Genomic DNA, 141,289 nt, shown 5'->3' on the forward strand with positions numbered 1-141,289 from the left:
GAGAGAGAGCAGTGCTGCGTCGCTGTCTTGTGTCCACGGGTTTTCCGTAAGCACCAGAGACATGCGTCTGTCGTTCGATTCCACTTTCCCTGTGTGGTGATTTACTGCTACCACGAAGAAGTAGTTAGTTCTTTGTTGCCTCTTGCTTTTTATTCTTTGTTTATTAAACACAAAAATGAAAATGAAACCCAACCACACACCGAGCTAACACCTCAGTGGCCGAAGGGTTTCAGAGGGGTGCAGTCTTATTTTAGGGTCGACCTTACATAGATGCTGAGCGTGTGGTTACTTGCAGGGTGTGATTTGAAGACCACGGCAAATGCTCAGACCCCAAATATTTCCTCCACTGGAGTGTGACTTTACCCCAAACCTTGCCTTTATGACTGAAGTTTGAGCTGTGTGCAAAGTCCCGAGCTAGGATGAGAGGTCGGCGTGGATGCCTGAGTTTGGGGTCACCGTCCATGGTCTCGGCCTCGAGCTACTTTCAGTGCAGGCATTATTGCTCTTTTTGAGGCTGACAAGGAGGGCCAGGAGTTCTTGTCAACATTCTCTTTGCAAACAAAAATGCAGGGGAAACTTTTCACAGTGTTTTACTGCTTCCTAGAAAAGGCCTGTGGCCTCTGAGCCCCCAGGACAGGGTCAGGGTCCGTGTGGTTCCCGTGGGCCTTGTTCACTGCCCAGCAGGGGCAGGAGCCTGTGTTAGCGTCCGGGGGCTGCCACAACAAAGGACTGCACACTGGGTGGCTTGAAACAACAGACATTTATTGTCTTGTCTCACAATTTTGGAGGCTAGAAGTGTGAAATCAAGGTGTGCCATGGCCGTGCGCCCTCTGAAGGCTCTAGGGACAGATCTTTCCCTGCCTTCTGGTGGCTGCCAGTGTTCTTTGGTGTTCCCTACAGCCGTGTTGGTCCAATCTCTGCCTCTGTTGTCACCTGATGTTCTCTCTGTGTGTCTTTGCATTCACACGACTGTCTTCTTATGACACCAGTCATTGGATTTGAGGCCGACTCTAACTGAGTGTGACTTCATCTTAACTGACTACGTCTGCAAAGACCCCATTTCCAAATAAGGTCACATTTGCAGGGATGTTTTGAGGGGACACAATTTGACCCAGACCAGAGCACAAGACAGTTCCCAAGTGAACAGTGAGAGGCTTCCAGAGCAGAGAGGGCATTGGAAAGTGAGGCAGGGCCAGGAAGGAGGACTTTGCATTTAAAGTGAGCTTGTTTATCCCCACATCGTGGTGCACCATGCTGGGTCAGAAAGGCCCGGTCTGCTCAGGGGTCTTTCTCTTCCTGGGGCTGTTGTGCACTTTTGCCTGCTACCGATTCATTCCTTCACTCAGCAGCTGTATTGGGGCCGGCTCCCAGGCCGAGCTGGGACGAGTGGGAGTAAAGAACACAGTTCCTGCCCCAGGGAGCTCCCGGCCGAGCAGGGGAAAAGGTGGTGAAAATGATACTTTTGATACTATAGCCTGGTTGGTGCAGATCTAGAACTCTCTGGGACTGGGGAGGAGGATTGAGGGAAATGGGGCAGAATGAGATTAAAAAAAACTGTCAAAAATACAAAACTGTATTTTTTACTTTTATTTTATCCAAGTGAGGACCCCGAGCTGAAGAATATTTGACCTCATGACTCTTGGGGGGGAATCTGGGCTCGCTGACATGTCAGGATGTTCTCTGCAAACATCAGGGCGTGGGTGCCCACAAGAGCGCTTCCCTGCCGTGGCCGGGGCTGACTGTGAAGGCTCCAGGGGAGAACGTCCTCTGCAGGAAGAATAAGAGCCATCCTGTAGCCCTCGCTGTTCCAGAAGGCTCCGTGGTGAATACATAATTAGGCCCTCTGTAATTACCAGTTTGAATCTGCCTAGGACACTAGGGCTCCCACCCCCTAATTTACCTTATAAATTTATTCTGCTAAAAAAGTCGAAAATGTCATTCTTCTGTGAAAGCTGCATAAATGAATTATCTCTCCGGATGACAGAAGGTGGGAAGGAGGGGGAAGCTTCTAGAGGACATTCTTCACTGGGAGTGTCTGAAAGTGCCCCACACTTAGCACGCTCCCAGCAGAGAGCCCACCAAGGCTGCTTTCTGTGCACAGAAAGCCCCAGCGAGCTCCACCAGGTTTGGTTAGAGTCCCCAGCACGGTGCGCAGAGGTGGCATTTAAAACCAGCCTGTTTGGATGCCGTTAGAGAGCCTTCCAGAGTCTTGCCTCTGCGTTCGTTCGGTCTTAGGTGACGGAGGCCCCGAAACACCAGGAAAGGAAGGAAAAAACAGGGCAGCTTTTTTAAAAGGGCCACATCCGACCACGCCCCACAGTTCTCCCTGCATCCATGATGATCTCGTACCAGGACAGTGACCTCCTCCGACCCAAGCTCAAGGCCTGGCTGTCCAGTGGAACCTCCGCTTCATAGCACAGCAATCGCTCCCTTGATCCTTCACAAAGATGAGTTCTGCAAAACTGTTCGTAAAAATATACCGCAAGTCTTCGGTGACATGTTAGGAGGTTTGGGAAATGAAGTTTTTTTAAAAGCCCCTAAATTTCATAACTCTAACACAATAGCGGCTGTCATTTCCCAATCTCCTTCCAGACTTTTTTTTTTCATACGTAGTCTGTTGATTATTTTTCCCCTGAATAATTAGCCAAAAGGTTCAGCTGCTGCAACCTTTAATTTTTAATTTTGGGGGGCTGATTATAAAAACCATAAATTCGGACTATAGGAAATTTGGAGACTAAGAGAAGAAAATGAATGACAACCCCCTCCCCGGCCCCATCCCTGTCTCTGAGATGCCTTCTTTTCAGTTCTTGTTCTGGGGCGCGGTTTCTAGTTTGCAGATGTATTAGGTCTTGTATCGAGGTCTAGCTGGCTCAGTCACTGATATCCTACTAAGTGTCTGTCATGGCAGCATCTGGGCTGTCTGCTTTGAGAAGCTCAGAGCCCAGTGACATCCCACTAGCAGGTAACGACGATGACATTTCCTCTGGGTATTGCCAAGCTTAGCCTGGCCCCCGCCACAGTGGTGTGCTGTGGTTTAAATATGTCCCCTCCAAAATTCATGCTGAAACTTTATCCGCATTGTGGTGGTATTAAGAGGTGGGGCCTTTTGGGGTGTAATTGAGGGCTCTGCTCTCACGAATGGATTTGTGCCTTACAAAGGGGCTGGAGGAGCTAGCTGAGGCCCACTTGTTCTCTGCACGTGCAGACACAGTGGTTGTCCCCTCTGGAGGACACAGCAGCAGGGCAGCATCCTAGAAGCAGAGACCGGGGTCCTCATCAGACACCAAACCTGTTAGTGCCTTGATGTTAGACTTCCCAGCTTCCCGAAATGTGAGGAAATAAATTTCTATTCTTTATAAATTACTCAGTGTCAAGTATTTTGTTACAGCAGCACAAATGGAGTAAGACAAGGTACTTCATCAATACTTGTGGAATATGTTTACAAATGAAATCTGGGGGAAATTTCTCATATCACTCCCAAAATGAAATGTTGAAGTGTGTACCATAGATGGAATTGAATGTGAACTTCTCCAAAGACAAGCATAAGGGGTCTGTTATAATCATATCTATAATTTATGAAATGCCTACTATGGGCCAGGCCTATGCTGGTGGCTTTCTGATAGATCATCTGATGTGGTCCTCCCAAAGGCCTTGGACAGGGTATACGAGGACCTAGGATGCTGAGGAGGGAACCTGCGTGAGGCCTTCCAGCTAACAGGCTGTGCGGCGGGGACTCGAACCCTGTGCCTTTTGGACGTACACATCAAGCTGTTTGTGCCCTGTCCTGCATTTCTTACAAGGTTGCTGGAAGGACAAACTCAAGTCAGGGAAGCAAAAGGGCTTTGTACACTGTAAAACTCTGTTCCAATATGAGTTGTTTGTTTCAAAATTTCACCAGCAGAGCCTTCTGTCTAACCTGACTCTTTCCACCCCATTTCTCGCTGCCTCAGTTATTTGGTTTCATAGCCACGGTCATAGCTTCTTGGATTTTGTTGTCCCAAATGAAAAAAAACAATCTCTTCTACTGACCTGATATACTCTGTTTCCTCATTTCAGACCTTGTTTGTCTTTGTAATTTTCTCTTCTGTTCCCCGTGTCCTGAACCAGCATTGACTTTGTCCTTGCTGTTCTAGTTCTGCATCTACAGATGTCTCCAGCGGCCCACCACGGCCTGCAGGATGGATGGAAATCGAGTCTGGGTGGAGAACAGTGTAGTGGTTACACACAGAGACAGACCTGGGGTTGACCTTGGCTTTACCCCTTGGCCACTGGCCTCGGGCTTCCTGTGTAATGGGGAGGAAGGTCTTTCCCTTCTCATAAAATGCCAAACAATGTAATTAGACGCCTGTCTGTGACCTAGCCGGCCTGAGGTTCCCAGAGGGACTCTGCACACTGTGATCAGGACACCTGCAGAGGTCCACTCGCCCCACTCCTTTGCTCCCTGGCACTTGGGACACAGCCAAGACTACATTTGGTGGGCTGTATTGTCCCTACTATAACAGTACAACTATGTCCTCAGCTTTTGCCTTACCTCACTTTGTTCCTTGTCGCTGGGGTGGTGGGTCAAAGTCACGTTTGTCTGACCTTGGAACCTGGGTACCAACCATGGCACAATATTGCCACGTTTGGGCTCAGTAGCCCGTGGTGTGCTTGCACAGCAGGTGGGCCATCTGTGCGTGTGTGTGTGTGTGTGTGTGTGTGTGTGTGTGTGTGTGTGTGTGTGTGGTTGAAGGAAAGAATCACAGTGATGTTCACGAAGTGACTGCTGTGTGGCAGAGACCGGGTCAGGTGCTTTGCATAGGTCCACTCAACACTGGTACTAAGTCAGCTCTGAAGCCCATCTGACAAGGGAGCCTGGGAAATGAACACCCTTTCCGCAGACTACCCTGCCAGTGGGCACCTTTTTACAAAGCCTGAGCCTCCAGATCTGCACCCCTGGCTGCATGCAGTGAGCCAGGTTTTGCAGAGCAGGGGAGCCGCTCTAGTTCCAGGCAGCTGGAAGCCCTTGCGGCTGGTGGGAGGGGGCTGGCAGTCACTGGCCATTCCTGCTGGCAGGCAAGTTTTAGGGGGTGGACACCTCACTCAGACCCAGCCTCCATTTTTCATTGAGAGGAAGCCTTTGATGGGTGCTGCAGCAGTGGCGGGGGCGGGGGGCTAATTGCAGGGAGCTGGAGCTAATGCAGCCGCTGTAATTCCTGTCACCTTCTCACAACTCAGTAGGAGCTTCCGACGAATAACTCTGGCGTTCAGGGGCTGTGTACATCAGTCGCAGGTGTCACCGTCGGAGGTCAGGCAGGGCACTGGTGCTGCGGGGAACACAGCTCCACCTCGCCTTGTCTTTAATTAAGGGAGGAAATATGTCAGAACCCACATGACCACTGCCCAGCTGAACAGGTCGTTTCCATTCGCAGCAAAAGCTGCCGCTAAAGCCTTCAGTGGGAATCGGCAGCTCAGCACGGGCTCGCACATCTCAAGGGGCCGACGAGTCTCCTAACGCTTCAGGGAGAAATCACCACCTGGCAAGGGGACTCCAGCCATCAGGGGTCTCCCTGTCACCCCCTCCGGGCAGTCTGGGGGCTCACCTGCATGTACCCCTTACTTGGGAACTGTAACCCTTAGAGATCAGAAGGAGCATGGGAGTGAAACAATTCAATAAAGTCACAATAAAACATCCAAAGCCTTTCATACTTTTTCACTTTCTTTAACTCAATTTATTTTTCATTTTGTGGACAGAGATTTAGTCCGGGTATTAGTTTATGATTTTTACTGAAGGAATTACTCAACACACACACATACAAAAAGGAAATAATATTTTTATCATTTATTTTGTGCCATGTATACCATAGGAGAAAAAAACAGAGCGAAATCACTTCAGTACCGCTGTGTTTTTCATTACAAAGTTATTACATATAGAAATTACTCCAAATTATCTGAAATGAATGGAAATTATGAGGTTTAAATTCCCCAGGTTACTGCAGGCACAGCTCTGGAAATTTATTTTGTCATCTTGCTGAACATAATTGCTACAACAAAATTTCTTCCATTTTACAACTGCAGCATAACTTATTTATACCGGTGTAGCTGTAATTTTACATCAATAAGTTGCATGGGAAGGAATACACAGGTGGTAATTGAAAACAATAATTTGTACCGAGGTCCAGGTGGAACGGTTGGCTCAGAAAAAGGCTCCAGTTATTGTCGGCAACAGCTTTGTGTCACTGCGGCCTCTTCTCATCCCCTTAGCCAACCCCGGTCAGACCATCCAAACACCCTCATTCACGTCCTCAGGGCTGCCACCACGAGAGCCGCCACTTGTCTGACTTCGCAGCACGGCCCATGCATCCTGGTCTGGAAACTGAGGCCGCAGGGCCCTGGGGGTGCCAAGGGAGGCCTGTGCCACCTCTGCTCGAGCTCTTGTCCTTGTCTTCTCCTGCTTTCCAACTTGCCTCTGGGTTGGGTACATTTAGGTACCCGGAGCTAATTAAGGTGTTTGATAGATTTCAACTGGAGTATGAGTTCTTGCCAGAAACATCAACAATTCGATTCCCCAAGCACAACGCAGAGCGTTAAATCCACTAATGCTTTATACATTACTGTGTTCCTTCCCAGCCGGAATGTGTGGTCTGGGTACAATACTGAACCAGTCCCCAAACAGGCGTCCTCACTCTTCAGTTCTCTAATTGTTCCTGTTAAGCAGATACAAATAATGAAACTGCAGATGCCTGTGCTGAATCCCAACAGCTGATGAATCTACCCGTTTGAATCTGGAGGTCCAAATATGGATTTTTAGAAACTGACCATAAATCTGTCCTATTTAGAATCCAGATTATCAGGGTGGTCTGGAGATAGGTCAGAGATGGGCTTCTTTGCTCCTGTCTGGTGTGCAATGTCATGATACATGTGGGAGGGAGAAGGAGGTGGGGGGGTTGTGGAAAGAGAGAGAGAGAGAGAGAGTAGAGCAGGCAGAGGGGCTTTGTCCCAAGTTCAAATGGAAAATGTTATTGTCACATCCATATTTTAGAAGCCATTGTTGTTGCAATGATTCCAAAGGCTTAAAATCACAGTGAAGTCATTTTTTTTAAAGGACCCGGATTAAACTAACATGGGAACACGCAGCAATCCAGTGTCTCGGTTTCCCCTCGCGGCATTAATTACCTTTTGTTGTAGCAAATTGTCTGCCTTGTAAATTGAGCTGAAAGTGCATCTTCAAGCAGATGCAATGTTTTAATGTGTACATAATGGAACAACTTTCATAACTTCCACATACTATAGAAATATTATTTTATCTTCAATAACGTGCTGCTGTTAAAACTTTGCATTGTCGAGCCTTGTTGTTTGTCATCGTGCCACCTTAACCCTTCTCTGTTAGATAGAGGGGAAGCCACGTACGTGTGTTCTAGGGTACAGACTACCTTTGTTGAATTCACTCGAAAGCATACACGGCTGTTTCTAAAACTACAAAACAACAGATGAGATCTCCCAGAGCTCTCTTTCTTTTCCAGCTCTGGAAGGCATGTCTGAAACAAGGTGTTGGCTGGTTTTTATTTTTATTTTTTGGTGAGCGCCCCCTTGCAGCGCTCTCATTAGCCGATTGGGAGGGCTGCTAGCTTGACTCATGCCTCTCTCCCCTTCTTTGCTCTTCCCCCTCACTTCCTTTGTGGTGCATCACAGCACAGATAGGAGTTTTTGGAGTCTGGGATTGGGGGTAGGGGAGAGCTCTCAACTGAGTCAGACTTGTCTACAACTCCAGCTTAGCATTTACTGAAACTTCCTCTTTCTCCAACTGCTTAAGGATACAAACTAATTAATCCTCACAGCCTCATAAAACCCTTGTTAGGAAGGTGATCATTACTGCTTCCATCCCCAGCCCCTCCCCATTTCCTACCACCAGACACCTCATTGTCGGGGTGTTCTCCACCACAGCAGCTGACAGCTAGAGTCGGAACTGAAAATTCCCTTCAGAATCCCAGTGCTTTCTCCAAATGAACCATTTTAACTCCCTTTTTCTTCCTTGTCTGTGCTCTACATAGGGCAGATTGATGGTCACTGGACCACTGAATTCAAACTCACGGATGTGTGTGCGTGTGTGTGTGTGTGTGTGTGTGCGCGCGCGTGCGCGCGCGTGTGTGTCTTCAAAATACAGCTTTCATCATCCTTAGGAAAACTATCTCCTTTGCAATTGCAGTTGTACAATTTGGAGACTCAGTGATGAGAGGGAAAGCAGCAGAGAGACCCTTTTGCATAGCCCACCCCCACATGTGCACACAGGCCACAGCCATTCTGGTCTCTGCATATGCGAGGACTGGGGGTGGGATTTGGTGGAGTCTGATTATCTTCATGAACAATATTTCTCCCAAGTCGACCAACTGGGTGATGCCAGTCTCTACCAAATTTGAATTGATGACTCAACTAAAGAATTAAAATTAGCAAGGCAAGAAAATTCCAAATGAGGTGAGAAAGCTGTAGAAATAGTTCCAGATCCCCTAGTACTGAGCCATTCAATATCATTTCTGATGACAGGGACAGAGCTAGGAACATTCAATGTGGGTGTGAGTCTTTTTCATATACGGGGAGCTGGGTAAGTATTTTTTGAGGAAAATAATACATGAATCAGGAACAGTGAATTTGGCTTAACCCCTTGCAGGCTGCAGATATCAAGGCAGCAGGCAAAGATGCCTTAGTTTTCCTAGAGCCTACCCCATGAGCTTCAGGTAGTTAAGCAATAGTTGGAAATCAACTATGGTATCAAGCCCAAGCATTACTTGCAGAAAAAAATAAGGTGCAAATGATGTCATCTTTTAAGAAAAGCAATGTTGTTAAATTCAGTACATGGAAAGAGTCACACACGATTGTTGAAAGGCTGGCGTTTTGTGGTCCTGCCTCTGCTATCAGGTGACAATGCAAAAACCCCTCCAAATCTAGTAAAGCCTTAATTGAGTGCTTATGGCACCCAGAAATTTGCTGTAATTTTCAGAAATGACACAAAAGAATTCTAGAAGATATGTCAGGAAGCGCAAAAGGCCTCTTTTGTCTTTTTATGCTTCTAGATTTGATAGCTAAAGATTCTAGAACCGTAAGGAAAGAGATGAGGACCATCTTGGGAGCCTTGTTACTATGTACGTAAATACGATTTATGTTTAGTACCTCCTCTGTGGTTTCCTCAAAAGTTAGAGTAAGTCAATCAATCCACTGATCAGACTGGCACATCGTATTTATCCTTATCTTCATAGTCGATAGCGTTTATAGATCCAGAGGAATAGAAATTAGCAGACACAGATTGCTTCTGAGTTTGCCCCATACCTGTGAATACGAAAAGATTCGCCTTCTCTTTGTATGGGTTTCTTTTTTCTTTCTTTTTTTTTAAAGCATCAGAAAGGAAGCCCAAAGTAATTTGGTAAGATGTGCTGTTGTATTGCTACAAAGTTGACTACATTTTAGAGGGTGGATCCTTGTTAAAAAGAAAACAACAGAAACAAATGAAATGTCAGTTTTCTTTCTGCAGAAGCATTAGGAGCTCCCATTTCCACTGACACTTCTTATCTTGATTCTTTCCAAATTTTTGTAAAGACATAAGATAAAATATAACAGCTCAGAAGGCAAAGATAACATTGTAGAATCTCGAATAGAGTCCAACCTCAGCTGAGTTAAGTATTGAGAATCGCTCAAAGAATTTTAAACAAAAAGCTCGGCTTGGGGGTCACGTGTCTGTTTAATCTGCCCCCACTGCCTGGTGTGTTACATGCAGCACACAGGGAATTAAAGCCCCACACAAGGTTAATAAAAATGCACTCTGATTTGATGAAATGATTTCTGATTTCTGAACTCTTCCTCTATAAAGAAATTTAAAGTGACTGAGAATATGGGGGATTATCTGCTGGAATGCACTGTGAAGCTAGAAAAAGAATAGCAGGGAAATATTTGTGAGTTCAAAAAGCTTTTTGACATCTGCTGCTGCTGTTTTGTGTGTGTGTGTGTGTTTAAAGATAGTGCAAAAAATGTGGCATTTATTTCCATCTGATTCCAGTATACACAAAGCCCTAGCTATGGGCAGAGCACACAGTAGGTCTGCAGCACGTGCTGGGGAAATGAATCTGAAGTTTTATGATATTAGTTCAGGGCCATATTTGTACCTGCACTTTTTCCCTTACATTCTCATATGTTAACCATCTGCAATCCCTTTTTTTTGGGGGGGGGGGTTGAGAGTGGCTTTTATTCTAAACAAAGGCTTGGTAGCTGAAGGGGTGGGGTGGCATGGTGCTGCGACCTTCTCAGAGGGGTCCTGGATTCCCCCCTTGCCGCCTGGGGTGCTGGGGAACGGATGGGGACGGGCTGTGGCCCCAGCTCGGCCACCTCCTCCCGCCCCGCCCGCTGTCTGGGCATCCAGAGAGTGGGGAAACATTAGTGTGGGCCAGCTGCCGGAGCCAGGCGGGGTCGAGGGAGAGGTCAAGGTCGGCCGAGAGGCGGCTATTGATCCGGCTTGGAACGCGAGACAGGGAGCGCAGCAAGACTAAAGGGGGAGCTGTGAGACCAGACATTAACAGCTTTCTGCGCTAATGATGCCCGTGCCAGACGGGCAGAGGGAAAAAGAGGAGACAGGAGTGGCAGCTGGGATCGCTCCCTGCCTGCGCCCGGCCGCCTCGCGGGTAGAGGAGGAGGAGGAGGAGGAGGAGGAGAAGGAGGAGGAGGTGGAAGAGGACGAGGAGGAGGGAGAGGAGGAGGAGGAGGAGGAGGAGGAGGAGGAGGAGGAGGAGGAGGAGGAGGAAGAAGACGGGGAGGAGGAGGGCGAAGGGGCCAGCGCAGGGCTGGGCAGGGGCAGGGCAGCCTCTCCCCGGCTGCCGCGAGGTGGAGCGAGCCGGCGGGCGGCGGCGTGTCCGGCCCTGCTCGCGCCCGCCCGCGCGTCCCTCTTCCCGCCGTCGGGGCAGCGCGGGGCCAATGAGGAAGTGCTCCTCGGGTCAGTCGGGGCCCGCGCCGCCCCCTGCCCGCCACTTCCTGCTGGGGGTGGGGCGGGGGTGCTCCCCCCCCCTAGGCCCGGCTGCCTGGCCGCTCGCGTGTTGGCAGCGGCCGCGGGATCCCCTGGCGCCCTTCGCCGCCCGCGGCGGGGGGGCCCTTTCCTGAGGGCATCTTGCCGCTCCCCCCAGCCATTGGTCTCCCCTCCTTGTAATCAGCTCCGGGAAGGTGAGGGTCGCGTGCCCGGATTTGGGGCCCCGGATTGCCAGTGGCGCGAGGCTGCAGGCACGCCGCAGCGTTTTGCGTCCAGATCTGTCCCTGATGTGCTGTGTGACCTTGGGCAAAGTGCTAACCCTCTCTGGGCTTCACATCTCCAGTTCCCAAAAGGAGAGGGCTCACTGAGCTCTCAAATTTACAGTTTGGGCGAATCGGGATGGCCAGTTTATGGATATCTTAAGTTTATTAAAGGTGCGTGTGGGCATTTTTTTTTCTTACTTAGGCCACTTTCCTGGAAAGATTTGCGCGGTGGGGTTGGATGTAAGGAGAGGGAGGACCTGCTAGACTTTGGACCACGTGGAGGTGGGGTGTGTGTGGGGAGGGTGGGCAACTGAGTGCAGTCTGCCTGGCCGAGGTGGGGGGTGGGAGGAGGTGCAAGCTCACCCCCCCCCCACCGCCTCCATCCACTCGGCCTCGTGTCCACCGACCCTTTAGCCCACAGTCCGCAAACCTGCAAGCTGGGATACATTTCATTTCCATTATTTTTTTAAGGGGTGGGGATCCTGTCTGTCCTCCCTCACGGGTTCTGAGCGCTGTTGTTGGTGCCACCGCCCCTACCCAAGACCTCGGGGAGAACAAAACCCCCACGTACCTCCGAGGAAAAGCCCCGAGGGAGGCGGCGCGCCTGCAGGCGTCTCGGCCTCGCTCCTCGCTCGGGTGAAGCCGCGGGGGCCAGGCCTGGGGGCGGAGTGGGGTGGCTGCAGCTGGACTCGCCGCCAGCCCAGCCCCAGCCTGGCCCCGACCCCCCCCGGCCGCCTCCCGGCCGAGGCTGGACAAACCCTGAGAAGGGACCGGGGTCCCGCCGCGTGGAAGCCGGGTCATCAAATGGACCAAGTTGGCCCCGACCTCGGGAACGGGGGTGTCCACGGGGGCCGCGGCCAGGCCTTGTCTCCGGGCCACCGACAGGCCCCCACAACTCCTCCTGCCCTTGCCCGCTGGAGATCAAACGGCTGACAAGGCAGCTGTGTCCTTCTCAGTGTGACAGGCAATTTCAGGTCCTACCCTGGGCCGAGGAGTGCGGGGGCGGGAGTGGGGGTGGGGAGGCGGGGTGTGACTTCCAGGTTGCTGTGATTGTCAGGGGGTGGGAGGGAACTGGGGGCCTCGAGGACGCACCCACCCGAGTACCCGGGACGTAGCCACACCTACTCCTGGGGCAGCAAGTCCAAGTCCCTCTCCCACGTGGAGCGCCCTGTTCCTTCACTCTAGCTTCCTGCAGATCTTGGCGTTAGGGGGCAGGGCCGTGTTAGACCCCCAGGAGTTAATGGGGTGAAAGGTGAGGGCGAGCAGAGATTAGGGTGAAAATCCCTTCCAGAATGGGACTGAAACAAGGTCTCAGATCCCCCCACGTGGTTTTGGATTCTCTTCTCTTAGTATGTTTTATTTTGCCGTCGCCCTCTCAGAGTCTGATACCAGTATTTCTATGGAGACACTTTTTGGAAGTTGAGCTCCGACCCCCAATAAAACAAAGTAAAAACTACCACGCTACTTTTTGAGGGAGATGAAGCAATTGATCATGCCCCCCATTCCCCAGTCGATCCCTTTTCCACAGTCCAACCCTCCCCCCAGGTCCGAAAGCATTTTTGGGTGGGTGGGGACTTGCATTGATTCAATTTACTTCACTCACAGGGCGCCCCGCCCCCCCCTTCTCAGGGGTCCTGCTCCCAGGAGGGGAGGAGGGATGGGGAGGATTTTCTTTTATTTAAAAATATCCTGTCCGCCCTCCCCAACCCCCCGCCCGCTTTTGCGCAGCGGGTGCTCGGGGGGATGAGGAGCGCACAAAAACGCGGTTTGCACGTGTGGCCGGCCCGGGCTGCGGGTGTGCGCACGGGCGAGTGTGTGTGTGTGTGTGTGTGAGTGTGCGCGCGCGCGCGTGTCTCTGTGTGTGCTTTCTTGTTCTCTTACAGGGTACAATGTTAAAAAGCCACCGCTAGTCGCCCCCAGTGCTCCGACTCTCTGGGTCTTTTTGTCTCTAGTGCAGATTAAACGTCACGTCCGCACTTGAACTTGAATTTTATCCCATTGTACAGAGGCAGCCCCAGCCATAGAGAGACCGAGAGCTCCCAGAGAACCCGGACTCCGCCATCTTCACGTTGCAATCTATAGCTCCCAGTCCGCGCCCGCACCGACCCAGGCGCACTGGGCGAGCCGCCCGCGGCCCGCTCCCCCTGGGCCCAAGGCGCCGGGGGAGCGCTGGGGAGCGCTCGCGGGGACTCGGCAGCCCTGCGGCCGGCGCCAGCCTGCCAGGTGAACTGGGAAGGAGCCGCTCCTGGAGTCCCCCAGAGCCTCGGAAGGGTCAGTCTCCGAGAAAAAAACAGGCAGCCCGCAGAAAACCCAGACACAGCCGAACCAGGGCAGTTTTACAATTGCTTCGGGTTTTTTGAGGGGGCGGGGTGAGGGGGGTACGAGACAAGTCCCCAAGTTTTCGTAGCTTTTTTTTTTCTTTGGTTTTTCTTCTTTCCATTTTTTTTATTTGTTTGCATTTTTTCCCCTTTTTTCCCCCTCCTGGTAGAAGTGCGCTTTCCACCTACCAGACCCCAAAAGAAAGTGTCAGGAGCCGGTGCAAAATCCGGTTTAAGTTCAAGAAGACATTTGGAAGTCCAAGAGGCCAAGCAGTTTGAAGAAGTGTAAGGGATTTTTTTTCCTTCAAAAGAATATATTTTTAAGGAAATCAGCCAGTCCGCGGCAAGCAACAGCAGTTTTTTTTTTGCCTCTTTCTCCTATTTTAGATCGAGAGGTTTTTCTTGTTTTTTTTCTTCTCTCAAACAAAACAAAAAGCAGCATAGAAGAAAGAGCAAAATAAAGAAGAAGAGGAGGAGGAAGAGAGGGCAAGAGAGGAAGGGGAAAAAAACACCAACCCGGGCAGAGGAGGAGGCGCGGCGGCGGCGGCAGCGGCGCGGCGGCGGCTCGGACCCTCCCCCGGCTCTCCCCATCAGTGCAGCTCTCCGGGCGATGCCAGAATAGATGCCGGGGCAATGTCCCGCCGCAAACAGGGCAACCCGCAGCACTTGTCCCAGAGGGAGCTCATCACCCGTAAGTGTCTGCGGCGTGTGCGCGAGGGGCCGGAGCACGGGGCTCCGGGCGCCCGGGGCTGGGGACACCGAGCGGGGAGCAGCCAGCCGGGCCGGGCGCCGGGGCCGCCCGCGGGCAGGCAGAGCGGCGACATCGGCCTGGAGCACGGTGGGGGGTGGGGGGCCACAGGAAAGTTTCTCTGCTGCCCGGGGAGTCGCGGCGCTGAGCAGCCGGACGCGCCTCGGGCTCGGGGGCCTGCGGAGCCACCTCCGGGCCGGGGAGGGGGCGCGCAGGCTGGAGGAGGTGTGTGTGTGCGCGCCGAGCCCGGCTGGACGCTAGCCCCTCCGAGCGGCGTGTGTGGCGGCGGCGGCGCTGGTGGCGGGGTTTGGAGAGGAGGGGGAGGGGGCCGGGGGAGCGGAGGGGGAGGGGGGAGCCGGGAAGTGGGGAAAAGTTGGCGAGCGCGTGGGTCCGCACTGACGGCGCGGGCGGAGAAGAGCGGGGTGCGCTCCGGAGTGGGGGAGCCGCAGGGCGAAGGGCGGCCGCCGGCCCCGGTCCTCGGTCGCTGCGCCCAGCCCGGCAGGGCGCAGGCCACGCCGGTCCTGGATTCCGCTGCGGTCTTTCTCTCCCCTCCTCTTGCTATTTGCAAAAGAATCCAGCTGCGCGGCTGTTTGCCGGGCTCAAGGCCCCCCCCGCCCCCCGTTTCCCCACCTCCGTCTGTCTCCGGGGATGATCTTCTTCCCCCCACTCCAAAAAAAGGTGGGGGGGGGATTGGGGTTGGTGAAAAATCCCCGCCACAGGGGAAAAAAAAAAAAGGTTGTCAGGAGTGGGAAGAGAGTGATGCGCTTGTAAAATAGTAAAAAAAAAAAAAGAAAGAAAAGAAAAAAAGAGGAAAAAGAGACCTATCAGTTTCTTATCCATCTTTCTATCTCAGTATCTTTCATCTTCTCCATCTAAATAAACAACGCAGGTCGCAGTGGAAATCCACCGGCCGCGATCGTGTGGATTTCCAGCGAGTGGCGGGGCGGGCAGAGTCAGGCGGCGGGGCAGCGACGCCCCAGCTCCCAACGCCCCTGTCGGGTTTGTTTGGCCAAGGGCGAGAGCGCGCGCGAGCGGGCTAGGTGCCGGGTTGCAGGGGAGTGCGCCCGGGTCCCCGCACACTCGCGCGGGGAAGGTCGCTTCACAGCGCTCTCCGCCCGCAGCAGCCCGCGGGGCCGCTTCTTCGCTGCGCGCGAACATTTCCCCGCCGTTCTTTCTCTCGCAGTGCCCGGGTCGGGGGTCGCCGTTGACTTTTTTTTTTTTTTTAATTGCAATAGAAATAAGACATCCTCTGGGTGCCATCGAGACCGCGAGCAGGTTGTGTTCCTGCGATCCTCCGCGCACCTCGCCGGGCTGGGGCCGGGCTGCCGGTGCGGAGCTGGAGCGGGCTGCGCGCCCAGCCGCCGCCGAGGACTGGCTGCGGGGCGGCCGAGAGCCGAATATTTATGTTATATTTTAAAAAATTTAAATAAATAAATAAATATATAAAGGGGTTTTCCCCTCCCCTGAAAACCCAGCATAGGAGCCATCTGCTCGGAGCAATTGCGGTTGCCATCTCTCCTTTGTTACAGCAGAGACATTAGTAAGAATTTGTGGGTTTATTATTATTATTTTTGGGGAGGGGAATAGATATTAAAGTGGGATTTGCCTTGGGAGAGGGATGCTTTTTTGGAGGGAGGGAAGAGGACTTCTTTTTTTTTTTTTTTTCCCACTGTAACATCAAAGAAGATTCGCTGGTTGCATTTAAAACAAAATGTTTTGCAGCCAGATTTGAGCCTGGTTTGATCAAGGGCTTTTTTGCCAGTTGACATTTCGATCCTTTACCAAGCCACAGCAATCGCTTATTCTACACCCCCACCCCCTTTAGGTGGGGTGGTTGTTAAAACGTCTATACTTGCAGGCGCCTAATTTCTCCAGGAGGCAATTTGCCCCACGTAGCCTCTGTTTAATTGCAAGGGTTGTTTTTGAGGAGGGAGAAGTGGGGGGTTCGGGGAAGGGGGAGTTGTTGGGGGTGCATTGCCAAGCTGGCAGCAACAAGAGCCAGGAGCATTTGCAGTTGTGTGTAAGGGGAAGAAGCAGGTAGGTTTGCTTTGCTTTGGCTCTCCCTGTCCTGGCATTCCTGGGACGTCAGGAGAGAGCCCTGGCCAGAGGACTGGCGGCAGCTGGGCACAGGGGGCAAGGGGTGCCTGGTGCAATGTCCTTCCATCCTTTATTTGTTCCCTGTCTCTCTCAGCCTTGCTCAGAGAGGTGCTGGGGGAGCCAGCTGACACTGGAGCTGGGGCAGGGAGGGAAGAGGGGCAGAGGAGGAGAGCTGGGGAGAAGCAGGGAAGGAGACTGGCCAGCACAGGGAAGCTGCCTTCCAGGGACACACGGGGCCCAGGCCTGGTGTGCGGGTTTAAGCTGGGAGAGTGGTCCAACCAGTTTTCAGACAAGGCTATTTATTATCCAAAAGCTGCTGGCTTTTCTTCTGCCCTGTGTCACCCGGGAGGGACTTGGGAGCAGGCAGGGGAAAGGCAGGAATCGATGCAGTTTAGACTGCGTGGCCGCTGGAAGTGCCTCTCCACAAATGACACAGGAGTCGTGGGTTTAGGGTGCTCTAGAGCTCCAGCTAGCAGAGCGGGTGCTGTCACAGCCCCTGCCTGGGGTTCACATTTTAGGTTTTAAATGTGACAAAAGCCACCTGAAACGTGGTGCATCTTTATCAGTTGGGCGGCAGCCCGCTGTCCTGTGGAGTGGCAGCCTCAGGTTCTTTAGGGATGATGCAACTGAGAATAACTGATGGCCTGGGAAGCAAGAAGTGCACGCAAATAGCATCGATGATCTTTGTGTTGGGGGGAGCTGAGAGAGGCTCCATAATGAGATAGTTAAATTTACAGACAGGGCCAGTGACAAGAGGAGTGAGGTTAACAAAAAGAGTGTGGAAGACAGCTGGCGGTGGGAACCTGGGCTTCTGGTTTGCCTCAAAATGTTTGACCCAGATGGATATGGCTTTTAAAACTGGAGGACAGACACAGCTATTAATAAAAACAAACACAAAATAACACAGTGACAATAGTGAAGAGGGAGGTTAAGGGGAAGCGGCTGACCAGGCAGAGGGTAGGGCCAGAGCCGGCTGGGCAGACAGGGCCAGGGTGGAGGGAAAGGGACTCAGGTCCACGAAGGGGCCTGAGGCTTTCCAAAGAAACCAGAGGAAATAAGATGTCCATGGTAAATTACATAACCCTAATTAAGGTGATTTTCAACAACCCACCAACAGGTTTCCTTGGAAGATTAGTAATTTTGTGTATGAATTCACGATTTTGCAAAACAACCAGAGACCCAGGATTTGACGCAGAAGTTAGGCTAACTTAATTCCATGGTTGCCTTTTAAATTAGGTTTTGCTGTAGCTGTATGTTTTGAAGGTGGCTGCGCTCACAATTATCTTAACTCCCCAGGGTATAGTATATCTCCAGTGGTCCACGTATCTTTCAAAATTGGGCCTCCGATAAATTTCACAAGACATGAACCCTCTTTTTTTTTTTTAGTAGTTGGTGGGGGAGTGAAGTTCTTCTCCCTTCTGCACAGAAGGGAACCCCATATCATTAGAAGTGTGATATAAGTCAGCTGCTCTGATGCCACGGGAGAATAAAAATGTGTTCATCAAAGGTGTTATGCCAGGCTGATTTTATTCATTTGTAATTCACACCTGAGAGAAAACAGCCGTGAGCATATTTTAACAACCCCTAATATTTTTAAAGGATATTTTTTTCCCTACCTGAATATTATGTACATATGCATATTTCTTTTTTTGAGGGAAGGAGGTTGCTGTCTGTTCGTGCCTTGGCCTTGGCAAATTTTGTCTGGCCTTTAAAATATTTCGTAACAGAAAAGTAGTCGTTTCTCAAGTGCTGGGGTAAACGCAGTTGCTTTTGTGAAGCCGGCCTTAGAAACGTTGAGGGAGGCTGGGCTTAGATGGTTGAGTGTGATGCTTCCCTGACCGCTGTGCAGGACTAAATGGGTCTCACATGACCCAGGGGAAGGCCAGCTTTGGGTGCATTTGACAGTCATTAGAATTATGTCTCAGGTGAGATGGGAGCACATCAAACAGTCGGATGACAATAACCAGTTTCTGCCTGTGGAGTGCACCGGTTTCTAGAGCGTTATCAGAATTGGACTCTTGGCACTCTCTTACAGCTTAGAACACGGCTTGCAGCAGCCTTCACTTATCCCCTCCGCATCTCCTATCTCGATTGCTTTGCATTCTCTGTTGCTTGTTGTGATAAAATACTTTCCAAAATAAACTCAGTCGAATTGGCTTTTGGGGATGGCAAGGCTGGGATGCCGAGCCGCGCCTAGCGCCGCCTGGCGCTAGGGGGCGCTCGGTGCCCGTGTCATGCGTGGCGCCTCCGCCGCGGCGGCCAGGACGGCTCCACCGGCGGCCGCGGCAGTTTACGTTGCTGCAAAATGTCTTAAGTGTGAAGTTGTAATATTGATTTTCCTGCAGAGATTTGTGCAGGACAAAATGAGAATATAAGTTTGAGAAATCCATTTTCAAGCTATTGCCATTGATTTACAAGCCCTCACTTGGCAGATGGGGGCATTTTCCTTTTCTTTGAGTTTCTTTTTCTTTCCTTTTTTTTTTTTTTTAACAATTAAAATTGTTAGTTTTGAATGGGTGTGTTTCCCCCATCCGTCTGTGCTCTTGACGCTCTGAAAATTACGTTGGGTTGTTAAGGCATTTGTGACCAGGTGGGGGGGGCAGAGAGGGGTATCAGGGAAGAGCCTACAATCGTTTGGGTTAAGGCATACTGTGGATTTCTGTCCCACATGTCACAGACCCAGGGACAGCCGAGAGTCATGTACCTAACACAGCTCGGTGAATTAAAATCCTTTTAGCTCAGATTTTATAAAACTTGAATTCTCCATCCGTTTATTAGGTAATGTTCCCACCGTACTAAGGGAAATAGCACTGTTCCCCAAAGGTAGAAAATGCCAACTCAAATAACGCATAAAACTTTGTTTGGAGGGAGTGTGTGCCTGCCAGAGCCAGCGCTGGTAATACCTTTCACCCCAAACGGTGCCCGTCATGGATGGCTTTTAATGAGACTATTTCTTCCCTAAACATGTAATTTAGTGCTGGAGAATATGTGTGCTTTTGATCACAGCATTTCTAGATTTACAATGTCTTCTTTTCCAAGTTCGAGAAATATGCAGACAGCACAGTAACCTTGCGTCTTACGCTTGAGTTCAATATGTGAGCAGAAGAGGTTATTCTGCGACAGGAAAGAGTGCTTTATTCTAACCTGAAAGAGAAATAAATTAGGTCAGACAAAAGCCTAGTGCTGTCATCAGCTGGAGAAAGAGCCCTCACTCTCCAGTACAGAGGGCCAGCAATTTATCTGATGATTTCTCTACTTCATTTTAATGTTCAAATCAAGCCAGTTGCAAGCATATAGTGGCAGTGAGCTCACTAGAAAACTCAGAGAAAGAGAGGCACGGTCACTTCACAGCCTTGGGCCAGGCGGGCAGTGGCCTCTGGCATGCAGAAAACTGTTGAAAAAAATTCATTTGAGAAATCCTCGATCCTTTGCCTTGGAACTTGGGGGAGTTTGACAAGCTGTAACTAAACACAGACCACAGATACAATAATGCATGAGAAAATAATATGTATATGTGTGTAAATATATATATATAGGGGGGAGGGAAAAGATGGGAGTTTGGTTCTTCTCTGTTGGAGGCTCTTTCTTCACCTCCTATGGCTTAAGGAAGAAGCCTCTGGTTGCCTGGTTAGGCCTCACCTTTAGCTGAAACTCTCCAAGGACTTTGGCCTCCAGGTTAATGCTAGCATCACATCTGGGGAGGACAAGAGAAAAATAAATGCTCTTTGGGGACTGCACCCTGCACCCCACACAGTCAAGTTATAGATGCCGGCTGCACATCCCTCTCTGAAGACAGTGTTAGCTGTAGACACACTTGCATATTTTTTTAATGCGGATGGGGCACAGAAGAATACCAGGAATGAATGTCCTTGTCATCCGGCTGCTCTGAGCATGGCTTTGTCACTTTGTGGCACTCTTTATTTACTCACACGATCTGGCCTGGGGTCCTGTGTGCTCTGTCCTGTCCCTGCTCCCTGATCCCACAAATCTTCCATCCTGTCTGGGAACCAAACGGCAGGGAGATCTGCTCATGTTTTGCTCCCAGTTTCTCCACCTCTCCCCAAGAAAAGCTGTCCTTTGATTGCCTTCTTGGAGCGGTAGGTTTTCCCCGGACCTGTGTAAAAAGTGCCGAGAGCAGGCTATTTGGAGACACATAAAAGCAGAGGGACACACTTCTTACGTCTTCTGCACGAGCAAGGGAGGGGGGTGAGCAGAACTGTCTCGTTTTTTACTGGCAAAAGTGACACTAGATCGAGGTTTGATTAATGGTGCCACATTCACGGGGACTTTCGTCCGGCATTTTGACATATGCAAGTCTTTTGTGTAGTTGCTGAAATTCAAGAAATTTATTTATTTTTTCTTTTTCTGAGACAGCTGATAATTTGCTTGGGTGTTGAATTAGCCAGCCCAAGCTATTTTACTGTCATGAAATCCCAGACCACACAAAATTAAGTAACTTCAAAGTGAAAAAGAACAACAACAAAAAATCCTCTGTTTTACATAACTTTTTTATGACCCCCTTCCACTGAATTGCTGAAATACAAACACAATTGTGAAATGTTCTGAGTTTTCTACTGAACCTACATGCAAAAATGACTCAAGAAAGTTGAATGCCAATGTTATTGTGATTAACATGTGCCTCAGAAATGGATGCACCACTGAGAATTAAAAAAAAAATGGGGTCATGTTTAAACGCCTACCTTGGAAAAGAGATGGTGAGAGCAGTTCCTGCCTCGCTGTTTTGCTGTCGGCCTCAGAGAATCTGAGCTCCTCCAGCTAAAGCCTCGAGGCCCGGTGTCTTGTGTGGAAGTCCTTCTTTTCTTCCACACCTTTGAAAAAGCATAACGTTAAATAAAACAGATCTCTTCATTTGGCTACAAAGCATGCTTTTATATCACATCATCACGAGCCCTGTTGTGGCTCTGAAGATTTAAGGCATTTGCAGTTTTATAGAACCTGCTGAATGTGTGTTTAGAAGGATTTCTATAGTGGTAAATCTTTTTCTTTTCTTTAAAGCAACTATTTTATTTATCAAAACATAGGTCACTATATTCCTTGGTGTTGTGAATATAGCTTTTTATCTGTAACCTTTTAATAATGGCTAGGATCTGTGAATACACCTGAATGCTGTTTTGCTTATTCATTTTTTTTTCGTGCTGTTGAATTGGTACGACCCAGACTCCTGAGCTCAGTTTTGGGGGTTCTGGAGAGGTGTATGTGGTGGGGGAGGGGAGGAGGTTGGACTAAGTCTATAGAGCAAGTTAGGATATTTTTCAAGGAGCTGTTTTTAATCTGCCTAAGTATCCTAAAACCAGGCTGGAGTTTTGTAGGACAATTTGTACGTATGCGGGTCCTCCCTACAACATCCTACTTGGCCACCTGTCTACTGACCGACCGGGGCTATGTGAGTGAGCTTCATCCTGTATCCAAAACCTCTTCACCGATCAGGAATCCCCACCTTCCTGGAAGGCAGGCCAGGCCCCATACTTTCCCCACTGGCTGAGTCAGCCAGGAACCTGGTCATTTTCTCGGAACGGAAACCCACGTTGGTGACCATGTTTTGTACCGGCTGCCTTCTCTCATCTTCCTCCCAGATGTCAGAAATGGCGACAGAGGCATGTGCTGTGGTTGGCGTGGAGCAGACGGGCCTCAGGGGGTGATGGCTGTGGTGTGCACCTGTTTCTCCAGGGAGGTAGCCTTTGCAGGGTCTCAGGGACGTGCAGGGCTGTGGCACCTGGAACAGGCTGGACTCCTCAGACTGTCTCCTGAGAGGGCAGGGTGTCTGGGCAGAGACAGTTGATGATGCCAGCTTTGGACCCTGCCTGGCATGCCCTCCCAGGGTCCCCACCCTCACCCTCACCTTGTGTCCTAATAACCCTTCTTGACCCTGTGTGGATATTCCTCCTGCCACATCCTCACTCTCATTTCCTTCTCTGCCTGGCACTTCATTATTCCCTGTGCTGGGGGAACTTCATAAAACCTCTTGTCGTGCCTTTAAGCGTCATCTAGTCATAGATTATTTTCTCCACCAAGAATTGATTCCTGTTCTCTCCCATCCACCGTTCTCCATCCCTCCTCCCCACGGTTGTTATTTTCTCTTGGATACAATAAATTAAAAATTGATGGCAGCTCAGAAAGTGTTGTGCTCCGTTGAGTGTGCGTGTTGGTGGCGTTACGGTGTCGCCCAGAGCCTCAGCCCCTCCCTGCACGTTCACAGGGAGGAGAATGAAAAGATCCCTTCGTAGATTATTGGTAAGCATGGGCTTGCTGGCAAAGGCTCTGTCTTCGTAGGAAGCAGGTGTAAAGTCTCCAGTCAGATGCAGAGCTCGGGCATCCTGAATGCTGGATGCTGAACATTTCTTGTAAACACGCGTACACATCATGATGGCGGCTGTGACGTTAGTGGCACACGATTTTAAGAGCCTGGTTCCCCTCCCCCAACACCCTTTCCTTACCCACCCCCCCCATCACTGAAACGGTAATTCTGCATATGTTTCTCCTGGACTGGGGCTTAGCCATCACAGATAGAGATTTGGATTTGAATCAATGCAGGGTAAGGTGGAGCGTGAGCTCACGTGCGACATATGCAGCAATGCACAGGCCCTGTGCCCTGTGGACAGTAGGCGGAATTCCCCAGCGGGCAGGTGCAGGGGCAGTTGTAGAGATGGACCAGGGCAGTCAGGGGCCTTGGAGCCCTTCGTGTAGGGGGATCACTGGCCAGGTAAGGCCTTGCTGAGGGCTTGTTGGCTGTGTGGCTGAGCCAGGGTCAACAATGTCTTTCCATTTCTGTCTTCTGCCCCAAATTCCTTCCCAGCCACGCTCAGGCATGGGGAAGTTTGTCTTAGGATCAAGTACTTCCCCCTCTACTTAACAACGATGCCCATTATTATTTGTGAAGCCTGATTTCATTGCTTCTAAATGCATTTACCAGCTGGGAGGAGGCCCAGCCTTGTAAATAAAATGTGGTTTTGTTGTAAAAGAAAATCTAACTCGTGTGTGTGTGTGTGTGTGTGTGTGTGTGTGTGTGTGTAAATATATATTTGCCCATGTACTTTAGGATTTAGCATTTCAGAATTCACCCAGCCCTCTGATATCTGACATTTGGAACAAGTTGCCTGCTGCATCCATTCATTTTTCCTCTTAATGAGTCAAACATTTTAGCAATTGCTCTACTTTATTCGGCTCATAATATATATTGAGAGCAGCAATATTTTGCAGGACTGTCTGACACTTGGGGAGCTTTTCATGAAAACAGAAATCATCTCAGAGGAAAACCTCATCTTTGCCTTATTTTTTTAAGCCCTGAGTTTTCTGGACCAGGCTGCATGTGGGGCTCATTTGTAAGGTCTGGAGATTTGAAAGGCTGTTTTTATTTGTCTTTTCTCTTTTCTGGTGCTTTTTCATCTCTGGTGGCAGGTCGGACGACTCTGCCTGTCAGAACAGAATCCTGGTCCTCTGAGGCCGGGAGACTCAGGTATCCCCAGGGCAGAGAAAGGGGGTTCTCGGGGGACCAGACCCATTCTCACGTTGCCCATTTCAGGGCTTGGCCAAGTAGCTCTATCTCCTTTTATTTATTTCATTATCAATTCAGTTCTAAGAAGGTACACACACACACACACACCACACGCAGGCAGGCACCCTGCACACCCAGCCCGGTATCCGCCTGCCAGCGGAAATGAAACCACAGTCTTTGGGTGTCTCCAAAGGCCTAGAGCGTGAGCTTTCAGGCCCAGCGAGCTGCCTGGTCCAGTTGCTCTGGCCCAGAAGTTTGGGGTTTGGGGTGACTGTGCTGCCTGAACGCTGGGGGTCACCTTGCCACCTTCCTGGGAAGTAGGAAATGAAGCAAGCAGGCCAAGGCTCAGAGCTCCACAGCCTGGGGGGCGGGGAGAGGAAACCCCATTCTTTGGAGTTGGGGGAACACCCTGTCATCTTAGGGAGTTTTACTTTCAACGCTGAAAGTGGGAGGGGAAGGCGTTTTTTTTTTTTTCTTCTGGTGTCTTTTCCTCCCAGACTCCCTTAGAGACAGTTAGCTGGATGGCTGGTCTGGGAGGTGGAGATCCGAGTTAGGAGTGGAGCCCCGGAGTCCCGGATCATCCCGGGACTGTGTGCAGGGCGCCGGGAGGGCCTGGCTCCCCGGCCGGCCGGTTGGCTGGGCAGGGCCCGACGCAGAAATCAGAGCTGCGGCTCAGTGCATGGCTTTGGACACCTTCAGACTCAATTACTGGGGCTCGCAGGGCTTGCTACACGAGGAAAGTGAAAAGGCAGAGACTGCCAAAAAAAGGAAAGAATACCAGATGTTACCAAAAAAAAAAAAAAAAAAAAAGAGAGAGAGAAAAAGGAAAAAAGTCCTGGTACAGAGTCTTGGCAAGAGAGGGCGTGGGGAGAGAGGGATGCTGTGAACAGGCATATGTGACCTTTGCTAATTTTTAGATGAGTCTGTGTTTCTTTTGAATTAGAAAATGAATTTGAAATTATGTAGCTTAAAACCTACCAGCAGAGAGGAAATACTCCTGTTTGCTGGACTGCTACCCAGGAAGGCGCACATGGCTGAAAAAGTTAATAAAAAACAGCAAAAAAGTACATGGAGATTAAATTAAAAAAAACAATAAACACCTCCTCTCCCCGAGAAAGGATGGTCAGGTCTGGCATGTGGATTTGTTGATGTTGTTTGTTTTCATCCAATGCTCTGCTGACGCCGCGTTTGCCAGGCCCGCGTGGGGGTGACGCTTCACACGGTACCAGGTACGGCACCTCACCCCTGTTTCCTTTGAATTCTCAATTTCTTTATGTCCTTTTTTGCTTTTCAGCTCATTTCCTTTGTGCCTCTTTTTTTTTTTTTTAACAAAACAATATTTTGACATCCTCCTCCCATTTATTAGAGCTCCTTCTCTAAAAATGGCGCACAATACATCCTTATATTTCTAAAGAGCTGTTTTTACAGCCCTCTCCTTTGGCTCTGAAATTATGTATATGTAATTGGTAATTAAAGGTGCGAGCTTTTCAATATAAACAGTATTGCTCAATGTTAGATCATTAAAGGGAAAAGAGGCACCAAATAATTACCTTTTACGTTCTGACAAACCGTTCACAGGAATCCAGTCTTTCCTAGAACCACTGTTCGGCGGGAAGGTTGTGATTACATTTTAAACCATAGCAAAGCATCTTTTCATAAAATAAATTGGTAAATTAATTATGTGGCATTGTCTTCAAACTCCTTTTTAAGTAAACTCTGATTTCTTTTTAAAGTATAATTAATGGTTTCTGGCTTTGTGAGGACTGTTTCTTTACCTTGTAGGTTCTTTTTGTTAGAGATACACAGACAACAGATTTAGGAGTTCCTCAGCTGCGGGGTGTTTTTGTACTGCCACATTTCTGATGCATTTCTACGCGTAATTCATTGAGGACTGTGTCTACTCTCCTGTAACCACAGGCAGGATTTCAAATTGTAATTTGAAAATTACGATTTCCCTTCGTAGCAATACCTACGCCTCTACCCATCCACGTATAGCTCACGCGTGTGCGTTGTGCGTCATATGTCGTATATTCTGTATCCAGCTTTATACAAGGACTCTCCTCAGCCCCGAAGAAGCTTGTGTTCAGGAAATATAGAACAGTGATTTATATGTAGGATGGAAGATGCCACAGAATTTTTTCCTTAAATTATCTGTTCTTTGGCTCTGGCCCGTCAGTAACTTCACTGCCACGGAATGTATTTTCCCCTCTTCCCTTCCTTCTCGCCGCTCTGCTGTGGTTTTCGTTGCCCCTTCCTAAATACCGTACAGCTTAAAATTTACCTGCCTCCTCGAGTTGCAGACCTTTGGCTGCCCCTCGCTCCTCTGAAGTCCCCGCCACTTGCGCCTCCTGTACGACGACTGGCATCTGCTCTTGAAATACGCCAGCCCGAATCTGCTCAGACCCCGAGGGGATATGAAACCTCCACACTGTCCTCCTCTCTTTATTTATGACACTTTCGGCTGCCGATTCTTCCAATTTTCCCTTGAGGGGGTTGCTGCTTTTTGAGACAATCATTAGCTTCAAAATATTCGGGTTCTATGCCCCCTACCAAAAAAAAAAAAAAGAAAAAATGAAGGGAAATCTATCTGCTGCTAAAGAAATATAAAAACATACAGCCCATTGAAAGTGTGGTTTGCTATCTGCCAAGAAATGCTTTTGGAGTCTGAAGAATATTTTTTCTTTTCTTTTTCTGGGAGTGAAAATAAAACCAACAAACAGAGAAGGACAGTGGGGAGTTGATGAGTGTTGGGAAATCTGTGGAGAAGTGAAGTCTGACCAGGACCGGGGTGCTTGGCGGGAGAGCCTGCTCCGCCCTGCAGGCGGCTGTCCACGTCCCTTTGCAGCATTGCTTTTTCCTCTGATATTGTTTTGGAACCCGACACTCACTTGTTGCTTTCCGAGCATGTGGGCTTCTTTCTCTCGTCAGCCCTGGCCCTCTGATGCCCGTCTGGGTTTCTGTTTTCTAGTTTGGTGTGTGGCCAGCTCTCAGGTGGAGGAATGTGTGTAGGACTCGCATGCACGGGAGGGTGTGAATGAGGGTGTAAGGGAAGGGAGGGGCCGCGCAGGGGGCAGGGAGGGGCCCTGGCTGCCCATCTGACCACCTGGGGAGTCTAAGAAAATACTGATGTTTGATTCCCAGTGTACTTGGTTAGGGTTCCCGCCTGGGCATGGGGATTTTTCAAAGCTCTGCAGGTGATTCTCAGAGACTGCAAAGTTTGAGACATGTCTCTACCTGATTCTGTTAGCAGCCAGGGGTGTGTGTGTGTGTGTGTGTGTGTTGCGTGCTCACGCACGTGCATGCATGTGTCCATGTGTGTGTTCTTACGCTGTGTTGGGGAGAAATTGTCAGAAATACTAGAGCCCAGTGTCTCAGCACTACGTATGTGACAACCTCTGGGCGCTGTGATGTTGCTCTCAGAGCCTCAGTGGGCCCGTCTGTCCCAACCCTGGGGAGGCCCTGGTGAGCGCCGCAGCCAGCAGTGGAGGGCACTGCCTCTTGGTGGGGAAGGGTTGGAACGAATGCGTGTGCCTGTGATCGCCTAAGCCCATCTCTGTCTTCTCTGCCCCTCCCTTTCTCCTTTCTGTCTCCAGCAGAGGCTGACCATGTGGAGGCCGCCATCCTCGAGGAAGACGAGGGCCTGGAGATAGAGGAGCCGAGCGGCCTGGGGCTGATGGTGGGTGGCCCCGACCCTGACCTGCTCACCTGTGGCCAGTGTCAGATGAACTTCCCCCTGGGGGACATCCTGGTTTTTATAGAGCACAAGAGGAAGCAGTGTGGCGGCAGCTTGAGTGCCTGCTATGACAAAGGCCTGGACAAGGGCAGCCCGCCGCCCTCCTCACGCTCCGAGCTCAGGAAAGTGTCCGAGCCGGTGGAGATCGGGATCCAGGTCACCCCCGACGAAGATGACCACCTGCTCTCGCCCACAAAAGGCATCTGCCCCAAGCAGGAGAACATTGCAGGTATGGGACATCGCGCTCGCCTGGTCGCTGCTGAAGCCACCTCAGGGGTCCCACGCCCTGCGTCTGAGAGTGCTGGTACTAGGGGAAGGCCTGGGGGCCGCCAGGTGGGCTCACCCTTTCTGGGGGCCCACCGTCCAGGTGACCCTCAGGAGGAGACAGGCCAGGGGCTCGTGGCTGATGGTTGCTTTGCTTTTGTCGAGGGGACTGTTTTGGGGCCTCATCCAGAGGTGGCCAGGAGCACAGAATGGAAATCTGGAAGTCTGGTTGGCCCTCTCTTGCTACTGATGTTGGCTTTGTCTCGGGTTTTGAAGCCAGACAGTTTTGGGCTGGAATCTGTTCTTCACAACTTGGACACATCAGTTTCCCCATCCGTGCAATGGAACTAATGAAAACCTACCTTGTTAAGGTTGTGAGGATTAATGAGACCTTGCATGTGGCAGTAGCTGGCAGGCATTATGAATGGGAGTGCTCATTTTCTCCCCTCTCCTTTCTCTGGACTCAGTTTCCCATCTGCAAAAAGAGGGGTTAGGCACTCCGATCCCAGAGGCCTCTTCTGACTTGCCTGACCTTACGGGTAGGTTTGAGGAAGGGCTGTGAGAACTTGCTGGAGGCCTTGGGAGGTTGGACTGTCCTTTGGTTGCTCACTCAGCAGCCATGGGACAGCTGGTTTTCCCACCTTGAGAGCAGGCGTGGGCCCCTCTTCCCCCAGGCACGGGCCTGCACCCTCCAACGGGGGCTGCTCCCTACAGTGAGTTTGCATTGAGTCTGCCCCTCCCAGCCATGGCCACGCGTGCTGGAGCCTCCTCCAGGGAGCCTCTGCTTTCCATGCAAACCGAGGTGTTTGCTTCTGGTTTATACTTCTGGGTCCAGCAGGCCTGGGGGAGAAAGAAAGGCCTGGCCGGCCTGGGTTCCTCAAGAGCAGCAGCCTGTCCCAGAGCAGAACGGGCATCAGAGTTCATGCAGAGGAGGGTTTGAATCTTGCTGGTTGACTTTGGGCTAGCCACTTCTTGGGTCCGAGCCTCAGTTTCCCCATCTGTCAACAGGGAGTGATAATGCTAGGAGGCCTGGTGTGAGGATTAATGAGCAGGGGCCCCATGAGTGCTTTGCCAGGGGGACTCCTCTCTCTGGCTCTGCAGCGTGCAAATAGGTGGCTGGAAAACGTGTGGACTGAGCCCTGCCCTGTGTGTCCGTCCTGGAAGCCAGTGAGGGCCCTGGAGGGCCTGAGGCTTTGGATGCTTCTAGGAGGCTGAGACAGGGACCCCCATCCACCAGCAGGCAGTCAGGCTGATGCTGCAAGCCTGTCCCCAGCACGTGGCAGCTCTGTGACTTTGGGCCTCGCTTTGCTCACCTGTATGGGGGGATTAGCGAGACTTCTCTCTTGTGGGAGAGCAGTGGTGCAGATTCCTGCAGGCACCTGCTGGGCACTGGGAGACCCCAGGGAGCCACCTTGCCCTCTGGTGGGTGTCCTAGCATGAAGTCCCTCATACTCCCTCCAAGATACAAAGGACACTGAGAACAATATCTGCCACGTCCAGGCCACAGGCATGTAAACTCTGGCTTCTCAGGGCGCTGCACAGATGAAGGGGCACCTCCTTCACTGGGCCAACCTCTAGGCGAGGGCGGTGCTGGGTCCCTCTTGTCTGTGTCGTCCGACACTCGAGGGGCAACCTCACCCGTGGGATGAACACCTGGCATTAATGCCCACGGGGGTGGCCTCTGCTGGGGAGACTCAGGCCCCCATCTGTGTTTCCAGGGACAGACTTGCTGCTTTTGCCAAAGACATCCCAATCCTCATCTCACGTTGAAGGTATTTCCCAACGAGAGGCTACAGATCATCGTGGTGGGTTTGTTTAAGAAAGTGACTAGGTACGATTTGATAAAAGGCAAAGTTAATCTCAGAGGCAGCTTTGTCCTCATCCTGCCGCCTCCCCCCACCCTGTTTTTTTTTTCGGGTTGTAATACTGCAGCAGCCTACAGTATTTTTATTTTATGTGTGACGGAAGATATTCTTGGCCTTTCTGTTCAGCAACAGGACAAATGGATTGCTTCATTCTAGAAGAAATATGTAAAATAATCCCTTAGAAGTCTAAAGAGATATGTTTGTTCAAAGCATTTAAAATGTTATTTTAATCAAAGGCACAAAACAGTCTACATGCTGTGTCAGCTGAAGGCGACCATTCCATTTTAACAACACGTCATGCGCTTGCCTCTTAGCTCCCATTTTTCCTATTTCCCTGCCTACTTGGGTACCAACTTTTCTCTTTTTTTTTATTTAATAAAAAAGGAAAGATTAAAGAGTAAAACTTCAGTGGCTCAAATGTATAAAGTAATTTAATATGGTGGGAGCATTAATTATTTTAGCTTAATTGAATTCTGAGGACTGCAGTAGTTGCATTTTTGTAGACAAGCCCTGTTTATTATTTCTCTGTGTAGATTAACAGTAAAGGAAACACAGATAACTTTCAGTTATTTATTGTAAAATAAATGTGTCAATTCATGTGTAAAGCAAGCTGCTCAAAGATAATTGAGTCTTTATATTTTAAGAGGGGAACTAGGAATCACGGTGCTTCTCCGCCCGGGCTTCCGGAAACCCATACAGCTGCTGCCCATGCCCCTGGCCCCACTGGCCTCTGGGGCTCCTGTCTCTCCGCGGTGGCTCCGAGGGATCCCCGGCCCGTCCACGCCCAGGCTCCCGCACCTCTTTCTTGGGACTCTGCCTCTGGCTTTGGCTGCCCAGGCTTGGTGGAGTCCAAGGTGTGGGGCCGTGAGGGTCCCGCCTTTTCTGAAGCCAGCAGTCTTCCCGTGCCCAGTCAGGTCCCAGCCCTTCCTTGCTACCAAGTGCTTCAAGAGGTAGAGGCTCCAGGATGGACCCACAGGGATTCCTTTGACCCTTAAGGGAGTCCCTAGGGTGAGAACTGTGTTGGAATTCTGTCAGTCATTGCACCAGGGCGTAGACCCCGTATCAGCCCTTTCCTTGGGACAGTCCTACTAGAGATGGGTATCAAAGGAGTTACTATTACTTTTTTTTTTATTAAATGATAGAGAAATAGGAAGGTGGAGGGAGGTGGTTGCTGAAGCTTTGTCTCCTGGAGGGCATTCATTGATCCATTCATTCATTTGGCACCTGCGCACCTGTGGCCAACCCCCACCTCCGCCTGGGCATCGCTGCCTGGCTCCCAGGTGGAGAGGCCCCGGGGAGGGAGAGGATGTCCGGAGTGGGCACATGGCCAGGGTGTGAGCTGGTGGTGGCCCTGCCTTTGACCCGTGCGGTCTGGGTCTGGGTCTGGGTCCCTGCATGTCTGCTGTGGGCAGAGAGAGGAGGTCCTTGGCGGCTTGTTTGAAGGCCTATCTGGGGATAGGGTGGCGTTGGTCCAAGGTAGGGTCTTTGGCCTGGCGGCCCCTGGCATACATCCGTCTAGACATTTCTTCACATTTCTTAGGATCCCTGCCTAAGGCAGCCTCCTTGCCTCTGCGGGGGGCTCTGATGGAACGTGGGACCCATCCATCTGGGGGACCTGAGAGGAGTCCAGGGTTTGCAAAGGCACCTATTGCTGCTGGGGCGTCCTCCGGGAGGGGTGTTTTGAGGTGGGGTGAGGAGGGGGGAGCTTGGGAGTGTTTGGGGTTTGAGGGCCACAGGCTGCTCTGTGGGAAAGAACACTGCCCATGGCTGAGCCCCACCCTGCCCCCTGCCAGCCTCGGGCAGTTTCCTCATCTGCTCTCGTCTCTAACGGTAACTGTGACATTTGTGACATGTGCCTGGTGCACGGTAGGGGCAGGTGTGCTGTGAATATGAGCTTTTCCTGGCCCTTTGCCTTCCCTACCTCTGTCCTGTGTTCAGGGGTTAAAAGAGCCAGCACTGGCCTCCTTGGAACTGGGCTGCCGGTTACACTGGGGAAGAGCCTCCATCGGGTTCCACCATCAGAAACAGTGTCAGAACCGGACAGACTCTTGTTGGTGTCCATTCTGCCTTTTGTTACGTTGCTGTCACATGGGGACGGCTCCCTGCTGGCGGTTCACCCTGGGGAGCTGGCTGGGGATTTTAGGGGTTGAGGGAGCAAGGGTTGAATCCCAGTGCCCTGACTATGACCACCCAGCAAGTCACTTCACTTTTCTGGGCCTCAGTTTCCTCGTGTGTACCTACTTTTCAGCGTTATGCTGGGGGTTAAATGAGATGAGGGGTGGAAGCCTAGCACAGGTTGGGCCCGTGTTGGAGGACCGAGAAGTGGACGCTTCTAGAAAGCCACTTGGCAGCATGCAGGGTGCTTGCTTTTCTCTGTCAAAACCGTGAACACTCACCTGGGATGTCTCTCTTGGTGATTTCCTCCACATTCCTCTGCAGAATTCCCATTTGATAGCCACGGAAGGGGAGGCGCTGATCACAGGGAATTCGGTTTTGCGTGTTACCACCCCTTCCATAACCAAATGAAGCTATAACGGGAGGAATTAGCCATCGGCTGTCACTCACAGGCTTGTCTTCCCCCACCCCCAATCCCGAATGTCAGTTTTGTGGAGAAGTGCAGGAGACAGGCAGTGGGTGACAGGAGGTGGCAGGTCCCTCTGGGCTTGGAGGTGGCAGGCAGCCCCTGCTGTAATATCCCTGCCACTTTATACATCTTCATCTGGAGCACGGGACGGGCCGGGGATGCACCTGGGGGATTCCTGTAGCAGGCGGGGCACAGACGGGGTCGGTCTGGGGTCCCAGTGCCCCATTGCTAAGCAAAATGTGTTGGAGAAAAGGGCTCCTGATCGAGCCCCAGGATTTACACGCTACTCTGAGAATGTTCGCTTCAGACTTTTAAAATAAATAAAATAAACGTGAAAAAAAATATTAGCTTGGCCAGTGGGAGAAACTAAATAACTTGCTTGTGCTGGAAACTGGAGATAAACCCCACTTGCAGGTTGTCTTAAAAAAGTTGCATTTGATCTATTTAGAGTTGTTATTTTCCCTTCAAATTAAGATTAGTTAAATCCATGTGTGTTGTGGCATGGATTATCTTTTTTATTATTAAATCGTGACAGCTAATTATTAGCTCTGCCTGCACCGAGGAAGAGTGCAGTGTTCTGTCTGAGGGACGCGGCCCTGGGCTCAGGCTCGGGGCTGGGTTTTGGTAGGGCTGACCAGGGCAGAGCTTGGGCTGGGCTGGCCGGTGGTGGGAAAGAGGGTCTCTATCGGGTACCCCTCACTGTGCTAGGTGCTTTTCCTGGCTTATCTCCCTTCATTCTTCAAACTTGAAATGGATATCTCTAACCCCACTTTGAGTTGGGACTCAGAGAGGTTAAGGGACTTGCCCAAGGTCACACAGCACAGCAGAGTTAGACTTGGGTCTGCCTGACTTCCTTGGGTAGCGAGGTATATGGGAGCCCTTAGGGAGAGGTATTCTGGCTCTGTCAGCCTGGCTGGTGGAGCCCTTGTTGGCAGGCATTACCTCTGACCCCCTCCAAGGTGGTCTTTGAAGTCCATCCCAGAGATGACCCTGTGGATACCGGTAGGACTCCTCAGGTCCCCAGAGACCTTGCCCCACAGTCAGTGGCATCTGCATGTACTTTACTTCCTGGTGAAGGTTTTGGAGGTGGGTGACAGAAAAGAAAGCAATAGAATGTGAATTCAGATGTGCCTGGGCTAGAATTTTGTGTTTCCCCCGTATACGCAAATTATTTATTTTATTTGGTATTCACTGTTACACAGATTTTTCCCCATTAATACAAATTATTTGTTTTATCTTGAGGAATTTTGGTTTTGCCAGTGACGTGTTGTATGACCGTCAGCCAGTTGTTCACCGTCCAAGTGTCGGTTTGCTGTGACGTGGAGCTAATCTTCCCTGTCTTTCAGCTTGTTTGATTTAGACAGTGTACACGTGTAATAGGCCCCTGTGGGTTGTGAGCTGGTATTAATAGAGATCCACTGGTGGGATGCAAAGGAAGGTTCTGGCCTTCTAGTCTAAGCTGGAAGGATCTCGTTGCCAGCACTGTCATTCTCACCTGGTTGGAGACTTGTCTGAGCTTACTTAGCAAGTTACTGGCAGAGCGGAGTCCAGATCCCAGGCATTTTGGGTCAGGACAGGCCACACCAGGCTGCCCAGGCCTGTGGCTCGAGGCAGGCCATTTCGCCTTGTGTAGCACCGGTTTGCTCACGAGCATGCGGGTGAGCAAGGCCTGTCCTGCTGGCCTGCTGGGGGGTGTTAGACCCAAGCTGCCGTGTAAATTGTACAAACCAGAGCAGCGTGTCAGTGGCTACGACATGGGATGTTATTGGATTAAAAAAAAAGACAGAAATACTGGTCAACTAAAAGGGTAATTTTTTCTCCTTTTTAGGTTTGAGACCTTACTGATTTGTAGGAGCGGACGCATGCTTCTAGCAGCAGTGCAGGAGAGGGGAGGACAGTGAGGGAAGACAAGGAGAGAAAGGCGACTGGGCTCCCAAGAGGAGGACACAAGCAGCATTCAGCCTCAGTTATTATTATTATTAGGCTTTTTATTTGACAGTAAATAGGTAGCAATTGACTTAAGTTTTTTATTAGGCATTTTTTTGTTGTTGCTGTTAATTTTCATGCTGGACCAACACATAACCACCAGCTCTAGAATCTGCTAGGACTGGGCTCGCTGTTGCTCATCTGTATACGTAAGGCAGACTGGCTGTCACACCTGTGCCCCTGAGGTCGTCTTTTCACTGAGGAAACAAAGAGATTGACTTTTTCATAATTTGATTTTTAATTTAACACATACTTATTAGACCTTACTATGTTCCAGTCACTGTTCTAAGGACTTTGCAAATATTATCTGATTTAATCCTCCCTACAACCTTATGAGGTAGGTGCTAATATCAGTCTCACTCTACAGAACAGGAAGCTGAAGCCCAGAGACGTTAAGTTATTTGCCCAAGGTCACACAGCGGTGAGTAGGGTCCCAGGGTGTCAGCTCCGGCAGTCGTGTTCTTCACTGTGGTCATATTTCCTCTTACGTTCCCATGCACTGTCTCCATCCTACGAAGACGGTAAATCAGATGTTACTTTCGTTTCATAGATGAGGCGGCCGAGTTATAGAGAAGTCAAGTACCTTTCACAGCCACCCCATGAGTCGGTGGCTGGCTTGTGCCTAGATACCAGGCTCCGGGGAGCCCGTGGGCCCTCACTGGGTCATTTCATGGGAGGCTGGGCCCGGAGGGATCCGGCAGTTCTGTGACTGTGGCTGGTTCAGGCCCCCTCTTGCTCCTGGCCAGGCAATGAGTAATGTCCACTGAGATGACATCAAATCTCCGTGATGGGACGTGGGGTCTAGAGTGAGGTGACAGGATCAGGACAGTGGGACGCGTGTCCTGCACATGCCTGTGGGTGGCGTGGCGACTGTGCATCTTGCGAGGAGCTGAGCCCCACGCAGTCAGGAGTAGAGTAACAGCCAGGGGGCCTACTGGGTCCAGGGTTGGGGGGGCGGCCTCAGTGGACTCTGGGCATCCTCACCTGCGGCTGACATGCTGGGTGACCTTGAGCGGGCCCTCCCCCTCTCTGGGCCTGAGCTTCCCGAGCTGAAATGTGAGAAGGAGCCACCAGGGTTTCCAACAGCTGCAGGAGCCAGGCAGGGGGGCTGGGGAGACTTCAGCTTCCCACCTAAATTCTCTTCCCACCCAGAAGCCCCGGCTTTGCTCATTTTTTACATCTTGGGCTTAGGAAGTAAGTTTTCTCTGAAGAAATTGATGGTGAAAATGAAAACTACTAGACTAAAAGATCAGCAGGGTCTTTCTGCTCCCAGCTGTGAAGATTCTGGGAGAATGTGGTGCACAGGCCCTGTCCTTAATGTCGCTGTGGGGTTTGGTATTTGTTTTTCTGTGATGAGGGTCCCCCGAATTATATAAACCTCAGGCCCAGAGACTGCTACAGGGTGACCAGGGACCTATGGGCGCACGGAGTGGGAGCCTCTGAAGGGCAGGGTATGATCAGGACTTGCAGGCACGAGCTGGACCAGGGCAGAGGAGGCCTTACTGAGGAGGAAGGCATCACAGGCTTCATTTTATTTTGTTTTTAAGTGGTTTCCTTGGTGCCCCCTTGCTGGTCTGCTGGTTTTGATCTGGAGGGGTGGCCTGGGTGGCTCAGAGAGGAGGAGTCTGTGCTGAGGGTGGGAGGAGTGTGGGGAAGGACGGCTGGCAAGGGGAGAGGTGGGACCCATTGATGAGCTACAGGTCTACGAAAGCCTCAGCCTGCTGCTGCTCAGACAGCATAGAAACTGGGACCCTGGGCTCCTGGGGGTGGAAAAATAGCCACCACATGGCCTTTTGCTGGAGGTGAAAAGTCAGACTCTCTGCTCCTGGCGTGGAGAGAAGACAGCTATCTATTCAGATGCATTGGCCAAGAGCAGGGCAAAACTCAAGCTCAAGACAGCCTGCTCCTTCTGTAAGCCAAGGTGATGGATATATGATCAGGGCTGTGTCTCCCCTCCCTCCCCCGCCTGCCGCTCTCCTCTACGCCAGGGCTGAGTGCCAGGAGGACAGCTTCCATGGCCTTCAGGTTGCAGGTGTGGACCCAGCCTCAAAGATGCAGGCAAACAGGTGCGTGGGTCAGTGTCTACCTAAGATGAATCCAAACGCAGAGCCCTGCAGGCTGGCAGTCCCAGTGCCTGGGGTGCCTCAAGTGACAGAGCGCAAATGAGGACATCTGTCCAATTGGGCAGTGTCCAGAAAACCCAAATCCATCTCCTGATGACTTCAGGTGCCAAAAGCATTCTTGAAAGTAGTGGAGCAAGTGGCTTTATTTCAATGTTGTTTTCAGGGCAGAGCACACTTTCTGGAAAGTGTAGCCTCCCAACAAGGGGATTTTGGGCTTCTCCTTTGGGGCTAGGGGCCAAAGATTGCATGTCCTGAGCTCAGAGAGACAGCAACTGTCTGGATTCTTCTCCCCCGTTAAGGAGGAAAATAGGACAAACCTTGGATGACTCCTTTTCACCTCCAGCAACCGGCCAGAAACGGCTGGGCTTGGTAGACCCCGCAAAACTAAGTTCTTCTGGTGCCAGAGTGGGTTCCTTTCCCCTCCCACAGCGAGTTCAAAGCCAGCCAATTAAGAAACCTAAACAGTGTGGTCTTCTCTCTGCATCATTGGCTTGTAAAACTTTCCCTGCAAACTAGGCGGCTTTATTCTCTGGGAAAAAGAAGTATGTAATTTTCATGACCTGGCCTTTGCTTTGGGGAGAAGGGGAATGAGAGAAAGAAGTCATTTCCAGAAACAGACGGATCCTGAGGCAGCAAAACAAGGTCCACCCTGGGCGTCAGGGCAGCCTTGACCGGAGTGCCGTGGTCTGGACCGCCACAAACGGGCGCTGCGGGGAGGCGGGGCGCGGGGCTCCGCCGCTGCGGAGCCCTCTGGGCCTGGGTCGTTGTCAGGGAGTGGACAGCAAAATCCTCCCAGCTCTGAGACCGAACGTCTTCTCCCACTCCCATGAAACCGGGCACCACCTGCCTCCCCACTAATGCAATTTCCCCTGAGCCCCAACGATTGCAACGTGCAAGACTCGCCCCCTCCTCCGATTTCCAGCAACCCCTCCCCTCACCTGGCCCCCTCGCCTCCCCCCGACGGCGCCCACCCTTAGCAAAGCATATCCACCTCCCGCCGCCAGCGAGGGGGGCCTGGACGGAGCTCCTCCAGCCCTGCGGGCGAGGGCTTCGGACCCCGCCCTCTGGGGGCTCAGAGGTTGCGGTCCATTAGCCCCCCTCTTCGCCAAGCCCAAGCACACAAAGGCCTTCTCCGAGGCTGGGGGTGCTGAGCCCCCGCACCTCCCGGACCCCGCACCCAGTACCGCGGCGGACACCCTGGCAACTTCGAAATTGCGACTGGGGCCTCCCCATGCGGGCCGTGTCCCTCTCCTGGCCGGCCCTGGTTCCGTCGGGGGCCTCCGGGGGCGCCTGGGCTCCGCGCGGCCGCTGGCCCCGTCAACTCGCCCAGGGCCTCTCCAGCCTGCGCCCGGGGCGCGCGGCTTTGCGCCCGTCGCCCACCTCCTTCCTGCTCTCGCGGACCAGGGCCCGGCGCGCACGTAGATTGTGCCTTCCTGGGGCGGGAGTGCAGAGGGGGGCTCCAGGCCTATGCATAATTCGGGGGCTTAATGGGCCAGCTGCCCGAGCGGGGCGGCGAGGGGCGGGCGGAGGCGCAGCTGACCCTGCCCGCGTCTGGCCTCGCCGGGAAGGCGCGCTCCTTTCTTCCTCCCCGACATTCCCCTCCCCCTCTCGGCCCAGGTCCGAGGAAGAGCGGCTAGTCAGTCGGCTGGTCGAAAGGCTAGCCATGGGGAGATTTCCTCCGTGCATCCTGGCAACTTTTGCCCTGGAGGGCGGGGGGCGTGCATTGAATCGGAGCCGCCTCCGGACCCGGCTCCCGAAGGAGTTGGGATGCAGGTTTCCTCTGCACTCTGCAGCCTTTGAGTCTTTCTTTACCGGCCCCTTCCTCCCGCCCCTTGGCGGCCCCCTGTCGTCCCTAGCCCAGCAGCAGCCCAGCGAGCACGCCCCTGGCCCGGGGCCAGCCCCCTTCCCTGGCTGCGGGCGGAGATGGATGGAGGCGGAGACCCAAGGTCAAGGGCGGGGAGCCCGCCGGCCCGGGCCCCTTTGTGCTCACCGGGCCGCCCCTCCTCCACCAGTCGCCTCCTGCCAGGCCCCTGGGCGCGCTCCCTGGCGGGTGACCTTGCCGGGCGTGGGGAATTTCAGGACCCCCGAAAAGTGCCAATGCCCCCCCCCCCCCAAAGTGCTGCGCGCGAGGGGCAGATCTCGCCAGGATGGAGGCAGATCTCGCCCGGGGTGCGGACTCTGCCCGCCGCCATTGCTCTGAGTGGGCGTCCTCATCTGCCCACCTTGGCGGGGCAGAGCCGGGCGGCGCCCCGGGTCCAGGTGAGGCCCGGGCGGAAGGAGCCTCACAGAGTGGTTTGTGTGGTCCTCCAGGGTCAGAGGTCCTGTCCCAAAGTGGTTTTCTTTCGTCTCTTTCACCCCCTAGGGGGAGGAGAGGGAACCAGCTCTTCCAGAGGGAAATCCCGGGGCTGGGATCTTAAAACACTCGAAGGCAAAGGTGTTTTCCCAAATGTGTGAGAATGAAACCCTCCACTAGAGTGGGACACAAAGCCTCGTGGAATTACAGGGCATTAATGGCAGTCCTCCCTCCAGCCCAGACTTCTCTTATGGTAACTCCTCCCAAAGAGAATTTGTATATAAATGGTCCCTTTGCCAGGAGTCCCTACTTTTGCTTGTTAAAAATTGGCCTCCAATTGTTTAAGCACTCCAACAAGCCCTTAAAGACCCAGAAAAACAGTGGTTGGGCACCCAGTGTATCTGCCACAAAGCTCTTAAAGAAAATGTTCAAACATTTTCCCAAAGCTGTTGCTCTGAGAATAAAAATGTATGCTGTTTGCCTATAGAAGATTAAAAGTTTACCTTCACTGTGACAGCTTTTCCAGCCTAGAATTGGAACCACATCTCTATTTTCCATTATTCAGAAATAAGTCTGAACCAAACAGAATAGATTTGCTGTAACAAGAGTCAAGGTAGTTTAAAAAATATGTATCTACATTTATATTTATGATCTGGGTCAGAAACAGTATGTTGCACTTCCTGTGCTCTCAAGGCTAAGATATTCTGTAAACAGTACCTTCCTGGCATTTTGAGTAAGAGTCAATCTTAAAATCTCAGATTTAGCTAACCCAAACTTTGAGCAGCTAGCTTTTCTGGTGAAAGAATCCAAAGGTTATTTGTCAATTTATTTTTTGAAAGGTAACTTTTCTGTATTCTGTATCCCAAGAATTCAACACTTGGGAACTCAGAGCTCCTGCCAGTCCTGGACAGAAAGGTTTTCGTATCTGCCTGAACTTGCTCCTTGATTTCTCAGCCGTCCGTTTATAGCAGTTCTAACAAGATGGAATCTGTCTTTGAATATCTGTAAATACTGGCACAGATCACAGTCCCGCACTCATAATGGCCCAAAATGAACAGGCAGATTCTCGGGTTTGATTAATATTTATGTTGCCGGATTCCTTTACAGAAAGATGAAACGCTAATTATGTGTGTGTGTTTGAGGGGCCCCATCCTAGGTCTCTGCAGTTCATTTAGAGAGATGAACATTGTAGGATTTTGGGAGACAAGGTGTGTGTGTATGGGGTAATTGTTTATGTTTTGCTTGGAAGACGGGTAACCTGTGGCTGGCTGACATTGGCTAGAACATTGAGGAGGAGGCTGACTTTTCATCTCTGTTTTCTTTATTTTGACGGCTCAACAGTGATAAGAATTACATGTGATTTCTCCCTCTTGGTTTGGGTTAAGGCTTGGGCAGAGTGCTGGAAGGTTCTTGTCCACAATCTTCCTAGAGGAGAGCCTGAAGTCCCCAGGGTGCTCTCTTTTCTTTGGAGGGGAGACACCTTTGTGTGTGGAGTGGTAGGGTGGGCTGCCTGGTGGTGGTGTTCTGAGCCCTGGGAGGTGTCTGCAGGGCACTTGCCTCTCTTTGTTCTGGAGCAATGTGCAAACACCAGTGGAATTGGTACCCAAAGGGATCCTGGAGAAGCCTCCTCTGGAGGTGCTGTTAAATATCTTCAATTTTATTGCTTTGAGAAGTCTAGATTTTCTTATAGGATTTCCACAAGTGTGGCTTCCCAGAGTGGCACCTGAGTCCTGGTTAGAAGTTCAATAAATATTTGTTGTTGCTGGAGTGTCGGGGTATCTCACTGTTACAGCACCATAATGGAGAGCTTGGCCTACAGGGCTGCACATTCTCAAATGTATTTCCTTCCTAAACAGCCCAGGGAAAGCCAGTTCATCAGTTAGTTTCTTCATCTATAAAATGGGGATAGCCAGTTGTTTACTTTCCTGTCTCCGAGCCAGTCGGAGTGAAGCAATTGCTGATTCCAAAGACATCATAAAAGTGGAGAACTGTTATTGTTCAGTGTGTGTGTGTGTGTGTGGGGGGGGGGCAGGGTGACTAATTTGCAAAGGGGAAAGGAATCAAATAGCTGCTTATAGATGGTGTCATTTGTAATGCAAGGAGGAAGAATTAGGGGCTTTGGGGGCAGGTTTACTGGGAGGACTTGGGTTTTCAATTAAGTAACCTAATGCCGATAGGAAACATCTCCCTACCCCATTCATTTTAGAAGACCCCTTTTTATTGCTGGGGACTGTCACGTGGCTCTGAATCCTAACAGCAAGTAGTGTTGCTGTTGCCCCTGACCTGAATACTACAGAAAAGATATTTTTCCTAATATTTGGTTTCTGGTCCCAGAAGGAGAGAAGCTGGATAGGGGGAATGTGGACTTGGATTGGGGAGGAACGCATACAGCAGGCAGTCCTTAAGTGCACAGTCTTGCTAGGTGCAGGTGGGTGAGGAAGGAACTCAGTGCAGACTGGTGAGGAAATTCTCATTTTCCTTTGCCTCTCAGAGCTAACAAAAATTGGCATTTATCCCCACAGAGCACACAGCTGGCTGCTGTGAAATGGTACCTTCACTAGGGAAACCAGAGGCCTCCAGTGTCCTGTGGGGTCCATTTTACTTTTTTGTTGTTGCTTTCCTTTCGAACAAACTTAGTTTCTTTTTTTCCAGCAAATGCTGGATGACTTGAATTAGGTTTTTAATAAGAATAACCTCTGGCGGGGCCAAAAACCTCTAGGCTCCCCTTGCTAGTTAGGAAATATAGATGCTTTCTTCAATACACATTTGGTTTGTTCACTCCGGCAGTGACAGGATGTCGGGCTGGAGTTTTAGGGGGGAAGTGGGTGAGTGTGGCCCTCTCCCTTCCCAGGGTGGGAGTGCCAGGACAGAGCCTTTGCTCCCTGGCATCGGGGCTGGGGTGGGGGACGGCAGATACCCCGAGTCTGTGTTGGTGCAGGCTTGGAGCCAGAAGCTGTCTGGTGCTCCTTAATTGAATACAGATCTAAGTAAATTCCACGTGGGCATGCAAGGATGGGCAAGAAAGGCAGTGATATTTCCCCTCTCTCCCCCATGTCTGGACTCGGGAGCTTGTGACCTCCCAACCTGACAGGCCTCTCTGCCTGTCCCTGCACCCAGCCCACATGGCTTGCAAGGAAAGGTGGGGAAGTGGGGGACAAGATCATGCTACGCCCACGTAAATATTGTTTGTATGAACTGGGTCTTCTATCTTTTGTTAGTGGCAACTCATTAATTAATCGGCAGATTAGTGTTGTCTTCTTTTGACACATGCATATATTTTGGGGTAGAAGATTCTCGTTCTCTGAAAACTCTGAACCAAAACGTTCAGGAAGTCTCCGTACGGCGTGCTGCACGCCTCTTCTCTGTCTCCCCATGTCCTCCCTGCTCCCCCTTTCCTGTCCCCTCCTACCCACCCTTTCCTTAAACCCAAGTGGGCTTGTAGTTGAGTGGAGAACAGACACGTTACACAGCTAAATAAATCATGTTTACGCTTGGCGTTCTTGGTAGTGAAAAATCTGTTGGCTGTTTTTACTTCCTTATTTCTCAGCATTTGCTTCCTACCTGTTTTTGAGCACATGCCCAGAAATAGTAGTTTTGTCAAATGAGGGGATAATGCCAGCCAGCCTTTCTCGCTGCCAAGGAAGCTGCTGGATTTTGCAAAACAGAGTGACGTTTTTTTAGTGACACTGATGTTTTTTTCAAAGAAATTAGGATGTAGAATAAGGGTATTAAAATGCACTTGGGGAAGGGAAAAAAAAGCTATCCAGTCACCCTTACAGCACAGGGAAATGTAGCAAGCAGGTTTAGAGAAGAAAGGTCTCTCTCTTTTTTTTTTTCTTTTTTTTTGTTGTTTGCACTTGCGGCTCCAAGGGCAGGAGGCGGCTGTCAGAGGCGGAGAGGCTGTTCTGGGCCCGGAGAGCTGAGTCAGGTTCCCTTCGATTCAGCCCCAAGACTTAATTTTCTCTGCCATTTTGGTGATGTGGTGCTAAGATTTTTTTTTTTTTCTTTTTCCTTTTTGGTTTTGAGCCTCTTTAGTTTCTGAGGGCTCCTGAGCAGTGCTTGGTTTCTTCCTCTGAGGTTGCAGTTAGATTCTGGCCCTGTCTGGGTTTGGAGCTTGTTGGGATCCCAGCTACACTCTCATGTTTCTGTGTAAGAACAGCCGCAGAAGCCTCTCTGCCCTGCTGGTGTTATCCATGATGCTGTTTTGGGGTATCTGAAAAGTCATTTTCATGATAGGGTGCTGGGCGGAGAACTTCCTGGGTAATTACAGCCAAATACAGTCCGTAGATTAAAAAAATTTTTTTTAACAGTTTCAAAACCAAGTGCATGCAAATAAATGCCGGGCACTCCTGTGTGGAGGGAGGCTCGTCTTTATCACGGCAATCTTTGCCGGGTTTCTGCAGTGAATTCTGTCTGAGGTCCAGCACATCAGCTCTGTTTCAAAGACAGCCAAGGAAAAAAAAATTACAACAAAATCAAAGTCAGCGTGCTATGATTTCCCCCAATTTCTAATGGGAATACTCTGCAATAGAAACGATATTTCCATTGAGAACCGCGCTGCTGGTTCTTTAATTACATTAAATAGCGGTATAAACCTCAGCTGAACGTAAACCTCTGTTTCAGCGGCGTCTCGAGCCTGGCTAGATGAATCGTAAGGAGCAGTGTTACTAGTGTTAATGTGCTAACAATCTTTATTAAATTAATCCTGCGAAGTGTTAATTTTTACAAATTTTGTTGTGCACACGCTGCACGTTACCGCTGGTATGTTCGGAGATGAAAATGGATTTCACGTCAAAAAATAAGTAAGAAGGTGGCTGTGAGACTGCTCCCTTAGAAGAAAATTTGTGATTTTTGCCTTCAACTGTTACCCGTGTTGAAAAGAAGGGTTACAATATGTGTATTAAATGCCATCTACATACGGAAAACTCAGTTAAAGGAACTACTTTGTTGAAAGTAATTACAGGCCTGTTCAATTTTTTAGTCAGTGACATTTCAGACTTGGCTTAGAAACATAAAGAGGCCATAGAAAGATTTTGTTCTTACGTGATGCAAAGCATTGAGCCTGAGCATTCTCTATGACCATTAGAAAAAGGGAAAAAGAAATGAAAGGGAAAAAAGATTTAATCATCAACAACATCCAGGGGAGAGCTGGATTCTTTATTGCAACAGTAGAGATCAGTTGCCTATAACTCTAATATCAATGCAACTGAAACCAAAATATGTATCTGAACTATAGCAGGGTCTCCTTTTTCACAATTTGATTTTTTTTCTTTTCTTTTTTTTTTTTAACCTTCCACTAACCAGGTTTATTTCTGTTTCATCTAAAACAAGAAATCCTGCTGGCCCTGTGGTTACGTGTTCCCTTACTGCCCAGGTAGAATTTTATGGTCTGATCTTAAAAAGGTCGATGATGCTGACATTCTTCAAATCTACTACTCCATCTGCACCTGAAATTTCAGTCACCTTTCCGGGCTGCTTCGGGCTTGAGTCATCGCAATAATCTCCTTGCTGGGCACTCCACTTTCTTTATGTTCTTTTTACTGGCTGTGCTGTTTATTTTCATTCTTAATTCTCTGGGATTCTCACAGTTCAGACTTCCTCCTTCTATTTATTCCATTGCACTGTCTGCGCATGGCAGTTGAGCAAAAGCCAGTGTTGGAGTTTGTGGGACCTTCCAACCACAACAACTTCCTGAACTCACCAGTCTTTAAACATGCTTTATAGAGGACCAGATTTTTAACAAGCGTCAGGATCCAGCGTTTCCAGGTGATTCCTCAGCGGTCAGGCACAGTGGATGCTGGGGGGGAGAAAAAGGTGTCTCTCGTTTAAAACTCACTGTAGGCACCGATCTGAAGATGTGTTTCCTGGTTTATTTCCCTCCTGGGACATGTGACTTCTGTCTTGACTGTGGATTTTTTTTCCCCACCAGCTCTAAATTAATGGAGAAATGGGAGTGTACCTAAAGGATGCCTGGCCAGGTTTGACATTGGAGCCTGGCCCCTAAGTTCTGTTGAGGAATGGGCTGTGGGGTCCTGAGCCCAAGTCCCAAATTCTTCGTGCTTGCAATCCAAATGATTTATCCGGCTCTTTACTTCAGTTTGTAGACCACACTTTATCCAGTTATGCTTCGTGCAGATTACGTGTAGCATTTTGTTTGTGGGTCTGAATGCAGCCAAATACGACATTGCTGAAGGATCTTGGGTGGGCTGTGCTGGGAAGCAGAAGCTGTTGAAGGTCCAAGCAGCTACCCAGCTTCTCATCAGAAGGCCCAAATCAGAGGAAAAGGGGGAATTCCTCTGCTAGGTACTGGCTGTTTTTGTTAGCCAGATTCGGAGAATCTGTCAGCTGCAGTTTGTCCTTGGCCTCTGTAGACTCAAGATGCACGCAGACATTTTAACATGTGCACGTTGCTGATATATGTGTTTGTGTGTGTGTACATGCATATATGTATATGTTTATATGATCTCTCATATATAATAGATGTGCACCCACACATTTTTATAGCTAGTGAGACACATGGCCTCACCTTCTGTTGTCCCCAGGCCTGCCCTCTCCAGGACTTTGGGCCCCAATTTGGTGGACTCTGCCTGCTGAGGTCACCCCAGAGGAGTCATACTTGTTGTTCCGTGTGTGTCTTGAAGCCATGATGCATAGGGCTCGGTGTCCCAGCTGGAGGACAAGTGGTTGTGGTTTATTTGCATTCCAGCAGTTCACAGAGCTCCAGGGTTTTCCCCCAGAGACTAGCAAAAGAAGAGTGCAAGCTGCATGTTTTTCCCTGCAGATGCCGCTTAGGGGTTGGAATGGTCAGCCCTAACCAGTTGGTCAGCTCCCTAACTCCTCACCCTCAGTAGTTTACGGAGGATGGTTCAGGGACACCCTTCCTCCCCAGCAACTCCCGACTCTCTCACTGGGGACCTTTTGGAAGGGCCATTGGAGGTGTTGGAATCTGTGACATAATCTCACCTATCCTTGGCTCTGGGTGCAGAGGGCATCCACCACTCTGGAGTGTTTCAGCCGCTTGCATCTTGAGGAAATTGGGGTTGGCAGCCATGGAAACAGGTGCTTTCGGACCTGGTGGAGGGTTGTGCCCGAGCGCGCCTGCTTCTAATCGCAAGACGCAGCTGCTGGGGAGGAAAACAGGTTTTGGTAGTGTTGGGGAGCACGGTCCCTCCTTCACCTCGCCTCTCCCTTTTCTGGGATGCATTAAATGGGCAACATGTTGGGGATTGAAAATAGTTTAAGTGGTGATTCACCGTGACAGATTTCAGGAGTGCTCTAGGAGGGGGGAGTGGAGGAAGACAGCCGGCTCTGGGTGCTCCTGGAGATGTGCTGCTCACCTCCTTTCGGTAGCCAGCCTCTGTCAGTGGGTGCGGGGAGATGCCTTGCTGTCCACACAGGGCTTTGGGTGGCGAGTGGGGGTCTCTGGCTGGTCATTTAGGGAAGTGGCGGCAGAGATACAAGCAGGCAGCCGTGTAAAGGCCAGACGTGGATTTGAGCTATGTTTTCATGTCTCCCATGTAATGACCCTGAAGGAACTCTTTAAATACAGCTGTGCAAACCCTGATGAGACCTCATTTTCCCCTTTTCGCTGCTTTTCTTTCAAAGGACACTTCCACATTCACCCCCAAACCAAAACCTGTTGCAACAAGGGGCTGGAGACCCGCGATGCCCACTGGGCGCTCAGACAGAGCAGTAGCCCTTGATGGAGAAGGAGAATCTGGAAGAGTGGGAAGTGGGACTTGGGGAGCCCTGGCTCCCTGCATGACATTTCTAGGTCTCCCAAACCCACCCCCTCTGGTCCTGTCTTGGGCGCTGCCTTGGACTTGCAGGTTTTTGTGGCAGCTTAAGGGGTTCACATAAATGCTTGGATTTCCCTTTTTGCTTTGTTGTATTATTATTATATACATTTTTTACAATGAAATGAAAAACAAGTTCCAGTCATTGCTGGTTCCCAGACCTTGTTAATAAAAAACTAAAAGAAAGAAGGAAGGAAGGAAGGAAGGAAGGAAGGAAGGAAGGAAGGAAAGAAAATGATACCTGTGGAGCGAAGGAATTTATTTTTTCAGTAGCCCTCCCAGACCTGTGTGCTCTGTAATTGAGCAACAAAGAAGGCTGCTTAGAATCGTTCTCTATTCCTGCCGTCTCAGCCACTCGCCCCACAACCCAGCCCCTCACCCCCCAAAAAAGGGAAAGAAAAAGACAAATTGATGGGAAGTCCAGTCTTTTCGGGTGAGTACCCAGTGCCTGTGTCATTTAAGGTAGCACTCCACTTCTTTCAAATAGGAAATTGCCAAAATGGATGTCATCGGTTGCTAATTAGATGTATTTTAACTGCAGGATCATTTTACCAGCTAATACTGTTATTATGTGCTTCAATGTGAACCCATGGTGGAGCTGTTAAAATATGAGCGCGAGGTCTTAGCAGACCCGGCTAATGGAGCCTGCGGGATCGGTGGAGGCACTTTCCTCAGTGGCAGCTGGTCCCTTGGTGCTTTTGGCCCTGGAGATCCCCAGACCAGGCCCTGTGCTGAAGGTGTAAGTCCTTTCAACCTCTCAAGACGGGCTCCTGGTTTTCCTGATTCCCACCTTTTTCATGTGTTGAGAGCAGGACCTGAATCCCTAGGAGGCCCGAGCTCTCCAGGTTGTGGGCACCAGCGTCACACCCCCTCCCCTCTGGACCTCCACGGTCCCCCAGTCTTTGGTCCTCTGGACCAGCCCAGAAGCAACAAATGTCCCAGAACAGGCAGACCCGAGTCTCCAGCATTGGGTTTTCAAGTCTGAGCAGGCTTCCCCCTCCATCTCTCCTCTCTAGCAAACCGGAAAAAGAATCCTAATTTCCCGTTGGGGTGGGAGGAGGTGGGCTAGGATCAGGATAATGATTCTTTAAATGTGCGCCATGCATTTATGCATTTGACTTCATGGCATTTCTCCCCCCACCCCCTTAATACGTAGCGTGTTTTTTTTTTTTTATCATCCCAGAGACAAAGTAGCTGGCAAAATATTTAAGTGATCAGAAAGAAATGTTTTTATTTGCCCGCGTTCGAATTGGGTTATCTGCCTATCTTGTTTATGAAATTTGGGGCTGCTTTTCCTGCACAGTATGTTCGCCTCTCAAATCTTTCCCGGCTCCCATTTCCATATTTCTGCGTGCTTGTTCTTTGTTAATCACTTGGCAAGCGCTTATTTGAATATTAAAAATTTCTTTAATCATCAAAGGCAGGAGCACAGTCTCATGAATATTCATATTTTTCCCCCTCCTCAGACTGGATTCTAGTTCATTACCCTGCAGTAAAAGCCAAACAGCCATCAATCGCCCTCATTACAGGCTCTGGCGTTTTGATTGGCTGCCTGCTGCCCAGAGCTTTTTTTTTTTTTTTTTTTTTTTTTTTAATTTTTTCCCCTTCTCCTATGAGCTGTCTTGTACCTGCCAACAACCCCCCCCAAAGAAAAAAAATCAACAATGCAAGAATAAATTTCTCTGGTGGAAAAACAACTTTGCAAACTTGTCAAACAGTCCTTGTGGCTAGCTGCCGCCCTGTAGCAGCCACCAATACCACCTCCCTCTCAGTGTCCGTCCCCCCAACCAAAAGGAAAAAAAAAAAAAGAAGCCCAGGATAAAAGGAGGTGGGGGGGGGGGGGAGAAAATTAAATAAATAAATAAAAAGGGAGAAACTTGAGCCTCAGAGATGAATATTTGTCAAGAGAGTTGACGTAAGTTTCATTTGCATAATGACTTTGTACTTCTGCATTAATAAAATTTGCATATGAAGCCATGTTAATTACTCCTGATCATGCTTTTTGCATTCATGCATAGTAATTTTCTCCGACTTGTGAGAATTAATGTCTTGGCATGGGGGGAGGGGGCGCGGGGACTGTCAGGTTCCCTTGCCAGTGTCCCTCACTCACACACGCTGGCTCCCTGTCTGTCTCCTGCCTTGATCTGTGACTCATTTCTGCACTATCAGTAGGAGTTCTCGGCTTTAAAGAAATGTATCAATTGAAAGGCACCGGTGGGGAGGGAGATATACATCGCTTGCACAGTGTCTTCCAGACCACCTCGCTCCAGTTCTGAACACCGAATCGGTAACCCTCCCATTTGGGAGGGGATGCTCCAGAGGATTCAGTGGTGGGGAAGGCTCCCGATTCCCCTCGAAACCCTGCTTGGGGCTTTTCCAGGCGTTTCTGTGTCTACACGCTCCCTGGCGGTGGGCGTGTTTGCCGGGCTACTGCGCATGTGTGAAGAATGAAGCTGTAGCATCTGCAGGGCCCCTCTAGAAGGGAGATGGAATTTGTAAACCCGTGAAGCCATTAAAAATGATTTTATACTCTGTTTTTGAGCTTAAGAAACATTTTAGGGACCTTATTTTTAGATCTTTTTTTTGTGTGTGCCTGTAGACCCCAAAAGAAGGTGTTTTTAAAGAGTGTCTTGCAGGGCTGTGTAGGGTACCTTCCTGCACCCGGAACACTGGGACAAGCTTTCTGTGCCAGGCTGCGATGACGCCTTGGGAAGGACCCACCGGGAGTAGGAGAAGCTCCACAATTGAAAATAAATAAATGAATGATAGTTCATAAACAAACACCATTTATTGAGTCTTTGCTAACTGTCTGACTCTGGTTAGAGCTGGCTTGAGCCTTCCTTGAAAGGTGAGGGAACTGAGGCCCCAAGAAAATGACTCACCGTAGGTCACACGGCCAGGAAATGGCACAGGGGGACTTGGAACCCGGGCCTTTCTGTCCCCATGCTTTTGCCTCTGGGCTGGCGCGGCTCCTCTGTGTGTGTCTGAGAGCACTGGGCTGTCACTGGGTCACAGGCTGTCCCTGGTCCCGGGCTGTCGCCGGTCCCGGGATGTCGCAGGGTCTCAAGTGCTCATTAGGGCTCCTGCATTTCCTGGCTGCACCTGTGAAGGCAAACAGCCCTTCCCGGAGCAAGGGTAGGGGCTGGGAGGTGGCCTGGGACAGGTACCGAAGCTTTGTTTTTAATGTTGAAATAGGATTCACAGAATGTAAAATTCGCCGTTGTAAAGAGTACAACCAGTGGTTTTTCGTGTATTGACAATGTTTCGCAGCCATCATCGCTATCTTAACTGCAGAACATTTTCATTACCCCTAAAAGCAACCGTGTACCCATGAGGCCCCCCACCCCCCAATTTCCCCAGCCCCTGGCAACCACTACTTTCTGTCTCCATGGCTTTGTCCATTCTGGACATTTCATATCCATGGAATCATACAATATGCGGCTTCTTTCATCAATTTTGGCTTTTTGTGGTAGCTTCAGAAGAGGATTTCTTGAGTTGTACGTTTGGGCAGAGCTCAGGGTTTAAGCTACCCCAAGGGAGGGACAACCCCCCACCAGCAGAGGGTGCTCTGAGAGCCCCAGAGAGACCTGGCACAGCTTGGGATTTGGAACCCCTCTCCCTGTGGCCCCCCTCCCCTGCCTCAGTTGAGCCAGTCCCTGGAGCAGGTGGACTTCAGCAAGGTCAGAATTCCTAACGAGGCCCTCTGGAAGCCTGTCCAGGGGCGGCCAGCCCCCACCCCTATGCAGGGTATCACGTGGTGTGTGATTTTACCTTTACAGACTCTGGCCTGAGCCCCACCTTGGACTTTTCCAGGAGAAGGGTGTGGCTGGATGGCTGTTTTCTACGTGCTCTTTGGTCATTCTTTCCCCCATGGAGACAGGCAGCTCCCTTGGCCCTTGGGACAATCCTTTCCAGGCCCCGAGGTGCTTCTGTTGGTTTCTCAGCCATGAGAAATGGTGCTGGCTGTGTAGTGGCCTCCCCCAGAGCCCGGGAGCTAGAGCCTGGATTTGGCCTTTTGCAGCCACCAATGGCTGGATTGAGCTCAATGACCCTCAGGCTTGCTCCACACCCACGTGGCCTTGCTGGGGCGCCTGCTCACTCCACCCCAGCTGCAGCCCATGAGGAAAGTGGCACATAGCCAGGCTTTGGAAACACAATGGGGTTCCAGTCCCAGGCCTCCCTGAGCCTCAGTTTCTCCCCATGGAATGTGGGTGGTCTTCTCTGCTGAGTGAGGTGGTTGTAGTGTATTCAGCACAAAGCCACTGTCAAGGTTATGAATGATCCAGAGCCCTCTGTGGTCTGAAGTGGGGAGCCCACATAGGGGTTTGAGACCAGTAGCAGGCAGGGTCAAATGCACAGTGTCCAGTGCGGGGGGGTTCAAGCCAGGGCAGTCCCGCCAGGAGGCAGGTCACACTGGCGTCGGGGGCCAACTTTCCTCAAGGGATCCCACTAAATCTAGGGCGTTGCTTCTAATCAGCATCTGTGCTGAAACTGCTCACGGGTCCCCCAGCCATGCCCTTCCAGGGCTGTCGCCAGCTCAAACACACCCTGGGTGCTGGGCCTAGCCTAGTACGAAGCTTTGTTGGCCCAGAGGGGACATGGCAGTGTCAGCTTTGGCCTTTTTTTTTAAAATTTCAGAATATTACAGGGGTACAAATGTTTTGGTTACATAAATTGCTTTTGTACCATTTGAGTCAAAGTTATAAGTGTCCCCATGACTAGCTTTGGCCTCTTGACAGGACACTGACAGCTCCCAAGCCCTAAGTGGGGGGTCTTATGTGCCCTGATCCCGGATGACCCGTGTTTTAGAGGAGCTGGGGGTTCAGAGCCAGGCAGCCGGGGTTGGGCTGCTGGCGTCTGCCTTTTTCTGCGGTCCCGTCGTCACATCGGTTTCCGGTCTGTGTGATGGGTCTCCTAAGCCCCTGGCCCTGCGGGCGCCATAGCAAGCTCCATCAAACCGAGACTGACAGGCTCCTGGCCCGCAGTGGGCTTGTGGGGTCCCCTGGCTCTCGCGGGATGGGGGAATTTTATGGGGGCCCTGGAGTGGGCAGACCCCCACCATGCAGACCCGGGGGAGCCGGCCGGCCCAGCTGCCTGTCCTCTTGTTGATGTTTCCTTTTTGTCTCTCTGGTGCTTCCCTGCTCAATTATTTACCCAGGGAATTTGGGCTTCTTCACTTGTGGTTTTGGCAAGGGCTTCACACAAATGTTTTGCCCTGGTGGTCTCTTAGCCATTTAAGATAAACGGACAAATCAAACGCAGGCCTTGCCGGGGAGTAGGGGCAAGCCGAGGGGCTGGGCGGAGGTGAGGAGGCCCTGGCCCTGCATCGTTGTTGCTGTCACGCGGTGGGAGGCCTACCAGGCCGGGGCTGGGATAGTAGGAGGGGTCTGGGCAGTACCAGTGCTTTCTTGGGGGGGGCAGCGTCAGAACTTTCTAGAAGGCATTGGAGTTTGGGTGCTGCGTGCTCCGTGCTTGGGGCTGGAGAGAGATCCCAGAGATGGTAGGTAGGAGGCTAACGGGTGCCCGGACACTCGGAGGTGGCCTGGGGTGTCCGAGGCCTGTACAACCAGCCCATCCTGATGTAGCAACAAGTGGTGGCTCTGAACTTCCCTGCTCTTCCAGAGATGGGTGGCCCAGATTTTGGGGAACAACCTCCCAAATGGAGCCTGCTCCAGGTTGCTCCAGAAGCCCCCACGTGGGGGGTCCTTCCCGGGAGCGGGGCCCTGACAGCCCCCAGAGGCAGGGTCCTGGCCCGCAGACAGCCCAGCCTGGCAGCTGTGGAAGTGGAAGTAGGGCCTCCGCAGTGCCCCACCCTCTTCCTGTGCCCTTCCCCTGCCTCTGTCCCAGTCGTCTTCCCTGCAGGGCCTGGCACCCCCGGGGCCACCTACCCTCGAAGGGTGGCCTGCAGCCCCCACCCTAGGCCCCGTCCCGCGCCCTGGGCCCCTTGTGCAGTCCAGGGCCCGACTGACCAGACTTTTCTATTGTTTTTTCTCCAGGGCCGTGCAGGCCTGCCCAGCTGCCAGCGGTGGCCCCCATAGCTGCCTCCTCCCACCCTCACTCATCCGTGATCACCTCACCTCTGCGTGCCCTGGGCGCTCTCCCGCCCTGCCTCCCCCTGCCGTGCTGCAGCGCGCGCCCGGTCTCGGGTGACGGGACTCAGGGTGAGGGTCAGACGGAGGCTCCCTTTGGATGCCAGTGTCAGTTGTCAGGTAACAGACGGCGCGCGGTGGGGGGCGGGCCCCCGGGATGGCGGGGTGTGCCGTGGCGGCGTGGGCAGCGCTGGGATGAGGTGGGGACCCAGGGAGGAGGCACACCCCACACCCAAGAGGCTTTTTGGGGGGTGCCAGGGGAAGTGGTAAAGGATGTTCACAAAACTGTGAACCGGCGCCTGGTCCCCATCAGTCCTTGCACCGTCCCCAGCCATTCCGAGTCTCACTCCCAGAATGCATTCCAGCCTCCAATCCCATCTCCTTGGACTGTTTAGCTAAAGCTTAATTGGATAATGCTTAACATCTGAGGTTTTCTTCTGCCCTTGCCACTGCCATCCCTTCCCCCTTCCCCTGACCCCCCCAGCACGAGGCTAGGAGAAGATTCCTTGGTTGTCTGTGTACATTGCCAGAGCCATCCAAAATGCTGAATTTCTCTTTGGGAGAATGTGTTGCCCATTAACTTTGAGGAAAAAAAAAAAAGTCGTTCAAAAGGAGCCTTTTAAAAAGCTGTGGCCATGAGAGGGAGGGACACATCATGGGGGTTGTGGGGGGGAGAGGCACAGGGCTGAGTACCTACTGTGTGCCTGGCTCTGGGGCAGAACGCAGACCTGCATGTCCGTGGGCCCAACTCCCCCCAGCTCTGCTGGGAGGGTGGTGTAGCCGCCCACGATGCAGGTGGGCAGTGTGGCCACACACACCTGCCCTCTTCCCCAAACAAAACCCAGCTCCTGCTCTGCCCGGGGTCCCTGGCAGCTCTCAGGCAGAGGGCTCTCCTCCCAGCCTCTCCTGCCCAGCAACTCGGCAGGGCATGGTGTGACAGGCACTGTGGCCACACAGGCAGGGTGCTGACACAGCCACGTGTGGCAAGTGGCTGTGGCCTTGTTTCCGTGGCAGGGGCCACAAAAGGAGACGGTGGGTTCAGAACTGGGGCAGGTTCGACTTTTCCCTGCTTTGTCACCAGGCATGTTATGGGCTTTCTCTTGACTTGAGTTGTGAAAACAAAACTATTTTTATTGGGCAGGTTTTGCTTTTAATTGAAGCTGTCCCAAGGGATGGTCCCTGTTGGAGCCACAGCTCTGCAGAAGGCCACAGGCGGCCCTGCTCCGAGGTCGAGAGCTGCCTGGGCCTTCTGCTGGTGGAGTGGCCTACAGCCTTTAGTATCCCCCCACCCCCCAAGTGACAGGTGCTGACATCATAGGATCTGGCTTCCAAGAGGAAATTCTGTTTTTTCACTGGGCTTGTGCCTTAAAAGCAGAGAGCAAAACCCCAAATCACCCGGGAAGGAGTCAGAACCACTTGCAAAGCAGCCAGCTCCCTATCTGGTCCCGAGGGTCACTGGGGCTCCTGCCCTGGCTCTGTAGGTCTGTTCTGGGGGTCGGTAGGAGACCCTGCTTGCTGAGCGAGGGATGACTGTTCCGTCTGGGCGGCTGCCTTGCTCTCGTGGCTTCCTGTAATTAGTGCTGCAGCCCCTGCAGCCACTCAGGGGGCCACACTATCAAAGATCAGCCCGAGTGTTTATGACTGGACTCGGTCAAGTTCTGCGGCACGGAAACATGATCTCCTCGCCAGAGGCTCACCCAGGGCCTTGCTTAACCCTCTGCTGGCCCTGGCCCTGCTGAGAAGCTGCCAAAGTAGATGAGATTCAGCCAGGGGCCTGAGCCCCTCCCTCACGTGGCTGGGCCCTCCCAGCATCTTCACACAGTGCTGAGCAGGAGCTGTCACCAGCCCCATTTTGCGGATGGGACAGCAAATGCTCAGGGAGGGTCAGTGGCTGGGCCAAGGTGGCAGAACTGGGATTTGACCTTGGGATGCCTCCTGCCAAGGCTGCGCCTCTTCCCGCTGAGCCACACTGCCTGTGCCTACGTCCACGGGAGGACAGACGAGGTTTCCACTGCCTTGGGTCCTGGTGGCTTCCACCATCAATGCGTTCTCACATGTTCTCCCAGGTTCCTCATAAGGACCACGTGCTGTGGGCCTGCGATGTGCTGCATTTGCTGGGCATTTTGTGTGCCTTCTTGAATGCAATCCTCATACTAACCTAACACTTTCCTCTCCCCACTTTATAGATGAGAAAATGAGGCTCAGAGATGTTGAGGTCTCAAAGCTCACATCCACCCATCCGTCCATTCATTCTTCAGCCCTAAGCCATTTCCGGGGCACCTGGTTTGTAGGCACTGTGCAAACAAAGGAAGGTCAGGCGGGCAGGTCCTGTCCTGCTGCATAGCACAGCCTGGTGCGGGGAGGAGAGCACTGGGGACCTGCAGCCGGGGTGATTGGAAGGGGCAGGGAGAGGAAGCAGCGGAGGTAGGATTTGATCCTAGGCTCCATCCATCACCTGCTTCCTCTCCGGTGTTGGCTCATCTCCTGACTTCGAGGCCTTGGATCTTAGGACTTGAGAACCTTGAGATCTCAGAGCCTGTGAGCAGCCTCGCTTGCCGTGCCTGAGGGGAGTGAGGCGGGCAATGTCCTGTCTTGGGTCGGGCCATAGGGGGCTGAGCCCCTCCTGAGAGCTGTTCTCACCTCTGGCCCTCGGCCCCCGCGTCCAGTGCTGTTCTTGTTCCTCACCCCGTGGCAGGCCGCCTCACCATATTTTCAGATCAATTTCAATACCTGAAAATCTCCTATTCCAGTGGTTTTTGTCCCTTTGTGGTTTCTGTTCCTGGCATTGGGCTGTTTGCTTAAGTGTTTTTAGTGCCTGTTTAATTAGTAGTTGGAATGGAGTCATTAAATTCCCAGCACCCCGTTAGGAAGAAGCAGTCCTCTGTAAAGATGGAACGGGCCCCCCGTCCCTACTTGGTTTTGTCCCTTTTCGGATCAGGATGCACTGAACCTGTCTCTTCAAATTAATACGGAAAACCCCAGTGTAAATGTGTTTCACACAGGTTAATTGCATGCCCGTGAATGCATTCGCGGTTATTTATGGAAGGATGTGATTTTAGGGGGGAGAAACCGCACAGGTATGTGTGTCTGTGACACCCTGGGCTGGCTGCAGCCCATCAGCTGCGCCTCCCGGGACCCCAGCCCCAGACCTCCTTCTGGTGGTCACAGTGGGGAAAAGGGACCCGAGGCCCCCGTTTCTTCTTGACTTTGCTGAAAGACTGTTGGGCTTTGAGTGTACAGGTTCCTGGGAACTGAAATTTCATCCTTGAGAAATTCCACGTCGAGGCTTGGCAAAGTGTCTGTGGTGTCAAGAGTCTCAGACTGTGGTCTTGGCCCTGACTCCAGCGGCCTGCTGCCTCAAATAAGTCATTGCTCCTCTCCGAGCCTCAGTTTCCCCCTTTGTAAAAATTATGTATATGTATATTCGCATGTGTGTAAATCTGTAAACAAGGCTCCCAAAGTTCTATGGAACAGATCAAGGTGTAGCTGCTGGGGGTGGGCTGAGTGTGGGCTGAGCGGGGTTCCCAGGGCAGGGGGTAGGGTATCTAGAGAATGGTTTTGAAAACCACTGGGATTTGTCCCCATCCCCAGACCGTTCCCTGTTCTGGTTGTCAGAGGGATCAGACTGCTGCAGGGGGTGGGGAAGGCTGTTCTGTCTTCTATAGCTGTGTGGCCTTAGGCAGGTTGTTCCACTCTCTGTTCCTCAGTCTCCCCATCTATAAAATGGAGGCAAAGACAGTACTTGGTCCAAAGGGTTGTTCTGACGACTGCGTGAGGGCATGTAGGCCAGGTGCTGAGAACAATGCCTTGTCCTGAGTGAGCCCTAGAAGGTGTGATTCATGCCCAAGCAGAATGGGTCTCACAACATTACATCATTACGTGTCCAGCACCCTGTAGGAGATCGTACTTCAAGCTGGGTACGCGTTTCCATTCTTAAAAGCATTGGCTGGTTCGGATCATGTCCCAGCATTGGGAGGTGGAAAAGGAACTGAGACATCTCATTGCATATTTAAAAGCTGCAAATGGTCATCAGCCAGAGTGATTAATAATGTGTGCTTGGTGAAGTTCAAGGTCTCATGCAAGAACACACAGGATCCCAGCTCAGGGAAGTGGAAGGATTTGGATTTAATAGAGGGAGTCAGTTGCAGTCATTAGTATATGCTGAAATCACAGGGCAATCTTGTAAAGTTAAATTCAATTTACTTTTCTACTGAAATTGTGCTTGCTGTGTTATTTAACTAGTCTGGGGTTTCTTGGCATGGGTTAAAGGGACAATAAAGATAAAAGAATACCTGTAAGTAAATAGTAGGGCTTAACAGTAGAATCTGTCCTTTTCTCCTCCTTCAATTATATCCCAGTGTTCATTTTGTGTTGGTTTTATAACCGGAGCCATCCAATGGGATGCTGTGGATGAGACCACCCTAGCTGTGGAAGCTTGATGCAATTAATACAGTCTGTCTGGAAAGTGGCCTTATTTCTGGAAGTTTTATGTTAATGATATGGTCTGTGCTTTGCACATTTCATACCAGAACAAGAAGCAAGCTGTAGTTCCATTCTGGACTGGGTTTGATTAACACCGGAGGATCAATGGGAAGCCGGATGGCGATGAGGACAGAGATGGCAACCTCACCAGGCCCCTGCCGGTGCGCCGCCTCGACTCTGGTGCAGGGCGTGCCAGAGGCGCCCCAGGAGGGCGTCAGAGCCTCCATTGAGACTCTGGAGGGAGGGGTGAGTATGGGGGTGAAGAGGAAAGAGCTGTGAGTGTGAGCGAGTGTGTGCGGACAGAACTCCACCGTGGGCAGGCTGGTGAACATGCTCATGGGATCCCTCTGCAAAGCAGCGTTTGTTGTTAGGGTCTTTCTGGGCTAAACAGGTCCCAGTGTCTGTGGGGCTTGGCTCACTGTAGAAAAGGGGCTTTCAGGGGAGTTATTAAAAATTTAGAGAGTCATCTGTACGCCTCGCGGTGTCTACATCGCCCAGGGGGCTGGTGGCCCAGCATCCACAGCCCAGTATAGCATCGTCGGCTATTCCTGCATGCGAGCGCCGTGGATTCTACCCTGGCATCTGCCCGCTTCTGGAGATCACACTGCGGCAGCGGCTGGCCTCGACTGCCTGCCTTAGACCCCAGACACCTCCTTCGTGGCTAGAGGAAGTGCCAGGAAGGAGCCACGAAGAGCTGCAAGGCCCCAGGACAGGGGGAGCTGATTCTCCAGGGCGGTGGAGGTGGCCGAGGGTGGCAGGGCTTTGGTGGACTACAGACGGCTGGAAAGTGACATCTTCTCCAGCACTGGCAGGGACCAGAGGAGCTGCGAGGGGGGGGCGGGGGGGGCTGCAGGAGGACTGCGTCGCTGTGCAGTCGGGGGCGGGGCACCTACCAGCGTGACTGTCCTCAGATAAAAGAGGCCCCAGCAACGTCCTGGAGCAGAGACCGCTGCAGCCTCGCCAGATTCCATTTCGCTCTCCGAGCCGGCCCTTCAGACGTTCTGAAGGCAGAGCTAAATCAAAGAATTCTGTTCAAATCCGTACAAGATGTTGCTGTTTTTCTGCTCTGACAGGAGAGGCATTTGGAAGTGCAGTTTCTTTCTTTCTTTCTTTCTTTCTTTTTTTTTTTTATAGCTGTCTTAAAAAGGAGTTTGGCTGTTTAGCACAGCTGGTGCTCATTACATTATGCACTGGCAATAAAATAGCATGTGTAATTAATTTTTAATGCAGCGCTAGATGCAGCGCTTTCAAGCAGTTAGTGGATGTGAAGAACCAGCACTGGCCACAGACATCAGAGACAGAGCGAGGCAGCCACTTTCTCCTTTAAAGGGAACCCGAAAGTGGCAGAGGGGGATGGCATTGCCCTCCACGTGGAGCAGAGTGGTCCAGAAATGGGTTTGCCTTGGGTGACCTGAGGCTCAAACTTACCTTTAACTATCCCAGGACCAGGGGGCTGAAAGATCATCTCGTCCGACTCCTTCATTATATAGATGGGGAAACTGAGGCAGAGAGTGGGGATGAGGCCACAACACGTGGGTGGCAGAACTGACTCAGACCCAGGTCCTTTGGGCTCTTCCCACTATGCCACACTGCCTCTCTTGAGTTTCTGTTGAAAACCAGAAAAGGGAATTTCATTATCTAGTGGAAGCCGCTTACAAATTGACTTCTGTGTTACTCCGAGGCTCAGTGTGAAAGCTGTGATGAGATTTGGCAGCAGGTCGGGATTTTACATTGAGGAGCCCCACGTTTGACCCCTTGGACCTGCATCTTTGCCATCTGCAGTCGGAGCACTCTTGTGTCCTGAGTTTGAAACGTTCTGTGGTCGTGCTTTGACCACTGGCTGCTGCATGTCCCCGGGGCTCCGTGGCATGGATGCGTGTTTGGAATTAAACATCACGATGGACATGTTAGCAGGACAGCTGGAGGCATCTCGGGGCCCTCCAGAGAGGGCACCATCCTTGGTCCTTGTTCTCAAAGTGAATGGATGTGACTATGTGACCCCAGGCCTGCCACTTCCACTCTCCAAGCCTCAATTTCCTCACCTGTGAAATGGGACGTTGGAGATGCCTGCTCCTTATCCCTCCACTGGGCAGCCACCAGCGTGACATGGCCGCAGCCTACTGCCGGCAGGTGGGGGAAGTGGAGGGAAAGGCAGGAAGGGGAGGGCCCAGCTGTTGAAAAGCACGTCGACAGTGGAGGCCTTGGGTACCCTGTGCTCCGATGGTGACTTAGCTGCCATCTATTTGGACATCACTCGCCTGGGAGAGTTTCTTAGCGTGAATGAAAGGAGTAGAAGGGTTACGTTGTCAGTGTTGCTAGGGCTTGCTGCTGTTTTCTGAAGGGCCGTGTGGCCAGCATGTTCACAGGCATGGCATGTCATCCTCACAACGCCCCTAAGAAGAGCATCCCCCCTCCCCCTTGCTCATGAGGATACTGGGGCTCAGAGAGGCCAAACAACCCACCGTAGGTCACACAGCACACAAACAGCAGAGCTGAGATTCGGACTCAGGCCTGGCCAGCCTCAAAGCTGCGCTTGTAGCTCTCCCCTCCAGCTCCCTGTTGGCTGCAGTGGCTGCTTGGATGTGGAGAGCAGAGCTGGAGTCGCCGATGGGAAACCAGATCAAACTCGGACATTGTTCATGGGAGGGTCCCCAAGATCTTCCTTCCTCCACTGGTCATGCTTGTGCCAGACCTGAGGGATCCAGAAACAAGTGTGACAGGGGTCCTTGCCCTAGAGGAACCCACAGCGGGTAGAGGCGTCCCATGAAAGGCCCTCTCGCGTGGTGGATGTGAAATGCATGGCCCATGGTGCCTCTCTCTATTTAAAAAGTAAATTAACAAACGGACTGAGCTTATGGGAGTTGGGAGGGTCCTGGGAGATTGACTGCGGGGGGTGGTTTACTGCCAGGGAAGCTGAGGCCCAGGGTCCAGTCCCCTGTGGGTCAGTGACAGGTGTGGATGTGGGTGTCTTCAGGGAGGGGCCTGGCTCGACTTACGGGGACACAGAGTGACTGCTCCTCAGACCACCAGAAGGAAGTTTTGACCTTGAAGAAGAGAGTGGGAGCATGGACAAGATTTTCTCATCACATCGCCCTCAGCTTGGGTTTCAGGGGGTCTGGCTGGGCGTCCGGGCCTGGCATCGAGCCCCTTCCAGCTGTCACCAGGTGGGTTTCTAGGCCCGTCCCTGTGTCTTCAGCATCCGGGATGTTCCTGGCTCCAGGAGGTGCCCAGAAAATGCTGGGGGACAGTGGAGACCTGGAAAAAGTGGTGTCCACACCAGTGGGAGAGGGAAGAGGAGACAGAGAATGCTACTGGTCCTGTTCTCGGGTGACAGTCCTCCTCGCTTTTGCACACAGTGTTGTAGAATCAGTTTCTCTTCTCTCTGGAGAAACCAACTTTCATTTTTCTTAAGAAAGCTTGAGGTGCTCTTTGCTGTGTTTTTGGTGGGGGGAACACAATGTACTTGACTTTCCAACCCTGAGGGCGGGGTAGGGGTGGAGGGGCTGCGTAGGGTACATGTTTCTCAATCAGATCCAGGTAGTCTAAGCCATGAAATAGTTTATCCAAACACCGGTGGTCAGGGCTGGCCAGCGCAACCCGGAGAGCACGGGGCAGGGGTCCCTCTGCGTGGGATTCTGCAGCCCAGCCCTGTGCCTCAGGCTCCTCTGCAGGGACCATCCCAGCTCTGAATTCCGGCTGCCCCTGCAGCTCCTGTGTTAGGAGGGTGACCCCTCCCGTAGTTCACAGGTGAGAGGTGACGTGACTTGCTTGAAATTGCGCGTCTGGCGGATTGTGCAGGAAGGATTTGAACCCAGGCCTCCCGAGTGTGTCCTCTCGTGTCCAGCTGCCTGGCCGCCCCTTGTGCCAGCCTTCAACCCGGCAGGTGTGAGCAGGGACGCACGAGGGAGAGGATGGAGCTTGTGAGTCACAGGGCTGCGAAGGAGAGGATGGAGCTTGTGAGTCACAGGGCTGCGGCGAGGCCGGCTGGGCCCTGGGTAATAAGAATGCCTGGATTTTATGGTTCCCGAGGAAGGATCAGAGGGCTGGGGACATCTCCAAGGAGGTTAATGCAAAAACGGTCACTACCTGCAGGAACAGGGGCAGTTGGAATCTTTTCATAAAACCAGACATTTTTCCTTATTGCCTTTGTTAGTAAGAGGTGAGGCATGGTGGGGAGGGTGCGGCAAGGCCCCGTGGGTGCGCGCGCCGGCTCTTGCATGGTCTCTAACCAGTTCTTTTGGACTCCAGTTCTTGCGCTTTGAATTGCCGTGTGTTTTATTAGCCGGCTCATTTCTTCTCGGTTTAACTGTAGCAGGAAGCACTGACTGAGGGCCCACTGTGTGCTGTGCTGTGGCCTCCTGCGCTTCAGCCCCGCTGGTTCTCAGAACAGCACATAGGTATGATCGTGAGGTTTTCTTTTATTGTAGTAAAATATACACACGATTTACCATTTTAACCGTTTTTAAGCGTACAGTTCAGTGGCGTTAAGTACATTGCAGTTGTGCAACCATCACCATCGTCCAGCTCCAGAACTTTCCATCACCCCAAGCAGAGCTCTGTCCCCATTAAACACTAACCGCCCCCCTTTCCTCTCCCCAGCCCTGTAACCTCCGTTCTGCTTTATGTCTCTTTGAATTTGATTATTCTAGTACCTCGTGTAAGTGGAATCATACAGTGTTTGTCCTTTTGTGTCTAGCTTATTTCTCTTAATATAATGTCCTCAGGGTTCACCCATGCCGTAGCATGTGCTGGGATTTCCCTGCTTCTCAAGGCTGAATACTAGTCCATGGTACGCGAGTACCATGTTCTGCTCATCCATTCATCTGCTCATGGACATTTGAGCCGCTTCCACCGTGTTTGCCTGTTGGGAATAATGTAGCTAAGGGCATGGGTGTACAAGTATCTGAGTCCTTCTTTTTGGTTCATTTGTGTATATACCCAGAAGGGGGATGGCTGGATCAAAGAGTAATTCTATGTTTACTTTTTTGAGGAATTGCCAAACTGTTTCCCATAGTGGCAGCACCATTTTAAATTCCCACCAATGGTGGACAAGCGTCCTAATTTTCTCTGCATCCTCACCTGACTGTTGGATTTTTTCCTTTTTTTTTTGGTTGGATTTTATAACTAAGGAATCTGCATCTCAAGTTCCTTACAACTACAACTGGCCCAAGTAATGCAGTTAATAAACCTGAGAGGGCGAATTTGGACCCAGCTTCACCTGATCCAGGTGTGGTATCTGTAGCCACTGTCCTGGGCTACCACCTTCGTTATGTTTCATTTGAGGGTCTTGAACCCCACTTCTCTTGTAAATGCTTCCCCATGACAGCCTTGTCTCCGAGGATGGCTGGTTTTTAACAGTCAGCTAAACATTTAGCTACCTTAAGAGTTTGGGGAAGAAAATTCTGCCAGTGGACAATTTTCACTGTCCTTTCTGCTTGTCCTCAGGGCGTGGATTTGAGTGCAGTTTAGCAGAAAGAGCCCCGTATTTAGAATCAGAATACCTAGGAGCAAGGTAGAGCCTGTGGGGTGTCCTGGGCTGGACCTCAACCCTCTTTGAGCCTCTTGGGGTCTCCCTGCATCATGGGAGCCATCTCGCTGGCCTTGTGCCCTTGGCTGGGCTGGGAGGGACTGGGGGGTCCTTTGTAGATTGGGAATAGAAATCTGCAGGCTGTCGTGAGGGTTATTTGGGGCTGTGATTCCTCCCTGCTGCTCCGTGTTGGTGTCCCAGGGCTGCTGTAGCAAATGACAACAAACTGGGCGGCTTAAGACAACAGGAGTTTATTCTCTATTCTCTCACAGTTTAGGAGTCCATGAGTCCAAAGTAAAGATGTGGGCAGGGCTGTAGTCCCACTGTACGCTCTGGCGGACAATCCTTCCTTGCCTCTTCCAGCTTCCGGTGGCTCCGGGTGTTCTTTGGCTTGTGGTGGCATCACTCACATCCTTGCCTCTGTGGTCACATGGCCTCCCCCCCCCCCCCCCAGTCTGCCTTCTCCTGTGCTGGACAATTAAAATTTAAAGAGACAATTGTCACTGGATTTAGGACCTGCCTGGATAATCCAGAATGATCTCATTGAGCACCTTAATTACATCTGCAATGACCCTTTCCCCAAATGAGATCACATTTACACGTCCAGGGATTTGGTTGTGGACATACCATCTCAGAGGCCGCTGTTCAACCTCTCTGCGTGCCCCTGCTGGCTTTTAGCCCCTCCCGGGCAGGAACCCCTGTTTGGTCTCCTCCGTGAACTCCTGAGGTCAGGGACAGGTTCGGGCACTTGTGGGCGTTCCCCAGTTGCCTCCTGTGTTGAACCTGGAGCTGGTTTCTGACAAGATGGGCACATGTTTCCTTTCCCTGAGGAACGTGGTGACCCCTGAGTGCCTGGCACCTTTGGCCAGCACTCAAACCTCTGCGGTTTGTGGAGGGTTGTGTGGTCACATGCGGCCCCCCCAACGCTGCCCCATGCCAAGTCAGAATGCAGTTGTTAACAAGAGAGGGGGAGGGTTTTTGAAAAGAGTCTGCCATGATTATTATGAGAAAAAATTAACAGAGTTGAATAGGAGCTAAAAATAGCTGGACACACACTTGCCTATAATCCATTTTTTTAAAAAGAAAATATAATTATTTTTGTAAACTGGCTCTGAGAAGCCAGGAGTATTTTTAGTTTGCATCTTCTAAGACATTGTGCATCTTTTCAGGAAGAGCAGCTCAAAGCCCACTGGAGTGTGATGATGTCATCAAGTCAGAGCCCACCAGAGGCCTGCAGAGGGGGTGCCAGGTGGTGGGGTCGGAGGTTACGGAGCTTAGCTCTTAGCCCCATTTTGCTCAGCGTGTATTGGATGAGAGGCTAGTCCATGAGTGCCTAACTGTGGCCCCCATGGGTGTTGGTGGCCTGAGAGGTCCTGGCCACACCTGCTTAGGTAGCTGGTAGGGTCAAGAGAAGAGAAGGGCAGCTGGTTCAGCTTAGAGGCCAGGGGTGGGGGGGTCCCTCTGGGTGAGGCAGACCTGACCGGGTCTGAGCAGACCTGCAAGAAATAACCAGGACATGAGGGAAAACATTCCGTGGCTTTTTCATTTGGAGCCAAACATTGCCTCATGTCATTTTCTCCCTGGTTTTCCCATTGCCTCTGCCAGCGTCCTTGGGCCTGGCATGGACCCCATAGTGCAAGGCCTTGTATGTGTGTGTGTGTGTGTGTGTGTGTAGGTGTGTGAGTATATATGTGTTTTTGTGTGTGTATGCATTTGTGTGTGTGTGCATGCATGCGGGTGTTTGTGTGTGCTCACGTGAGTGTGTATGTGTGTGCATGTTCACATGTGTGTGGTGTTGGGAAACTGTCAGCATCAGCACAGAACAGTTCCCTCCACCGCTGCGTGACGCTGCGTGTTTATGGTGGAGGCACTGTTGATTACTTTTCTTCCCTGAACTTTGTCATTCTTGCCGGGTTATGGTGTGTGCCCATCCTGTTCCAGGACTGCGGCCTGCTGCGACCTCTGACTCTCTCCCTGGAGAGGGATTCACCTCCTCAATACCTTCTGGGGGAGACTGAGCCCCCTTCCCCCCAGCCTCAGAGGAAACCCACAGTCATAGTCCTGGAACGTGTGGCCAGTCCCATGTGTGACCCACGCAGGAGCGTGTGCAGGGAGAACAAGGGCTTTGGAGGTGGCCAGCCGGGTTCCAACCCGACTCCGATGTTGACCTTGGGCGGGTGACAAGGTCTTTATGAGCACCGGTGTCCTTGTCTGCAAAGTGGGAACAGTCTCATGTCACTACTGTCAGCGATAATGATGGTACACTTTGCTAAGTGTTCATCTTCAACATCCCTCACCCCAATTCAGTGAGGAAGGTGCTCTTCTCATCCCCATCTTACAGATGGGGAAACTGAGGCAGTCTGCGTTCAGAATCTTAACTGCTTTATTGTGCTCTGGAACCTCCTCCTGTTACATCCCACTGCCCTCCGCTGCGGCCTGTCTGTGAAAGGTGGTGAACAGCAGCAGGTATAGCAGGCACTACTGCAGTGTTTCTGTTGTTATAACTATAATTATTACCACCCCAGTCATTATCGTTGCCGTTCCGGGTGGCGGTATTCCCAGCATCCGCGTGTCTTTCCCCTCTGTTGCCGCGTCCTCCCTCTGCTTTCGGGGGCCGTGTTCATCCTTCCCCGGAGCTCCTGCCCTCCATCTCCTGCCCCCCTCGCCCCCGCTCCTCCGGTCTGAGTTTGTGTATATTTAAGGTCCCAGATAGTCTTTCTCCTCTAATTGAGGTAATGAACACAGTATTTCCAGAACTGCTGCTCTAAAAGTCAAGTGCAAAGTAATGGTTTTCATTTGTTGTTCTCTCTCCTCCTCTCTTCCTTAATATACGTCTCTTGAAGACGGGATTGGCCGAAAGCAAACAGCTAATAACCTGTGGATTTATGGAGCCAGCACGAGTTGGCTTAATAAGCTTTTCTACCTGGAATCGGCGTGCTGTCCCTTTAAGTGGGAGCTCCGGCGGCCTCGGTATTTTACAGTGCCTGGTTTCATTTATGCTGGAGCCAGACTTACTATGTGAGAGCCGTCCGCATGCTGGAATTAGTCTTAAGCTTGCTTCTGTGGCGTTGCCAAATTCCATGTTTGTGTTTTATTTAGAATTCTTTTCACGGCCAGCCGATTCTGTGCCGGCACACATAGGCACTGTTGCGCCCCATGGAGAAAATAAGCAAGCTTGCGTTTTCTTTGGCAGAGGCCGCGGCCACAATAGACTGCGGTCTCCGAAACATTTTTTAAAAGCTATTTTAACCCATAACAGATGCATAAAGTCGGCTCAGGCATGCCAGTTTTCTTAGTTTTAATTAAAAAATAATTATAGTCTAATGGGATGTTAGTGACACATTTGGATGAATGGTGGGTGACATTATCTACAACTTATAAATTAATGCCTCTCCCTTGGCCGGAGCAGGGGTGGGGAAGGGTTGGGGAGGAGGAATTTGGATATTTGTTCTTATTTGCACGGTGGGGGCTGGGGGTCGTGGGGGCCATTCTGGGCATGGAGGGTTCCCATGGAGGCCTTGGTGAATGGTCAGCCGTGCTCAGAAGGGACATGCCGCTGCGCCTTTCCAGGTGACAGTGCTGTCAGGGGGAACGGTGGTGTCAGAGCATCCTTCATCCCTACATGTTTGATGGGAAACTCACCTGTGGAGTTCTACAGGTGCGTGATGGGAGTACCTGGTGCTACAGCCTCGAGGCAGCACTTACCTTCTTGGCGCTGTGGTCCCGCCCCTAGAAGCTCAGAGGCATTGGGGACCCGCTGGGGCCTGTGTTAATAAGAAGCTATTACTGGGAAGGTAAAGAGGTAGAAAATAGTGTCGTGCCAGGTCCTGATGCTTGCAAGAAGTCTGCATCCCAGATGCTCATTTTGGGTTCAGTTTTTATGTAAAAGTTGCCGCTCATTGGAATCCAGAGTGATGGCGGTGGGCTGGGAAGTCCCTGGGAGGCAGGGTCTCCGTGGGGACTCAGGCTGGGGACAGGCAGGGTGTGGACTGGGGCACTGACTGTGCTGGGAGGGAAGGGGAACTTCCGCACTGTTCGTCCGGGAGGTGGGCAATACCATCTCCACTAATTAGGAAGCTGATAAGTGGCCACAGGTTGTTCCCACTCCTGAGTTCTGGTTCCATCTGCTCTCTGCGGGGTCTGAGGTCCCGGCTTAGGGAGAGGGAGGCTCCTGGGGCTCAGCCCTGCTGGGAGGAGAGATGCCAGAAGGTGGGGATGCCGAGTTGTCCCTCTCCCGCAGGTAGCCAGAGCCTTCTGGTGTCAGGAGAAAGGTGCCTGCCCCATCTGTGCCCTTGTGCCTCTCATGCTGGACGGCCCCTCGGGGTCCCCTGCCGGGGGCCTCTGTGGCTCATTGCCATCTGAGCAGTGTCCTAGAGAGGGGCCAGGACTTGCCCCAGGCTACCACGATGAGCTGGACACCCCTGGCTGAGGTTGACGCCACACTTTAGCTTAGAAGCCCACGCTCTGTCTGAGCCCGTGGAGGACACACCCTGTGGCTCACGGAGGAGTCTGGGAGACAAGGGAAGGCTGGGGGGGCTTTATCTTTACCTCTGGGAGGTAGCACTTACTGTTGACCGTGGAGGAAAATGAGTGTTTCTTAGACAATGTTTCCCTGAGCCCATATTCCTCAGAAGTGAAAATTAAGTTCTTCTATTAAAAACATGAGTCATACCAGCCCAGATGAGAGTCGTTTTGGCGTTCCTCGAATTTTTGGAAGGGAAACATCGCATTCATGTTAATCCTTTCAATTATACCTCCTTGCTGAATAATCCACAGGGCATTTTGTGTGGCAGCCCTCGGCCATCTGAGCACAGCTGGGCCGTGCGAGCAGCACCTGAGAGGGCGTGCGCTTGGCACCCGTGTCCCTGTGTGTCGGCTTGCCCGGCCAGCCAGCCTTTCCGTCCAGCGCTGCGGGGCCTCCTTCGTCCCTGGGCTCTCGGGAATCCCACTGTGCGGCCTTGGGGATCTAATCGCGGCAATGCTCGATGTCCAGTTGAGAAGGTTCCATGACTGTCCGATCATGTGAACTCTGAGCAGATGGGAGTGGGTCCCCCGTCTCTGCTTGGCTCCGGCACAGAATCTGGGGGCCCCTCTCCCCAGTGGGTGCCCTGACCAAAGGAGTCTGGGGACAGGTTCGGTTTGTTCGCCCAGTGAGCCTGGTCTGTAGATTTGATGTTACTGTATTCTCCCTGAAGCTTCCAGGGACCAGGAAAGGGACCAAGGCAGGGAGGTGTCCCTGGGGCCTGGGGGCAGACCCAGAGACCTACTGTCTGCAGGCCGCACATCCTCCTTTGGGGAAAAGGAGCCGGCAGGTCAGGGAGGTCTGTGAGCTTGGCCCTGTGACCAGCTACCTGGCTGTGCAGTCTCCGTGGCCTCTCGCTTGGGCTCTCACAGGTAAGCTGACCTTTGGCTCCAGCTCAGCTCTTGGGCGTGAGGGGTGGAGGGTGTCACTTCTGCCCTCCCCCGTGGGTCCCTGCACTTCCCATAGTGACACCTATCCTGGGGCCCATGGCAGTTGTGAGTCCACCCTCCTGTGTCCCTGCCTGCCCTGGGAGACCAGGCTGTGGACTAGCCTGGGTCTTATTTGTTCCCCTGTGCCTGGGTGCTGGTCTGGCCCCCAGCAGGCTGTCTGGGAGCACTTGCTGAGCCCAAGCAAAAAGAAGCTAACTGGGCAGAGGCCCAGTGTGGTCAGAGACCCAGGGCAGGCGCGGTCAGGAGCCTCAGTTTCCCGAAGTGTTGGCTGCCTACTTAGGCACAGGGGAAACTGCAGGTTTGCCCATTTGAGCAATATGGGACTTGAGTTCTATAAAATGCAGCTGTCAGACCAACCTGGAATTCTGTCTCTGGCTTTGGGTGTACCACTGGATTTTGGAAATTTTGGGGGGATCCATTTTGCTTTTGCTTTCTTATTCAGCAAGTTGCTCTGGCCACCCACCACTCAGGTGAATCCTTGGTAGGAGGAGCCATCCCTTGGGTTGGTGGGACCTCTTGGAAAGACAGATGGCATACAGGGAGGATGAGGAGTGGAGAAGGCTTTTGGGTTTGGATCTGATGCAAAGTGTGGTTTCTGAGTTTGGAACTAGAATGTCTCTGTGAGGATGTGGGTGGGTGGCGGGCGTGGGGATGGCAGGGGTTCAAGTTCGCTTCCTTGTATTAGGTTGAAATTTTCTCTGTTTATGAGTAAGAAGAAAAAGCCCATGTAGATGATGAGAAACACAGGCTGGAAAAGCAGAGTTTGTTTACTTATTAAATTTTCCGTAAAATAAACTAAGGTTTATAATGGAGGAACCAGCAACGGGGCACTTTGGAGGGCGAGGGAGAGTCTGACGTGAACCTCAGGTGGGAAATGGGCCAGCAGGTCAGACCCGTGTGTTTACATTAGAGCGGTCAGGTGGAGCCTGGGCGGTCAGGACGATGGGCGAGAATGGCTAGAAGGAAGTGTGTGTGCATGTGTGTGTGTGTGTGCACTTTTACCTGTGTGTGCACCTGTGTGTGTGTGCACACGGCGATCCCACCCTCCCCCCGAGGCCGTGCTCTGTGGCCGGCTGCTCTGTGATCTTTGAGGAGAGGGCAGAGAGGCAAAAGGTGCAGGCCGGGAGGGGCCAGGGCTGGACCACGCCCCCGTGTCTCACTCGGCCCTACCCCGCGGAGGTCCAGCCGCTCTCGTGGGGACTTGCCCCTGCTCTCCTGGGCGCTCACAGGCTTGGGTGGGGGCCGAAGCCCTGCCACTCTCCCGGCTCTTTCCAAGCCAGAGAGCCTGACGGGGGTCTCCCAGGCCTGATGTGGCTCTGCCCCTTCTTGACTGGGCAATCACAGCCCTTCACTTCTACCTTCCGGCCTCAGTTTCCTCGCTGGAGGAGATGCTGGTATCACCTAGGGATGAGCGTGTGTGTCACTCAGTACAGGGCCCGCACTGGGTAGGCCTCAGCAGGCCGGGCTCTTACTGCTCCTATAATATTGTTATGATAATTGCCGCCATAGGTAGAGCAGGGGTCTGCGGCGTTGTGTGCAGCTAAGCGGAGGGGTGGTGATGACAGCTGGGCTCCCCGCCTTGGGGTCCCCGGGACATTCTAGGTCCAGAGACCCCCAACTCAGGAGTGTCTGAGTCACCCAGTTAGCCCAGTGTGAGCAGCCCTGGGGGGCTGCAGTGCTTACTGGGTTCTGGCGTCAGGGACACCCTGTCCCCAGTGTGAAGCCACAGCCTGTCCACCTGGGCCACGGGGAGCCCCTGCCCCGCGCCAGCATTCTGATTTTATTGGGCTGTGTCTTTCTGTTTCCACGGGTGGCCCCCCGTACCTGGGCAGGGAAAAGCCTCTCTGTGCACCCGAACCTCGGTTGTGAGTTACTTGGGCTCCTCCGGAAGCCTGTTCCAGAACAAAGGGGCTGGAGCGAGGGAGAAGGGTAGCTGAGGAGAGACCTATTCTCAGCGACTTCTCCCTGGAGAAAACCTTTTCAGTAAACACTTCTGCAAGCAGAATGCACTGGAAAACCTGTGGCCTCATGTTTACTGTTGGCTGATGAAGCCCAGGGATTTAGGGAAGTTCTAGGCAACGCTTTTTCCTTCCCCGGTTTCAGCCATCCTTTGCATCAGCTCTCCCTACCTTCCCATTTTCTACAATCTTTGTTCTGTCTGTTTTTGTTTGTTTCTCCTGGAAGGAATAGGATGCTGTTGCCCAGAGATGCATTAGGGTCGGGTGGGTGCATAGCGCGTGCGCCTCAGTTGCTCCCTCCTTCGCCAGGACAGACATCACTTGTCGATCCCAGCACCTCTTTCCCCTGGGCGTGGCCTGGGTGCTTCAAGCTGATAGGCAGGGCAGCCACTGCTAATCGATCATGCTGGCCCTGGAGTTGAAATTTCATTTCTGTCCTGCTGGCATGACTTTCCTCTGGGGGAATGGTAGGAGGAGACACTTCCTCGAACCATTTCCTCAGCCCTTGAGGACAGCCCCTGGGGACTTGGGGTCCTTCCTGGTCATTGGACCACTGGGGGGATTTAGCCAGAGGCCTCAGCTTAGGTGCTGCAGCTGCAGAGATAATGTGTGCCCGACTGAGCGCTGGTGTGTGCCGGGCTCAGCCTGGCCGTGTTGGGCTCACTGTAGTCTCACACCTTCACAGCCAAGGCGCAGAGAAGACAAGGCTTTGGTCTCAGGTCACACACTTGGAAAGAGGCAGAGGGGACGGTTGGCCTAGCCAGTCCACCCAGGGTGCTCAGCTTTCCTCCAGGCTATGCTGCCTGGGGTTCTGCCCCCAGCCCCACCCTCCCAGGCGTCTCTTGGCTGCTTGGAGCAGCGCCCCTGGCCCAGCCCGAGGCTGAGGGTCTCCCCAGGGGCTGGGACCTGTGTCCTCTTTGGCACCTTGTTGAGATTCTTCTCTGCGCATGGTTTTATTCCCTCGTTGTCCCAGGTGTCACCTGCAGCTCTGTTGTTGCTCACGGCTCTGGGCTGGGCCGGCCCTCGCACTGACCTTGTTCCATCACGCGGCCTCCGTGGTCTCCATGGGATCCACCCCAGGGCCGTGCCCTGCTCTCTGTGCACCCGGGAGTTCCTCGCTGGTGTCAGTGGAGGCCGTGTGTTTTGATAAACAAGGGGTGGAGTTTGGGGGTCCAGTAGGAATATGAGCTGAGAGACAGGTTCTCCCCTTACCTCCTTTGTCCCACCATGGCTCTCAGTGGCGGGAGGGCCACTCCTATCTCACAGATGAGGAAACTGAGGGTCAGAAGGGACCTCAAGGCTCTGAAGTGGCGGAGGGAAGGCTGTGAGCAGGGCTCGGACTCCAGCCCTTCTCTCCTAGGCGCATGTTGCAGTGCAGTGCTTCCCTCCTGGGTAGCAAACCGGAGCCTCATCTGCCCTGGCCGTGCTCTGCCTCCCTGGGCGGTGGCCTGGCGCTCTCCTGGATTCACTCCCTCCCCCCCTCCTTTTGGGGTTCAAGGTGCCCATGTCCATGTTGCTCTTGACCTGGCTGCAGCATATGTGGCTGTTCTATTGTCCCCCCTAGACCTGACTTTGGCTGAGGGCAGGGACTGTGTCTCGTGACCTCTGTGTTCCTGATGCCAGCATCGTGCCCGGCCTGCTGGAGGGGACTGGCGGTGGCTGCTGGGTGGGCGAGTGGACAACCAAACTGACTGTTCCAGCAGACACCCCTTTGGGCTGACTTGATTGTTGTCTTGGGTCAGGAAGGCCTCAAACAAGGGCTAGGCTGGATTCTGGGAAGGGCCCCTGCCCCCAGCCTCTCTGGACAGGGTGGAGGCGGCGTTATTAACCAGCATCATAAAGCCCTAAGCCAAAGGGAGCCTGAAAACCCCCTTTCCTCTTGTTAAACGCACCCCTGCGCTTGGTCTTGCTTCGGTTAGCTTCTCCGTCTGCAGCAAGAAGGAATGGCCCTTTTATTACTTGAGCGCTTCAGGAGACCTCGAGAAAGCTGGGTGTAAATATTAGCGCCTGCCAACAGCCAGTGGCAGCAACTGCCTAATAAACTGCAAGTAAATAACGTGGCGATTAGCGAGGATTGCAGCCCCCGAGATGCTGGCCTCTGCGGAGGCAGGTCCCTTGTCCGCACCTGGGGTGGAGGCTCAGTGAAGTCCGAGGGCCCTGTGGGTGGCCTGGCTGACCATGCTGGCTCCTCTATCGGGGGAGGGGATGCCAGGCCTGAGTGAGTCTCAGTTCAAACTGTGCTGCTGAGGATGAGGCGGCCCTGGGTCCATCGCCTCTTGCTTTAAATATCTGGGCTCCCAGGTACCCCCGTGGGAAAGTAGCCTCCTCATTGTGGCATTCACGGCCTCTGGGACCTTCTGGACTCATCTCCCAGTGCTGTCCCAACCAGGCCACCTGGGACAGCCTCTGTTTGTAAAGCGCTCAGTCTGTGCCGGGCACATGTACCTGCTGTCCCAGGCCTTCCTGGTAATGCTGCCCTGTGGGTGTGAGGAGTCTGAGACTCGGGGGGTCTCTGTAACTCGCTCATGGCCACAGCTGGTGGGGGCTACTTCCTAGATGGAGCTGTGGGACAGGCTGTGCCACAACCCTGTCGCTCAGGGCTGCCGTTGCTGTTGGGTGGCTGAGCTGTGCTCAGTGCCTCTGCCCTTTGGCCTGGCCAGACTCTGCCCAGCAAGCCCCAGCCTCCCTGGGCAGCCACGGGAGCTCTGTGTACTCTGTGGGACAATCTGCCCTGGGCAGCACTCACACACGCCCCTGGGCCAGCTGGCCACGTTTATCCTCCCGTGTGCAGCGTGGGCCTCCAGGGCATGGACTGTGCCTTGCAAGTCTGTTTCAGGGTCCCAGCACCCAGGGCAGACCATGGTGCCCAGGAGGGGTCAGTGAGGGTCTGTGAATGGGGGTGTTTTTGGCGCCCCTTTGCCCACCAGAGCAGGAAGGGCACTGGCAGTGACTGGAATGAGCGCTGAAAGCTGCCCAGCCTCATGCAGGAATTCCTAGTCCCAAGGAAAGGAAGGGACAAGGGGCCCTTGGCCAGGTGAATCCTGAGAGTGGGGTCTGCAAAGGCTTATCACAGTGCAGAGGGACCCCTGAGCTGGGGCAGCCGTTCAGTCCTCGTGCTCTTTTTCTCTTTCTTTAGTATTTATACCATATTTGCTTTCATCACAAAAGGAATTTGAAGTAAACCAGGAACAGAAGCATTTAAATGATGGTGAAAGAGTAGGAGGCATACAAACAAGGGGTGGGAAAGGCTGTTCCAGTAACCACTGCAGCAGAGCATTGAATTTACCTCTGAGCTTCCTGGCAGCCTCGGCAAAAAGGGACATGTTGTGAATTCTGGTTAATTTATGACATAAAGAGCAATAGTTGAGGATAGAAAGAGTTTTGGATCAACTGCAAGCCTGGGAAGCTCCATCCCATGGATGTTTAGATAAAGCAGGGCCTTTGTCTATCATGACGGACCAGATAGTAAAGTGCTTCAGGCTCTGTGGACCAAATGGTCTGTGTTGCAACTATAAGAGTCCACCCTTATGCTTGAGGGATACATTCCAAGACCGCCAGTGGATGCAGATAGTATCAAACCCTGTATAGACTATGTTTTTTCCTATGTAGTACAGACATACCTATGATAAAGTTTAATTTCTAAATTAGGCACAGTAAGAGATAACAACAGTAACTAATAATAACATACAGCAATTATAATAATATGCCAGCCATCACTGCTCTTGTGTTTTGGAGCCATTATGAGGTCATTGAAGGGTTACTTGAACACCAGCACTGCGACAGCGCCACAGTTGATCTGGTCACCGAGAGGGCTTCCGGGTGACTAACGGATAGGTGGTGTCTGCAGCGTGGACATGGGGGACAACGGATGATTCACGTCCCGGGTGGAGCAGAGTGGGCTGGCATGAGATTTCATCATGCTACTCAGAATGGCGTGCAGTTTAAAACTGATGACTTGTTTATTTCTGGAATTTTCCACATGATGTTTTCAGACCACAGTTAACCTTGGTTAACTGAAACCCCAGAAAGTGAAACCACAGATAACAGGGAGCTCCTGCCCTCAACTCTGGCATTGCAGTGCAAGAGCGGCCGTGGACCGGTAACGAACAAGTGTGGCTGCTGTTTCAGTAAAGCCTCGTTTACAAAAACAGGCAGCCGGCCCCTGGCCCATAGTGTGCGGCCCCGAGATAAGAGTGTGAGTATCACACTGACAGGTGACTGTGATGCCATCACACGAAACATGCAGACACCTTCTCAGACTGACCCTGATAGAAGCTGGGACAAAACGTGAAGCGGAGGGTCTGGCCCTCTTGTTCTGCATCCCAGGACCTCCCTCTGCCTCTGTCCCTGGAGTGACAGAGAGCCGGTCAGGGGGCCCTGGCCCTGGCCTTGACAGACGGACCTCGCTGGCTTTACGACTGCCTGGAACCTGCTCCATGGTGCTTATGACCCAGACTGCCCCCAGGAACAGATATGTGTGCTGGAATGTTCTTTTAATTGTTGGAGGCTTAATGTAGGAATAGAAATTTCTGTGACTTCTTCTCATTACCACTTAACTCTCAGTTTGTTTATTTACCGTATTTCTGGCCTCATTCCTCGAAGGCTGGGGAGGGGTGGGAGGATGGCATCCAATGTTCCACCAAAGTCTGAGCGACTTTCTCCTCCGCTGGAAAAGGGAGCTTGTCTCAGGCTGTCACAGGTTCATGAAGCGCCCAGGGCAGGGGTTGACACACAGGAAATGCCCGGGATCAGTTTTCTCCTCTCCTCGGATGCTAATGTGGCCAATGCCTGGTCTTTGGCTGCATTTAACCAATAATTGTAGAGGTGGGAGAGGCAGCCTTCGGGAGAGTGCTTGAATTTTCTCAAACTGCATAAAACACGTATGGGGCACCCAGAGTGGATGTGAGTTCTCCATGGCCCAGCTGGCCAGGGCCGTCGTGGTTAGGATTGTCCCTGGATGCTCATTTTCAGGGCCAGACTTTCTGGCCACATCACCATGAAGAAATGGCCCAGGATGGAAGCACTGTCACCACTGACTCTTGAATTCTCTCTTGACTGCCCAGGAGGGTCCTTTCATTCCTTTAACGGCTGTTTTATTTTAATCTCCCCTTTCCCACCGCTGTGAAAGAGTCTTGTTTCCATTAAGTATCAATCATTTCATCTTCTCTTTAGAAGTAATTTAACCAGAGGTGCATTCTCCGAACACCTGCCCACAGGTGACCTGGGACCTGGTCCACCTGTTCTGTCCCAGGTGCCCCCTCGTGAACGAGCAGCAAGTCCGAGGGTCGTATTGGTGTTGTCACACCACGTGGGCTGAATATAGACCCCAAGTTACACAGCTGTGTTTTGCTTTGCCCCTGTGGCCGTACTTGTGGGTAAGTTCACGAGTTTCTTTAGGTCTCTAACACTTTTGAACAAGGAATGTGGGCCGCCCTGCGAGACAACCGCCAGGGACCCAAGGGGAGAACTAAGATGCTGGTGCTTGGTTTGTCTGAAACATCCCTTTCCTCTTTGGGCTTGAGCTCCCACTCTGCCTGGGTATGGGGGAAAGGGAAAGCTACCAGTGAGGGAGAAGGTTCTAGACCCTTGTTAGGCCCCCAGTTGCCCAGCATTGGCCCCAGTCCCCAGGAAGTGCTCAGAGGCTGCCTCTGGAATGAGCAGCTGAGGGGCCGCTGTTGGGTGTTGGCAGGATGTCAGTGGGGCATGACAGAGGTATTGTGTGTGAGTCCCCCCACCTGCCTCCCTGTGCACGTTGGGGTGAAATGCCAGGGCTGGGGGAGCAAGGGTCTGAGTCCCCATCTGCCTCCCTACCCCCGGCCCTGAGCTGTTGGGTGCTGAAATGCCTTTGGGCACTGCAGACGTGGAGAGCTCAGGTGTTCAGGTATGGGGTGGAGGGTGGGGTCACAGGTGCCGTAGCCTCTCTGCACCAACCCCAGGTGCAGGGAGAGAGATGCCTTTATTCCAGACCCCCAGAATGGCCAGTCCACAGGGTTCACCAGGGGCCCACCAGGCAGCTTGTGCATGGATCTGTCTGTAGCAACCTGCCCAGTGACTGTTCCCTTTGGCTGGCACCTCCCACCCCCATCATGATCCCTGAGACAGCCTTTTCCATTCCAAGACCAGGCTCCAACTGAGCAGGGTCCCAGAACACCCACACTGCAGGTGCTGGGCAGAGCCTGGAAGGCTCTGGCTTAAAGACCACCAGGAGGAAGCCCTTCTCCCATCTGCAAGGGCTGGGAGGACTGGGGGCGGTGGTGCCTGGATGCTGCTCACCTATTGATGCTTGTTGGCTCACAGGTGGGGGCTCAGAGGGGCTGGGGGTGCTGCGATGAGATTAGGCCCTGAGAGGCAGAGATGGTTGGACCTACACAGCTCTCTGTCCCTACCTGTGTGAAAGGCCCCTCTGTGCTGGGCTGCAGTGAAGCTGTCAGCATCTGGGCTGGGGGGGCTCCCTTCCTAACTGCATCCTCCCCTGTCCAGCACAGAGCTTGGCACAGAAGTCACACTCAGTAGACCCATTTGTGCAATGAAAGAACAAAGAATGAGTGGGTGAATGAATGAATTGAAAGAATGAGTGAATGAGCTTCTTGTGGGCAGGGGCCTTCCCAGGATGCCCACAGACCTGGCACACAATAGGTGCTTAGGAAGTGCTTGTTCAACCAGTGAACCGGTTAGAGCCCACTTTTCCCTTTCATCCGCACTGCTGGAACGTGTGGGCTTTTTCTTTCGCTGACCTCTTTGAACTGCCTCTGAGGGATGACAGCCAGGGCTTCAGCGTCCAGCGCGCTGCTCATCTCAGACGCACACGCCAGCATCCGCTGCTTAGACGGTCCTGGCGCTCGAGTGAGATCTTTTCATCGCAGAAGCATGGCTCTGTCCTGGGGCTGCAGGTGCCATTCCCTGCCATCCCAGTGGTAGGATTTGCAGGAGCAAAGGTGGGGATCCTCTGTTTGCTGCCTGCTCATGTGGCCCTCGAGGCCTGTCTGCTCACTGAGGCCACTTGGGACGAGAACGGGGCCAGGTGCAGTGGTCGCTGCCTCCTGTTCCGTGGCTGGGGAGAGCTCCTTCCCGTCCCTGGGCCTCAGTTTCTCTTCCAGGAATGGGAGTTGAGATAACGTGGGGAAGGTCTCAGCCGCGTGCCACGGCGGGTGTGGGCACTGAACGTGGAGGACGGGGATGAGAGGACGCTGTGCAGCTCTTTGAGGAAACAGGTTTTCACTGGCCGCCCCTGCCCCATGGCACTTGGGCTGCGAGGCCCTGGAGTTTTGGTGCAGGTTTTGCATTAGAGCCGTCTGGCCTGATTCCCTTCCTGACCAGAGAGCCAAGGCCAGAGACGGGAAGAGACACTTCCAGGTCACTCGGCAGGGGTGGGACTGTGTGAGACCCCAGGCCTGTTCCGTTGGCACCAGGCTACCTCTCTGTCCTCCATGGTGAGTGAGGCTGGACGAGGCTGGGCCAGGAGGTCAGGGAACCCTGCAGCGGTGAGGGCTGCTGGACTTGGGCTCCGGTGGCTGAGGGGTGGCCTCTCCTGCCTCAGCCAGGGAGAGAGCCCAGACGGAGCCCGACAGCCGTCTCGTGCCCTCCCGGCCCCGTGAGTCCTCAGCTCTGCCCCCGGAGTTGTCGTGGGGCTTAGGAGGCAGCTGTTTTGTTAGTTATTGTCCTGCCCAGGCTAAGCCGTCCTCTTCTACTGCAAGGTACATTTTCAGCCGGTCACCGAGTTGCTGCCGAACACCTTCACAGTGATGGATGCGCGAGAGGGGAAAGTGTCTGTTCCTTCTCCCGGGGTGGATCTATTAAAAAAGAAAAAAATTTTAAAAAGATATATACCGTATATGAAGGTTTCAGAAGGAAAAACGAGTGGCTCTGGTGCCCATGGGGTGGCTCATGTATCTGGCTGGTGCCGTCTGCTCATTCCTGCCTGGCGTGTGCTTGAAGGCGCCCGCAAGCCCAGGGCTGTTGTGGGTACCAGGAATGCAGAGGGAAAGGGTGCAGCCCCCGGTGCGATGGCGGAGGCTCTTCGGGGACCTGGCAGTAGCCAGCGATGGCTCAACGTCAGGGTGCCTAGGACAGGGCGCAGAGAGGAGGCCGGGGTGGCTGCTGGCAGCAGATCCAGATGAACACAGGGCCAGCGCCAGGGAGCAGCCTTGTCGTGGGAGGCTGGGGGCTTTCAGCTGTGTGACCCTGAGTAAGTCCCTTCACCTCTCTGAGCCATAGGTTCCTCATCTATAGGCGGGAGGAAGCACCTCCTGGGGCTAAGGAGGATGATGGTGGTGATGAGGATGAGGATGAGGATGATTCCTGTCTCAGTGAGTCATTGCAAGGCTCACATAGGGGTCTAGACGAGAGTGTTCCTAGTGCACCGGAGCATGGCCCTGTCATCATTTGTGCCCCTCCCCCTTAAAATAGTGTTTTAAATGTTAATTGTGCGTAATAACTTTTCAACCACTGATCAGCTTTAAGCAAGCAGTTGCGGGTCAATTTGTTTCTCAGCCATTCTTTACAGTGAACCTTGGTTTTGCTTCCAGGGATAGAAATTCCTGGCTAGAGCTGCATTTTCCTCTGTAGAAATATTTTCTCGGGCCACTGGCCACTTCCCTTGGGGAACTGGGTGCCTGCGGTTTTGATCCTGCTCTTAGGAAAATGCTGGGGGCTGGGAGAGTTGGGGTGGTGTGTGTCCACTCCCCGACCTACTGCAGGGCCCTGGCTTCTCCCACCATGCTGGCCCTGGCTGTGCCCACTTCCTTATGCCAGCAGTCTGGCCTGGGAGGACACAGGACGGGGAGGCCAGACTCCCTCCGGCCAGCCCATGGCCCGCTGGGAGGCCACTGCACATTCGTTTTGGGTCAGCAAATACTGGCTGAGGGCTGCTCCCCAGGCCCTGGAGGTGAGCCACACACAGGCTCTGCTCTCTCTCTGGAAGCTTCTTTCCAGGACTTGCTGGTTCTGATTCCGCCTAGGGTTAGCCCCAGCATCAGCTGTGCCAGCCGCCTGCCTCATGCCAGGGACATGTGACTGTTGGCGGGGAGGGCAGTGACCCAGGCCGTGGAGCAGGCATTTGCGGGGAGTGGGTCCAGGGCTCTGGCCGTGACCAACACAGATTCCTGTGCCTCACTGCTTCCCTGGGCCCAGGCAGAGATTTTCCCCACCTCTTTGGGGGACAGATGCCTGGGCCCCTCCAGCGGAGGCCTATTGTGTTGGAGGGTTTCCGGATGGCTGTACACCCCTTGCCCCGAGATCTCCGGCACTGCCGTGTCCCCTTGTCTCTGGCTGTGGGTACTGCTGGCCTTTTAGTGCTTGGCGCTGGCTCAGCTGTGGGCTTTCTGGGTGGGGTTGATAGAGATGCACATGGGGTTTCAGCTGGGTCCTCCCCCCCCCGCCCTGCCCCCGCCACTGCCCCAATGGGTGGAGCTGGTGCCCGCTTCAAGCTGACCCTGCCTGGCCTTTGGTGCCGGCAGTGGACTCTGCTCCCTGCCTCGGACCCGAAGCACCCTGAAAGCACAGGTGGGCCTCAGGGGTTTCACTGTGCCCTGCTCTGCGTATTCACAAGATTGTTTAAAAAGAAGACCAGAGTTCCGTGTGTGCGGTGGAATTTGGTGCCTTTGGAAGCCGAGGGATGGAGAAGTCAGGGGGAGCTCTTTCACAAGAAATAGACGCTCGTGCCTTGGGATTTGGGGAAACAGAACTGACGAGGTTTTTTTTTCCTTCCCAGGCACTCCGTATTATTAAGACACTCTGTCTTATAAGGGATGTTGGATAATTAATCCTGTGGCGAGGCAATAGCAACAAGCGTTGGAATATATTTAAATAATGAGGAAGTTCTTTAATGTGGACCCATAAAATAATTGTGGGCCGGTGGCGGGAAACAGAGAGGATCTGTATTTATTGAAATGTACTTTTTCCCTTCGGAGGATGGGCTTTTTTCTTTTGTGTACGCACATGCACACGCACATGCACATGCACACGCACAAGCACACGCACACGCACACCGAGCATTTAGCCAGAACCCTGCTAAGTCTTCTCCCTTTTCAGTCGAAAAGAATCAATTATGCCTCGTGGTCGCTTTCCAAAAACCACTTTTGATTGTGTGATTTTGTTTCAGTCGAGAGCGCTCCAATCAGCCCCTCAGAAACAAGAAGGGGGAACGAACCCTCTCACCAATATCTGGGCGTCTGTGTGGATGGATGCTCAGCCGTTAAGAATATTGACAGCAATCAGAATTCCTCGGCTGTTGAAACTTTGCCTGTAATTGAACTGGGAAAGGTAAACCCAGATTCAGGGCTCTGCACGCTGTAATTGCAATAATTTAATTTAGCTATTTAACCTGTAATTCAGTGGTATTTATTAAGGAGCATGGGAGAAAATGAGGCCATTAGGAGCCAGAGATGAATACATTGAAATGAAAATGAACACTTCTAACTGCCAGTTGACCTTCGGTTTGTAGCAGTTTTTATTAGGCTGGTCACGGTAATTACCAGGACGTGAATCAGGGAGGAAAAGTGAATAATTCAGTAATGAACATTTTTATTCATTATCTCACATTTTCAGGAAGCGGGTAAGTATGGCAAAAGTACCAGCTACGCCCTCTTTCTGTTTGTTTTTTTTTTAAAAAAATGATTGTTTGTGGACACGTGGCCCCATGCAGAGCATCATTCTGTGGCAAGGGGGCTGGTGTCCGGGCCGTCCGAGAGAGGCACCCTGGTGTGTCGTTGGCACTGGGCGTGCCTGTGGGTGCACTGGGGGACAGAGGTCAGAGTCAGCCTGGGAGGGCTGAGGAGTCGAAAGCCTGCCAGCCCCAGCTGGGGAAGGTTTTTCCAAAATTATTGATTAAACAGAAAGTTTGTTTTTGATATGATGACCAAAGGTGGCACCAAACAGGTGTTCTCATGCTGTTAGGGTTAGCCCCGGCAGGCTGAGCGCTAAGTGGTGCAGTGTTTGGAGGGCTGGGCTGCAGCTGGAAGTGTGTAGCAAGGTCTCTCATACCCTTTGGCCCTGGAATTCTGCTTCCTGGACTAGCCAGGGGAATGCAGAGGATCACGTGTGTACACCTGCAGCGGCCTTAAAATAGTGGAAAATTGGAAGCAAGTAGATTCCAGTAGGAGGAGAGTGGTGAAATGAACTATGTCCCAGCCATATGAAGGAACATTACACAGCAAATAAAAATAATCATGTTGAGGCATTTCTAATGATGTGGGAAAACGTCAAGAGAGCAAAGCACACATCAAAACTGTATGCAGTAAGAGCTCTAATGCTTGACGTCTGTGTGTTCTTGTCTGTCTAAATCCATAGGGAAGGGATGGAAAGGAAACATCAACTTGTTAACAGAAGTTACTTTGGTGGGTTCTGTTTTCTTCCGTATCCTTGTCTGTATCTGTAAAGTTTTCTACAAGAAGACCATGTTCCTTGAAAATCAGCAAACGAGGTGACGTTGATCTCAAAAGTCAAAGTGACTTTTGCTCATTGGAAAGGGCAGTGTCTAGCTGGGCCCCCTGCATCGGCAGCCCCTGCCAAGCTTGTGGTTTCGTGACCTCCTCCTTCTGCTTCCCAGAAAACCCTTCAGCCCTTTGGTGTAACAGGGGGTGCTCTCGAGCACACTGTGTCAGCCCGGCGATGTTGGACAGCTTCCCGACGCAGCGTGGCGTCCGTGTGTGGTTGGAAGGCATCTTCTTTTTCCTGCTCAGATTTCCATACCCTGCTTGAGGCCCCACACCAGGGAGTCGGGGCTCTGCATGGGGCCCAGACCCTCCTCTTCTGGGGCTGAGGGCACATGGTCCAGAAGAGGGGACACTCGGTGAGGATGGTCCCCCTGTGCCCAGCTGTTGAGTTGATGGCCCCAGTCGGAGCCTGAGCGCCAGCCGTCCGCCCGGTCTCTGGCTGTGGTCATTTCCATTCAGATAGAGACGTTAGAAATAATCATATTCTGTTCGTGCACCGAGGAGGAGCGAGTGTGGGGTATGTATCTTGGTGTTGTCAGAAGAGCCTTATTAGATATGAGGATAATCCCCCCTCCCTGCAGCAAGGTCTTCATTTCCTCCCTGGACTGGCCCCTGCCACCCTCTGACACCCAGAGGAACGAGAGGCTTGCCTCGTGAAAAAATTACTCTCTTTCCAATTTTCAATTTTCCAACTTCACTCATTTTCTTTATTAAGTGCAGTATGGATATTGGAAAGAAAGAAATAAAATGACAGCTCTGCCCTGAATTCAGAGTGTGGGACCCTACTTTGCATACTGACTTCCGCTGACTGGTAAGAGGGGGGCGGTGTCTTTAGGCCCCTGGGCAGTGCCTGGCACACACTGGGCCCCCAAAGATGTGCCCTTCCTCCCTGCGGGCCTCTTCTCACTCCGCTGCTCATTGCTTCTGACCTGCTGCCACCAGCTGTATCTCTAGACGGTGCCCTAAAACGAGATGACTGTTAGCAGAAGGCTCTGTCGCGTAGCCTGAGAAGGGTGCAGGCCGGGGAGGTGGAAAGATGTGCATGGGGCATGGGCCTTGGTTCCGGGTCTTGGGCCTCAGTTCCTTCACTTGTTGAGAAAAATAGGTATCATCCCAGGTGGAGAATAAATTTCCCGAGATTATGTGTGCAAAATTTTCAGGTCGGGTTCCCAGCACATGGTAGGTTCTTGGTAAATGCTCCCTTTCCTCCTTCCAGCCCTAGGCCCCAATATTACCAGGATTAGCACGGTAACTGTAAGGCCCACCTAGCTGGTGTGCATCTGATGCCACCTTGGCTGAGAAAACAGTGGGCTTCTGAGGGGCTCAAATGAAAGAGCTCGGCTTTCAAGGTGCCTCCTATGGCCTTTGAAAGCATTTTGATTTTTCGAATGGATGGGTGCACATGCTCGCTGCACACAGACCTTCTGTTTTATTTGCAAGGACCGTGAGATCTCTTTACCACGTTCCCCTCTCTCACAGGGGGACGCAGGGGTAACATTTCCCCCAAGTGCAGCTGACCAGGTCGACCAGGCTTCGGTTCCCTGGAGTCTTGGGAGCATTTGTCAAGACAGCTGCAGACAAGGAATGTCAGGGAGGATGAGCCGTTCTGGAAAGGCCGTGGCCCGGGACCTTTTGCTGGACGCCCACTGTAACCAGCTTTGACCGCAACTGTTAGAGAGGACATGGAGCTGTCTCCCTGCAAAACAGGCTGGCCGGCCCGGCTCAGGAGAGCGCAGGGAGAATGCCAGGACATTGCGGTCTTCATGTTGGAGAAACAGCTAGGACACCCTCCATCCTCCATTTTTTTTAGGGTCCAGAAGAGGGTATCACGGCGCTGTGTCTCAGTAGCCACCGTGAGTGCAGTGAGGCTGTCCTCTGTCCCCGCTTGTGTGGAGGAACTTTGGAACCCTTCCTCCCCCTGGTTGCCTGGTTACAAGCTCATCTGTCACGTGTTCCCCAAGAAGGGGGCTTGGCTGGGGAGATTCGGGCGGGGGTGGGGGCCGTCGGGAGATAGTGTCTGCTGTTGGGAATGCAGTGAGCACATTCGATCATATCTAATTCCCATTTATACTACGCCGGACAGCCCTACTGCCCAGCTGCCCTCTCGAAGCCTCAGACCCTGGGGTTTTTTTGACGCATGAATGAAGACTGGGAAGTGGGCCAGCACTTGGCTCATGGGCTTCTTCATCATTTATTAGCTTCTAGTTTTAATTGTTTCCCGACTTCTTTCCAGATATTTATCTAGGAAGAATTGTCAGTTCTTGCTGCGCCGTGCAGACGTGCGGGGCGGGCGCCGACTGCAGAATTTTAACGGCTCTTCTGGGCAGCGGGCAGGAGGGCCACTTCAGTGCAGCCCAGCAGGTGTTGGTTGAGTACCTGCTATGAGTCAGATGGTGCTGGGTGGTGAAGGGACACAGGAATGACTAGGATGAGGCTCCCACTCTGGGGAGGCCCGCCCTCCTGGGGAGCAGGATGCTATCTCAAGGAAACTTATATACATTCCTTTTTGAGTGCCGCCCATGCTATAGGACCTGGATGGTTGTGAGCTGTGTGGCCTCAGGCAGGTTGCTTTACCTCTCTGAGCTTGGGTCCTCCATCTGGAATCCAATGTAGACGAGCCTCATAGGGTTAATGAGGACACGCTGAGGCACTGGGGGGTACTGAGCCCAGGGAAGTGTCCTGGTCACGGGGGTGTGGGGTGGGGTGGGGCGAGGATGCCGTCTGTCTTCTGTGTTCTCATCTCATCTGTGAAATGGGGCTCTGCGAGGAGCCCCACAGAGGAGGGCTGGGGAATGCTGGGGAGCCACTGGCAGCTTCCCTTCCTTCTTCCAGAGGATCCCAGGGTCACAGTGACCACCATGTTGGTGTTTGTGGTGGGTTTGGTGAGTGGGACTCGGGAGAGCAGCTGAGGAAGCCAGGCTCGGCTCACTGAGAGCACCTCTGGGCTTTAGGTGCTTTTCAGTCCTCTGACCACCTGTGCTAGGAGGTGTCCGAAGACTCGAGTTCCCGCCCCAGCCTCGTCCTTGAGCAGTGCAACCTTGGGAAGTCCTTTCTGTGCACCAGGAAGCCTCAGTTTCCCCATCTGTGCACTTTGAGGAGTGGCTTCTGCGAGCTAAGGAGACTTGCTGGTGGAAGGCCTCACGTTTCCTGCCCTTTATTTGGTCACTTGGTTGCCTTGGGCAAATGCTGTTCGGTCACGGTTCTGCTGCTCAGGTGCTGCATGCGGGGCCTGTCCGCTGCCCTGGGGGTCGTTACTACCGAAGGCCGTCTGCTCCATGCTTAGGACCGGTCCTCCAGGCCTGGGCCCGGGCACCTTTGCTGTAGGGCCAGCCACAGAATCTCTTTGAATCGCACTTTTCTTCCCTAAACGAGAGGGAGAATATTATTGATAGCCTCCTCTGGGGGCTGTTTTACAGACTGACAGATTCAGACAAGTCAAACGCCTTGCCTGGAGTTGACCAGGTAGTAAGAGTCATTTGGAATAGAAACCTGTAGCGCTGAGTCCCTGGCTCTGGCGCATGGAGCAACACTGGACGGGGCTCTGGTGGCCCAGAGGGCAGAAGCCTGTAAGGGCTGAGCACCGGCCGTGTCCGCTGGGCCTCTTCCTGGCCCTGCCACCAGTGTGGAAGGTTTGTCCGGGAGCCCCGGCTCCCTGGCAGGCCCATCCTGCCACACCTGGGTGTGTTTTCTGAGCCAGTGCAGTCCAGGGAAGGCTTTGGCTGTTCACCGACTGTTATGACAGCAGTGTTTCTTGTGCTGAGGGTCTGAGGAGGGGGGACAGGTGCCCAGGTGGTGCCCTGCCACCAGCGCTGAGCGTCCTGATTTTGCTGCTTCTCCACCATGTTTGGGAGAAGTGTGAAAACCCTGATGCTTCGTGTGCGGGGACATACACGTTTCTCACAGAATTCCCATTTCCTTGGAAATTGTTGAAGTTGCCACTTGCTTTGGGGCCGTATCGGTTGGCGGAAACCATCTGAACCTCAGCACCCCGTTCTCGCTGACAAGCACTGGCCTGAGGGTGGCTGTGGGGAAAATGACAAAATCCCTCCGACTTGTCAGCTTGCTTCTTGGACGTGAGTCTAAAAAACCCGTTTTAGATCTGGGGTTTTTAAAAGACAGACCTCTTCTGAAATTTCACCCAAAGTGATTTGAAGCAGAATTATCAGAGACTCGATTGAAAAGTGGTGATCTCAAACCCTCTTCACGGTCTGGGCCAGAACTTCAGTTAATGGTGTACGATTGTTTCTTCACATAGTTACACGTATTATCTTAGATTTGGGTTTAATCATTTGTTTTATTTTATGTTTTTTAAGAAGGGAAACATTTTTACAGAAAAAAGTGGTAAGAGGACAGGGGGGAGGTCACCCCTTTGCAGCTGGAATCTGAGTTCCCCGGCATGTTGTGCCAAGTTGACGGCTATTATTCCCTCAGAAAATAATGTCCCTTTTTTTTTTTCTACTTCCTTTTAACATTCTGCCCTTGGCATCTGTTCCAGGCATTGTGGACGAACGTAGACTGTGTTCTGACAATGGGTTAAAGCAAGCACTTATTGAAAAGCATTCTCTACTTAATTACATTTCCTTCTTCTGGAAGCTATTTTAATTTTTTTTTATAATCACATGTTAATTGTGTATTAGCGGGGCCTTTCTGATTAGTTGAAAACATAATGAAACCTTTGTAAACAACACACAGAGAAAGAAAGAGGAACGTGTGAAACAGAGACAGTGGTGATGCGCCAGTTCTAAGAGGCCGAAATAACTACATTTCTTGATGCCGGGGAGGGGCGGAAGTTGTACCTGGAAGTCCCCTTTTTGATTGACAGCGCCCTGATGGGGCCGGCCAGCCGGTGGCTGCTGACCGTGATGGAGAAGGGTTTGGTTATGAGTGGTCTCCTTTTAGTCCCTCCCAGCCCCGTCCTGCTGTCTTTCACTCATTCACTCACCCATTCACTAACTCATTCATTCATTCACATTCTTACCACTAAGTAGCTTTGTCTATTGAGCGCCAACCAGATGCAAGGCTCTTCACAGGCAGGCTCTGGCATCCTCCCCCCACCCTCAGTACAGGTGTTATCCCCATTCGTGGAGAAGGAGCCGGAGCTCAGGGTTGAGCCCGCTCATTCATGTTCTGCCAAGGCTAGGGAGCAGCAGAATCAGATCTTTCCAGGCCACGGCTCCAGAGGGATTCCAAGGGAGCCGTGTTCCTTCCCGTCCAGACTTCAGCAGGCCTGGACACACCTGGTGCCCGTCGGGGCAGCAGGCAGGTGGAAGCAGCTAGCTGGGGCCGGGCCTGTGTGTGTGGCCAGGGCGAGGTGAAAGGTAGCATGCTGCTGTCCCCAGAACGTGCCGGCATTGTTTTATTTTTCTGCCTTTTAACGAGAGCCACGTTTCTTGATTGAAAGCACCAGCCCCAGTTCACAGTCCCTATTGTGGCAAGTGGGGCCCCGAAAGCCCTGCTCTGTTCCCCATTTAAAGGGCTGGGCTCACAGGGGTTTTGCAGTTCCCAGGCTGTTATTAGGGAAGCGTGGCTGGGGCGCTTAAAATGAAAGTGCTACTGTATGCGAGAGCCAGGTTCACCGTGCGCGCTCCAAGGAAACGCTGCCAAGACAGTATTATGAACAGCCGCCAAGCAAAACACACGCATTCCGTCCAGTGGAGCCAGCTCACTTCTGCAAATAGAGGAAAAATTGACTTTCTGATTTGGAGTGTTTCTACAACTAAGAAGAATCACTCCAGTGATTGTTCTAAAAATATTCCGGAGGCAGCACGTTCTTGAAGGCCTCGGGATTCTGAGCGTCCCTTAATTGTACTTTTTATGTAATCTCTTTGGGTCGTGTTTAAAAAAAAAAAAATCACTTAAGCTTGCATGGTCATCCTACCCCGCCCCCCGCCCCCCCCCCCTACAGACACACAAGTATTGCTGCAGTGTGAAAGCGCAGTGTACGCAGCAGAAATTGTATTTTTATCTCTTTGACTTCAGGAAGTATATTTGGGTTTTCATCTCCTGCAGCCGCTGTTGCAAGGCTCACAGCTGAGCCGCGGAATCTAGGGCAGCCCCTGACAGCCCTGCTTAGTGGCTGGGCCCAGCTCTGGAGGGAGGGGTCCAGCACTCGGGGGGTTTTTTGGTGGCAGGGGCTGCTGACACATGCAATGCCCCGTTCCCTCTGTCGGTTCAGGCTGCCGCTCCCCTTCCCAAGGCAAGGAGCTCCCTAGGAGCCCTGGAGTCACGGCTCCAGGCAACTCTGGAATTCAAATGATTTCGACAATGATGAAATTGACTGGGATTCCACAGTTCGTTTATTGCCAAAAGTAGATGATGTGGGCCCCTCCTCCTCGGTCTTTGCAGTTCTCTCCACCCCTTCCTCCCCCCTTCTCCTCCCTTTCCGACTCTCTTTCTTACTCCCTATTCCCTGCGTTTTCCCCTCAGTCTGTTTTGTTAGACTAGGGGCAGTGCCCACAAGGAAGCCAGCATTTAAGTTGAAGGGTCTGGCCCGGGGCTGCCCACTCTTGGGACAGTTGAGATTTGGGACTGTCCTGTGCATTGTGACGTTGTAGGATGCCAGTAGCACCCCCAACCCCCTCAGCTTTGACAGTCTAACATGTTTCAGATATCACCAGAAGTCCCCTCGAGAGGCAAAATAGCCCTCAATTGAGAACCAGTGGTCTAGCCTGTATTTCCAAACTAGCAACAACCAGAAAAAGGCCTGGGGAATATTAGTGTCTATTTTTAGGTTAAAGAATAACCAATAATAACAGGGTGGAATCAGAGGCCTTGGAAATTAGGAATTGAATTCCCACTGTTGCATTTTACCTCCAAAGCATATATATTTTTTTTACTTTTTATTTTTATTTTTGAAGACAGGGGTCTTGCTGTTTTGCCCAGGCTGGACTCGAACTTGTGATCCTCCCACCTCAGCCTCCCAAGTAGCTGGGACTGCAGGCTCCCACCACCTTGGCCAGCTCCCAAAGCATATTTTAAAAAGAAGTCACAGGGTGACCCTGGTTTGTCACCGATGTGGGCAGCAGGAGTCAGGGTGGTCAGCTGTATGTACCCTTACAGTCCTACCTGCAGGAGTTAGAATGGCCAGGTGGGTCGGACGTCTGTACCTTCAAGTACTCACTCAGTTTTCCTCTAAAAAATTTCCCATGCTGAGCTAAGACAACTCTGCTAGAATTAGGTTACTGAAAGTCTTCCTGGTGACCGATCACTTTTGAGGAATTTGCCAGAGATTTTGGCAATGCACTCTGACACTTTCTGGGTTTTGAGGCCCTTCTTCCCTCCCTCCCTTCCCACCTCCCCGGACCTAGCCTGCTCACAGGCAAGCACCTCGTTTAAACGACATATGCTATAACCATTTACAAGAATCATGTTATGTGGCTTTAAATGTTGACTCATTACGGGAGCTCCCAGTAGGGTCAGGTGCCAGATGTCATTGCATCCATCAGCAAACCCATCTTTGAGAACTCTAGACTTGGGTGGTCAGCGGGTATTGTGCTGGGCTTCCCCCTGTGACTGTGTGAGAGTGACTTCCCAGGCTCAGCCAACACCCATGCTTCTGCGGGCTGCTCCCTGCAGCCTTGAGGTGCTCCAGCCATGTGGAATTCACAGAACTGTGCCTTCCCTGGGGGCCTCCCGCTCCAGGCTGTGCCGTTAGGGCTGCGGTTCTCCAGCCCAGCCTCCCATGCCGGTGCACATTTCCTCCTGCCCCTTGTTGTTGGTGATGCTTTCATCCTGCCCTCATGGGGCGGGTGGGCAGTGCTGTTTTGAGAGCCAGTTGGCACGGCTCACTGTGGGTCACAGTCTGGAGCTGGTGCCACGGTTGGGCCTAGCTTTCGAGTCGCGGTTCTGGGGCTGTTGGTGTTTGGAGAGGGGCTGTGTTAGGAGCATGGGTGTGACTGCTCCTTGACATTATTCCCCCACCCCCCGGGTGTGCATGTGTGTGAGCACATGGACACGCACACACACCCCTGCATTTTTGTGTGTGCGGGGGCCGGGGGGGGCTCAGTTTCTTCTGTGGCCTCCTGCGGTGATGTTTGGTACCTCTCTGAGTCCTCTGATTTTCTCATTGCACCAGGCAGCTCGGCCGTGCATCCGGGCCCCCCAGAAACTCCGACACTGTCAGGCTGTGCCTGGCGAGGATGACCACGTCCCCGGCTGGCGGCAGCGGGCTGGAGGAAGCTTGGCACCGTGGCAGAGGCAAAGCGCCGCAGAAGTGCCGCAGGTTTTTCATATGGAAATGTGAAATAATGGGGTGATTAAATAGAGCTGTATATTAAAGTACATCTGACATTAGAATTACCATAATGTGCTGTAGCCTTAGGCTGAGTACTTTATTTGCCATCTGCGTCGGCCCAAAATCCCCCGGGGAAGCGCTAAAATATTCTGAATAAACTCAGCTCGAGTTCTTATTGAGAGTAAAATACCATTTGTGGCACGTCGTATTGATTCGTCTTAATTGTGGTGCAGAAAAGAACATTCACTGGCTGATGACTTTTGTGCTCGGTGACAAGCTGGCTGGAGTTACTCTAGCACTGCAGTTGGTTAACCTGGGCTGACGGCGGCCGCGGCCAGGCGGGCACCTGGGCTCCAGCCTCGGGAGCCGCAGCGCCACCCCCACTTGGGCGGGCACGGCACAGCTGGGGCTCCCCACGGCGCCCTGCCCTCCTGGGGAGAGGGTGGGGAGAAAGGCACCCATGGCGGGCAGAGGAAATTCACACTCCACCCCGCAGGCCTCTCCCCATGCCCGGCCTCGTCTTCTTGGTCTCCCCGGAACAACCCAGAAGCACTGAGTAGCTGGGGAAAGAGGGACCTCAGCCGCAGCTGCAGCCGCAGCCTCTGCCCTTGGTTGGAGAGATGCACTGTGCATATTTAAGGAAAGAAAACTAAAAAAGAGAGAGGAAAAAAAAGGAACGGAAAGGAAGAGGAAAAGAACCCACTCACCTAGGCAAACGCACGCTCGGTTGGGCACCGGTTGGTGGCCGTGGGCCCCAGTAATGCTCCCTGAACCCCTTTGCGGGGAAATAACTTGCAAAATGCATTCGAGATAAAAGGGTTGTCAGTGGGAAAACACTCAGTGATCCAAACAGTGCTCCCCCATTCATAAGGTCCAGCTTTTACCCTATAATTGCCTATCATTATACACAATTTAAATATTCAAACATTCTCCACAAACCCTGGGCTAGCATGTTTTTATTACAAATTCAGAACAAGGGAATAACCTTTAACTTCAGAGACAAATGAGACAAATTTACAAGTGCATATCTGCTGTTTTCTTGTGCTTTATCAATCCCCGCGGACCGGAACACTTTTGCTCTAACACCACTCAGAACAATATACATATATTACGACTTGTTTGTGGTGCGTCGGTAATGAGTCCCCTCTGCATTAGCTAACCTATATAACTCGGCGTCGCGCTCTCCATAACGTCAATTATCTCCTCGGAGCTAAACGTACACTCCATTAAAACGAGATTTACTGCCCCTGCCACACTTCTTGGGGCGGAATGTAGAGATTTTTGTGGATTTAAGGAAAGGAAGGATGGAGCCTTGCCTTGAGAGGGAAGTCGTGAATTATGGAATAGGGAGAGGTGGCTCGGAGCGTGCGGGGGGAGGCTCAGGCCCCACGTGTGAGCGAGAAAGGCGGGCGCACGCGGGCACACGGGGTACCCTCTCTCACACCTGCAGCCCGGCCCGCCTTTCCTAGTGCCCTCTTTATTGGTCCATTAAGTGACGAGGAGGGCCTGCTCTGTGCTTCTCTTTCACGTTCTTTGCGAAATTCCTGTCCCCAGAGTTCTAGAATCCTTTCAGAGAACTCCCCTGTTGGGTGGGGTGGGGTGGCGGGAACAAAACCACGAAAATGAGTTCAGCTCACAGCCCACCAAACCCCACCGGGACATGCAGGCCCTTTCCAGGGAAGCCTACAGAAAGCAGATTCCAAGGGACTCCAGCCACGCGTCTGTATTATCGTTTCCAGTGGATCTGAGTGCCTTACCCAGCGTTGGGGGTTGTGGGGGAGGAGGACGACCTTGAGGAATGTGCCGCAGTTTTTCACCAGTGCTGCAAATGAGTTCCCACAAGTAAAATCCGCTCTGTGCGTCCTGCCCTCAGGCTCCGCTGTCAAAACACCACTGTTTTCACCCTGCACCGAGATGCCCCCGCGGTCAGCGACTTTGCTTTGTTTCAGGGCTGGGTGTCTGTTTCCTGAGCCTGAAACGGCACACCTGGTCTGACCACAGAATTGAGCGGTTGAAATAGAGACTGTTTTGGGAAATCTGGGGTGCATGGTGCCTGCAGCTGTAGTAGGGTTTTAATACTTCTGTGTTCCACTAAGAGCCTGGACCACCCTGTTCCTGAAGGCGGATTCATAGGCCCACGATATGCAGATAAGAGGCTTGCTGGAATAATTGAATTCCTGCTCCAGAGGGTGGTATAAAAGCCACCTCCTACACCAGTGATCTTCATAGATTGGATTTTAAGTTTCATTCCTTTATATCTTATGGTTTCATAGTTTGGGAAGGTGGGTCTTGTTGGAAACAAAGCTCTCTGAGGGGTTTGCCTACATCATTTTGTTGTATTGAGATTTTGTTACACCAAACAGTTCTTGACTTGAGTTGGCCTTGATTTGTGAGCTTACAAATTTTCAATGAATTTTTTAAATATGAAAGTTTTCACTGTGATGGAATTTATAACAATGGAATTTGCTGTGTCTCCAGCTAAGTTTCTTGGCATGTTTTCAGAGCCTCCTTGGACAGGTCCCGGACCCCCTTTTCAAATTCTGTCTTCACTTCTTCCCCTCTTTGAATCTAGGGTTCCCTCCACGCCTTTGTACACGCAGCGTCCTCTGCCAGGTGCTCTTTGCTCCCGTTTCTGCACGACAGACTTACTCTCCTTCTGAACTCGGCACAGGGTCTGCTCCACAGTCTGTCCCGGTGCTCCCAGGCTATTGGCCTCGACCCCCTCTGGGCCGTCTGCTGTGTGGCACAGCCTTCGTTAGTGACCGCGTGGCTTGAAGCTTTCCTAGATGTTCTTGGAGTGAGTAGCCTCTTGCTCTGGGCTTCAGGCTTCCCCAGGACAAACCTCCATTTCTGTGACCCTCTGGTTAGCGCAGGGCCTGGCGCAGAGAGCACACATCTGCATCTGGACGGGAGGAGGGAGCAACTGAACACATGGTGTTGAGGAGGTGCTCTCACCTCTTGCTGTCACGGTGCTGTTTCTGGGTTGTCAGACGTACGGTGACCTTGAGTTGTCCTGATACGCTTCTCGTTCTTCGCTGGGAAGGAAGACTGGGAGCAGGCACCGTGCTCACATTTAACATCTAGCCCGGGTAGGAGGGTGAGCGTGTGTGGGTGAGAACAGCCCGCGCGGAAGGCCCCGCAGAGAGCAGGGGCCTCTCCAGTTGCATCTCCCATTTCCCCTCCCCTGCCGCGGTCTGCAGCAAACGGCGCTGCTTTCTCCTGCGTGTGCCCAGGCGTCCGGGACCCGAGGGTGCTCACGCAGCTCCCTCTGCCTGGCAGGCCTTTCCCTCCTGCGCCTGGGCACGTCTCGCTCTCCGTGTCTGGCTCGAGCATCACGCACTGTGCGGTGTTGCCTGCCGGCCTCCTCCCTGGACTCTCTGACGTCACTCAGCAGCTCTGTTCTGCCTTAGAATTCTCTGTGTCCACAGCTTAACCCAGCCCCCTCCACAGCCCCACCCCACGACCCCACCTGTGGCCTCCTTGAGAGCAGAGGAGCAAGACGCCAGCATTTCTGTGCAAAGCCAGCTGGCAAGGGGACTGTGGGGCCCTTTGTGTGGGTGGCACTGAAGAGTGTAGACCCGGGCTCCTGGGCCTGTTCTCCCAGCCTGGGCTACTGTCAGGCAGATGCAGCCTCGAAGTTCACCTCTGCTGCGGGGATCCCGTCAGGTAAACAGTCCCCAAACATTGTGGGGCTGAGCCAGATTCGCTCCCGGGGTGCGGCCTCCCTTCTCAGCCATTTCCTGCCCTGGAGAATCTGCTGCTCGCCCTCCCTGGCCAGTCGCTGGTACTTGCGGACGCAGGTGGAGTGACTGCCCAGGGCTGGTCCCCGCTCTTCCTCAGGGCCAGCTATGGCAGGGTTTATAGCCCCAGTGCGAGGGAAGCCAGCTGTGTGTCCGGACACAGCATGGCCATGGGGTCAGATGGACAGGGTGTACCAGTCGTGTGACCTTGGGCCCCTCACTCAACTGTGATGAGACTTAGTTTCTTTTTCCTAGAAAATCTGGATTAAAACCTACTCTCCAAAGTGGCCATGAGCGTCCACCTGAGAGCAAAGGCCCAACATTGGCACACGCAGGCTGTAGGTGAGTTGAACACACCAAAGTCGAGGACAAGGAGTGACAGTGCAGCGTGGTGATCAGTGTGCGGCAGGTCTGAATAAACGCTGTGGGGAATGCAGAAGGGGGGACATTGGCTGGATCTGAAAAGATGCTTTCCAGGTGGAGAACGAAAGGCAGGAATTCCGGGCAGCAGGACCGGCCCTGGCAAGGGCATGGCTGTGAAAATGCACGGCCCCAGGAGAGGGGACCAGGAGAGTGGGTGGCCAGTGCACGGTGTGTGTGGCCCGCAGCCAGTCGGGCCAGGCCCTGAAGGCTGGGGTGCTGGTGCGTCCTCCGGGGCATCAGGGGGGCCCATCAGCCCTGGGATTTGGGAAGATCAGTCCCTTGTTCTGGGGTGGACAGTGGCAGAGGTAGTGGCAGATTGTCTTGGTTCCGTTGAGAGTCACCAGGGATCCTGGCACGCTCTGGTAGTTGGAATGCACCAGCTGTGAGGTGTGGGCAGTGCCGGCTGGGTCCCCTGCCTGGAAGGAGAGGTCGTTTGTTGAGGGTGCTGAGCTGAGCCATGTCTGGAGGCAGCTTGGCATGGAGGGCAGAGGGCAGACTGGAGTCGGAGGCTTCACCCAGGCCTGGTCCTTGTCCTGGTGGTGATGACTTCAGCAATGCCAACCATGGGGAAACACACAGAACACAAAGCCATGGGCTCAGGGTGCAGATTTGCCATGCGCTCCTGTGTCTCTGTCACCCTGAGCTTACTGCGTGTGTTGGGGACCCCATTTTGGGCATTTTTCACGATGGTCTCCCTACAATGAACAACCCGGGAGGGCAGGTATTATTTTCACTGTGCAGATGATGAACGTGAAGCTCTGTGAAGCCCAGCGACTTAGCCAAAGAGTCCTGGCTCCGAAATGAGTCTGGAAGGAGCACAGACTTATGCTGGCGAAAGGCCGAGAGAGCGCCCCAGTCTGCTGGTCACCTCCTGACCGTGAGCCACCAGCAGTTGTGAAGCACATCTTCATGAGGCGCCATGCTGTGGCTGCAGGCTGAGCACCCGACAAGACCAGCCTGGCCCCTATCCTCAGGCAGCTTGGAAACCAGAAGTTGAATTTTAAATAAATAATCCAAGGCCAATAATGTGTTTTCAAGCACTTACTTAAGTTCTCTGAGCCTCCTTTATTTCTAAATGGTTATTCAGAGGACTGAATGAGGGGATGCAGGTCCCAAACCCTCATGACCAGCCAAGCCCCTGAGTTCTTTTCTCCCCAGCACCCCGAATTTCTCCCTGGCACCATTTGTGATTTTCATTAAACAATGAAGTGGCTTCTTAGGTGCTCCCTGTCTCCTCTCGGAATGTGGGCTCTATCCCCAGGTACCAGCAGAGTCCCCGACAGATAAAGCGTGCCCAGCTCCTGTTTGCTCAATGAATGAATGAAAGGCACACGTAGTCACTGTTCTCACCAGGACACACAGTGCTATCAAGTTACTCAGCCCGGTCTGTTCTGATCCCCCATTTACTGGCTTACCCGGGCTGAGATCCAGGAACAGCCAACAGGCACAGGTGCATGTGATTTGGTGATGGTCGTCTGGAGCCACGGTTAACCAGGATTCCATGGCCTGGGGGGAGAGTGCGGGGATGGATTGGCAATGTCTGGCACAGACACTGGGGTAGGGGCAATGGCCCAGCACCTCATCACCAGGGGTGACGGTTCCGTGGACCACTTGCTTTGAAAGACTCTTCTATTCTAAACAGCATCTATTACTTTTCAGCAGGATTTTATCATGTTACTGCAATTCTGGCCAAAAGCGACACATCTCAATATTTTCATTAGCACCTGGGCTGCAATGGAAGGTAAAATGCGAGGGACACACAGTTACCTCCGACCCCGCTCTTACCCGGTTTTTATCAGTACAGCATCATGAGCACAGGTGCTGCCAATGACCAGCTGTGTGGCCTCCGACAGGCCCCCTTATCGCTTCCTGTCCTCAGTTTCCTCATCTGTAAAACAGGGATGATGACAACAGTTGGTACCTCAGGGGCTGCTGGGAGCATTGTGTGGGGTCCGTGGTGTTCTCAGCTCGGGGCCCGGCTGGCGGTGCGGATTCCATAACGGTTTCTTGGTACGGCTGTGATCATCACTCCCCGGCTTCCGCCTTGCATCCTGGAGAGGTTTGACGGTGCCTTTGGAACAAGCAGGCTGGTTATCGATTTCGCAGATGGCCGTGCTCAGGGATAACTTACACAGACCCCCAGGGTGCCCAGTGGATATTTTCTGACATCCATGGAAGGGGAGATAGTTTTTAAACAAATACAAAGTACACACATCTAGGGGCTAGCACTGGTCATTATGATCGTTTTGGAACTGAGGAGACAACACCTGTTGTAGTTGTAGGTTGTGGAGGGGGACTGAGCGGTTGGCCAGTGAAACCAGCCCTCTCTCTGGGAGCCCGAAGTCCAGAGAGGGGAAGGGAGTGGGGACAGAGGACCCTGGGACCCAGCTTCCTGCCCCTGGATTCTGCCCACTTTGGCCGCTGCTCCCCCAGGTCCCGAGTGTGGCATGTCGCACCAGCTTGCCACACTTGCCAGCTCTGTGAAACGTCTCCCCTGCGCCATCTCTCCAGGCCTGTGGTGGTCCTGGCCGCGTTCTGTGCAAGGATAGTCAATGCCCTTTACTCGCAGGACACACAGCGTGGCAGGAGCAGCTTTTTCCTGGCTGCTTTCTCTGTGAAATGGGCCCTGGCACATGGAGAGAGAACGATGGATCCCTCGGGCAGGGCCAGTGTGCGGGGAGGCAGCTGGTGTCCTGCCTGGGGGTCGGGAAGCCTGAGGGGGGGGCGTACCGCTAGCCCCACTTCTGGCTTCTCTGAGCTTCGGTTTCCTCAGGTGCCAGCAGGGATGTGGTCCTCACCTGGCCTCCCTCAGAGGCCATGGTGCGCTTCGGGGACATGAGCGAATGCGTGGGAGAACGCCAAACCAGCTGTAAAATGCCTGGAGACCTGTAGAGGGGCATGTGGAACCAAGACCCAGTTCTTATCTGAGTCCCCCAGGACATCACCCTAGGCCCTGCTTGCGTCCAGAGGGGGGTCTCCTTGCTGCTCGCCCGGGCAGGAATGCCCTTCCACTTGATGTCACTTGGCCTTAGGAGGACCAGGGCTATTAATTATGGGCTTTTCATTGAATAAATTCAGTTAAATGTGTTTTTATTGAACATGCCTTATACCTTTGTTGGTATTATTAGAGTAGCTGGCATAATAAGGAGGAACAAGTGTTTAAATGCTCATAAAAAAAAAAAGTCTGACTGCAAAGGAAAAGTCACATTTCATTGCAGGAGTCTAGTTGTGTGTCGGTTCCCACGCATCACAATAAAAAATGATGTTTCCTCAATGTTTGCAAATTTCTACTTCCTTGGAACCTCTAATACATGAAGCAGGCTGCATTAAAATTCCTCCAGGGTTTCATTATTGCCAGAGTCATACCGGAAGGCATCCCTGAAACATCCACGGCCAGGTACAAGGATGGATAATAAAAAAACAAAACGTGCAAATACCCGCTGTGACGTCTGCATCGCGGTGTGCAATTTACAGGGCGTGTCCACAAACGGGGGCTCATTCGGTCTCCCCAGCCCTCTTCAGAGTCAGGTATATTTTTCCTGCTCTGCTGATGAGGAAATCAAGGCGCAGAGAGGTTAAGTGACTTGACTGAATTCACCCTTCTGGGGACATCCGGGCAGAGGTACGAAGCTGCCCAGGGCTCTCATCACTGAGAGATATCAGTGGGGTTTTGCATTTGAGAAAGACATCCAGGGGCTCTCTTTAGAGCCATCAGCACAAAGAAGACCCAGAGTGGGTTTCCGCCAGTTGGTACTAAAAGTGTCTGAGAAAGGAAGAAGGAAACAAGCGAGGAAAGATGCAGATCCTGGGTTCTGAGTCGCCAAGCGTGATTTATTGAGCAAAACACAGCTGATGTTGCTAGGTCTGTAGGCCGGGTTGGATGCTGCAGGGTGAATCGCTTCTACGTAATCTAGCCCTTGACCTAGCAGTTGTATTCTCAGTAGCTACTGTGGCCTGCCTGGGCCACTAGCTAAAGTCGCCACCTCTTGCTGCAGTGCAGCTTCCGGGTCACCTGTGGGCAGGTGGCCCTGAGTTCGAGGAGGGGTCCCAGGAAGGGGAGTGGGCCATCCCTAAGTCAGAAGCAGCCTGCTCACTAAGGGTCTTCTGCTGCATTTAAAAATGAGCCGTCCGAGACTACGTTTGCTGCGTGTTTAAAATATTTAGTGAATTTTCAAATAGAAAAATGTTCCGAGTGGCTCTTCAAAGACTTTCTGACATTGTTCAGTTCTTAAAAGTGAGCAGCCCCATGCTCAGGGCTACTGCTAGGCAAGAGATAACCATGAAATGATAATATGGAAATGAACATTTTATTAAAGAAAGAAGGGGGGCATTGGAAAAGAAAGTTCTAGGGAGGGCCTTTGAGGGCTGGGAGATTTTTACAAAATCGGAAGCTGTCAGATCCTGGGGAGGCTGTCACCTGTAGTGGATCCTGCCCTCGTGCAGAGGGAAGTCTTGGAACCAGAGCGGTTCAGGGTGTGGGGGTGACGAGTGGCCCTGAAATCCAACTCGGTGAATAAACATTGCTCTTTCCCGCCTCATGGCGAATTGTGGACAGGTAACTTCCTCCCTACACTGCTCCAAGTTAGAGTTTTAGAAGCATTTTTTTTTTTTTTAAACAAGAAGTGGAAACATCTGAGCTCTTGAGAACATGTAGCTACATGATTCCCAGCAGCTGCCATTTTGAGTTAAAAAAAATTTAATCGGCCATTTCAGCTGTAGAGCAGTCTTCACTGCTGGCCTGCCTAGGAGTTCTGCATTTTCCTCTGATAGCCACATTCCTCACCAGGCACAGAACTTTCTAGAAAATGTGTGGCCACCAGCTCCAGGAACAGGAAGTGCTTTGGAGCTACACAAGGAAACGAAGAGGAAAAAAGAGAATGGGGGAAGGGAGGTGCTGTGCCTTAAAGACATGAGCAACCGGAGCAGCTGTGCCGTCCATCGATTAATTAGAGTGGCCGGAGCTGGGGTGAAGGGTACAGAAACGCTCTTTAATTTGAAGATCTATGACCTTGTAGGACGTGGCACTTCATTTGTGTAATTAGCTCCTGTGTCAGAAAGGGATGTTTATTTATCTTCTTATTTATTACTTATGTATTCCAACGGGTTCCAAAAAAGGGATGCAAGGAGGAGTCTAAATGTGGCTGCTGGCCGGCTCTCCGATGAGCAGCCTGGGTGAGGCTTTCTGTCCCCAAGTACATTAGCTAATAAGCTGAGGGCAGAGACGGTGCCTCCGGAGCAGCCGGCGCGTAGCCGAGAGCCGTGCAGGGGGGGAGGGCTGGGGTGTTGCCGGGCCTCAGGGAAGGCACCTGCCCTTTCCAAGGTGGGGAGTCCCCCTCAGGAGCTCCAGCATGAATTACTCAGCCGAACTGGGGGAGGACAATGACCCAGACACACTGAGAAAGAAAATGCCTCAGAACTTCTTGTGGTGTTTCTAAAAGGGAGGGGAGGGGGAACTTTAGAATTCCTGTTTGATTTCTGTCCTGCCTACCTACTGCCTTCTCACCACCAAACACACAGACACAGGGCAGGAGAGTGAAATTGTTCTTGTGGGATACTCGTAAAAGCACAGCTCGGTTTCCAGTGTATGTCCTGGTCCAGCTGGGTCTGTGGTCTGGGCGAATCTCCACCCTGCCCTTGGACAGCATGACGACACCTTCTTGGGGAGGTCCTGGCCCACGGAGGTTGGCAAGCCTAATTTGGGAGAGAGGTGTGCACCATACTCGAGACTGAATTGGACAGAACTCAGGGCACTTGATTCTCCAAACGGAGGTTTATATGCCTATAAACACTGCTAAGAGTGCAGCCTTCCAGAAACTTATGTTTAGTGGGTGGAAAACTCTCTGCCCGGGATTTCTGAAGTCCATCACTTGATGGGTGGAGAGACTGGGATGAGGATTGTTTGCTCCACTCCCCTCCTCACCTTACTGATTCTGGGATGGTAATTAATGTGCACTTTTGGCTTCTCCAGGGAGTTGGCAGCTACTGTAGTTTAATATCAGTGTCAAAAATCTTCCAGGTACAGGAAAGTCTGAAAAAGCAAAAGGGGCTTTTCGAGATCACAGATGCCATGTCTTGCACCAGGTCTGAGATGGGATTCCTGTTCCCCTCCTTCGGCTGGTGAGTCGGTGATGGAAGGCAAGGCCTGTCCGCACCGTCTCCTTATGCAAAGCGTTAGGAGAGGGTCAGGCTGGAAAGCAGCGGCGGTTGAGGAGGGCGCCCACAAGTCGGGTTCCAGATGAAATGTTCAGCCTCCATTTTGTAACCACCCCAGTGACCGGCCAAGACTGGGACATTCTGGCTCCGTGCCATGAGCGTCCACTACAGTTCGCTGCCCATGTCACCAGAGCCAGTTTCTAACAAATCAGCACTTGCCGCTGTTCATCCTGACTGCCCTGTCAGATTTCAGGATGTTCTTTGATTCCTTGGTTTTCTGGCAAAGGACTTCAAAATACTCATTTGGACCAATTTCTCCTCCTCCCCCACCCCGGGGGACTCTGGAGGCGGAACTGTACACTGAGGTTGTGTGTGAGGACATGGTGGGGGCGGCTGTCACATAGTAGTAGGTCCTCACAATGTGTCACTTTTTTCCTGTTCCTGAATATCCATGTTCAGTTGGACGGTGTGTTCTGCTCAGACACTGGTGTATGAAACACTAGAATTTCCTCTAGCTAAAATCCCTAATGTTGCAGACGTATCACAGCCATTTCTTTTAAAGAAAAAACATCGTTTGCAAAACAATACTGTTTGAGTTTTGATAGAACTTCCTTGAATCAAATATTGTCTGAATCTGGTTCTCAAGGAGCAAGGGGAGGGGAGCTGCTGCCCCTCAGGGAACACTGGTCTGGAGACACTTGGTCTGCACCACTGGAGGGGGCTTCTCGTGGCATCTAGGTGGAGGCCAGGGATGCTGCTGAGCATCCATGGTGCACAGGAAAGGACCCCCCCCAAGAATTATTGGGGTCAATAGTGCCTTGATTGAGAAACCCAGGTCTAGGCGGTTTTGAGCGCGGATGGGTGAGATCCGCCCTGGCTTTTCGTGTAGTTCAGCCTTGTGTAGACTACTTACTGTCAGAACCAGGCATTGTCACAAGCAGATCTCACTTGGCCTCGGAGACAATGGGGATAAGAACATCTTTACTTTGGGGAAGCAAAGTGAGGCCTAAGAACTGACCTAACCTGCCTAAGTCCAGCTGCCTGGGCCGCCTCCCAGCCGGGTGGAGCCAAGCCAGGCCTGCGGGGCGGCCCTGCAGCCGCAGCTCCGCGGTGCCCGCGCCCCTGCTGCTTCTCACGCTCTGTCTGCCTTTCTGTCCGTGTGTCTCCCCAGGTAAAGATGAGCCTTCCAGCTACATTTGCACAACATGCAAGCAGCCCTTCAACAGCGCGTGGTTCCTGCTCCAGCACGCGCAGAACACGCACGGCTTCCGCATCTACCTGGAGCCCGGGCCGGCCAGCAGCTCGCTCACGCCGCGGCTCACCATCCCGCCGCCGCTCGGGCCCGAGGCCGTGGCGCAGTCCCCGCTCATGAATTTCCTGGGCGACAGCAACCCGTTCAACCTGCTGCGCATGACGGGCCCCATCCTGCGGGACCACCCGGGCTTTGGCGAGGGCCGCCTGCCTGGCACGCCGCCGCTCTTCAGCCCGCCGCCGCGCCACCACCTGGACCCGCACCGCCTCAGTGCCGAGGAGATGGGGCTCGTCGCCCAGCACCCCAGTGCCTTCGACCGAGTCATGCGCCTGAACCCCATGGCCATCGACTCGCCCGCCATGGACTTCTCGCGCCGGCTCCGCGAGCTGGCGGGCAACAGCTCCACGCCGCCGCCCGTGTCGCCGGGCCGCGGCAACCCTATGCACCGGCTCCTGAACCCCTTCCAGCCCAGCCCCAAGTCCCCGTTCCTGAGCACGCCGCCGCTGCCGCCCATGCCCCCCGGCGGCACGCCGCCGCCGCAGCCGCCCGCCAAGAGCAAGTCGTGCGAGTTCTGCGGCAAGACCTTCAAGTTCCAGAGCAATCTCATCGTGCACCGGCGCAGCCACACGGGCGAGAAGCCCTACAAGTGCCAGCTGTGCGACCACGCGTGTTCGCAGGCCAGCAAGCTCAAGCGCCATATGAAGACGCACATGCACAAGGCCGGCTCGCTGGCCGGCCGCTCCGACGACGGGCTCTCGGCCGCCAGCTCCCCGGAGCCGGGCACCAGCGAGCTGGCCGGCGAGGGCCTCAAGGCGGCCGACGGTGACTTCCGCCACCACGAGAGCGACCCGTCGCTGGGCCACGAGCCCGAGGAGGAGGACGAGGAGGAGGAGGAGGAGGAAGAGGAGCTGCTGCTGGAGAACGAGAGCCGGCCCGAGTCGAGCTTCAGCATGGACTCGGAGCTGAGCCGCAACCGCGAGAACGGCGGCGGCGGGGTGGCCGGGGTGCCGGGCGCAGGCGGCGGCGTGGGCGGCGCCAAGGCGCTGGCCGACGAGAAGGCGCTGGTCCTGGGCAAGGTCATGGAGAACGTGGCCCTGGGCGCGCTGCCGCAGTACGGCGATCTGCTGGCCGACAAGCAGAAGCGCGGCGCCTTCCTGAAGCGCGGCGCGGGCGGCGGTGACACGGGCGACGACGACGACGCAGGCGGCTGCGGCGACGCGGGCACGGGCGGCGCGGTCAACGGGCGTGGCGGCGGCTTCGCGCCGGGCGCCGATCCCTTCCCTGGGCTCTTCCCGCGCAAGCCCGCGCCGCTGCCCAGCCCCGGGCTCAACAGCGCGGCCAAGCGCATCAAGGTGGAGAAGGACCTGGAGCTGCCGCCCGCCGCGCTCATCCCGTCCGAGAACGTCTACTCGCAGTGGCTCGTGGGCTACGCGGCGTCGCGGCACTTCATGAAGGACCCCTTCCTGGGCTTCACGGACGCGCGCCAGTCGCCCTTCGCCACGTCGTCCGAGCACTCGTCCGAGAACGGCAGCCTGCGCTTCTCCACGCCGCCCGGGGACCTGCTGGACGGCGGCCTGTCGGGCCGCAGCGGCACGGCCAGCGGTGGCAGCACGCCGCACCTGGGGGGCCCGGGCCCCGGGCGGCCCAGCTCCAAGGAGGGCCGGCGCAGCGACACGTGCGAGTACTGCGGCAAGGTGTTCAAGAACTGCAGCAACCTGACGGTGCACCGGCGGAGCCACACCGGCGAGCGGCCTTACAAGTGCGAGCTGTGCAACTACGCGTGCGCGCAGAGCAGCAAGCTCACGCGCCACATGAAGACGCACGGGCAGATCGGCAAGGAGGTGTACCGCTGCGACATCTGCCAGATGCCCTTCAGCGTCTACAGCACCCTGGAGAAACACATGAAAAAGTGGCACGGCGAGCACTTGCTGACTAACGACGTCAAAATCGAGCAGGCCGAGAGGAGCTAAGCGCGCGGCCCGGCACGCGCACCTGTGCAGTGGAACCGTCGCCAACTGAGAGAATGTTGACCTGACTTGCCTCCGTGTCACCGCCACTTAGCACCCCGCGTGTCCCCGGGGCCCAGGGGAGGCGGCACTCCAACGCAACCTGTGTCTGCGAAGTCCTATGGAAACCCGAGGGTTGATTAAGGCAGTAAAAATTGTGGAGCCTTTTAACTGTGCAATAATTTCTGTATTTATTGGGTTTTGTAATTTTTTTGGCATGGTACTTTTTATTATTATTCTTTCTGTTTAAATTCCTTTAAAAGATTTTGTTGGGTATCCATCCCTTCTTCATTTTTTTTTTTTTTTAAACCCAGTAGTAGCCTGAGCAAATGACTCGCGAGCAGTGTAGAGGGGGAGCATATCTTTTAAATTATAATTTTGGGGTGGGTGGGTGGGCGCTGCTTTTTTGAAATTTAAGCTAAGCATGTGTAATTTCTTGTGAAGAAGCCAACACTTAAATGACTTTTAAAGTTGTTTACTTTTTTATTCCTTCCTCTTTTTTGGTCCTGAAATAAAAAGTGGCATGCGTTTTTTTGTTTTTGTTTTTGTTTTTGGGGTGGGGGATTGGATGTACAGCGATAACAATCTTTAAAGTTGTAGCACTTTGTTTCAGCATTGGAGTGGAGATGTAGCACTGATGATGTCCTGAGCAACGGAGGCCTTTTCTGTGTTGATTTCAACTTTGCCATTGTGGAAGGAAAACTTTTAGTGGTGGTGCTGGGGTGGGGGTGCCCCACAAACTTGGCACCACCAGAGAAAGAGTTTTTGAGGGCTACTCTGGGAAATGGCCCAAGAGCATTCTGAGGTTGTGCATTACCAGCAGATACTATCATTTTCTTGGAATGTTGGTGTGCCCTGGGATGCTGTCTCCGCTATTTGCTGTAGATTAGGCTAAATAAAATGGGCTGAGGGTACTTTTTTGGGTAGATGGGGTGGCCTGCAGTGACACAGAAAGGAAGTAACCAGCCGTGTTCTTTCAGGCTTCTTCTGGCTTGACAGCTTCTCTCTTTGTATCACCCCCACCCCCACCACGCAAATCTCAAGTCAGACGTTGCTACCAGTGGTAACTGATGATTCTGAAGCAGACAATGCCCTGATGGTGAATTGAGGAAGTTAGTGTTCTCATGTGATGCACACTGATGACATTGTAGGGACGGGAGGAATCCTGTGAATTTCTGTTCCCTTTTACTGGAAGAGCAGGGGGAGAGTTCCATCCGCAGGTGCCCAGCGCTACTTCCCAAGTGGTTTTTTTTTTCCTATCTCATTAGGTTGGAAGGTACTAAACATCAAACTGTTAAGGTTAGACATTTGAATTCTGTTGACCCGCACTTTAAAGCTTTTGTTTGCATTTAAATTAAATGGCTTCTAAACAAGAAATTGCAGCATATTCTTCTTTGGCCCAGAGGTGGGTTAAACTGTAAGGGACAGCTGAGATTGAGTGTCAGTGTTGCTAAGCGTGGCATTCACAATACTGGCACTATAAAGAACAAAATAAAATAATAATTTATAGGACAGTTTTTCTACTGCCATTCAATTTGATGTGAGTGCCTTGAAAACTGATCTTCCTATTTGAGTCTCTTGAGACAAATGCAAAACTTTTTTTTTTTTTTGAAATGAAAAGACTTTTTAAAAAAGTAAAACAAGAAAAGTACATTCTTTAGAAACTAACAAAGCCACATTTACTTTAAGTAAAAAAGAAAAAAAATCTTGGTTGAAGATAGAGGATATGAAAATGCCATAAGACCCAATCAAATGAAGAAATAAACCCAGCACAACCTTGGACATCCATTAGCTGAATTATCCTCAGCCCCTTTTGTTTTTGGGACAACGCTGCTTAGATATGGAGTGGAGGTGATTTACTGCTGAATTAAAACTCAAGTGACACAAGTTACAAGTTGATATCGTTGAATGAAAAACAAAACAAAAACAATTCAGGAACAACGGCTAATTTTTTCTAAAGTTAAATTTAGTGCACTCTGTCTTAAAAATACGTTTACAGTATTGGATACATACAAGGGTAAAAAAAAATTGTGTGTATGTGTGTTGGAGCGATCATTTTTTTTTTTCAAAGTTTGCTTAATAGGTTATACAAAAATGCCACAGTGGCCGCGTGTATATTGTTTTCTTTTGGTGACGGGGTTTTAGTATATATTATATATATTAAAATTTCTTGATTACTGTAAAAGTGGACCAGTATTTGTAATAATTGAGAATGCCTGGGCATTTTACAAAACAAGAAAAAAAAAAAACCCTTTTCTTTTCCTTGAAAATGTTGCAGTAAAATTTAAATGGTGGGTCTATAAATTTGTTCTTGTCACAGTAACTGTAAAGTCGGAGTTTTAGTAAATTTTTTTCTGCCTTGGGTGTTGAATTTTTATTTCAAAAAAAATGTATAGAAACTTGTATTTGGGGATTAAAAGGGGATTGCTACACCATGTAGAAAAAGTATGTAGAAAAAAAAGTGCTTAATATTGTTATTGCTTTGCAGAAAAAAAAAAAATCACATTTCTGACCTGTACTTATTTTTCTCTTCCCACTTCCCTCTGGAATGGATATATTGGTTGGTTCATATGATGTAGGCACTTGCTGTATTTTTACTGGAGCTTGTAATTTTTTAACTGTAAGCTTGTCCTTTTAAAGGGATTTAATGTACCTTTTTGTTAGTGAATTTGGAAATAAAAAGAAAAAAAAAACAAAAACAAACAGGCTGCCATAATATATTTTTTTAATTTGGCAGGATAAAATATTGCAAAAAAAATTTGTATGTTAAGTCCTATTGTACAGGAGAAAAAGGGTTGTTTGACAACCTTTGAGAAAAAGAAACAAAAGGAAGTAGTTAAATGCTTTGGTTCACAAATCATTTTAGTTGTATATATTTTTGTCGGAATTGGCCTACGCAAAGAACCCTTCGTGTTGGGCTTCACTCTGAACGCCCCGAACCTTGCATCAAGGCTCCTTGGTGTGGCCACAGCAGACCGGATGGGAAATTCTTTATTCATGTTGAGTGGAAAAAAAAAATCAGTTTTTGTAAAGATGTCAGTAACATTCCACAGAGTCCTCCCTTTCTCTAAGAGGCCATCTGTAAGATGTCAGATGTGGTGGAGAGAGCGCGAGAGAGCATCTTCCTTCTCTACCATCACTGCGGTGGCGGTCACCACCACCACCCCTCTCCCGCCCTTAAGAGCAGAAAGCAATGCAAACCGAGCTTCTTTAGTCCTTGAGAAAGAAAACATTAAACAAGCAAAAATGTAATGAAAGGAGCTGGTGTGTCAGCTAGGTTCAGGCGAAGTGACCTGCTGCTGAGAACAGTGCAAAGTGTATTTCAGGAAGGAGACCCCATCCTGGCCAAGACCTCTGTGCCATGGAGAGCGCTGGCCTCTCGCTGTCTTCCCTGCTTTGCTGCTTTGCTCTCCGAAACCTACATTCCGTCAGTTTCCGGATGCGGATGCGAGGGCCTGGGATGAATTCGGTGCCTTTCCATATCTTTCTCCTTCCTCTGCGCTTCCTCTCCACCCTCCATCCTCTGTCTGTCCTTTATTCATTTTTTCTCATCTTTATTTGATTTCTTTTCTTTCTCCCTCTCTGTCCCTTTTCCTCTTTTTTTTTTTTTTTGTAAAGCCGAGTAGCTTTAAGACAATAAAGTGGTGGTTTTTTGGACGAGCGAATAATACATTTTTTAAAAAATACCTATATCAGGAAGCCATTTTTTTATTTCAGGAAATGTAAGAAACCATTATGTCAGGTTATGAAAGTATAACCAAGCATCCTTTTGGGCAGTTCTTTACCAAATGCAGAAATCTTTCTTCTGGGGAGCTTTTCTGTTCCATGCGATCTTTCCTCCTTGCCACTTACCTTTGCAAAGTTAAAAGAAAGGGGGAGGGATGGGGGAATGGGAGATAAAGCTGAGATTTCAGTTTCCTACTGCCTGACCCAAAGACCCGGGGCTGCTCCTCCCTCTGTGCCCCCCGTGAAGGCCCTCGAGCACCTCCACGGTGGTCCTCCTGTAGTCATAAACGCTAGCCAGCGCTCACCAGCTTACACAAAGTCACCAGAGTGCCAGGACTAAGCCATCCTAAAGCACAAGGATTGTGTGTCTCTGTCAGCTGCAGAGGACAGAGAATTTTCTTTCTCTTTCGTGTTTAAAAAACCAACACGGAAGCAGATGACCCGGTGACAGAGGCCTCTAGCATGGGCGACCCAGCCACCTCAGGCCGGTTTCCACACTGCCACGACTTTGTTCAAAGTTGCCCCAAATTGGAACCCGCCACTTGCCATTAGAGGGTCTTTCATGGGGAGAGGAGGAGACTGAATTACTCTAAGCAAAATGTGAAAAGTTAGGAAATCAGCCTTTCATCCTGGTCCTACGTAACTGTCAGTGGAAGGTTTTGTTGAACACAGGCAAACCGTGATTTTGGTGCTCTTTGTATCTTAGCCCTGCAAAGCAAAGCTACGTTGATTTCAGTTGTTTGCATTTGTACTGGCAAGGCGAAATATTTTTATTACCTTTTCTATTACTTATTGTATGAGCTTTTGTTGTTTACTTGGAGGTTTTGTCTTTTACTACAAGTTTGGAACTATTTATTATTGCTTGGTATTTGTGCTCTGTTTAAGAAACGGGCACTTTTTTTTTTTATTATGGATAAAATGTTGAGATGACAGGAGGTCATTTCAATATGGCTTAGTAAAATATTTATTGTTCCTTTTATCCTCTGTACAAGATTTTGGGCCTCTTTTTTTCCTTAATGTCACAATGTTGAGTTCAGCATGTGTCTGCCATTTCATTTGTACGCTTGTTCAAAACCAAGTTTGTTCTGGTTTCGAGTTATAAAAATAAATTGGACATTTAACTTGATCTCCAAACCTTGTCCTTTCCTGTGTCTTTTAAAGGTGGGGGATGGACAGCTTATTTCCAAGGGTGAATGGAAGGTCTTTCTCTATTTTCTTCCTGACCCAGACCCTTAAGCCCGTATAGGGGAAGAGAGGAGAGAGTGGTATGGGGAGCAACGGTTCTCGTTGCCCCTGCGCGGGAGTGTGCTTCAAAGCAGTGGTTCGCAGCCTGGTTGCACATTGGCATCTCCTGGGAGCTTTCAAAAATCTCAGTGCCCGGCATCAGAATTTTTTAATGACTCAGGTGATTCTCCTACAGCCAAGTTTGAGAACAAGTGGTTTAAAAGAAAAAGCACTTGGCTAGGAATTAGCAGACTAGTTAACTAGTCTATTTTAACTCAGCTAACATTCATCAATACCTAGTGAGAGCCGCTGGGAGACGTGGAGGGATCAGAATCTGGTGAGAAGGAAGCCCTGCCCCAAGGGTCTAAAGGACTGTCCTCGAGCAGGTCCCCTCGGTTGTCTCATTTATAAAATGAGGTTGTTGGGCTAGACAGCCTCTCTGACCATCTGTGACGTTTAACAAGATCACACAGAAGGACTTCCTTCTGTTCTCACGTGCCGGATGTTAGCAGATTCGAGGCAGCTTTCTTCTGTGATAATCAAACTCAGCTCTTGCAGATTGAAAAAGGCTTTAACTGGCTTTTCCCAGTGCTGGGCCTGGAGCAGCCAACACCGTGGGCACGGAGGAAGGCAGGGTTCTGCCGGGTTCCAGCCACCGCGGCAGGAAGGTACCGGTGATTTTCTCCACGAGAGGGAGAGGCAGAGCCCACCCTGAGTGTGAAGGAATCAAGGGCCCACTGGAGTTTAGACCACTCTCTTCCTAGGTTTCCTCCTCTTAGAGGGACAAAGAACATTCCGTTCAAACCACTCTTGCAAACTCTCACTGGGCACTGACCGTGAAGCAGGTACCAAGCTAGGCAGGCCAAGAATCCTCACAAACAGACTTTGCAAAGAATGAAAAGAGCAAGCCATGCTCGCTGAGGTCCCGTGTGGGTTCTGCCCACAGAGAGGATAAGAGACACAAGGGCAGCGTGTTCCTCTATGTCCTGTCTTCACCCAAGCAAGCCATCATGCTCCCATGGCCATATCTAACCCCTGGACAAGAAGTGGGATTTGAACTCCAGCACCAAAAATGGAATTGACAGTCAGTCGGGAGACTTGCCCGGCTTCCTAGGGGCTTAGGGAATAAGAATTCCCGCGAGGAAATTCTCTTTTTCTTTTCTACAGGTCCTGGGCTCCAAGTCTGTTTCCCCAATTGGCTTTAAGACACAAGTGTTTGTGAGTCTTTGTGTTTCTTTTGCACCCAGAAAGCTGTGCGAATAGCAGAACTGAAATGCTCAGTTGCTTCCAGGTTGAAACACAGAGGGATATGCTCATCGTGGGGATACTCTGCATTTTAGGAGTGGGAGCAAACACCCAGGCTGAGTACCAGGCACAGCTCGGGACGAGTGAGTTAGGCACTCGTGAACATGTCCTCCACTCCTACGGTCTGGACGTGTTTGGGGCCCACCAGCGGAGCAAAGGAAAGGCTCAGTTCAGTTCTCACCATCGTCCCTTCAGTAACTAGCTGTGACCGCAAGTCAGTCCCTTCCCTTTTCTGGGCCTCGGTCTCCCCGTCTGTAAGACGGAGGGTTAAGGTGATCTGGAAGGAATCTTTCTGCTTTCAAACAGTTGAACGCTTCTGAGAGTGCAGCGCATGCTCAGAGTAACGAGGTTTGCTGGGAAGGTTAATGTCAGAAATGTTCCCTGTTCAGGTTACAAAAATCAGAGTAAGAGTGAGTTCTCAAGAACAGAAAGTCCCACGTTGTTGCGGATTGTGACCCGGAGCCTTCAGTACTGGGCAAGTCACAGAGTCTAGGTTTTCCAAGCTACCCCAGGCCTGGTTTGGAGCATCCCAGCAGGCTGCTGAACACCTCACTTTGGGACTGTAGGTCCAGAAATTAAAACTAGAAAACATCCCTGTCCGCTTTGCAAACAAAACTTAGATGAATAGCACTTGTTGGTTTTCTTTTTTAATGCTAATAGGATGGACATAGACAATGAGTCCCATGTCACTTTCCAGCCAGGGAGGGTAAAGATTCTGACTGTCTTGTGTGCAGCTGGAGCCTTGGTCACTGATTGCCCGCCCTGTGTAATTTTTAGAGCAGCTTTATAGGATTCTGGTTACAGACCATCTACGATGCTCTAAAGCAGTCCAAACGGGGTGAGCTCAGAAGTCGATTTAAGTCCCAAACAAAGGGTGAGCTGGGTGTCGGGACTGGGCAGACAGGAAAGCCTCTGGCCTGGTCTTTGCCCTTGTGGGTTCCTGTTCAAGGAGAGAGACAAGCTACGAAGCAGGACCTTGGGACAGAGTCATATGGGCCAAGAGGGGCAGAGAGGGATCATTAGGGAAATCAGGCTGCTTCTCCAACGATGAGTGAGGATTTGCCAGGAGGATGAGGACCAGCAAGGGCTCAGTGGTGTGCCTTGCAGAGGGTGTGACACTGGAAATGCATGGAGGTTTGAAAAGCCCAGTCTAGCCCTTGGAGATGCAGAATCCAAGAGTTGGCTGGGACCTTAAAAGTCTTTTAGTATAACCCTGTCTAACACAGGAATCATCTCCCAAACCCTAAAGTATAGCACATGTGCCTTTTTACCCATCCATCCATGTATCCATCCATCCATCCATCCATCCATCTACAGACTTGTTCATTTAATAAACATTTAACAAAGGCCTTTGCTGCATCACAGACCCTGCTGGGAAGCTAGAGATAAATGAAACCCACCTCTGCCTTCTAGGAGCTTACCCTTCAGTGGGCAGGATGGGACAGTCGTCCACCTGCTCATTGATTCCCTAACTCCCCTGGAGTTCCTCTTGAGTACCCCACACCCCCAGGCCTGGGGATGCAGTCCCTGCCCTGGAATGACTCCTGAGTAGCTGGGGAGGCTGTGAGTAAACAGACTGTCCCGGCTCAGTCTGTCGGACAGGAGCTTGGGTGCAGCAGGAGGCTGAAGGGAAACATTCACATCCTTCCTTACAGATGAGGAAATCCAGTCCTTGTCCCACCGAGCCCCGCCATAGCCCAAACTGCCTCCCTGTACTGTGTTTATTCTTCACAGAGCATAATGAAATTGAAGTGTGTTTCTGTGATCTTTTATAGTTACACAATTTTAATATAAAAAATGACCAGGTTAGGACACATCCCAGGATGTGAACCCAGGGGTCCTGCCTAAGGGATGTGGGTGGTCCTTTACCTGTCAAAATCCTAAGGCACAATGGTGATGCTGGTGTGTCATTCCTGGGCCAGGCCATACAAGGCTTTTTTGGCTGAAAGTGCACTGCAGGCTGCAGTTGGCAGCGGCTAGGCATCCCCCCAGCAAAACAAGGAGCCACTGAGGGTGGCAGTGCCTTCTTCTCACCTTCTCTTTTTCTAGCTCTTCTTCCTCCTTTCTGTCAGCAAGATCGTGCCAAGCATCTACTCCAAGTCCTACGGTGCAGCGTGGAAGCGACTGTGCAGTGCCAGTGGGTCGGTAGGTGAAAGACGAAATTAAGACGTAGACCGCAGGTGACACCCAGACCCCCACCACCTTAGAAGTATAATTGAGGGTTCGGCTCTGTTACCTGTATTATGTTTCAACCACATTTCCCGCTTCCCTTTGGAAAGCTCTGGGGCAGTGTGTATCAAGGGCCCAAATTATATTCTGAGTATTTGATCTGGTGATGTCATTCTTGGAAACTATGCTAAGTACACTAATTAGCAACTCCTAGAGAGAGGAAAAGCTATGTGCCTATCAATGGTCACTTCAGCATTTCCTTAAATACTTTATTAATAATTTGCATCCTTCCTCATCCCACGAGATTCTGAGCAGACTAATAAAACATAATAAAATATAAATAAGGAGCTCAAGCTCAGGACCAGAGAGATTACAAGATAGAGTAAGATGTAGATACCTGGACAAAAATATAGACTAGAGAAGAAGGCCATACATTGCTATGCCTAAGTCATAAATTTGAATCTAAGCTTCTTGGTAGCCAAAGGGAAAAAAGAAACCCAGATACACTGCTCATTATGCATGCAGAGAAAACATGCCAGACAATGATACATGTGATAGAAAAATTTTGGAAGCAGCGTGTGTGTTCAGCAACAGAGAAGTGAATGAGTGACGAAGAGCTTGTTCATTACAGAATATTTATATTGATCTAAAATGACGGGTAGCAACAGGGAAAGTGTATATGAGATAATGTTAACTCTTAAAAGAATAGAAAATGTTCATACATTATGATTTCAAATTATCTAGCTAAATGTATGTGTGGACATGAACATGTATCTGATGCAGATGTTTGGGGAAAACCTCTCCAGAAAGGTATTTCTCCTGTTTTGTCTAAATTTTCAGGAAGTTAGTTAGTCCTTGCCTTAGCAACTGAAAATATTCAAGTGAATACCGTGTGCCGGACGGGCTCTCACAGGTGTCTCGCCGGCACTTGCCATCTCTTGGTGCCCTTTGCTCAGGCCAGTGATGACTTTGCAATGCCCATGAAGTTCTGCACAGAATCACCCCTGGACAGTATGCAAATACCTTGCTCACTTCCTAACCTAGCACTAATCATAACAGAAGTATCTTATCTGTTTTGATTAATCCCTGAAATAATTTCTGTTCTAAAAAATCATCCTAAGGAGGCTGTAACTCAGCCGGAGATTTAACCACAAAGATGTTCACTGTAGCTGCATGCAAGACAGCAAAAGCTGGAAACGAAGATGCCCTGCAACATGGGATTGGAAAAGCAAGTGAAAGATATTGATGCTATGGAACATTAGGCAATTATCAAAAATGATGTTGTCAGAACAATTTAAGTGGCATTGGAGAGATGCTCATGATGGAATGTTAGGTTCTAAAACAAGTACGACACAGGGCCCGTTAGGTACCTGTGATCTCAGGAAGACACAGATGAATCAAAAAAAGTGCCAGAAGGAAATGCAGGGGCAGGATGCTGGAAGCTGTTTCCAGATGACACTGTAGCAAGACCCCTCAGGCTGCAGGTGGAGGACAGACTGTCATGGCAGGAGCTAAAGTAGGAGCTATCCACGGGGTGAGGATGGTGGCTTGGTCTTAGATGGAAAGCGGTAAGAAGCAGGTGGGAAGAACTCTGATTCAGTATCTGTTTGGGGCACGAAGAAGAGCTGATAGTACTTGCGGGTGGGTTGGGTGTGGATGTGAAGGAAAGAGCTGTCAAGGACGACAGGTCCTTCCCCAGGATGGACAGGCATCTATGGACCTGGTAAACAACGAGAGATGAGTGAGGGGGTGGGGAGGGGGGAAGGGGCGCAAGAGTTCTCTCTGGCAAGGGAAGCTAGAGATACCCACTGGTTAACGCTGGCAATGCCCACCTCACCAGGTTGTTTAGAGAACTCAAGAGTCAACATCCACAAGGCAACAGCACAGTGCAGTTGCCAACAGAACCACTCTCAGTGCAGACTACCCGGGTTTATAGCTTGGCTCTGCCACTTATAAGCTGTGACATTTTCATCCAGTTAACCTGGTCATGGCTCAGTTTCCTCATCTTTAAAAATGGGACAATAATAGCACCTCCCTCACAGGGATGTGATGAGGATGCAGTTAATTACTATTTGGAAATGTGTCTTTGTATCCAGTCAACCACACACCTAGAAAACTCTGAGTACCTGTAACTGGGCTTAAACTCTGTCCACTTTCTTAAGGAGGACCAAGGCTCAGGGTCTCACCAGAGTCTGACCGTGGTTATCAGTAAAGATAGCCCATGGGGCCATTCAGTGCACTCTGAATTTCAAGTTCTAACCCTTATTTCCAGGTTGAACATCACAAGGCTGCACTGGAGGGGCACATTAGCCCCCAGGTCAACATCTGGCACAAGGTTCACTGCAATGTTACATTTTTCATCTGCTTTTGATGGCTGTTACTGGGACTGGATACAAAAAGAATTGTCATCTAGCAATTTTCTTGACTATAGCCAATGAAAATATATAGAAAAGTTGTTAAAGATGCTTTCCATTGCATTGTTTATCACATGTTGAACTGGTCATTTTACAGTCTTGCTCAGCTCATTTCATTAGTCCAAGTTCTTTTATGTTTTTTCCTTTGAGGACTCTTGCAGATCTGATTCCTTGGTGGTTTGTGATTTCAGATTGTGAGCTCATCTTTGTCAATTTCCCCTTAAGTGTGTCTGATGTGTCCTGGTTATAAAAGTGTCCTTCAGAGCACCCTCATGGCTTCTGTGTCCACCTCGGGCCTCTGGTTGGTCTGGAAAGGGAGGATAAATCTGGACCTCACACATCTTGGCCCCACCCCAGAGGGCAACCCTCTCCCTTTGCTGTGTCCTAGTGAGTGTAGCTTTCCTTGTCCTGTTTTTGCTGATGGAGCAGCTCTTCAAAATCCAGGCCTTGCACAAGGGGTTCCATTCCAGGTGCCCAGACACATCGGCTTGTGCCCATAGGAACGTTGGAACTCTAGCTATTAGCTCCATATCTGGGTCTGAAACCTATGAACTCTGCAGCTAGCTCTCACCGCTCAGGCTTTGATTTCTCTAGTTTGCAGGGATTCTCTTTCTTTTGAGTTTGGATATATATACATGTGCATTGTTATACACACACATGAATTTTTTATATATGTGTGCATGCATGCATGTGTGTATATTTGCATGTAAAACAAGATAACAAGTGTTCATGACATTTTATCCATCTGGAAGTCTTCTCACTGATTTGTAGGACGTAGCATTGGGAAATGAATGTCTTTTTTGGTAATTCAGCAAGTTTAATTTTCTATTTGAATCACATAACTTGTTGCATCTCTCTCTCTCTCTCTCTCTCTCTCTCGCTCTCTCTCTTTCTCTCTCTTTTATGCAGAGCCTGCCAGGAAGCTCAGTGTTAAATTTAATGTTCTGCATCTATTGAGATGATTATGTGGTCTTTGTCTTTGTTTCTGTTTATGTGGTGAATCACATTTATTGATTTGCATATGTTGAACCATCCTTGCATCCCTGGGTTGAAACCCACTTGATCTTGGTGGATTATCTTTTTGACGTGCTGTTGCATTTGGTTTGCTAGTACTTTATTGAGGATTTTGCATCTATGTTCATAAGGGATATTGGTGTGTAGTCTTCTTTTATTGTTGTGTCTTTTCCTGGCTTTGGTATCAGAGGGATACTGGCTTCATAGAATGAGTTAGGGAGGATTCCCTCCTTTTTGATGTTATGGAATAGTTTCTGTACGTAGGTGCCAGTTCTTCATTGTATGTCTGGTAGAATTAGGCTGTGAATCTGTCTGGTCTGGAGCTGTTTTTTCTTGGGAGATTTTTTATTGCTGCTTCAATCTCGCTGCTCATTACTGTTCTGTGCTGGTTTCTATTTCTTCCCGATTCAAGCTTTGGAGGTTGTGTGTATCAGCAGCTCTATTAGTTTGAGATTATTTTTTAAAAAAGTTTTTCTCTTTTTGTGTTATATTTCATTTACTATTTTGAAAGCCTTATTGTATATGTAATCTTATTGTAACCTCCTGAATGTGCCTTAGGAGATGCTAGGGTAGAGAATTATTAGTAAACAAAGCCATTCCAGGACACTGCCCACACTCTCTGAACCTCCCTGTCACAGCGCCTGGTGACAGCTCTGGTCTGCTAGACTGTCCTGCTTCAAAGGATCTTGTGTATACTTCTTTGTCTTCTCATGAGCTTAGAAAGTTTAGTGCAGTGGAGGAATATGGAATTTAGATTTGGACACACCTGAGGCTGAGTAGGAATCTCAGCTCCTACTAGCTAAATGTCCAGAGTCTGTAATTTCTCAGCCTCAGTTTCCTTATCTGTAACATGGGGACAGCATCTTTACACTACAGAGCTCTTGTGAGGCTCAAACAAGAAAATGTAGATGAGACACCTGGAACATGGAAGGTGCCCAATAAAATTCCATTTGCCTTCCTTTTCCTTTTCTAGTTGTGGTCTCCATGTTTCTAGAAAGTGCCTGACCGCCTCCCGCGACACTCCGGCCTCTTTGCTCCCTGCCTCCCATTCTCTGCCCACCCCCACCCTTTGCAGAGCACCTGAAAGCCTCTTGCCTGCCTTGCACCCACTGTTGTTAAAGTCTCCCTCCATCCCGCCCCCCAACGTTTGCGCCTTGGGGGAGCCTCGCCTGGCACCACGAGACACCTGCTTGGCACAGCCCTGAGTGCCTGGCAGCTGGGCAGGGGGTGGCTGCCATGTGGGGAGGGGTCAACTCTGGGGGTGGGCTGCCGAGCTGGCCGACCTGGCCTTCACCCTGGAGGGGGAGGGAAGACCTGGCAGATGGGAGCAACTTGCATGTCCTTGGTTCCCTCTGCTTCCTCACCTCTCTCTCATGCTCGCGAGCTTCTGCGGCCTTGCTCTCTCCCCTGCCTGGCTGTCTCTCTCCACGTCTCCTTCCGCCTCCTTCTCCGGCTTAGCCTCTGGTCACTGTCTCAGACTCTCCTTCTGCTGTCCCCTGTCCTTTCCTGCCTCTTTGTCTCCTCTCTCTCCTGCACGGTGCACTCAGGGTACACACCCCATGAGCACCCCTCTGGGCAGAGACCCCCTAAAGTGAAGGGTGGGCAGCTTCCTACGTGGGGATTCCATCCTGTTTAGATGCCATCTTTTACAGCTGTGCTGTCCAGTATGGTAGCTGCCAGGAAATATTTCAATTTAAATTAATTAAAAATCAGCGCAATTAAAAATTCAGTTCCTCAGTGGCACTCACCACATTTCAAGTGCTTGGTAGCCACAGGTGGCAAACGGCCATCACACTGGACAGCAAAGACAGTGCTTTCCATCACTGCAGAAGGTTCTCTTAGATGGCGCTGCTCTGGAGAGGCCTCGGGGGTCTCTGCTGGGTCCTCTGCATTGAGCCATTTGCAGTCGAAGATGCAGAGGGTCACATGCAAGGATCCTGGCGGACCAGGCCTGGGAGGAGGGAATGTCACTTCTGCCTCCATCCCCTTGGCCAGGAGGCGGTGACGTGGCCCCGACCTGACTTCAGGGGACGCTGTGGTGGTTCTGCACAGCATTCAGACCCTTCATACCTGGATCCAACTTATCCATCCAGTTTCTTCTCTGTCTGTCCATTTCGCTCACGTGCCCACTCCACTCTTACACCTTCACCCGCTGTGGCCTTGGAGGGGAGTGGGCACTGGTTGCTGGGATACCAGGAAACCTCTCAGAAGACAGTGAAACCTCCTTTCTAGAATTCCTAGTCAACTTCTCCCCGACATGTCATTGGCCTGAAATGGACCACGTGGCTGCTCCTGAACCCATTCCTTGGCCAGAAGAATGCCATGTGCGAAGTGGCCGTGGCTGCTACCCCGTATTGGAAGTCTGGAAGAAATGTTGGGGAGCAAACCCCAAAGTCCCCGAAGTGCCCTGCACGGTGCCTGGGGCTCTGCTGGGCACTGGAGGTGCAGATCTGACCTTGGCACGGTCTCTGCCACCAGGGCGTTCAGAGCCCTACTGGGAGCCTTGCCTGCAAAAGGGGAAGGTACAGGCCCCTGGAGCGCATGAGGGTCAGTGGCGGGGCCCGCGGGCAGTCAAATTGCACGGAATCTCCCAGCACCGTCCCACATGGCCGTTCATGTTTAGATGCTCTGATTTTGTGCTTTTTAGATTATTGGTCATCTCGGATTTCTCAAAGGAGCAAGGATGAGTCCGCTGTGCCAGCGCTTGTTTCTCTTTCCATTTCCGTTCTCAGCTCCCAGCTCTTCCTCCTCCCTCACTTTCCTACCCTCCCCGAGCTGGGGTTTGCATTCCAGGTACTTTTTCACATTTCCCCCCCTAATGAATGCAGAGTGCTTTATTTATTTATTTATTTTGTCAGAGGCGCCCAAGCATTTAGCAGTTACCAATGATCAACAGTACATTTTGCAAACAACTAATAAATTTTAACAGCAATTTGTCTACGAATTGTGACCTTTTGATGATATATTTGATTTTTTCCTGAGAAGTTGAACTTCTTTGTCATCCAAGTTTGATTCATATTTTAATTTTTTTAAAAGCAAATGGTCTGTATAACACATTGCAACATTGAGCTGATTGCAAATGCTATTTTGGTTGCAGTCAATATTTTTAATTTATGCGTTCGAGATACACAGGGAGCCCCTGGCCCACTTTGCTAACAGCTGCAAATCCACACATCTCTGCCCCTGACATTTTATACTTTGTAGTTTTCTTAATGTTATATGGATTTTTTTTTTTAAGGGAAGAATAATTATGCCAGTGCCTTTTAATGATACACCTTTAACCAAAGATAAAACACACCCTCGCTTCCCTCAATTCCCCGCTTTGGCCTGAGCGTTGCAGACCACTTTCCTATGGAAAGGTTGTCGACTCTTTGAATCCCCCAACTGGCGCATTACTTTGTGTTAATTACCCCAGGACGAGAGAGGGCTCAGAAGCAATCATCTTTGTTTGTTAACACACCCTAGCTGCGGCACCACTCTCCATAAATAAAACATAACCGAGATTACAATGTCATGTTCACTGGGACTTCAGACCCTGGTAACTGCTCTAGGAGAATGCACAAAACATCCCATGGCAGCTGGGTTCCCTGAGACACGGGGCAGTCGGGGTGGCTTTTCATTTCTCGGTTACCTTGTGCCCACCAGGCCCTGGCTGCGTCTGCAATCCCACAGTGCTGGCATGCTGGGAAGGCTGGCAGGAAGCTGACTTTGTTTCTCCTCTATCTTAAAAGGGTTAAGCTTGTAAATATGCAAAGGTATTTTTAGTCACTTGGAATGGGTCCGAGTGGACTCACCGAGTGAAAAGCTGTGGTCAGGAATTTAGCATGCATGGATTGTAGGAACATCTAAAGCGACCCTCAGACAGAGACATGAATTTATTTATTTATTCATGCCAGCGACTTGTTCCACACACATACATAAGAAAAAGAAGGTGAGATGTCTGATGAGAAATATGTTAGATAAAATGGAACAATATGAACAATATGATTAGGGCAAGTGCCAATTTGAATAGAAGTGAAATGCAAACACCCGGGGCACAGACTTCTACAGCTTGATTTGCAAGTTTGGCTTTGAGCTTCCTGGCTGTCAGTGGGAAAAGGGATATAATGAGTATAGTCATCAGTGTGGACAGAATCTTAGTAGTTCTTCAGATGAAGCAAAGTGTTTCTTGGCACTTTAATCTGAAAGCGCCGTCTCTTATGGGTCCTCATGTGGAGAGTTTCTCAATGTGTGGTCCATGGCCCACTGGCGGGAGGTGAGAGACTCCTGCACAGTCACAAACTGATTAAAAACGTACATTCAAAATCCAGTTCTTAACAGCGGATGATCCACAATCCCATTTATTTTGTTGTTATGTATGACTGATGTCTACTTAATAGTAACTCACTGAGTTACTAAAGGTTACCCAAATATAGCTCTCATAAATTAGATTTAGTGCATTACTAGAGTGTACTAAGGACTCTATTTTAGCATTCTATCAGGAAGTCTGACTTCATGGAAATATTGCAAAATTACTGGCAATATTCCTTTGGCAAAAAATTCTCATTGCCAAATATGTAGGCAAAGAGTTAAAATTTCCTTAATTTTGGGTGATTATATTTTGTTCTTACTGAATTATCAATGTGGTCTTGAATTCATGTGGTTTTCAATCATTTGTGGTGTCATATTGGAAAATATATTGGTAGAATAGCTTTTAGGTTTTAATTTTCTGAATCTTATTTTTTTTTCTTGGTAACTGCTTTAGAAAATGGAAATGGGTGGGATGATGGACTGCAACATCATTTGCTCCACCTAAGTGGACCTCAGACAAAAGAGTTGACAGCACACCTACAGCAATGCCATTCACAAAGAGAATATAATAATCCTAAATGTGTATGTGCCTAAAAACAAAAGTTTATATGCAGCAAAAACTGATAAAATTAAAAAGAGAAATAAACAAATCCACAATTACAGTTGGAGATTCCAACACTCCTCTCTTGACACTTGATAGAACCAATAGGTAGAAAATGAATATGGATGTGGAAGACATTGCTTTCAACTGACACTATCAACTTGACATCTAAGGAACACTTCAATCAACAAAAGCAAAACACATATTCTTTTTAAGAAAACAAGAAACATTCACAGACCATATTTGGGCTATAAAACAAATATTAATTAATTTAAATGGCTAGACATCATACAAATAAGTTTTCTGACCATAATATAATTAAACTAGAAGTCGGTAACAAAAAGATGTCTGAAAAATTCTCAAACTATTTGGTAAATAAATATCATACATCTTAATAATTCATGGGTCAAAGAAGAAATCACAAGGAAAATTAAAAAGTATTTTGAGCTGAATGAAAATGTAAACAAAACATATCAAAATCTGTGGGATACAACTAAAGAAGTACATAAAGAGAAATCTGTAGCATTAAATGCTTATATTAGAAAAGGTCTCAAATCAGTAATCTAATCTCCCATGATAAGAAACCAGAGAAAATGGAGCAGACTAAACCAAAAATTATCAGAAAGAAGAAATAATAAAGACAAGAAAAGAAAGCATTGAAATAGAAAACAGAAGAATAATGGAGAGAATGAATAAACCCAAAATCTAGTGTGTTGAAATATCAATAAAATTGACAGGTCTCTAGCTGGACTGATCAGGAAAAAAAAGAAGACACGAAATTCCAATTATCAAGAATGAAAGAAGGGACACTGCTACCTATTCTACAGATATTAACATAATAAGAGAATATACAAACACCTTTATACCAATAAATTCCACAACTTAGATGAAATGGACAAGTTTCTCAAAATACACAAACTATCAAAGCTCACTCAGGAAAAAATAGATAACCAGGATAGTTTTATGTGTATTAAAACAATTAAATTTGTAGTTAAAAATTTACAAAAACAACCAAACAAAAAAGTCTCAAGGGCCAGCTGTCTTAACTAGTGAATTACCACCTATTTAAGAAAGAAATGATATTAATTGTACACAAACTCTTCCTGCAAATAGAAAAGGAAGGAATAATCCAACTTATTTTATGAGGCTGGCATTACCCTGGTACCCAAACCATAAAAAGATATTACAAGAAAAGGAGACTATAGACTAATATCCCTCTTGGACATAAATCTTTAACAAAATTCTAGCTAATTGAATCTAGTAATATATAAAATGGTAATGCATCATGACCAAGCGGGTTTTATCTCAGGAATTTAAGAAGTCAATTAATGTAATTCACTGTGTTGGCAGACTAAAAAGAAAAACAATATGATCTCCTCAATACATGCATAAAATGTATTTGACAAAATTCAACACCTAGTAATGATTAAAAACTCTCAGCAAACTAGTTATAGAAAGGAACTTCCTAAATCTACACAAGCTTACAGATAGCATTATACTTAATGGTAAAAAGACTGAATGTTTTCCCTGAGATCAGGAGCAAGACAATGATGTCTGCACTTAACCATTCTATTCATCACTATATGTGAGGTCCTAGACAATGTTATAAAATGAAAATAGAAATAAAAGGTATTCAGACTGGAAAGGAAGAAATAAAATGGTTTTAAAATTGTCTTTCTTCCTGCGTAACACCATGTACCAAATACCAAGGAATATACAAATAAGCTACTAGAATTGATAAGTAAGTTCAGTAAGGTCACAGAATACAAGGTTGATATACAAAAGTCAACTGTATTTCTATATATATCAATGAATAATTGTCATCTGAAAATTTAAAAAATGATAGCATTTACAATTATATGAAAGATAAATTTTAAGGAACCAACTTAACAAAAAAATGCGTGTTTGCACACTGAACACTATGAAATGTTGCTGAGAGAAATTAAAGAAAATCCAAATAAATAGATGTACTATGTTCATGGATTGCAAGACTCTATATTTAGTCTTCCTATATTTAACTATATATTCAAAGCCATCAAATTGAAATCCCTGCAGGATTTTTAAAATAGAAAATGACAAGTTGATTTTAACATTTATATAGAAATACTAAGGACCTAGAATAGCCTAAATAATTTTTAAGAATTGGAGTACTCGCATTACCTGATCTCAAGACTTACTGTAAAGTTACAATCATCAAGTCTCTTGGTATTGACATAAAGGTGGATTTATAGATCAATGGACTACAATATAGAGTCCAAAAATAGAACCACACATATATGTTCACTTGAATTCAGACAAGTTCACAAGGCAATTTAATGAAAAACTGGATATCTGTATATATATATAAAAAAAACCTCAACGTTTACCTCCCCCACCACAAAATTAACTAGTCGAAAAAATCAACTCAAAATGGATCACAGGTTTAAACATAAGAGCTAAAGTTATAAAATTTCTAAAGAAAATGTAGGAAAAAATTTTCTTGACGTTGTATTAGGCAAAGATTTATAGAATAAAACACAAAGTACATGAACTAGAAAAAATAGATCATTGGACTTCAAATTCAAAACATTGCTTTTCAAAACACCTGATGAAGACAGTGACAAGGCAAGCACAGATTAGGAGAAAATATTTGCAAACCACATATCTAATGAAGAACTGGAATACAGAATATAAAAAAAGAACTCTTAACACTCAATAATAAAAGGCAAACAACACAAACAAACAAAAGATTTGAACAACCACTATGCCAAAGAAGATTTATGAATGTGAAAAGATGCGCAATATCGTTATGCATTAGGCAAATGCAAATTAAAAGCAGAAAGAGAAACAACCACATTCTAATCATAATTGCTAGCAGTAAAAAAGACTGACAATAACAAATGCTAAAAAGGATGAGGAGCAACAGGAACTCTCATGTGTTGCCACAAGAATGAAAAACAGTACATGGCTTTGGAAAACAGTCCGGCAGTTTCCTACAAAGTTAAACACGGTCTTACCATATGATCCAATAATTGCATTGCTAGGCATTTACCTGAGAGAAATAAAAACATAAGTCCACACAAAGACTTTTCCCTAGCTTTATTCATAATAGCCAAAAAACCCAGAAACATCCCCAAAGTTCATCAGTGGTTGAATGGAAAAACAAAATGGAATGCCAGGCAGGAATATAAACTAAGGGACCACTCACACATGCAAGAACATGGTGAATCTCAAATGCATATGTTAAATGAAAGATGCTAAAGACTCTATATGCATTATTTCATTAATGCAAAATCCTAGGAAAGGCAAAGGTATGGTGACAGAGAGCAGACTAGTGGATGGGAGGCGCCAGGAGGTGAGTGGAGGGGACAGACTTCCAAAAGGCACGAAGGAACTTTCTGGGGCAATGGGAATGTTCTATATCATGAATATAGTGGTGGTTACAAAACTGTGCACATGTTTCAAAACTTAGCAAATTGCACACTTAAAATTGGTGAGTTTTGTTGTATATAAATTATATTCACTAAAGGTGATTGAACAAAAAGAATGGATGTCTAAACGGAATTTCAGATGTTCCCGGGAGGGCAGGAAAGGTGGAAAACTGGGGAGACTTATGCCACTTGGCAACATTCCAGGCAATTTTAATTATCTCGAGGAATTAATATGACAAATGTTTTGATTAAGTTGCTGAATGCGAGGACTTGGAACCACATGGAAATTGCCAGCAATCTCACTGGCCCAGTGCCTCTCAGCCATGGCATACCTCACGGAGCAGTCACTGCCCCTTCCCCACCAGCCCCGTCGTAACCCCAAATCCTTCTCAGTTGTTCCTGCAGCCACAACCAGTTATGAGACTCAGCCTTGGAGATGAGATTGTCTCTAGTAGATGCTCTCTCTGTGGGCTGGGACACAGAATCTTGACGTGTCTGGGCAGATGGGGACTTGGACCTGTTCCCCTCCAGGGGGTGTCAAATATATTTTGGGGGAGGAACCCCAGCTGGATGCCATGGGGCTCTTCGGGGTTCGCTAGGAAATACAGATTTTCTTCATTCCTGTCATATGGGCCAGAAACGCTTTCACCAGCAAGACATGTGACTCTAGCATGTGAAACAAGCAAGTTTCTATATTACGAAATCATTAATTCATAAATAATTTTTACAAAATTGCATTTGGGGACGGAGATACTCTCAGTCTCTTTACCCGTTTTGACGTGAAAGGTAGACTTGGTGGGCCAAGCCAGCACCGGATGGTGTTGGGGAGGACACCCTCATTTCCAGTCTGCAGTCACCGCAGAGAAATGCACAAATGCTCCTCACCGGCTTGCTGACTCCTGGGCACTGGAAAAAGCCCCCCATTTTTTACTTTTTAGAATAATTATTATTGTTTTTACAAAATAATGGATGTTCATTGTTTTAAAACTTTGAGCAATATATAAAAGTGCAAAGATAAAAAGTAAAAAGACATCTCGACCACCACAGATCCTGTCACCCCCAAACCCCCAATAAGCATCATTAACGAAAGTGACCATCCTTCAAGAATCTCCTTATATATATCGGATGGAAGGATGGGTAGCTTTTACATGTTGCTTTACAACAAATTTAGAAAAGATCTTTCTAAGACTAAAAAAATATTATTTTTTAAAAATCAAGAATTTGGAGCCATTGTGCTTTTAACAGTGCTCTGTCCTGGCATCACTACTGTGTCACCTGCCACATGCTGCCACATAGTTCAGGCTTTGCACCCATCTCTCCTCTCTCTCGGTGATGGGCAGGTGCCGTGGCTTCTGCTCCCCTGTGTTCTGTCCCTGCCTGCGTTCTGTCCCCGGGAGCCAGTCGTGGGTCTCCTGCATTTGGGGGTTCTGCACCGCTGTGCTCGTGCGAGGATAGAAGCAGAGTGCGGGAAGACAGAACGGGGTTTGCGATTGGCCAGACCTGGGCTCGGTCCCGGCTTTGCCATCTGCCAGCTGCGTTAGCTCAGACCAGCCTCGCTGCCTTTCCGTGCCTCAGTTTCTTCCTCCTCATCCCAGGATTCTTAGGAGAATTAAAAGGCAGCACACAGACAAAGTGGCTGGCCTGTCGTAGGCACACCACACATGCGAATCCTTGTCCTTCTCGTGGTTGAGTAGATCAGTGAGGGTTGTCAGTTCATCCATCCGAGTCCTGGCAGGGCACAGGTGGCTTGCTCAAAGGCGCGGCTGGAGAGGGTTAGGGAAAAGTCAGGTAGGAAGCGATGGGCAAAGCTGACCGAAGCCCACGAGGGCTGGTGAAGTCCCCAGGGCTAGCGATGGTGTGAGCTGTTCCCCCACAGGCCTGACAGGGCCAGGGGTGGAGAGGTCGCCGGGACCAGGAGAGAGAGGCTGGAGAGACGGGGCTGCTGGCGGGAGCTGTGGCGTTTGGCAGAGGGAGGGACCCCTGACACCGCCGCTCCCCCTGAATCCCCCTTGCCAGCCCTGCTCTGGCCTCTGGGAGCCCGCGAGCCCCTGGGCTGTACCCGAGAGGCGTGGAACACACCTGCACGCCCACCTGCACGAGTCGGATTCGTACAATACATATATATATATAGTTTAGACCACCAAATGAAGTTTATCATTCTTTAAATAAAATCTGAAATGGAACCCAAGCAACAAATACAAAAGTATCACACGTGTGATTGATCCGTAGACGCTGGTTTTGTAAGTTCGCAGTATGATATTCACCAATCGCAGCTCTGGTGTGGGCTCCCGCGCCTGCGCCCGCTGCCCGCTGGGCAGGGCCAGAGGCTGGCACCGGCCGCTGCCCCCCTCGGCTGGGACTCGCCGGCCCGAGCCCATCGCGGGGCAGAGGGAGACAGGAGGGGGCCTGGCCCAGGTGTGCTGAGAACACATCAGGTGAGGCTCTGGGAGGAGTGAAGGGGGGAGTGGGTTCTTGACGATGAGGGGGCGTTTCTCGAGAGGAGATGGGTCTGGGGGAGGTGGCAGTGGGGGACGCGCAGTGGGGACAGCAGGATAAAGGCACTGAGGCCTCAAGGGCGTGCCACCCGGGGAGAACTGCCTGGGCGTGGGGCGAGCGTGGCAGAAGATGGAAAATGAGGACCCGAGTGCTCTCCTGGGGGACGGGGTCACCGCTCTGCTTAGGCAGCTGGCGACTGGGGCTCCGAGGCACGTGGAGTAGCGTCTGCTGCCCCAGTACTGCCGTGTGGACAGGATTTCCTTCAGAATCTCTGTGTGTTCCTTCGATGGTACCTTCAAGGACCCCTTTGCAGCACGGGTGCCCCGCTGGGGAGGTTAATTCAGGCGCATCAGCCTTTTTGTGCGCGGTGTTGTGAAGTCTGGGGAGACGGGGCGGGCTTGCTAGACGGTCCCGCCGAATCGGCAGCCTCCCGAGCGGTTGCTGAAAGGAGAACTGTAAAAGGCGACAACGCTTGGCGGTGCCGAGGGAGGAACAGGACCTCTGCGCTGAGTTAATTACCGCCTTGTAATGTGGCAGGAAATAGGGCCCCGAGGTCCAATTCCACCCTCAGTAACATTTGGACATTTTATGGAAGATGCCGTAGTTTACGACAATGCACAAAACAGGTAATTGTTTAGCAAAATGTGCATATGTCAGAACTCAGTGACCTCTGTGAATCATGTTCTGCCCGCGGTGTCTTCTTATGGTAATGAAGTGCACTCCTGTTCTTTTCTTCTTGAGCTCTTCTTGTTCTCCCAAGAACAACTGGCGAAATGGATGGACGGGGGCGTTTTTGCTTTTTGTGTGCTGTATGCTGGGAAAATGCTTCATCAGGTCTTCAGAGAAATTTCCAAAGTTTGGGAAACATAAAAGGAGGATGATGAGACTATCTTTGGAAGATCTCCAGGGTTTGTCCAGAAGATCCGCACATGTGCAAGATCCTTCCGGGAGAGGGAGGTGCGAGGTGCTGGGGATGGCTGGGAAGAGCAACAGAGTGGGAGACAGGAGGAGCAGCTCTGAGTCCAGCGCTGCCATGTCTGCTCCATCACTGTTTAGTTATTTATACTGTACCTTCAGCTACAGGGATACAATAAACAGTACAAGAGAAAAGAATTAGTAAGTGAGGTAATCAGGGGAGATAAGGAAAAAGAGAAAGAAAATGAAAGCAGGGAGAAGTTAGTCCATGAGATGCAACTATGTGTCCTTTATGCTTGTTATAAATTTGGCTCTGAGCTTCCGAGCTGCCAAAGCAAAGAGGGAAAAACAAGGCATCCCAGTTTACAAGGACCTCAAGATTAAAATCAAAAGTCAGAAGAGTTGTTTGGAGGCCTAACACTAAAATGCTATTTCAATAACCTCCATGAAAACAGGCACAGCCTGGAGTGGTGGGAGAAGCATTAATTTGCTCTCTGGACTCAGATCGGAGTTTGAATCCTGGCTGTGATGCTTTCTTGCTGGGTGGCCTTAGGCAAGTCCCATCACTTCTCTGAGCCTCTGTGCCCTCACCTCTAGGACAAAGATACTGGATTTTGCTCTTGTCTAGCTGTGGTAGCTGTGACTCCCTGCCATGTGACTTTGTGTACTCAGCCCTCTCCATCTCCACAAACACCAAGTCCCTACCGCAGGCCAGGCACTATGCCAGGTAGTGGGGGTAAGTGCCATGGCCTCACGCTTTGGCGAGAGTTCCCAGTAGTCAGAGGTCACAGAAGCACGGGGGCACGGTGGGCGGTGGTGGAATGGTCAACTCTGACGGTGTGCAGAGCTGGGAAGCTTCTCTGAGGGGGTGAGGTCTAACCTGGGTATAGAGGGGTGAATAGTAGTTCTCCAATCAGACACAGAGTATTCTAAGTAAATAAAGCGAAAGGAGAGAGAGATACAGAGAGAGAGAGCGAGAGAGAGGGAGAGGAGCCTGGCACTCTAGAATTGAAGGTGCTTTCACCTGGCTAAACAAGCTGGTAGGAATGGAGGAGTAGAAATGAAGGGAGGAGGCGAGGCTGGGAGTGGGCGGAGGAGACCCTGGAGAGCCTGGTTGGTCTCACGCACAGTGCAGAGTGGGAAATAGTCAAGCCCTTCCCTGGGGAAGGTTAATGATGTTACACAGGAAGTGTCACAGGAAGTGCTGTGCCACGGGGAATCCACGTCTTGTGTGGACTCCAACTAGGAAGTGGTTTCCCTACTTCAAGTACCTCCACCCGTCGCTTCTATCCCCACAATCGGTGGGGCGCTGAGGGTGCAGATGAAGACAAGACGCGAGACGTCAGGAACGTGCAGGTTAGTGAGGCTGAACTGCAAGGTCCGGTGGCCAAGGCCACAGCTTGAAGCTGTTTGGAAATGCAGATTCCTGGCTGCACCCAGGCCCAGAGAATCAGTCTGGGATGACGCCCAGGAATCTGCATGTCAGTAGTCCCTCCAGGTGATCTCATGCTAAAGTTAAGAAGCCCTGATAGGTCATGTTGCAGGGACAGGAATCCTAAACATGTACCTTAAACAGACGTCAGTGCCGGAGTCAGGGATAATGTCCCTGAAACTGGTGGTGGCCGAGCCAGCCAGACCCAGGACTCAAGGGCAGCACAGGCCTCTTGGAGAAGTGGAGGAGGGGTTGGGACAAGAGAATTAGGCAGGATCAGAGCAGAGTGAGTGCCCTGGCCGCCCTGGTTGAGGTGCCCATCAGTTTCCCAGTGCAGGGACCTGGAGTTTGAGACTGGCAACCTTTGTCCCCAGGAGCTGGGAAAGGCAGGCTCCGGCTCACTGGGGACGGGCTGTGGAGCTGCAGAGTGTGTGGCCAATCACGTCTCAGGACCACGCTTAACATTCTCATGTGTGTTTGAGGGACTGCTTTTTTCTGATGTATGCAGATACTGTTGATACAGAAAAAACCCACAAATTCATTTTAAAAGTTTACTGATTTCGTTGTTTTCTAAGAGCTACCAAAGGTACAGGTATTGTTTTGTGGGGATTTGTGAGGGGTTATTTTGACATTATAAAAGGGTCCTCATCTTCGATACAATTGGGACCCAGTGACCCTGGAGTTTGCTGTAAGTGTAGTGATGTCGGGCTGTCCTTAGGCCAGCATTTGGGTTCTGTGATGCTCACATACGTTTGTGACATTGTCATCAAGACCAGGTTAAGAGGCCCTCCATGGCATGTTAGTTATGAGTCTTTTAATGACAGCAACAGAACCCAATTCAAATAGGTGTGAACAAAAAGGGAGTTTATTGTTTCTGGTGAGCCTGCAGGTACAGCTGGATCCAGGCCTCAAGCAATGCTGTCAAGCACTCCCGGGAGGAGGGGTCAGGGAATGAGTGCTATGTGGACATGGCACTAACACCATTTACTCCAAGGGTCCTCACTCAGAGAGCTGAGGCCTGGTGGTCTGTGAGGGGCAGGAGGACTCAGCTCTCTAAGGGTCATTCACATCACCAAAGCCAGGGCCAAAGGCATGCTTGGTCAGGAAGATCTTTGGTAAGAGAATAGATGACTCAGGTCTAGCTCTCGTGGAGAGATGCCTGAGGACCTGTGTCCCATGGGATGCTCCTGGCTGGAACTCGGGTGGCAGGGCAGGAGGGAAACTCCTCAGGGCTGTGACAAGACAGTGGCCTTGAGATCCAGAGGCTGGGTCCAATTGCTGGCACTCTGCCTGGGTCCCTAGTCCCCACCTCCAAGCCACTCCCAGGCACCTCCTGGCACTCCCAGCCTCTGCGGGTATCCATCCGTCCTTCAAACTGGCCACTGAGCAGGTGCTGGGGCTACAGAGACAGCCACCCCCAGCCTCAGCCCTTCGGGAGCCCAGGTGAGAACGGCCCCTACTTGCAGGTGGCCATTTCAGCCAAGCCGCATCAGGGAGCTTCTCCCCAGCCTCGGGAGGTGCCCCCAAGTGCATTCCACTCTCTGGGGACCACACAGGGAAACCCACACCCACAGCCAAGCCCGGGACCCCAGGCCTATCTGGGGGCCCACAGTCCTCCCCACAGAGCTTATCTTCTGCAGCCGTGGAGCAGACAAGGGGGCCTGGGTAGGACCCCGAGTCCCTGGGTGGGAAATTAGGCTGCTTTCCGTCTGCCTAATCAGAAGCACAGCTCTTTGGAAGGGAGGAGAATGCAATTCCATGATTGGTTTCAATTAAAGACTTGCTACTATTTGATTAAGATGTATTATTGATTTGGGATTGTTCCAAGCAAGCCCAGGCTTGCTTTCCGTGGTGGGGGGTAGAAATCCATGGGCGCCAGGCAGGCTGGGAGCTTGGGGGGGCAGCTGTACCCCAACTTGTTTTCTTTCACAAACACGGCTGTGACCACCTCGCCTGCTGGAGAAAAGTGCCGTGGGCACCTCCATGCCCCCAGACCCAGCCTCCCCGCTGTGCCGGGCCCCAGAGGGTCTGGCTCCCTCCCTGCATCCACCTCCTGCCCCCTTGCCACGTTCCCCTCACTCTGCCCCTTCCGTCGAGAACACCTTTCCTGTCTACTCTACTCAGTTTATTCCTGCTCGGCCTTCAAGCTTTCGGGTAAAGTTCACCCCTGCGAGGCCCCGCTCAGGCCCCCCAGGCCTCCTGGGTGTGGCCTCTCCTCTCCACGGAACCCGCATCTGCAGGGGCCAGGAGGCGGGTGGGAGACACAGCTCCAGGGTGAGGACGGACCTGCACCAGCTGGGGACGCTGTGGCAGAGCAGCAGAAGGGCTGGCCTGGGAGCTCGGCTGTGCCGACCTGGAGATGGTGGCCCAGGCGGGGGCGGCCCATCCTTTAGTCCTTGTGCGCACTGCTGGCACCTCGGAGCTGCACAGGGGTGTGGGCTAGGATGGGGCCTGCCGCCTCCCGGGGCTTCTGTTCCCTCATCTGCAGAGGGAGGTGCTGTGCAAATGTCCAGCCCACAGCCCGGCCACACTGAGAGCGTGACAGAGCACAGCGTGTGCCCTGGAATCCAGCGCCCTCAGGTCCAAGGTCGGCCTGGGGGGCTGTGGTGCTGTCAGGCTTCCCTGCCGCCCTCGCCACTGTCAGTGAACATTTCTCTCCCGGCCCACAGAGCCGGGCATTGGGCATTTGGGGCATTCTCAAACCCTTGTGGGTTCCCTGACGCATTTTACAGAGTCCCACCCTCTGGAGAGCGTGGCAGGGACCATCCACTGCCACCCCAGCCCCTGAGTCACCCGTGACAACTGTCCCCTTCACGTGGACCCACCCACCTCCTTTAGGCCAGTATTATTTTGTATGATCTTTTGGCCGGAGCTTGTTTCTTTGGGGGCTCCTCCATGCTCCCCCAGGGGCTCTCCGAGCTCTGTCCACCTCGGGCTTCTCATTCAGCACTGGGGCCTTTGGCACCCCAGCTAGCACCCCCACATGGCTGACACCCGAATCTGTGTTCCGCTCTTGCTATCCCAGAGGGAGCCGATGCCTGCTGATGAGTCAGGAGTGTGTGAAGCGGCGGCTGTGGGTGCTCCTGGGGGGCGAGACCAGCTGTTTGGGTGAGAGGGATGTCTGGAGGTAGCGCCCAGGGTCTCTCGTGTGAATAAGGGGTGGTGGTCCTGGGTGAGCTGGGCAGAGGGAATGGCTTGTGCAAAGGTGTGGGAAGAAGGCTGGGTGCATTCAGAGATCTTCAGCCTGCTGGAAGCACAGGGCCCAGTGTGGGTGGGGCAGAGGCAGGGAGGTGAGCTGCACCTGTTCAGAGAGCATCTCACATGTGCTGCGAGGTTGCTGGACTGGCCTCGTTACGCATGGGAGAGGAGGAAGAACTGCACTTCCCAGAACCCCCTGCATCCCGCGCAGCCACGTGACCAGCTCTCACCAGTGGGGTGCTAGGGAGAACATTGAGGCAGTTAAGAACAGAAGCTTCTGCACGCCTTTCTCTTCCACTCTCTGCAAGCAGAGAGGGTGTCTGAGAGGCAGAGAAGGCTGGCAGCACCACAGGACGGAAGGCGCTCGAGTCTCTGAATCACCAGCTGCAGGAAAAGCACCTGTGCAACCAGGAGCACTTGCACCGAACGGTTGCATGAGTGAGAATAAAGCTCCATCACGTTAAACCTCTGAAACTGTGGTTTTTATTTGTAACAGCGGCTGACATTGCCTTGGGGGAGAAGTGGGTAAATTAGGGGCAGAAAAGTCATTTGGGAGGTTGTCGGGGTAGAGAAACGATGACAGCCTGGACAGAGGGCAGTGGCGTGGAAGGTGTTAAGGAAGTGAGACCCACAGGGCCTGGACGGCCGCGTGCACGTGGTTCCTGGCTGGCTGGAAGGTGGGAGCTTTTACTGAGCCGGGAGGAGGGGGCAGAGTGTGGGGAGGTGGGGCTGAGGCAACAAGTCTGGTCCCGGCCAGGATGAGTTTGAGGCACCTGTGGACTGTCCAGTGGAGAAGCCTGAGAAGCAGCAGACTGAAGCTCGGACAAGAGGCAGGAGGAACTGGGGCTGGAGCCACAGAGTCGAGAGCCGGTGGGTGGTTGCCGAGGAAGCAAGTTGAGCCGTGGGCGAATGCTGTGGGTTTGATCTTGAAGGCGTTAAGGAGGCATTGGTGAGTTCTGAGCTGGGCGTCCTGCGGTTGGATTTGCACTTTGGAAGGTTCACTCTGGCAGCCAGGAGGAGCTGGGGCAGAGCGAGTGAGCCCAGAGGCAGGGAGGCCGGGGGGACCCTGCTGCCGCCGTCCAGGACGGAGCAGGTGATGCGGCCACGGCTGGGCAGAAGGGGACGGAGCGGGGAGAAATGGAGGAGGGAAAAGCCGCTCTGGAGACCAGGCTTTGCTGGCCGGGGGAGGGGCGGGAAGGGCGGGCAGGGGTCAGTGGAGAGAGGCTCTGCAGCACAGGGACCGCTGGGCTTTAATCCCTCGGAGAAGGCCTTTCCGCGAGGAGCACATTCTAATACCCTATAGGTGTTTATTTAAAATGGGTTCTTAAGGGCACTCTGGCAGAGCACAGCTGTTCGTACATGTCATACTTAAAGCAATTTATTCCTCCCTCCAAATCATAAAAGTTTGCTCGTTTCACGTGGGGAGAGCAGCACATTGGCATTTTGTTGCTCTAATGGGTAATTACTCTCCGGCGACTGATGGGGGCCATATTTTCTGAGCTAAAAAAGCGGTGCTTCCGGGCTCTGTCCATTGGAAACAGCTACTGGAGCTCAGCTACGGTTTTTAACTCTCTGCCCGTCGACAATTAATTTGTCTGACACCGCATTGATTTTCTGTCCTGTGGTCTGGGGGCAAGGTTTGGTGTGAGATACAGTCTGCTCCCTCCAGGCCCAGGTGAGGAGGGTCCAGCGTGTCACTGATGGGGCCACAGCCACCTTCCCCCGATGATGGATTTCTTCATCCAGGCAACCATCCACCTCCTGTTATGTGCCTGGTGCTGCTAATCAAACCCTGCCCCTGAGGAGCTCGCAGCCCCAGTGTCCAGCTGGAGGAGGGAGCAGGTTTTGAGGGTGGGTCATGCGTTCCTTTTTTAGAAGCATGGGGTTTCCCCTAGGTACCCCCATAGTGCCTGGAAGATGGGGGCCCTGCGAGGAGCACATTCTAATACCCTATACTTGTATGGGGTATTAGACCCTGTGAGGTGCCAGCAGGACCCCATAGGACCTTCTCCAGTTGCCTAAACCCTCCGTGCCTCAGTGTTCTCATCTGTCAAACAGAGTCACTTGTCCCTGCCCCGCAGGTTACTCGTCAGGGCCTTCCAGCTGGCCGTACCCGCTCTTTCCTTACACCAAGCCCTCTGCAGGCCCCGCTGCAAGCCGGCCACTTGGGTGCTTTGGATTTGGCACAACCTGTCGTTTCTCCAGCTTCATGTCCCCAAATCTCCACTTGTGCCATGGCGGGATGCTCACCACCTCCGGGGCTCATCCACGTACTGCTCCTTGGCAGAGCTGCCGCTCCACGTGTACCGTGTTTGCATGCCTTTGACCAATACTCCCCAGGCCCTGACACTGTAAGTGCCACAGGGACAGTTTTTTTTTTTTTTTTTTTTATCACCACTCTGTGCTCAGCACTCAGCACAGTGCCTGGCACTGGGGGCCTCCATATAGTGCCGAGTGGCCAAATGAATAACCGGCGAGCAAACACTTCCTACTTTCTCTGTGCTTTTATTCGCTTTGGTTTTGAGCCTTTTCCAGGTCACAGAACACTTAAGAACTCGACTAGAGCACTGCAGGAAAACGGGTATGGGCACAGGCACACACAGGGACCGTCATCCCTGCTGACGCCGTCCCCAGTCCCCAGGGTAAGGGCCCTGATCTGAAAGCTCCAGGCTCCATTTGGCCCCCCATTGACATCCCCTAGACCTCAGTCTACCCGCCTTCCAAGGGAGAGGGACACAGCCAAGGCCCTGCGGCAGGACAGAGGACGCTCTAAGTGGAGAACAGTGGTGGAGCTGGGGCAGACAGGGAGGGGAGATCAGCAGAGAACACAGAACCGAGGCTTCCCCTGTGTGCAGGTGGGGAAAGTGGAGGCTTTTGGGAGATTTGGGCTGTGCCTTTGCCTGGTGATAAAGGAATGAATCCCTGTCGACCTGAACTTGCTTAATCCCTGGGCTTTGCTCTGAGTCCAAGTTTTACACCTGACTGACCTCTCTGAGAACTGAACTCAGAGGGCAGAATTTGGATTTTTTAATGCCAGATTAGAAGGAACTGCTTTGGGAAGAAACAGAGGCAGAAAGGCGTCTCAGACATCATTTGGCCATGCACTCTTAACCAGCTGAGGATGGTGTGGCCCCCAAGTGGGAAGGGGATGGCCACGGTCAGATGGTGACGCAGAAAAAGCACGCAGCTCATTTGCCCCACGCCAGGTCCAGTGGGAGGACGTTCTCTGAGCAGCAGAGTTCAAGTGGAGTTGTGATGCTAAGGTGTCCTGTGGAGCCCCGTTCAGCTGGAATTCTCTGAAGGGGCCTGCACACCTGCTTTGCCCGGCATGGTGTGAGTCCTGACTAGAGCCAGGTAGGAGCCACTGGGTCCAGACACATGTTGTCTTGGGGATGGGCTTTGAACCTGGGCGCTTAGCAACAATGGTCTAAGGATGTGTAGAATAAGACTGAACCCACTCTAGAATGAGAACACCCTGCAGTTAGGACTGGCTTGAAAGGGGGTTGAAGGGACCCTAGCGAGGGCTCCTGTCTGTCCCCACTGCGGAGCTGGTGAGGCCGGCAGACACTGCTCCAGGCCCATCGGATCAGCTTCCGTGGCCTGGGTCTCCCCTGGGACCCCAGCCCCCCTCGCCCAGCCCTCTCTGCTGTCGCCCCGCACACAGCAGTGGGCTTGGGGCCGAGCGCTGCTGCAGCTCCCTGCCTCTCGGGCCTGAGGGCCATGGCCCCTCTCCCTGGAGCCTTTCTATCTGCTCCACGGCCGTGGTGTGTGGACCCCTCGCCCCACTCCTTGACTGGAAGAGGCATTTATTTGCTTTCTTGCTGGGAGTTCCCTCTGGAAACATATCCCCCCACTGAGTACAAACAGGGCCACCATGCCACTTCCTGTGTAACACCCGGAAACGTCCCCCAGGGAGCAGCAGCCCGGGAGTAGCTTAGGGCCCGTGCACCACTTCTTGTCCAACACTGTGCGAGCTATAAAATGCTCTGTAAACTACCCTCGTGCGTGAATGTGTTGAGCAGTTACTACTGGCCTTGGAGAGCAGTGAGGGCTGGAGCGCTTCTCAGGTGTGCCCCCGGGGGCAGGGGAGGGCTAGCAGTGGGAAGAACCATGGCACCTGGGGGAGACAGGATGTTCTGCAGACATCTGGATGTGGCTGGCTCTGGCTGGGAGGTGGAGTGGCTAGCAGCCGGGTGTCCTTCCCTGATTGAAATCATGTGGAGCCTTGCTTGGCTCCTCCTGGGAAATGCTGTCCTAGTTTGACTGTGGGTCTCCCTCCCCACCCCCACCGGCTTCCTTCCAAGAAGCCTGTTTTGTAAGAGTTGGCCCTGGCTCTCCTGTTCTCGCCTGGAGAGGAGACTGTCATCCTTGAAACAGGGCTTCATAAACCTGTAGCTGAGACAGGACATGTTTTTAACTGGAGCACTGAGTGCAGAGGGCGGGCGGGGAGGCCGTGCTGGTGACAGGGAGATCCACTTTCCCTGGAGAGAAGTCACTTCGTAGGGAGACAGGGGAAAATGTGCCTAGAGGAAGAAATTCTTCAACTCAGCTGCCACTTCTGGTGACGGCAAAGGCCACTGTTGGCATCTCCCTTGTTCTTGGTGTGAACACACTCTTGTGGGAGAAATGTGACAAGTTCTTTTTCCCTCCCAAGAACTTCTCATGCAAATGGAGCCGTGATCATAGTCAGATGCTCCCCAAATAGGGATCCGCTTTGGGAGGAAACAGGGAGCAGGCGAAATACAGAGGGTGGCGTCATGGCGCTCACGTCTTTGCTGCCCTGCCCGTGAAAACACAGGCGGCTCCCCACCTTCCCCTTCCCTGGCCGACTGCGACTCCCTGCTTTGGCTCTTCCTTGCAAAAATGAGTAAGGACTTTTATTTCTGACTGCGGGCAAGGGAGGGAAGACCCAGATGCTACAGGAGCTCTGTCTTCCTCTGTCACCTTCAGAAACACCCAGCGTGGAGTGAGGGCTCTGACCTTGGGACTGCTGGGATGGGCTCAAAGCGCTGACAGATCTGAGAGGTGCTGGGAGCCTGCCCGTGGCTGGGGGGTGGACAGAGGTGTCTGAGTCATGGATTTATTATGATGATTTTATTTTATTTTTTTTTCTGGGGAATACACTGAGCTGGGGGCAAAGCGAAGAAGGTTCTCTGCCACCTGGAGTGCTGCAGCCTCCTGGGCCTCTGTTTCCCCACCTGTACGGGAATAGGCCCAGGGCCCTTTGCCTGTCAGGATTACTGTCGAGATAAGAGAAAATAGATCATTACGTGAGGCATCATCTCGTGTTGTGGTTCTCAAATATTGGTTTGCCGCAGAGTTCCCCATGCTGGTTTGAAGACGCTGAGTCCAGGCCCAGAGGTTCTTCTGGCATCACAGGCTCGTTCTGACGCGGGTGGTCTGTGCTCACTGTGAGTCTGAGTCCTCCATTCCTCAGTCGGGAAAGGAGGCCCAGAGAGGAAAGAGACTTGATCACAGGGACAGTGGGGCAGACAGTGGAGGGCCTAGGATCAGAACCTTCTGATTCCAATCCACATGTTTCCACACATCTCATACATCCTCGTGGGCTTGCCCAGAAAAGGAAGGGACCTTATAACTGCTGAGCACTTGCAGTGCTCCGGGCTCTGAGCTGGCCACTCTATACACAGCATTTCATCAACTTTCCCAACAACCCTATGAAGTAGGGCCTAGGATTATCCCATTTCATAGAGGACAAAAGCAAGGCTCGGACAGAACAAGTGGCTTCCTCAGGCTGGTAAGCCCAGGACTGGGATTTGGAACCAGCCTCTCTGACTGTGACTCCCCGGGGGTCTGAGCGTTTAGAATGAGGAACCAGCAATTCTTAGCATCTTTCTCCACACGCCCTGGTACCAAGCAGAGCTGCCATATGCTGGTGCCATTTCCACTTCTGCAGGCCACGTTCCCTCCCATGGTCTGCCGGTGCCGTGGGGCTGAACTCATTCCTGCTGCTGGCCCTGTGGAACATGGAGTTTAGCGCGGGGATGCGTGGTGGTGAGAGAGAGGGCCGGGCCACAGGCTCCCACCCAGAAGTGCCGCTGTCAGCTGTTTCCGCAGCGTGGGTGCTGCAGCAGGGCTGATCATTCCTGCAGTGGCTTGGCTTCCCAGGCCACCTGAAACCCCAGACTTAGAACTAGAAGGTGAGGCTGGCTGCACCTGGCATTTCCTGTGGTCTCTGTCCTCCCTGGGTTCAAACCCACCCACCTTACAGGGGCCAGCACTTCACCCAGGCTCCCTCCCCAGCCCACCGCTGCTGGGACGGCCACTGAGAGCACAGTCAGTCCTCTGCGCCTCCCTCTCCGGGACAAGGCCCCCTCCCCAGGAGCTCCCATGGGCAGCCCTTCAACCTCTGCCTGCACACTTCCCATGATGGGGAACTCACTACTCTCCAAGGTAGTCAGTGACATTTCCAGGCAGTTTATATGGTTATAATGTTCTGATTTGCAAATTTTTATATATCTTAAATATTTTATAGATAAAAATATATACATTATATGTTATAATTAACAATTGTTCATATATATGCTCACATATGAATTTATGTATGTATTATATATAAATTATATATCATATTATATAAAATGTTAATATTGATATTAGATATGCTATATACATATATATTCTTTGCATTCTTATGTATCCCATGTAATATATTGGTATGATGTATGTTTATATATATGTTTTATGTACTTTATATACTTTTATAATATCACGTGCTTGAGTCCCAGCTTTGCTCCTTACTATTAATACACTTGATCGTAGTCAAAAAAAAGGCCGAGAAGCAAATGCTCCTTACTATTAATAACTGTGTGTTTCTGGGCAGATTACTTAACCTTTCTGTGCTTAGGCCAGTGTCTGACAACAGTAAGTTTAACAAGATTTTTTAAAACAATGATTGAAAAAATCTTTTTATAATACTCATTTTAATAATAAGCAAGAAAATCTTATTGTGATACTCATATGTAAAAATATTGTTATCATATTCATTTGTTGTCATTGTCCCATTCACTTACCCGCACGTGCCAGCGTGGGAGGCGAAGTCGTGCATAGCAACGTGACCGAGCAGTGGCTCGGCCCCCCTCCCTCCCAGGCTGGGTGGTGACAGTGGCTTCTTCAATGTTGCCAAATTTGTCGGCAGAAAGGGGCACCCCTTCCACGTGGCAAAGGAATTGTTTCCAGTAATCTCTGTGGGCTTATCCCGATGTGGTGGGGGCTCCAGGTACTGCCCTTTCCCGGGGAGGAGGACAGGGAGCAAAGGAGCAAAGGGGTGACAGCTTAGCATTTAGAGCCCCTGCTGTAAGGAAGGGAGAGACAGTGAGACGGCAGAGGGGCCAGGCAGAGCCAGGGCCCAGAGAGGGGTGGGAGGCCCAGGCCCCCAGGCCACTGCCTGGCAGCTGCCAGCTCCTGCCCGCTGCCATCCTCACCTCTCTTACTTCCTTGGCCTCCTAAGATTCCTGTGAGATAGGTTTTATTATCCCCATTTCACAGATCATGGAACTGAGGTTCTGAGTGGTAAAATGATTCCCCTTGATCTAATAGCTAGAAGGGGTTGGGCCTGGATTTGAACCTGAGGCTGTTGGACCCTAGTCCCTTCGTGGTGGACACACAGAAAGGGCGTTTGAGAGAGACCATCACAGGGAGAGAGACCGGAGGGAGAGAGGTAGAGTCGAAAGACGCAAAGCTGAGACACAGGTGGCAGCAGAGAGAAACCCAGAGGAGAGAGGGAGACGGGAGGGAGAACAGCCCCTCCTGAGCAGAGAGGGACAGAGGGCAGAGGGAAGGGAGGACCGGGAGGGGAGAGCGCGGAGGGAGGGGGCTGTCCCCAGGAGGGCCCCACATTTTCGCTTCAGCCCTGGCCTCTCCTCTGTGGTGGTCTCTCATCCTCTGCATGAAGGACCCGCAGCTCCAAGCCTGGCGGCCGGCAGGGTGGCGGGGGGCGCTGCCTTCATGGGGGGCAGAGAACTCAATCTCTTGCATCCCTCCCTGTCAAAACTCTGCTCCTTTAGCACAAACAGCTGGGAGGGGCTCCGGGCTTTCCATCCCAAGGGCTTTGGGAATGGATGGGAAGAAGTGGGAAGAGGAGAAGGAATTTTCCCCAGGGTTCACTCTAAGAAGCATTTCTTCAGTGGCCAGTTTTAGACCTGGGCTCACCGATGCTTAGCGATGGTGTTCAGGTGGCGGCTCCTGGTACAACACATCCCTCCTCTCCAACTCCCGCTTTCACAGACACATTCATACGTGGGCATGTGCACACACACACACACACACACACACGCGTGATGCACTAGAGGACAGCATCTCGTTTTCACCGGCCATCAGAGACGGACGGTGGGAGCTTTCTGTTTATCTTGGAACTGGCTCCACTTAGAGATTCTCCCCTCCTTGGAGCAGCCCTGGCATTCCCAGCCTGCACACTGGGAAGAAAGGGGTGAAGGATTAATTTCCTATCCTGTGATGGGGGCCATGGGGAGGGAAGCTGAGGCACGTTGCAACAGCAGGCGCGTGTGCGTTCCGCTAGCTGGGTGGCTGGGCTTGGCAGGGGCTGGCGGCAGGAGCGCTGCACCACTGGAGGTCTTTGTTGATAGTTTTCACTTTGGGAATGGTGTTCTTAAGGTTGATTTTGTAAGCTCAGGTTTCTCTTCCTTCTACTTGTCCATCATGCCTCCAGGGCAGTGTGCCAGAGAGAGAATCCTCCATCTGCCCAAGCAGAGGCAGCCTGAACTCCTTCGCCAAAATCAGCCTTGGAATATAGAAGCACGACTGAAAGCTGCCTTGTCGGTGGGGACCAAGCTTGGGAGTAGTAATGACGATGACCATTAGGGTCTCTCTCCCTGGGCCCCTGGGTCTCTCTCCCTGTGGCCAAGAGCATGGACTTCACCATCAGACCACCTGGTTAGTACCCCAATTCTTCCCTTCCCAGTTGTAAAATCCTGGACAAGTTACTTAGTTCTTTTGTCTCAGTTTCTTCATGTGCAAAGCAGGGATGGTAATGTGAGAGCCAACCCCAGCAGAAGCCTGCAAGGCCTATACAAGACAGTGACTAGAAAGTTCATGGAGAAGTGTCTTGTCCACGGTGAGCCCTAGTAAGTGCTGGCTACCATTGTTGCCGTATGCCCAGGTCTGTGCTAATCTCTGCAAGATGCTTCGAAGGGCACTCTACCGTGATCTCCGTGAAGATCACGTGGGTTGAATGACTTGCTCAAGACCCTCCAATTAGTTGGTGGAGGAGCAGGGACTGGAACTCACTGAAGCCGGGGGGGCGGGGAGTCATCTCCCGGTTCCTGCAGGGTCTTGGCCGGGAATGCACCACCTGTACATTGTGGGCCGGGGGTGGGGGGGGGCAGTGGCTGGAGGCTGTGGAGGCTCGCTCAGTTCTGCATGAAGCCAGGGGGTGCTGAGGGGCATCCTTCCAGCTGGCAGTGGTGGTGGGAGGTAATCACTGAGTAGAGTCACACTCACTGGAAGTGGCTGGTCTTTCGGTGCCGTCCAGGCTGGGCAGACCGCCAGGTGCGCTGAGGACCCGGGAGAGCCGGCAGCCTGCTGACTGCGTTTGCAGAGCGGCGTGAGGCTTATGTGCTTATGTAAAACCAGTGGGCCAAAAATACAGACTGAGAAAACCCAAAGGCCGCACGATTAGTAATAGGGAGCAAACATGCTATTTTCCCTCATTTTCTTCCTGGACATTGCCACGCAGGGTTTCCTCGCAGTCCTCAGCAGTGAGAGCTCTGTGACAGTCAGACTTCCGC

The 141,289-nt window shown here is 51.4% G+C and overlaps 1 protein-coding gene and 1 long non-coding RNA gene across 7 annotated transcripts; both read left to right on the forward strand.

Annotated features, from left to right (window-relative positions):
• Window positions 1–13,260: 13,260 nt before the first annotated feature.
• On the forward strand, window positions 13,261–108,183 carry BCL11B (BAF chromatin remodeling complex subunit BCL11B). 5 transcript variants are annotated; one of them, XM_045561062.1, is made up of 4 exons: window positions 13,261–14,253; window positions 27,514–27,882; window positions 52,561–52,773; window positions 101,245–108,183. In XM_045561062.1, the coding sequence occupies exons 1-4, from the start codon at window positions 14,196–14,198 to the stop codon at window positions 103,293–103,295; spliced, it is 2,691 nt and encodes an 896-aa protein (XP_045417018.1). In that variant the 5' UTR covers window positions 13,261–14,195; the 3' UTR covers window positions 103,296–108,183. The 5 variants fall into 5 exon arrangements, with proteins under 5 accessions (XP_045417018.1, XP_045417019.1, XP_045417023.1 ...); XM_045561063.1 differs by having other exon boundaries at window positions 27,517–27,882; XM_045561067.1 differs by lacking the exon at window positions 52,561–52,773.
• LOC123644804 lies at window positions 92,210–94,552 on the forward strand. Of its 2 annotated transcripts, XR_006737288.1 has the most exons (4): window positions 92,210–92,554; window positions 92,748–92,846; window positions 93,186–93,423; window positions 93,753–94,552. It is a non-coding gene; the product is annotated as an uncharacterized LOC123644804 (long non-coding RNA). The 2 variants fall into 2 exon arrangements; XR_006737287.1 differs by having other exon boundaries at window positions 92,748–93,423.
• Window positions 108,184–141,289: the final 33,106 nt, after the last annotated feature.

This window comes from Lemur catta, chromosome 1 (genome assembly GCF_020740605.2).
Source record: "Lemur catta isolate mLemCat1 chromosome 1, mLemCat1.pri, whole genome shotgun sequence".
Lineage (NCBI taxonomy): Eukaryota > Metazoa > Chordata > Mammalia > Primates > Lemuridae > Lemur > Lemur catta.

Bases quoted from the DNA above. Each gene is read 5' to 3' on its own strand.
- BCL11B (XM_045561062.1), top strand. From the start codon at position 14,196: ATGTCCCGCCGCAAACAGGGCAACCCGCAGCACTTGTCCCAGAGGGAG. The intron at 14,254-27,513 runs GTAAGTGTCTGC...TTCTGTCTCCAG, and splicing joins CCAGAGGGAGCTCATCACCC to CAGAGGCTGACCATGTGGAG. The intron at 52,774-101,244 runs GTAACAGACGGC...GTGTCTCCCCAG, and splicing joins ATGCCAGTGTCAGTTGTCAG to GTAAAGATGAGCCTTCCAGC.